Raw genomic sequence first — 124192 nt, 5'->3', positions numbered from 1 at the left:
CGATGTCATGGTTTGAGATAGCCCCAAAATCCTAATTCCCTAGTCCTAGCCCCCTTCCCCATCTCAACCTAATGTGGGATGGGCTTTCCAGACAAAACACGCCAGACTCAGAGTAGGGGAAAGGGAATATATTACAATGACTGTACAAATAAATATTATAACACATTATACACACCATCACAACTATCTCTACCATGACATATAGTATTTACAATGGATCAGATCTCTTCTCTCCTCCAAATAAAAGTCCAGGAGGGAAAGAAGGACAGATCCCTTCCAGTCTCAAAGCAGAAGCATCTTCTAAGGCAGCAGGTTTTCCTCATCTCTCTTCCATGCAGCAGTAACTGGGTTGTTGTAGCTGGATCTCTTTTCCATACGCACAAGGGGGTCTCCAAGCCCCTCGGCTCTCCTTCGGTCCAAGCGAAGGCTTTACCCGTGGACTGCCAGCAGGGACAAGACTCGCGTCACCACAGGTATATCACGAACTGCAGGGGCATCTTCGTGAAAGTCCCTTCCTCAGGGGATTCACCCCTGAGTCAGAACATCTTGGGCAGCATTCAGTTGCAAGCCTTTGCCTCAAGAGTTCTGCCAGAGCTCCTGTGCTCTGTCTCAGGCTGCCAGGTTTGTCAGCAGCAGCAGGGGGGCCAAGGTCAAACCCCCCCCCCCCGCATTCCATCTGACCGTCCCGGTCCAGCTCCGGGACATCTTTTGAGCTTCTCAGCTCCTCTCTCTCTCTCCAGTGCTGCATGTCCAAAACTCTTCTCCAAAATAGGAGTCCATCTCCCTCTTTTTCTCAGAGGGATCAAAGGAATTTTGGGGGGAGGGGGTCTGGTATCAGTTCTTACCCCCAGAACTCTGTCTCTCAGCTGCTGGCTCTCTTTTCCTCGGCTCTCCTTCCAGGAGTCTTCCCTGCAGTGCTGCATGTTGTTCCTGCTGCTCCTCCAGTTCAGGTCTTACCTGTCCTGGCTCTCTGCCAGTCTCTGGACGCTGCGTCTCTGCTTTCTGCTCTGTCTCCGCTGCCCAGGGTGGAGAGAAACATCTCCCAGCTTAACCACAAACACTTAGCCCAGTCTAACACTGTTCCAAGTCTTTGCAGTCCCTCCCCAGCCCGGGGCTGGGAGGGCCCAGAGGCCCCGAGGGGCTCAGAGCCCCTTCCTCGTGGCTCTACAACATGACCACCTCTCCTCAACAACCAAACTACAGTTTGTCTCTTCCGGTGCTTGTGATATGTTTACATTTTTGCAGGAGTGTCCATTGGGCAAAACTTCAAAACTTCCAGGGGTTTCCACCCCTTGGGGTCTACCACTTTCTTAGCCTCTGGGGGAAAACAAGATTCAAACTACTCCACACGAGTAAATTGGGATAATGAGTGATTGGTCACTCAGAAATCTGAACATGAAATAATACGTTCTTTAGAAGATCTGGTGAAGGAATTGTACTTTCAGTTAAATGAGGAGAAGGAAAAAGAGATGCAGGTAGAGGGGCTGCTGCTGGTGAGCACCGTGTTGGAAAGCTTCCCCCAGAGCTTTGGAATGCACATGAGAGAGAATCGGAGGGAAGAATTGCAGGATGTAGAACCTGTGACTCAGACCTTCTGTGTTCAGTGGAGGAGTTTGGGAGATGGTGAATGACTGTAATTCTGATAAAGAGCAAAACCTAACGTTTGCATTGACAGCTGATGACGAGGAAGTACCATTACGACCCTTAATTAAAACTGAGACCACAAACGATTGTCAGGGTCAGCAAACTGCTACTAAAATGGTGCCAGGTACAGCTATGGAGATGTGAAGGTCTGGCCATAAATGAGGTGGGATTGAAATCTGGCCAGTATTAAAGCAGTGGGATGCTGAGAGGCCAGGTGTGCTTCCCGGGTAGCAAAGAGTTAAAATCACTGCAGTAAACAGAGCAAGTGGGATCTGCCAAACTGCTGAGTTACTTTATGGCTCCCGGTTGAAAAGTGGCAATCTAGTAATCTTAACCCTAAAGGAAACACAGGGACTGTGCTCTCACAGTGCTGGGGTTTGCTGCAACACCAAACAGAATTTCTGAAGTTACAGCTAATTTGGCTCCACTGACAGCTGCAGCATTAAATGTTGCAAACCCAGGAGCCACAGTAGCAGCACATCCCTGCTTCAGCCCTGGAGGAGTGGTCTCAGCCTTCCCTTCTAATTCTCCTCCCTGGGCAGTTTATTACAGACAGTTGAATACCAATGCCTGGCCTTTACCAGCTGCTCTGCCAACCAGAGGGGACCCCCCTGAAAAATAGGGGAAGTTTGTGTTGTTTCCTTTTCCCAGGAGTGCCAGCACTCCCCCCACTGAAGGTGAGAGGAACGAGTTGCAAGCAGGGCAGCTGCCAGCGGATTTCCCCAAGAAGGCTCACAGCCAGCCAAGATGGGATAATCATTTTTCCCTTAGGCCCTTTGAACTTTGGTTACTTGCTGCTTGAGTAGCATCCTGCCAGACAAGACATTCTTTCTTCTTTTTAAGGATTGGTCCATATTAGGCCAAATTTTCCCTTTTCTTTTTCTAGGAACCTGCTGACAGGTGAGACCCAGCTGCCTGAAACCGATGGAACTTTTAATTGCCCCATAATTGCTTGTGCTGTCAGTTTATTAATGTTTGTGATTTGTTTGTGTTTCCATGGAAAGCAACTTGTTGAGAACTAAAAATATTAGGAGGATTTTATAAGACAAACTGTTCTATGTATTGCAAGTTTGATTTTTACTAAGTTTATTTTGTCTTTTTACTAAAAAGAATGGGGTGGGGAAAGCTTTTATCTTATGGACGTATAAGTTTGTCTCAGAAAACTCAATCAAATTTAGCCTGGGAGTTGGTACAAGAATTTATGCCTATTTGGAATCCTATAAATATGTATTAATCTTCCCACTCTACCTCAGAAGGATTTAGATTTATTATGATTTGGCTAAATTTTTCAGAGATGTTAATGAGTGAACTAAATAATCTTAACAAAACAAAAGAAAACATTACATGGGAAATGGTTGAGTCCCCCTTCCTAAACCAGAAGGAGGGACATGGATAAAATACAGGAAGGTCTTTTACCAACTCTCAAGACCTGTAACCACTTTTGGAAACGCTTGTATTCTCACTTGAACGTGTCTGATGTACTACTGGGTTTCCTACCCTGTGTCCTAAGCAGGTTTTTTACTTTGCATCTCTTCTTTCATTTATGCTAATCAATATGGTAACTATAGTCCATTGTGCACCCCACATGCTTCTAAACTTTGGGTGCAATTTACTGTAGCAGCAGTTGTAAAGGAATGTGATGAGGGGAATTTGCCCACTAGAATTAAAAAAAAAGGAAAAGCACCTGGGGATAATACAGTTAAATTTGAAAGGGAATTAATTTCATTTATGACCCCACCACCAGTAGAACCACAGCTTTTTGTTCTGTGTCAGGACTAAATCACAACAGAGCTCTCCCCTGTGCTCTGTCCCCTGAGAATGGAGCATAGGCTCGATGTAAAGATGTGCTTCTATGAACACTCTTTTATATTTTGTGTGAGGACTTTGTACACCAAAAGTTAATTTTTCATGGTGTGTAGAATTACCCAGTGGGGCAGGAACGTTGCCTAGAAATTCTTCCAACTCGATGTGGATGTGGCCAAGAGAGAACCCTGTTTTAAAGCCTTTGAACTGTATGAACACACCTCCTTACAAACCCAGTCACACTTGTTCTGGTGTGCAAAGGGAACCAATTTACTGTGAGACCTGGAGATGCCCTTTGAGTCTTGGCTGAAAAACACGTGTCTTATATGTGAGGTGTATTTGTTGGGGATCCCCCTCGATGGGATTGAAAAATCAATACTTGCTGTGGAATTCTGGGACTCATTTCAAGCCCCAGATGTACTTGAGAGACCCCTGGACTTGCAAGACAAGCAGCTCTGGTGCCCCACTTGGGTTAGCTTGGGGTGTTCCTGACTCATCACGCAGGTCTGAGGTGGGGGGAGTGCTGCCATCCATTTGCCCAAATCGTGTCTCTCCTTACCCATTGGCAGGAAGGACAGGGCAGGAACTGAGTTGTCCTGAACAAAGCTGAGACTGGATCACTGACACACGTGCCCCAGATTATTGTACGGTCGGGCAAAGGATAGATTTTCATCTTTGGGTATTTTTTACACCTTCTCTAGTTCTAACACACCACCAGTGGGCCTTGGAAAGTACCCCAGGGCAGGTGCATGCCCTCAGTAATTGGGCCAGGTGTGTGTTCAGAGAGCTGAACTTGGGAGTCCAGCAGGTGTCAAAACTGGCTTTACAAAATGGGTTGGCGTTAGATATGTTACTGTTAAAGGAACAAGGGGGGTGTGGAATGTTAAATCTTACTGAATGTTGTATTGCCATTCACAATGTAACGGCAGCAATTGAAAAAACCTGAGCCAAAAATGAAAGCAATGGCTGATCAAACATCAGAACTTTTGCAATCACTCCAACCCAAGGACTGGCTTCAAGGAATTGGCCCCAGCTCCTGGCTGATGTCCATGTTCTAATCCTTGGGACTCGCGGGGTGGGGGCAGTGGCTGATGAGGATTGGGTTGATGGTTGCAATTGGATTTACATTTTTCATGATTGGAACAGCTGATGTCCGTGGTATGATTACTCTTGTTGTTGTTTCTGCTGTTTGTGTCTTTTCTGCTCTGTCTTGTCTACGTGCACATCACCCTGATGGAAAACCCGTGAACTGAGGAAAAGTCCCTGGCAGAGAGTGTTTGAGCCATGGGGTGGGGGAAGGACTTCAATGCAGTTGCCTCTCTCCAAACCCTGTCAAAGCCACAGAAGGAACTTGCTGTAAGAGAAGCCACTGGACAAAAAATCCCCCCTGTGCAGACGGTGAGAACTTGAGATGAGCCCAGAAGGGAGGAATCTGCAAGAGGAAAGAGCTCATTCCAGGCAGGTGGTGAGGCAGATCTGGGGAACCTCCTCCTTCCTGCATCTCAACAATAGTTCCCACTGTGGCAGCCTGGGGGAAAGGAAACAACTGCTCACACATGTGCCATCCCAAGTAATGGGAATGGGATCTAGGCCCCTTTTAAACTCCATGAGTTCAAGTAAGGCAGTAAAACTTAGGAGGTTGATGTATCTCACCATACTCAGCCATAAGGTTCACATCTGCAGCGGACACTTTTATAGCATGGAGGCAAGAGGTACCTGCACTACCACTTCATGAGGTAAAGATGATTGACTGTAGTCAAGGGGGGGCTGTGGCAGGAGGGCCTACCCCGAGAAGGCCCAGAAGCCCATCAGAAAATGCCCACAGTGCAGGCTCTCATGCAAGCTGGCTGTGGTGAGTTCCTGGTGGTGCCACAGTGGTGGGTTTTGGTGTTGAATGAGGCTAAAACCAGCCTGGTTCACCAAACTCCAAACATCCTGCTTTTTGAAGTTGGATGTGGCAGATAAGCTGGTGGCTGGCCTGTAAATTTGTGACTAGCAGTCAATCACTTTATACTATAAAAGTCCAGTCCACTTTTCTGCAGTCAGGTTCTTCAAACCTAACCCTTCTTGGGGTGACTGTGTGGAGATTCCTCCCTTGGGCTGGGGACCCCCCAAGGATACTCCTTGAGGTTGAGCAAAAGAGTTCTCCCCACAAGTGTTGGTATGGGTGAGTTACATCCAATCTCTACTTAATGATTATTTCCCTTCTGCTACCTTGAATATAATTGCTTCAGTAATTGCTTCAATAGAGTGCACTATCCTATCCTACCCTCTACTAGTAGTAGTTGTAGCCTTTATATTGTGCAGTAAATAATTCTCATAAAGATCTTCCCTCTGTTCACCTGTTGATTTGTCTGATCATTTGTATCAATAAATGATTCATTTTATAGAAATAGTCTAACTTTGTCATCATTCAAACCTGCAGGACAAAAGTGGTTCAATCCCACCCACCTCTGTAATTCCTCAGATTTAAACCATTGACATGATCCGAGGCTAAGATTGGATCCAGCCACACCAAGACTCCTCTCTGAGAAGGACTTCAGAAAGCAAGGGGGTCCTTTGTGCCCCTTGTGACTCCCCAGCAGGGCTTCTGTAATAAACGTTGTCTGAGCCTTCCACTCCCACCCGCGACAGCGATCTGGGGGTGTCTCGGCCCTCCTGGTCTTGGAGCCAGAGGAACTGCTCCCAGGTCTGCTCTCAGTGCTGCTCCTCGTGCAGAAGGAGCTGTGTCATGGCAGTCCCAGCCCTGAGGACATGCTGCTTGTCCTGGAAAGGGAAAGGAGAGGCTCTGCTGGGAGGGCTGAAGGTCGGTCTGTCCTCCCTGCTGGGAGGGGTTTCCCTTTGCCTTCTGGCCTGCAGGAGAAGGACTCCCTGGAGAGCAGAGAAAGCAGCATTTCCCCATGCTGGCCCCCCAGGCCTCCCTGCAGAAGGGGCCCAGGACTGGGCTGTGTCCCTCCAGGGAGCCCCCAGCCTCGGGCACGGTGCTGGCAGGCTCCTGGCTTGGGGTGCTTTGTGCCCTGAGGTATCCGGATTCAAACCCCTGGCTGTTTCTCTCCTCCTCCCCATTGCACCTTTTCCTCCCAAGTGGCTGTTCCCCTCCAGCCTCTTCCACTGCACCCCTGCACTTGCCCTCTCATGTACTCACCCTTTTAACCCTAAAGTAAAGCCAGGGAACAAAGCCATGGGAAGGGGCCCAGGAGTTCCTGTGTGCAGCACTGGGGAAGGGACCCTGCAGCTCCTCCACACGCAGCACTGCCACATCCTGCCCACAGAAACCTCCCAGGCTTCCCCCGCTCCTCCTGCTCACTCACAGCAGTTGGGGATCTCCAAAGCCTGACCTTGCAGCAGGCTGACACTCCCCATGTTCCCTCTGAGATCACAGGGAGGCATCCAAGGTCACTCCAGCCCCTGTCCCCGGGATCCCGGCCAAGGAGCCGACACTCAGCACTGCAGACGGGCACAGGATCCGGCCCCTCCACACCCGACTGGGCACAGCAGGGCGAGAGCGGCATTGCCACGAAGGGGATGCACCGGGGGCTGCGGAGAAGGCAGAGACAGGCACTGAGAGGAGTAGGGAGAGACACGGGAGGCTGGGGCTGTTCCCTGGCAAGGCTGGGTGCTGGGCCATGTGAGATGAACCGGGAGGGTGTGGGGAGAGCTGTCTTCCTAAGGGGGACCCAGAGGAGCCCTTGAGGCAAATGAGGAGGACAGAGAGGGGCAGAGACCCTGCAGGTTTTTCCCAGCGGGTTCCTACCCTGCAGGAACTGGGATTGGGCTGGTAAGGCAGAGCAGCCGGCTGGCCCTGGTTCAGAGCAAGGAGGCACAGCAACTTCGTAGCCCCCAGTCCAACAGGGAGCTTTAGAGAAAGGGGAGGGACGTCCCCATGACCGCAGACCCCTGCCCAAACCAGGGGGCGAGAGTGCCGTGCCAGAGCTGTGGCCACTTTGCCCAAGGCGAGGAGCACAGCCTCACCAGGGCCCTTCCCCGTGGCCTTCAGGTGGCTCTGGAGCTTGGACAGGGCACAGTGGGAGCAGGAGCGGGCCAGAGCCACCCAGATGTCACTCACAGCTGCCGTCACATCATCTGTCACCCCCTGAACAAGCACCACGGGACAAGCTCGTGGCTTCCATTATCTGGTGGTTTGACACTGTAATGGAACTACAGTGGTATTTTTTCCTGTCATGGGTCCTTTTTCCTGTCATGTATGTTTTTTGCCCATGGAAATAGGGAAGGTCTCCTTTCCAGGACGAAGCCATCCCAAATGTCCCGTTGCTCTGGTGGCAACTCATGGAAGTTGTTCATGTCTGCAGCTTTAGTTGCAAGCTGTTTCCTTCCACCTCTGGCTTGGGCTGCTGAGGCTGCACCAGCAGCTCCACTGTGCAGGGAACAGAGGCTCTTTGGCTCTTTGGTCCCTTAAGTGTCAGCTCATTTGGATCTTCCTCTGGAAACCACCCTCACAAAACCTCCTATTGATGCATAGATAGCACATAACAGTGACAATGGGAAGCTGATGTCCAGTTACAAATTCAGACTTCCCGGAGCTGGGGACTGTCACTTCTTAACTTCGTTTGCTGCCCCTTGTTTCCCTCACCTGCTGGAACACTCTCAGCACCCTGTCTCTTATTATACCCAGAGCTATTCTGGGGTTCGGTTGCCAGCTTTTGAGCAAAGCTCTATTTTAACTGAGAAAGTTTTGGGTAGTCCCATTTCTGGAGAGAATTTATTTATTCTAGGATTCTATGACTGATGAGGGTTTCCCTTCTTCAAACCTTATAGGTTATGTCTTGACTTCCTTCTATTTCTTTTTTGGACCCAATGAATCCTGCTTTTTGCTGGCTGGGGTCCTATCTGTGCAGGTACTACTGAAGCCAGGTAAAACCTGGCAAGTGAATTTAGTAGAGCAATGTGAGGATTAGAGAGAGTTAAACACAAGATACAAGCTTTGAGCAAGGCATAGAAAACTTAGTATTAAGAAATAGCGGAGGCAATAAATTCACTGGAATACAGGACACTCTGACATGAGGGAACATGGGCATGAATGGGGAGAACTAGAAATGCTAGCACACACAAAGAAGGACATATGGAAGAAAACAAAGGCAGATAAGAAAAGAGGCAAGCCAAGAAACCAGGAACTTCTACCAGACATTGGAAATTCCTGCCAAATGCACAAGGAAACTACCCAAATGAGGGGAGGTTCAAAAGTTTATGAGGAGGATGATGAAAGGACATTGGGTTCATGATGAAGGAAGACAGGAACTACCACCGAAGTTCTCCCCAAATTAGAGACCACGCCTCTAACTCCGCCTCAACTCCGCCTGTTATGAATATTAAAAGTAGATGTTGCAATGTAATGAATATTCATAATATGTGATGCAATTGCTTGGCAAAAAGTGTATAAAAAGCTCAAATTGTAAGTTTCTCGTTGGAGCAGTTTGTCCAGGGCGACCTGGCTGCTTCCCAACCGTGAAAATAAATACCTCCTGCTTATAGACTGAAAACTCTGAGCAGTTCCTCTGCACCTTCTTTGGGGCATAAATTTGGCATCAGTTTGGCGAGCCAGGCAGGAGTGGGAAGCTCCTCGACCCATGGTCCCGGGGGCTTGTGACGCTTCTGGGCTCCTCCGACGAGATTTCTGTCAGCGACAAGTCTCACGACCCCTTGGATTTATGAGTCGACGGATACGAACCTCCTGCTTCAAATTAAGAGGTATTTATGTTTTGAACTGCAGTTTATAGAGGAAGGTATTTTGTTTGGTGGGGATAGGACGCTATCACCCAAAAGGGAGCCGGAGGGACGCCTTGGCATTAACCCTAAAAACTGGGTTCGAGTCCCAGGTATTAAAAGCAGCAGGTTAGAGTCCTGCAAAGATAGCAGGTTAGAGTCCTGCAAAGGTAGCAGGTTAGAGGCCTGCCAGAAAAGGATTAGAGTCCCGACACAGCAGAGAAAAAAAAAAAAAAATTCTATTACTTGTGGCATTCTGATTGTTATTTGTATTGGTTTGTTTGCCTTTTGTGTATCATAGACTATTTTGTAAAATGTTGTGAGTGTCATAGACTATTTTGCTAAACTATTTTGCTAAATGTTTAGAGTTCTATATGGGAAGTGATGCACCTTTTGTGCTTTTGTGTATTGTCTGGCAATATGTTTCTTAAAAGTGCTTTTGCTTTGTGTTTTCTCGTCTGCTTTCTGTTTTGTGTGGAATATTGTCCAGTAATGTATTTAAAGTTGTGTCTGACTTAAAAATTTGGGAGACTAATGGTCCTTAACATTCTCTTCTAAGTTGTCTCAAGATTTGAGAGTGTTTCCTTCTGATTTTCTTGAGACAAGGGGCTCTAGGACCCAGAGAAGCCTCTAGTCCTACTGAAGAATTCCTGGAATGCGGTAGCTAGAGATAACGTACTGTGAATTTCTTTGTAATGTTTCATTTTTATATGCTGCTTTTTACAAACTGTTCTGGTCTGTGTTAAAATTGTAGTTTGTTTGATTCTGCTCTTAAGCGGTAATGCAATAGAAAACTTTAAAGAACTTAAAAGTGTGCAAATGTGTGTGTGTGCGTGAGTGTCTGAGATGCAGCATCACCGTGAAGCGATTGCACAGCTAAAACTAGATAAAGCAGCTGGATGTTGTATGTATGAAGTGCTGAGACAAAGTAAAAGGTATTTTAAGACAGTGAAATAAATTAGGAAAAGTGTAAGCTTGCTGTGATAGTGTAAAAGAATTTATCAGACAATCAATTTAGAGAAGAGACGAACTAGAGTACAACCCCTAGTGATTTAAAATATTTGCAACTGGAAACCAGTTCAGGAACACGACTCCTGGATCAACTGGTATATTACTGATGCTCAAATAATTGAAAGGTCCAGGGAGAATCTGTCCTTGAAAGATTAACATTTGTCAGCAGTAACTAGTACTTTATAGATAGATATTCCGTGTATGACGCAGTGGGACATTGAGAAATCCCAGATAAGTGCATAATTAAGCCCCTATAATAATAATGGGAGGCCAGTAAAGTAAAGAAAGCAACCTGCTAGAATCAGGAAGGGAGGAGAAAGAGAGCACCCTGCAAAAGTCAGAAAGAGATAGGGAAAAAAGTAACCCTCAGAAACCAGGAAGGGATGAAAGAAAAGAAGACAGAAAGCATAAAGATAAAATAGATACTGAAAGCTTAGAGAACGATCAAGAGGAAGGGATTGGCTATTCATATTGTACCAGGACTGCTGAACAAAAAACCAAGGACAAGGAGAGAGAGAAAGCAAAAATAATTAACTGGGCAGCTCTTTATAATGTTAGACAAGGGCGAGATGAGACGCCTTCAGAATTCTTAGACAGACTTAGAGCTGCCATGAGAAAATATACACCCTTAGATCCTGCGTCAAAAGCAGGCAAACAACAATTACTAGCATTATTGATGGGACAGAGTAACCTAGATATTAGAAAGAAGCTGCAAAAACTCCAGCATCTTGCAGATGAAAATTTAGAGACAGTAATGAATGAAACTTGGAAAGTTACAACCACAGAGAGAGAGAAGAGAAAAAGATGAGAAAGTTGCTAAAGTTGTAGTGGTAGCAGTAGCAGCCCAAAGCTCAAGGTTCCCAGAGATAAATACTAGAGGCAGAAGTCGTGGTTACCCTGCAAGGGGAAGAAGAGGTTTCCTTTCCCGACAAACCAGAATAAAGTCAAAACAGTGTTCCTATTGCTTGCAAATAGGTCACTGAAAACGAGACCATCCTAAATTAAATAGGAAGTTTAAGAGTGCTACTGTCCCCTATCAGAGCAGTGACTGAAGAGGACCGGTGAATCGTTCCCTAGCAGACCCACTAGTTAAAATGGAGTTAGGGGAGGGTGAAAAAGAATTAGAGTTTTCAATCAACACAGGAGTTATATTTTAGTTTTGAATCAGGAACTAATGCCAAAAGTGACAAATTTGTACAAGTTGTGGGAGCGACAGGCCAACCAGAAAAAACCTATTTTTTTAAAACCTCTTAAGCATAAAATTGAGAAACAAATAGAAGATTATAGATTTTTATCTACCCAATTCTCCAAGGTCTCTACTAGGTAAGGATTTATTTGTTGAATAATTCAACAAAAATAAACTTGAATTCCAAGTAAGCGAGGAACAACTGATATAGCTTTGAGCCTGACTATCAGTTGTATAAAACCAGTAATCAGAAAATAATACCCACTGAAGCTAAAGGATAAGAAAGGGAATCGAACTGATAATAGAGAAATTTTTAGAATGAGAGTTACTCAATTAACCTGGACAGTTTTACCTCAAGGTCAGAGGCCACAGAGAGATGGTACTCTTCTACAATATGCAGATGATCTGCTAATAGCAACTGGGACAGAAGAAGAATGTGTTAAATGGACCATTTCTCTGTTGAATTTCCTGGGTTTAAGCAGATATCGAGTCTCTCAACAGAAAGCGCAGCTGGCGCAAGAAAAAGTGGTGTACCTGAGATATGAAATTTCCAGAGGACAACGATCCCTAGGAACAACAAGAAAAGAAGCCATCTGCCAAATGCCTAAACCCGAAATGGTGAGAGATCTACGAACCTTTCTAGGGATGACAGGTTGGTGCCGTTTATGGATTTATCAATACGGGATACTCGTTAAACCACTGTATGATTTGCTGAAAGAGTCTAAGAGTGTCCTAGTCTGGACTCCCGAAGCAGAGGGAGCTTTTAAGAGACTGAAACAAGAACTCGTAAAAGCCCCAGCCTTGGGCCTGCCCGATGTAACAAAACCATTTTAGCTGTTCTCTCATGAACGGCAAGGAATGGCTTTAGGAGTCTTAGCACAACAGTTGGGACCACACTAAAGAGCCATGGCTTATTTCTCCAAACAGCTGGATGAAGTAAGCAAAGGATGGCCCAGCTGTCTGAAAGCAGTGGCCGCAGTGATCATAAACATAGAAGAGGCCAGAAAACTTACAATGGACCAGAAAATGACTGTGTTAGTGTCCCACACTGTATCCGCAGTACTCAAGCAGAAAGGTGGCCATTGGTTGTCACCTTCTAGATTCCTAAAGTACCAGGTAATACTAGATGAGTCAGAGGATATAACCATTCAAGTCACTAACATTGTGAATCCAGCCTCATTTCTAGAAAGAAGGATGTCAGCAGAACCAATTGAGCATGACTGCCTGGAAACCATCGAAGCAGTCTACTCCAGCCGCCCGGATCTCAAAGAAGAGCCGCTTGAAGATACAGACAACTGGTTCTCCAACGGCAGCAGCTTCGTGAAACAAAGAGTAAGGATGGCAGGCTATGCAGTGACCACAACGGAAGAGGTAATCGAATCAAATCCTTTACCGGCAGGGACTTAAGCCCAGAAGGTAGAACTGATAGCTTTTACCCGAGCTCTGGAATTGGCAGAAGGCATACGGATTAATATTTGGACAGATTCAAAATATGCCTTCTCCTTCATGCACATTCATGGAGCAATTTGGAAAGAAAGAGGACTACTAATTGCCCAGGGGAAAACCGTCAAACATGCAGAGGAAATTCTACAATTGTTAGAAGTAGTCCAACTCCCAACAAAAGTAACCATAATGCATTGCAAGGGACACCTGAAAGGTAACACTGTTCCAGAAATAGGAAATAGAAAAGCTGATGCAGAAGCTAAGTTAGCTGCTGCAAGGACTGAAGAAGTGTAACAGCTTTAGTACCAGGAGAGCTTTAGCACCAGGAGAGCTAGATCCTAACTTTCAACCAGATTATCAGGAATCAGATCATAGTGTTGCCCGTAACAAAGACACAAACCAACAGAGTGCCAGTTTATGCGGTGCTTTATTCGGGGCCCCGGGAACCTGAGGACTACCGTTCCCAAGTCAGGATTCCGAAGACCTCCATTCTCAATTCAGCTTTTATACACAAACAAGTTTACGTGCAGTTTCCACAGCAAAACAGTTACATTCAGTTACAAACAAGCTCATACTTCATACTGATAACAATTAATAATCATCTACTCTAATCATAAATCTACTTAAGCTGTCTTACCCCTAGAAACTGATTAACAGACCCTTACCACATCCAAGGTAACAAATCATTATATACATGCTTGACTAAATCCTTTGATTGTTGTTGCCATCTCTTCAGCACATTCCATGCTCACAAACAAGGTTGCTAACTTACTACTTTGGAGTGCTGCTTTCTAGGCCTACTCTCCTACTAAGCCTTAGCCATTCTACTACTAAATTCGAATTATTCTGTAACAATAGGTGGATTCAAAAAACAAAGGCAAATTGTTAGACAATGGATGGAGTCAATTAGAAACAGGACAACTAATAATACCAGAGAAATTAATGTGGCAATTTGTAAAAACAGAGCATGAGAAGGCACATTGGAGTTTAGATCCACTTTATCAGTATTTACAAACTAGAATAGCAGGACCAAAATTATTCACTACCATAAAACAGGTTACATCCCAGTGCGAACAATGCCTGAAGAATAACCCAAACACAGGGACCAAAATACACCAAGGGGCAATAAATCGAGGTAAATTCCCAGGTGAAGTATGGCAAATTGATTTCTCTGAACTCCCAAGAAAAGGGGGGTATCGGTATTTATTGGTGCTAATTGATACATTTTCTGGGTGGCCTGAAGCGTTCCCCTGCAGGACAAACAAAGAAAGAGAGGTAACTAAAGTCTTACTAAATGAAATTATACCATGGTTTGGGATACCAAGAAGTATTTCTTCAGACAGAGGTTCACATTTTTGTGCAAAGGTTGTGAGAGCAATAAGCAAAGCATTGCAGATTAAATGGCAATTGCATACGCCTTACAGGCCACAAGCCAGTGGGCAAGTAGAAAAGATGAATCATCTTATCAAACAACAAATTGCTAAAATATGCCAAGAAACTAACTTCCAATGGTATCAAGCTTTGCCTATTGCTCTGATTAGATTGAGAGTCAAACCTCAATCAAAAGAAAAGTTGAGCTCGTTTGAAATTCTGTATGGTAGACCTTATGCTATGCAAATTGTGAATAGCGATGCTATAGACCAAATAGGCAATCGATATATATATATGATTATGTAATTGTTGTAGGGAAACATTTTGATAAAAACACCACGGTAGTAATAGAACACCAGCCCAAACAACCTAACTGTAAACTGCATCCGTTTAGCCCCAGTGATTGGGTGTATGTTAAGAATCTTTTAGGAAAACCCTCACAAGAGAAGTGAGAAGGACCTTTCCAAGTGCTGCTGACCACCTTCACCGCAGTTAGGATCAAGGAGCGACGTACATGGATTCACTATTCTCGAGTCAAGAGAGCTCTGGAAGATAAGCAGGAAGACCCAACATCATGAATCCGACTCCCTTCCAAACCCTTTCAACATTGACCATTAGACTCTTGATAAGTATTCTTTTATCCCAAAACCCTACTCCAGAAGGGCCGTGGTCTAGTGCACGCACACTACCACGCTCCGAGGAAAACCCAGACTTTGAGATTTACGTTTTACATAACAATCAACCTTATATGATAGATGAATAAGATAGCAGAACCCATTTCATAGCGCAAAAGGGAGACCAAATTCAAGTAAGGTGCCGAGAGGTCGAGGCTTTAATGGGAAAAACAGATAAACTAGTATTGACAATTGAATCTTGGCAAGAAGCCTCTAGACAGAACTTAATTACTTATAGCCAAGTAGAAGACGAAGAACCCATTGTCTGGATTCAACAGAAGGGACCAGTCTCATGTCAGTAGGATAGTATTGAAGGGGGTAGAGCACAGTGTGAAATTATATTCAAGCTAGATCAATCGATGTCGTTTTCATGTAGCAGAGAAGCCAAGATTCTTGAACCCATTGGTGAATAAGGCATCGTAACCGGTAGAGCCTTTAAGCGAGTCATTAGACTAGCAACAGACTCAATCGTGAGCCCGTCTCGTGAAACCACTCCACTTCTAGAATGTAGAAAAATACATAATTTGATCTTTATAGGGCCTCAAGTAATAAGACAATCGAATGAACTAAAGCTGCTGTTCGATCCTACATATTCTCTGAAGAAAGTACAGATAAACATTCAGACAGACATTACACATTTACAGAAAGATTGCCAACCGTTTATACAGCAAAGCCTCAAAGGCTAGAATGCCTGGTTAGCAACTAGGTCATACCGCAAACGAACACAAAGAGATATAAGTGGATGGGTTGGTACAGGGTTCGGCATATTGAACACTATAGACCAAGAAGTATTAGTGAACAAATTAAGTACTGTCACTTCTAATTTGGGAAAGCTTAAAGTACCTTTAAGCTCATCTATGCTAACCTTAGCAGAGACACAATCATTGGTAGTCAGATTGATGACCCTAATAGCCAACCATACCGCTGAAGATTTTGTTAAAATTGCTGATTATACTAGAGATATTAGCAAAGAAATTGCACTTGCTATCCAGTGTGTTCAGACACAACAATGGATACAATCAGTAGCAGCAGGAATATTAAGAGAGGGAATGTCAGGCATACTACCTCAAGAAATAAGGGAAACAATACTAAGAGATAGCTCCACTACACAATTTGAAAAGGACCACCAGGCTTGGTGGCAACTAGTTAACTTTACTTATGATCCACAACAGGAACACATTGAAACCTATGTCCTCACTATCAGTGCTGCAGAAGAAAGAGCTATATTTCCTATTTTAACATTAGGAGCTATACATCAGAATGTCATTGTCAAACCTGTAGACCATAACGTCTGGGCAAACTATGACAGTACTAGGAACAAGTGGCAATCAATTAGTACAGAAGCATGTATCCCTAAAGGGCAATTAGGTTATATTTGCGAAAATGCCATTGTAGAAGCTGAAGACCTATGCTTAGATGCTGAAGACAGTGTATGTACCTTTGAAATGCTTCCACACAATAGAGCCCGATCACAAGTATTCTATATAGGGAATGGATGCGCTTGCATTAGAACCGCTTGCAATGATGTTACTATAGATAATTGTCATGAAGTGACTAATGATACTAACTTTTGCATATGTAACTTCACAAAAGTTATAGGTTGTGACTTTAACGACACCGCTCCCATAACTACACAGCAGAAGCTAAGTATACTTTATATCATGAGATACCCAAGCTACAGATAGGTATGGATACTAAGCTTCTCAAAGAAATGCTCATACATCCTGACATGAAGAAGTTAGTTCAAAAGGTGAACCAAATGGCCCAACGTATACTGTGGCAAGTAGAACATAATTCGAAAGGTATAAAGAATATCCTAACAAAAGTTGCACAAGTTGGTCAACATCACTGGTGGGATATCTTCACAGGATAATCCCCAACAGCAGCACAAGTTTTTCACTACCTGATACACCCAATATTAATTATAACCATGACCATGCTCCTGTTAACCCTCATGAATATATGCCTGTGGTGTAAGATAAATCCATGGTCAAAAGAACCCAAATAATCTGGGCGATGGTACAAGCATATCAATGCCCTCTAGGATTAGAACTTGACGAAAGAATTCGTAAGTTTTAGAAAAGGGGGGAAATGAAGCCAGGTAAAACCTGGCAAGTGAATTTAGTAGAGCAATGTGAGGATTAGAGAGAGTTAAACACAAGATACAAGCTTTGAGCAAGGCATAGAAAACTTAGTATTAAGAAATAGCGGAGGCAATAAATTCACTGGAATACAGGACACTCTGACATGAGGGAACATGGGCATGAACGGGGAGAACTAGAAATGCTAGCACACACAAAGAAGGACATATGGAAGAAAACAAAGGCAGATAAGAAAAGAGGCAAGCCAAGAAACCAGGAACTTCTACCAGACATTGGAAATCCCTGCCAAATGCACAAGGAAACTACCCAAATGAGGGAAGGTTCAAAAGTTTATGAGGAGGATGATGAAAGGACATTGGGTTCATGATGAAGGAAGACAGGAACTACCACCGAAGTTCTCCCCAAATTAGAGACCACGCCTCTAACTCTGCCTCAACTCCGCCTGTTATGAATATTAAAAGTAGATGTTGCAATGTAATGAATATTCATAATATGTGATGCAATTGCTTGGCAAAAAGTGTATAAAAAGCTCAAATTGTAAGTTTCTCGTTGGAGCAGTTTGTCCAGGGCGACCTGGCTGCTTCCCGACCGTGAAAATAAATACCTCCTGCTTATAGACTGAAAACTCTGAGCAGTTCCCCTGCACCTTCTTTGGGGCATAAATTTGGCATCACTACTGAATATGTAACAGTTCTCTAGTTGGGTGGGGCTCTTTTTTTTGCTTTGTTTTGTTTTGTTTTTTAATTAATTTCTTAGCAGCTGTATCAGGGAGAGTTCAGAATAAACAAAACCAATATTTATTAGCAAAAGGTGGCCAACAAAACGAAAAAAACCAAGAGAGAGGAAGGAGGAGAAAAATAAGCCCTCAGTATGACTCCTCAGTCCCCCAGGTGTTGCTTCTGTAGTTATCTCACTGACCCAGAATGCCCAGAATTGCCCAGAGCAGAAGCTGCATTCTGGGAGAGTCGGCAGGCTCACAAGATCGCAGCGTCCCCGCAAAAGGCAACGTTGTCCTTTCATGTGAAGCTTGTGTCTCCTGAGCACCAGCCATCTGCTTTTTACCCAATTAATTGGTGAGGTCTGCCTGGGCAGGTGTGGCCAGCACCACCCAGCCAGAGGCCTTCAGTCCCTGCCAACGTTCTGGAAGTGGTGCCCCTTCTGTGCATGCGTGTCCTTTGCAATTCCCCCCATGCTTCCATGCTGTACTTCAGGGGGCCTTTTCTAAATGAGTCTGGGGGCATACTTCATCCCCCTCCTCTTCACTTTCTTCTTCAAATGCCCTTGGAAGGCCATCAGCCAATAATAAGACACCAATTAATTGCAGTTTGTACAAAACGCTTCCTTCAAAGACCAAGTTCCAGTTTCTCAGTGTTTGTTTTCTCCTAACTTGGCAGGAAAAGGAAACACTCTCCCAGGTGGCTGGGCCAAAGACAGACCAAAAGTATCAACATCTAACACAACCCTGATACACCCACAAAGAAAAAGGGAAATTTCATCAGCCTGCTTGTGGTGCATTGTAGTGTCCCTCCCCTGAGAAAGCTGGTGCAGAACTTGTGGGCCTTCACTTGGTGTTGTCACTGGGGCAAAGTGGGACAAGATGTGTTTGAAAGTTTCTTCCTGCCCTGCTGTGTGCTGCCCGTTGGCTGGTGGAGGAGCAGAGCAGAAATTCACTGTTGGCATCTGGCAAAGCAGCAGGAGAGAGCAGTTGTGAGGGGGAGAGGGGGTGAGGTGTCTGCTCTTCAAGAGAGACAAGACAAAGGAGTTGGGGAATTGTCCTGGAACTCTGGCCTGGCAGGCTTGGAGCGCTGGGTGGGCATTTCTTGAGAGCTGTGGTGGCCCCACTTCCTCCTGAGCCTCATTTGATGGCAGTGTGTCCAGAGGCAGCCCGGCTCCAGGCTGAAGCAAAAAGCCAGAGCGGGTGATGCGGGAGCTGCTCCAGCGCCTACCGCAGCCTCCGGCCCGATGGGAGCGTCCCGGGCCCTGCCCCGGGCGCCCTGAGGCGGGGCAGTGCCCACTCCCGCCGGCCGCCCTCACAAGGCCCAGGCCGCCTCCTTGCCACAAGGCCCAGCAGGGCCGCCCTCACACCTGCCCCGCCCTGCCCTGTCCCGCCCGGCCCCACCCTGCCCCGTGGCCTCTGTCACACCCCACGCTGACGTGCTGAGCCTTCCACCAGCCATTGTGACGCCACAGGCGCCAGTCGGGCACGGCTTTGTTGGTGCCCGCAGCCGGCGCTCAGAGCTGCTGTAGCCTCTCGGGGAGCAGCAGCACATCCCGCTCGGGGAGCATTGCGCGCCTGCATCGCCGTCTGGGCAGCTGCAGGCCACGACCACTGCGCAGGGCGACCTCGTCTGCCTTGTGCTTCATACCCTGTGCCCGTCCTTATTCTCGCCCCTTTGTCACCCTCCCCCTAAACCTCGCCCCGTCCCATTCCTCATCCCCACTTGGCTCCCGGCAGCCCGCCGGGGCCTTCTTGCCCTTCCTGCTGCTGGGAGCTCCAAGCAGGGCCATGCCGTGGCTTCTGAGCAAGAAGCGACGGCAGTCGCCCTCCAGCAGCCCCAGTGGGCAGCCCTGGGCTGCCACCAGCTCCAGCAGCGCCTCCCAGCTCCGGGAGCAGGGGCTGGGCAGGCTGCACCGCGCGGCCGCCCGCGGTGACCTGGGCTGGCTGAGGCGCTGGCGCTGGTACGTCAAGGTAGTCGGCATCGACAGGCCAGACCAGGAGATGCGGTGAGTTCTGGGCCACGCTGATGGCACACCTTGCCTGCTCCTGAGCCAAGCTGCAGTAGTCCTCGGCAGCCCTCTCTTAGGGACAAGGCTTGAAAAGTGACATTTGCCCTGTCAGCTGGGACAGGGAACTCTTGAGCTTTTCACTGCTTGCAGCTGCCGCCCGGGCTCCAGCGCTGCTGCAAACGCGTGTTGCCCACCTGCCCCTTGGCCGTGCTCTCTCTGCAGGGCTGTTCTGCAGCTGCTCAGCCCTCACCTGTTCTCTTCTGCCCTCTGGCTCATCAGGGCAGGGTTGCAGCAGCAGCAGCAGCAGCAGCAGGAGCAGAGTCCGGGCAGGGTCCCCAGAGTGTTGGGTACAGACACAGCTTGGGCTCGTCCTTTGTCTGTCTGGGTTAAGAGAGTCTGTTTAATTTTCAGGACACCTCTGCATCTGGCTTCAGCCAATGGCCATGCAGATGTCGTCAGATATCTGCTAAGGAAGAACAGCCAGCCCAACCTCGCTGACAGCTTCAAGAGAACGGCCCTGATGAAGGTGTGTGCAATGCCTTCTGAGCTTGGAGGTGGGGCTTAGTGCTGGGGTGTTAAAGGGGAGGTGTCTGGCAGGATTCCTTGCAGGGCAGGGCCATAGAAACACACCTATTGCAATGGGCACGGCACAGCCTCTGTTAGCTGATCTTTGAAGATGGTCTTCTATGGCAGCACTCAGGAGCTGAGGGAGTTGTGACAGAGGGGGATGAAAAGTTGGAAGCCTTTCCCTTTTGGTGTGTTGTTGCCAGGCAGTCCAGCAGGAGCAGGAAGAATGTGTTGCTGTTCTGCTGGAACACGGTGCCAACCCCAATCTGGCAGACGCTGACGGCAACACTGCCCTTCACCTGGCTGTCCTCTCTAAAAACACAGCTGTAACAGGGCTGTTACTGGAGCATCATGCCAACAGTGATGCTCAGAACCAGGTAACCTTGGCATGTGGCTAAAGCTGCTCTTTCCAACAGCTGCAGAGCTTGTCTGTGTCTTTCTAATGGGGATTCTTTCTCCTTTTAGTGGGGATTTACCCCCTTCGAACTTGCAGCCTTGCAACAGCATGAGGAGATTCTGGAGTGCCTTGTGAACAAAGCAGCTGACAGGCCTGCTCAAGCCCAGGGGGAAAGGTGAGGGCTTTGTCAGAACAGCACCCGGGTGTTCTGGGTAGTCTGCAAGTGTGACCCAGACGAGGGGCGTGGCAATGAGCTGGGAAAAAGAAGGAGCAGCCCCGTGGAAGCAGTTCCCCGTGGGACTGGTAAATGCAGGTCTGCTCTTGGCTGCTCTCCTACCTCAGGGGCTCTCATCCTTTGCCCGCTGAGGTCTGCAAGAAAGCCTTGTCTGTGGTGCCCTCTCCCCACCCAGAGCCAGAGCCCCGGGGAAACTTGCCAGTAGCTCAGCAGCGTGGCTGCTCTGCAGGCCAGGGGGGTTTAAGGCACGGCAGAGTCGGTGCGTTCAGTGCTCTGAAGGGAAGCGTTGGGGGAAAGAGAACCAACACTGTCCCAGGGGACACGAGGGGCTCCGAGCACACAGAAGGAGAAAACTTCCTGCCATGGAGATGGTCAGGGGGTCAAATGGCTTGCCCTGGTGCAGCCACATCTGTGGGGACTTTGAAGAGCAGTGCAAGGAACCCTGAACAGCATGGCCTGAGCTGGTAGCTGAGGCTGCTTTAGGGAGGCCCCTTGTAAGAGAAATTCTCCAATGCTTCCATGGACTTGGCTTTGCTTTCCCGGAGCTTGTAGGAAAGGGGGGAAGAGCTGTTTTGGGAGCAAGCAGGGGAAAACTGATGCAGGATCAGACATGTTTCCGATGAAATTTTGCATGCTTTAGGACTGCTCTTGTGGTTCCTGGAAGCCATGAGGCTCACCTGGAGGAAGATAATCTGCGCTTGCAGGAGGAGCTGGACAGGGCTGGCGCGGAGGTATGGAAAGCCTGTCCCCACAGGGAGAAACCTGGGGGTGCCTGTTGCTTCCTATCCATCCTGAAAACGGACAAAACAGTGTTCAGTGTGTTCATTGGGGAGTAGAAGTGAAGCTTTGAAGGGACTTGAATGGATTGCAGTTCTTTGGGCAGAGGGGATGCACACAGACATGCAGCACCTGAGTTCTTCAGCAGCAGCTGGCTCCTCTCTGGAAAAGCTCCCCTGACAACTGTGGATTCTTCCCGTGATTTTACAGCTGCAGGAGGAGGAAGAAAAGCATCTTCAGTCTGAGCATTGTGTTCCTGACTTGAAGACTGCCTTGGATGACAAGGAAAGAGAGGCAGTAACTTCTTCCCAGGAACTGCAGGACCTCCTGTTGGCATCTTGCGAGACCAATCCGACTGTGAACCAACTGGAAGAAGACGCGCAAGAGTAAGAGAGGAACCCAGTGAAGCGAGGGGTCTGTGGCTTTGGGGATTGGGTGGAAACAGGGGGAGAGTCAGTGGGATTTTGAAGGACACTTCTGCTGTGGCTTCTGTTCCTTAGCACAGTTTGTCTGGCATTGGCTTTTCTGGTAATAAAGCTGTATTTCTTCTTAAGCTTTGCAAGTGAGAACAGCAGATTGGAAGCCACTGTCCAGCAGCCAAGCGAGAGCGTTGAAGCCCTTCCGAGAGCCCTGCAAGCCTCTGCCTCAGTAAGCTGGTGCTAAATTTGCCTTTCTGTGACTCTTGAGCCTAGTTGCCTATTTCTGTGGGGCAACTGTCAGATGAAGTTTTCCTGGAGAGCCTGGGGAGCTCAGTTTCTGCCTTCTCCTCGGCAGAGGCTGCTCAGAAAGCAGCCTGGTCCTTTCCCCAGCTGCTACAAAAGCCCTGAGGGTATTTGGTGTGCTGGACACTGGAGGAATTCTTAGATTCTAAATTAGGAGTTTCATCATGAGCTCCAAGGGACCCAGAAGTATTGTTGCCAGAAGTGTCTCCCAAATTCTTAAGTAGGTGTAAAGTTTCTTCTTTCTGTCGGGGAATCATTCAAGTGTTTCCTAGGCTCGTTTCCAGTAGATGATAAATACAGTTGCCATGGCCACCCCCTTGAGAGGTTTTCCCAGAATTCACTGCCTTTAGAGTTTCCTTTTCTTTTATTTTTCTGTGTCCAGGGTGGTGAACTTTCCCAGCAGATGGACATGGAGCCTGGAACAGGCATGCAGCTCGAGGCCCCAAACCAGGCTTTGCAAGAAGAGCTGTCCACTCTGCTTGGGAAGTGTGAACAACTGGAGAAGAGCAAATGTCAGCTGCAAGAAGAGGTGACAAAACACCACCACCATTTGGAGACTTTGGTGCTGGATGGCAGCCAAAGAGAACAGTGTACAAGAGAGGTGGCAGAAGGAGCTGACCAGGAAAGAAGTGCAAAGCTACAAGAGGTCAGCCTCGTTTTGCAAGTAAGTGAATTTCTCCCCAGTGTCCACAGGCTCTTCATTAGGAGCTTTGAAGCAGAGTGCTCATTTGGGCTTCTTTCCCAATGAAAAGAATTGTTTGCCCTGGTAGCTCCTGGGTTCTGCCTTGATTGCTGCTGGGAGTGAGGAGGCAGAGCCGCCTCTCTGAGTAAGGCTGGGCCCTTGAAAGTGGGTGTGTGCAATTTTGTGCTGGGCAGAGCTCTCTTTTTCTTGTGGTGGTTGAAGGTGCACTGTCTCCTTCAGGCACAGGCAGCCCACCAGGCCCCACTAGGACAAACTGGAGACATTCATTGTGATTCCATGAGAATCCAGTTGGAAGAAAGAATTAGAAATCTTGAAAGTGAATTGGACAGGATCAAAAACACCCAAGAAGAGAGTGCTTCTCGTAAAGAAGCAACGCAGGGAGAGATGGGGATGTACAAAGAGCTGTATCTGGAGGAAGTTAAAACCAGAAGATGCCTTGACAAGAAACTGGAAAGGTAAGTCCTTGCTTGTTTGGAGTGGTAATAAGAGAGTCCTTTTTCTTCCTGCATTTTCCTTGGAAATCCATCTTCTTCATCTGGCCAGCATTATTGCCCTCCATTGGCCAACAGGGTCTGATGGAGTTGCCAAGACACTCTCCTTGATATTTGAAAAGTCGTGGCAGTCAGGGGAAGTCCCAGGTGAGGGGGAAAAGGGAAACCCACTGTGCCCATCTTTGAAAGGGGTAGAAAGAAGGGCCCTGGGAACTGCCAACCTGTCAGCCTGCCCTCTGTGCCTGGGGAGGTGATGGAAAAGATCCTTCTAGAAACTCTGTCAAGGCACGTGGATGACAGGGAGGTGATTGGAAGCACCAGCACAGCTTCCCCAAGGGCAAGTGCTGCTTGACCGACCTGGTGGCCTTCTAAGATGGAGTGACTGCCTCAGTGGACAAGGGCTACCCATGTCATCTCCCTGTCATTCTGGGAAGCCTTTGACACAGTCCCCCACAACATCCTTCTCTCCAAAGTGGAGAGAGACAGATTGGATGTGTGGACTGTTAGATGGATAAGAAATTGGGTGAACAGTGCCATGCAGAGGTGGTGACCAATGGCTCAGAGTGCTGAGGGCCATCAGTGCCGAGTGGTGTCCCTCAGGGGTCTGGACTGGGCCCAGTGTTCTTTAATCTCTTCACTAATGATCCAGAGGAAGGGTTGGAGTGCACCCTCAGCAAATTTGCAGCTGACACCAAGCTGAGGGGTGTGGTTGACACAGCTGATGCCATCCAGAGGGCCCTGGACAAGCTGGAGAAGTGGGCCCATGGCAATCTGCTGATGGTTTACCAAGAGCCAGTGCAAGATGCTGGCCGTGGCTCAGGGCAGCCCCTGTATCAGTGCAGGCTGGGGGATGAAGAGGGGCAGAGCAGCCCTGCCGAGAAGCCCTTGGGCTGGAGGAGAGGCCGGACATGAGCCGGCGATGTGCGCTCGCAGCCCAGAAAGCCAATTGTGTCCTGGGCTGTGTCCAAGGCAGCGTGGCCAGCGGGTGGAGGGAGGGAGGGCATTCTGCCTCTCTGCTCTGCCCTTGGGAGAGCCCAGCTGGAGTGCTGCATCCAGCTCTGGGCTCCTCAGCACAGCAAGGACCTCCAGCTGTTGGACTGAGCCCAGAGGAGGCCACCAAGGTGCTTGGAAAGATGGAGCACCTCTGCTAGGAGGAAAGGCTGGGACAATTGCAACACTTCAGCCTGGAAAAGAGAAGGCTTTGGGGTGACCTAATTGTGGCCTTTTGGGGTGTGAAGGGAGCCTACAAGAAGGATGGAGAGAGTGCATTTAAAAGAGCAGGTAGTAAGAGGACAAGGGGGATTGGCTTCAAATGGAAAGAGAGTAGGTTTAGATTTGATCCTAGGAAGAAATTGGTTGCTGTGGGGGTGGTGAGGAACTGCAACAGGTTGCCCAGAGAAACTGTGGATGCCCCATGACTGGAAGTGTTCAAGGCCAGGTTGGATGGGGTTGTGAACAAGCTGGTCTGGTGGAAGGTGTCCCTGCCCACAGCAGGAGGCTTGGAACTGGATGATCTTTAAGGTCCCTGCCAAGCCAAGCCATTCTAGGCTTGGATGCTGTCTGTGCTGTTTCTGTGAGACTGTGGGGGAAAGGCTGGTTCTTCCTGTGTTTCATGGTTTTCTTGACTAATTTGCTGTGCAGGCTGGAAAAGCTTCTGAGGATAGAGAGGAGGAAACTCCGGGCTAATGAAGAGAAAGGAAGTCAGTCCCAGCTGGAAGAAATGAAGAAGAGATATTCTGAAAAGGTCAAGGAAGTTGATGGATTCCAAAGAGAGGTGAGCTGTGCTCTGGGTGGGGCTCTTTGGTTGTGGTGTTCCTTCTTTTGAAAACTGGGAGATGCTTTCCCTCTATTTCTTGTCATGTGGATGTTTTTATTCCCTTGGCTGCATTTTGGATGTGATGGGCTTTTCTTAATGCTCCTCCTGCTGTTCCAGTGGGAGATGACTCGAACTAATCCAGAGGTAGTTCTTCTGGGGAAAGATGCAAATGTTGAGGGCAAAGCAGTAGGTGTAAGGGCTGATGGAGGCCAGGCTGTCCTGCAGAGGAGGGGCAAGCCAGGAGTGGCAGCCAGCCTGGCAGGGTGCGTGAGCTCCCGGGCCAGGGAGCCGTCCCACAGGCCCTGAGCAAGAAGAGCAGAACAGGCCCCCTGACAGTGAGCGGGGTCAGCCAAGAGTGCAGATCCCTCGGCTGGGCCTGAGGGATGGGCAGGTCTGCCGTCCTGGCAGGACATCACGTCCATGGGCTGAGAGCAGTGGGGCCCAGCTGAGGCCTGGCTGCAGCTGGAGGGAGGCTGTGACAGCGTCCTCTGGGTGTGACAGATGAATTGCTGCCCTGGCAGAGAGGGGAGGAACAGCACTGTCACTGGCAGGGCACCATCAGCCCCTGAGCCCTGTCTCAGGCACGAGCTGAGCAGGAGGCACTTGAGGCTTTGCTTTTCTGCACAGTGTTGTTGCTGCCCAGGGCCCAAGGAGGACAGGGGCCTCCCAGGGGAAAATCTGTCCCTTCTTGCTCACAGGGAGCTGTTTCAGCCCATCCTGTGGTGGGGAGCCAGAAGGGCTGTTCCCAGCAGTGCTTTTGAGGCTGCTCTGCCTGTGCAGCAGTGGCACAGAACCTCTCATCCCTTCTCCACTCGTCACTCGGATCCGTTGCTAAAGCGGCGTCTGTCAGAGTCACGCCTGGGTTTGAAGGCATCCCTGTAGAATGGCTTCCTGCCTTTGCAGTGATTCCTTTGGAGTCCAGAAGCGTGGAGGATTTTTGCATGAGGAACTCCAAAAGGCTGGGAAGCTGAGGAATCCTATGAGAAATGATGGGAAAGCTGTTCTTGCTGGAAAAGAAAAGCCTGGTTGCACTTTGTGTCTAGTCCTGAGCCAGCAGATGATGAATAAAGTCTCCCTGGGCACCCCCTTTTGGGGTTTGCCCAGAATTCACTGCCTTTACACCATGCTGATCTCCTTTTTTATTCTTTCTATCTGCAGGTTGCTGAACTTTCCCAGCAGTTGGACAGGGAACGTGAACAGTGCACGCAGCTGGAAGCCAAAAATCAGACTTTGCAAGAAGAGCTGTCTACCCTGCGTGGGGAGTGCGAGAACCTGGCCATGGACAAATGCCAGCTGCAAGAAGAGCTGGCAAAACTCCACCATCATTTGGAGATCAACGTGGTGGATCGCAGCCAACTCGAACAGTGTAAAAGAGAGGTGGAAGAACAAGCAGACCAGGAAATAAGACAAAAACTCCAAGAAGTCAATGAGTTTTTGCAAGTAAGTGAATTTCTCCCCAGTGTCCACAGGCATTTCCTAAACTTCTCTTGTGGCCATGGTTTTTGGTCTTTTTCTTTTGCTCCTGTATTCTGTGGGTTAGCTTCTGTCTTTGCTGAAGGCAGTGGCAGAAGGCAATCTGGTTGGGCAGGAGTGCTGTCATGGGTGTGGAATGTGCCGGCAGGTCCCTGAATGCAAAGGCTGCCCAAGGCAGATTCCCACTTTGCAGTGCTTGGGGGGATCTCTGTGCACTGCTCTGCTTCTCACTGCTCATCCTTGAATGGGTTTGGCAACTTGCAGCTGTCATGGCCAGACCTACAGGTGCTGCTTTGTCCTTGTAGGGGGTGAAAGTGCTCAGAAAAGGAGTCACTGAAATTCCAGGGATGGGAGGGAGGGGGTGGAGGTGGAGGTGGAAGCTCTTCTTGTCTTTGAAGAATCCCTTTGGACATGCCCTGTCCTACAGACCCAGTGTCTCTTCATTAGGAGCTTTGAAGCAGAGTGCTCATTTGGGCTTCTTTCCCAATGAAAAGAATTGTTTGCCCTGGTAGCTCCTGGGTTCTGCCTTGGTTGCTGCTGGGAGTGAGGAGGCAGAGCCACCTCTCTGAGTAAGGCTGGGCCCTTGAAAGTGGGTGTGTGCAATTTTGTGCTGGGCAGAGCTCTCTTTTTCTTGTGGTGGTTGAAGGTGCACTGTCTCCTTCAGGCACAGGCAGCCCACCAGGACACATTAGAAGAAATCAGAACCAGTCATGTGGAGTCACTGAAAAAACAATTAGAAGACAGAATTAGAGATCTGGAAAGTGCACTGGGAAGGACAAAAAACAACCAAGCAGAAAGACCTTTTCAAAAGGAATCCACCCAGGCAGAAGTGGACAAGTACAAAGAGCTGTATCTGGTGGAAGCCCAAAGAAGAAAAAGCTTCACCAAGAGACTGGAAAGGTAAGTCCGTGCTTTTTTGGACTGGTAAGAACAGACTCCTTTTTCCTCCTGCATTTTCCTTGGAAATCCCTTTTCTACATCTGACCAGTGTCAGGTGTGAAAGCAGACACTGGCTTTTGTGGGGAACGTTCCTTCAGACCCTTCCCTTCCTCAGACCTGTCTTCCTTTCTCTTTAGAGTTCCAGCAGTAACCCCACAGCACCACCACTATGGCATTATTGGTGTCTTTTCAAGTTGAGGTTGTTTTAGCAGGCAGTCTTTCTGCCAGTCTCTACTCTCCTCATCCTGTGGGTGACAAAAAAGATGAATCTTGTGCCCTTTCCTGTTTGAATAAGGAGAGGCCTCTGGGAGAAGAGAGTTGGATTCTTGAATCCAAAATAAGGCGGCTCTTTCTTGGCTTCTGTTTTGGCAGCGGGTCTGAGGGTTGAGCTTTCCTTGAGAAGGCCAGGGTAGGCCAGAGTTCTTCTGGAGGTGACACTGGCTGCTCCTTGCACTTGGTGTGATTTCTTAGAAACAGGCCCTGTGAACAAGCTCAGATCAAAGGATGTGCTGGTTTTGGACGCTCTTCATGCCCTTGGCTTTTAGAAGTCGAGTAGTAGCCAAGGCTGTGGAGGGTAACTTTGCAAAAACCTTCCTGCCAAAGATGACTCTGTGTGTGCTTGTGAATGTTTCAGAGCTACTGAGAGACTTGCAGTGGCCAACACCAAGCTTTTTTTGGAGCGCCACAGAAGCAGATCTGCAGTCCCAAGCAGCGCTGTCAGCGGACATCTGACTGCAAGTCCACTTCTGGATTCACCTGGCCTGGGACATCTTGGCATCAGTTTGGGACTGAGCAGAAGTCTGGCTCTCAGAACACCACCCAGACACCTGTGGTAAAGCCCAAGACTTCTGCTCATCAGGTTTGTACAGATTTTCCAGAGTGGTCAAAGGCCAAAAAAGATTGAAATGGAAGCAATGAGCTGTGGAACTCCATTCTTTCCCAAGAGAAACTGTGGGCAAGAGCTCTGTGGCACAGGAACCTCCCACCTAAGTTCTACCCTAAATTTACACGTAGTAATCTTCTGTAGTCTGTGGGGTTTGGCAGGAAGCCAACTCCAACAGGCTACAGATGGTTTTGGTGTCAGAAGTGGGATTGTTTTGGTTCCTTTGGTTTTGTTGTGGGAACGTTGTCTGGGAAAGCTGCCAAGAGCAGGTTTGTTTGTAAACATCCACCATTGTTTTGGGACACTCCTGGGAGAGCTGCCAAGAAGGATTGTGTTTATCTAAACATAGCTTTGTTTAGGAACAAGGAGAAAGAAAAATAATAACAATGACCTTTTTACTATTTTTTTTCCTGATTCTTGCTGGTTTTGTGCCTGTCCTAGGACATCCTGTAAGGGACCGTTCAGATGGATGGAACAAATTGCTTCCTTTCCTTAATTTCGACATCCACGACCTAGTAGCCAGTTTCCTTAATGGTGGCCTTCAAGGTTTGGTAGCAAAGACTCCAAGATCAGCTCTAACCCACCCCTACATTGCTCAGTGACAATGATCCTAGTGGTGAAGGCAGCGAAAATGCTACTTAAAATTGGAGAGGTGGTGCTGCATTGGTCCCCTTGTTGTACGAAAGGAATCGCTGGAGCTTTGGGGACAAGAAGTGCCAAGGGCCACGACAACTGTACACAGGCAACAGTATCGGAGGAACCGAGATGCTGTGACCCCCATCCATACATCCAGTACATCCATGACATCATTGTGTGGGGGGACACAGCAGAAGAAGTTTTCAAGAAAGGACAGAAGATCATCCAGATTCTCCTCAAGGCTGGTTTTGCCATCAAGAAGAGTAAGGTCAAGGACCCTACCCAAGAGATCCAGTTCCTAGGGCTGAAATGGCAAATGGACGACACCAGATACCAACAGACGTCATCCACAAGATTGTAACAATGGCTCCACCCACAAACAAGAAAGAAACCCAAGCTTTTCTGGGAGCCATTGGCTTCTGGAGGATGCACATCCCAGAGTACAGCCAGATGGTGAGCCCTCTTTCCTTTGTGACCCGTAAAAAGAACAATTTCCAGTGGGGTCCTGAACAACAACAAGCTTTCAGGCAGATCAAGCAAGAGATTGCACATGCCGTGGCTCTTGGAGCAGTCAGGACAGGACCAGATGTAAAGAATGTGCTCTACTCTGCAGCTGGAGATAAAGGTCCCTCCTGGAGCCTCTGGCCAAAGGTGCCTGGTGAGACGTGAGGGCGACCACTGGGTTTCTGGAGCCAAAGCTACAGAGGTTCTGAGGCCAATTCCACCCCTGTGGAGAAGGAAATCTTAGCAGCCTATGAAGGCATAGGAGCAGCTTCAGAGGTAATTGGTACCAAAGCACAGCTCTTCTTGGCACCCCAGATGGGACCCCAGCATGCAAAGTGTAACTAGATAAGGGAAAAAGGGGGTAGGGTTTATCCATTTTAGGGAAAGGGTGGCCAAAAAGGAAATACTGCAATGCAGCAAACTTTGGCCAATCAGGGAGTGGAGTCTAAGGATACAGACATCAAGGGGATTTTTCATCAAACAATTTCAGGGGACAAACAAGGGAAAAACTTCAAGAAATGTTAAGACACAACCGTAAAACTCAAAAGGCTTTGGGTCTGAACTTCTTGACAACTTCATCCAGGGCTTTCATCCTCTGGAGGGTCACACATTTCTTGTTGTCTTCTCCAGCTTTCAGATTCAGCAATGTCCTCACTCCCGACAGACCAGGATCCCCTTTCCAGAGTAATGGAGGAGCACCGTGATTTTTTAATCCAAAATTCCCAGATTTGAATGAAATGCTCTGGAAAGGCTCTGGAAATCATTTGGTGTTCACAGTGAGTCTCTGGTTTCCCATCCCCTGCTTCAGATGTGAAAACATGTTCCTTGCAGTCGGAATGTAAACTCATCAACTCCATTAAACTTGAGCACTATATCCCATCATCCAGATCATCAATGGAGATGTTCACCAGGAATTGCTGATCACTGGCCTCCAGCTGGATGTTGCACTCCTGATCACCACCCCGGCCAGCAGATTTCAACCAGCCTGCTGTCTGCTCATCCAGCCCATACTTCATGGGCTTCTCTGTGAGGGAGCCCTGTCTGTGTCCACTAGTACACACATTCATTTTGATTTTAAACAATCAAACAGAAGTGAGTGTTTTAACAGCAGAATTATTTTTCAAAGGGAAATAGAAGGGTAAGAGTTTTTAATTTTAATTATCATGTTTTACATGATACTAATTGACCTCTAGTAGAAATGAGACAGCACCTTAAGAGACAAATCTACATTCTCTATTTATGCCTCTGAATTACAGATATGGCTTTGATGGAACGAGTGCCTTCAAGCTCCACTGGCAGGCACTGTTTGAAAACTATTTGGGTGATTTTTGATAAAAAATGAAAGATGCAACGGCAGGAAGCCATTCAGCCATCCCTGACAAGGGAGGTCCACTGTCAATTGCTGGGAGGGCCCCCACCTGTTTCTTTTAATGGTGCTCCCAAACTCCATCTCTTGGGCCTCCCATCCCATCCTTTTTGGTCCCCTCAGGCATCTCCTCTCCAGCATCTGCTCTGTGTCTTAACCATGGTCCCCAAATATCCTCCCATTGATCATTCCCAAAGTTTTTCTTTCCATCCTTCCCCTCAGACCTTTGCCTTTCACCCAGGCCACTGTCCTGGTACCTCCCAAGGCCATTCCTTGCCTCACTCTCCACTCCCAACCATCTCCCAGTCCCCTCGTTTTTGTCCTCCTCCATCCTCCTCCTCCTGTCCCCACCAAGCCTCTCCCTTGCAGTCCCCATGTCCCTACACTTGAATTCCTTTCCCCTCCCCTGCATCCCACACAGGGCCCCTTCAACACCCCAATCCCAGTCCCGTGGGCTCCCCAGTTCCCCCCAGTTCAGCATCTTTGGGTCCCCTCCAACCTCCCCCCACCCTCCCTGCAGGCCCTGAATTCCCCTGGCTCTCCTTGTCTCCATCCCCACCCTGGGCCCTGCAGGAACAGGGGTTGGAGGTGAAACTGGGTGCAGTGGGAGCGGGGGGAGCAGAAGGGATTTTCCCCCTCAGATGGGGGACAGCCATGGGCTGGGGGGGCTGGGGACACCCGTGTCCCTCCCCCAGCCCCACAGGGACCAATCCTGAGCAACCCTTTGCTCTCCTTGTCCAGGCACTCTTGGCAGGAACCCAAAATGATCTGCAGGAGGTGAGTGGGCCAGGGGGACTGGAGGGCATCCAGTCTGGGAACTGGGAGACACTTTGGTCCCCCCATCCCTCACTGGCTCTGGGGACATCCCAGTGACCAGACAGGGCTCCTGGTCTCTCTCCACCTGCATTTAGTGGACGTTGGGATCCTGAAGACAGCTCAGGTGGGTACCAGGAGTTCTGCCTGAGTCGGGTCCTCCCCTCACATGGCCATGACACTCCCGGCCATCCCAGTCTGACCCAGCATACCCCAGTGCACCTTCCCCAAGCATCCTATTTCTTCCCCCAGACTCCCAATACATCCCACTGCACCCAGTGTGTCTCTGAGCCTGTCTTTGTCCCCAGCCCCCTGTAGTGGAGAAGGTGGTGGGTCCTGTTGGTGAGAAACGCGTGGCTGCATCCCTGGATGGCTGAGGTGAGCAGTGCCTGCAGGGAGAGGGGTCAGGACAAGGCCCCTCTCCTGTTGCAGTGGACTTTGGGGGTGATGTTTGTGGCTCTGTCTTTCAGGACTGGTGGTGACACCCGTGCCCTGTCCCCCTCCAGTGGCATGAGGAGATGATCATCCCTGGAAGAACCCCCTGATTTCCCTCAGAGCCCAGGGGCATTTCCCCTGAATGATCAATAAATGCCTTCAGCAAAGCCACTCTGCTTGATCTTGTGTGTGTGTTCCCATCTCCATGGGTGTGTTCCCATCTCTGTGTGTGTGTTCCCATCTCCATGTGTGTGTTCCCATCTCCATGTGTGTGTTCCCATCTCCATGGGTGTGTTCCCCTCTCCATGTGTGTTCCCATCTCCATGTGTGTGTTCCCATCTCCATGTGTGTGTTCCCATCTCCGTACCTGCATTCCCATATCCCTGTCCCCTCCTTCTCCAGCCCCTGCACACCCGGTGCCTCTCTGGCCGCTCCCCTGCCATGAACAGAGAGGCTCAGGGGGCTCCTGGGGGTCTCTGCACACGAGATCCCCTTCACCCCCTCCATGTGCATCCTGAGCAGTGCAGGTTGGGGCATTGTGGAATGTCCCTCCTGGGGGCTGGGACAGGCAAGGGGCACACAGGGCAGCCCCTGGAGCACCTGGACCTCCCCTGTGCTCTGGGAGGGATGGGAAAGGGGATCAAAGGAGCCAGCGGGTGTCAAATGCCCCCAGATCTCAAGGGCCAGGCTCGGGGCTGAAGGGATGGAGAGCAGCCCTGCATCCAAGGCCATGGGGATAGTGGGGGATGAAAAGCAGGATGGGAGCCAGCAATGGGAGCTCACAGCCCACAACCCCCCGTGTCCTGGGCTCACCCCACAGCGTGGGCAGCAGGGTAGGGGGATTCTGCCCCTCTGCTCTGCTCAGCTGAGACCCCCCTGCAGTGCTGCCTCCAGCTCTGGGCTCCTCTGGCTGTCTGCAACGCACCCACCCGCAATGGCAATGGCTTGGGGGGATTGTCCTGTATGATGGTTTGAGCCACCACAAAAATCCAAAATCGAATTTCCAGGCTTCCCCCACCCCTTCCCACAATTTTATCTCAACACCGAAGAGAAACTTTCAGACAGACACCTCTCTGGGGGGCAAGGAAAGTATATACATTTATTACTATGCAAATAAATACTATACAAGCTAAAACAACTATATATATATTAACTTCAGTTATTGTGCCTTGTTCTGCCCATACAACCCTTGACCAAAAGGGTCACTTTGTCTTTCCTGGACTCACAGCACTCCATTTTCATGGCTAAACACCTTGGAGAGGGCCCAGAGATGGCCCAGGAAGGAAGGGGGGGGGGGGGACCTCGAGCACATGAGCTGTGTACAGAGGCTCACAGGTGTGGAGACAGAGGACAGAACAGGAGTAGCCTGGGAGGGCTTGAAGGGTGGCCTCAGAGATGCTGGAGCTTTCCTTCCTATTGGAAAACAGAATGAGAAAGAAATAATGCCACAAGGGCAGCTGGGGAGGTGCAGACTGGACAGGAGGAGAAAGGAATTTCAAGTCAGGAGCAGCGCTGTGCTGCAACACAGCTCTCCTGACTCTGCCTGTGCACTGAGCCTTGGGAATGCCCAAAGCTCTTCCCTCTCTCCATAAAAGGTTTGGTTCCTCATTATCCTTCGGTGTTGGGGGGCACCTGGAATCTGGCAGGGGCAGGGGCTGCTCTGTTCGGCCTTGGGCTCCTCCAGCTTCAGCATCACTGGATGCAAACACTGCCCCTCCCAATCCCCTGAGCTGTGCACAGTGTGTCCTGATTCTCTCCAGGGGCCTCCTGGCATTAGGATCAGCCTGAGCAATGTCACAAGCAGTGTGGGCTGTATTTGCTCCTGGTATGTTTTATTCCATTAATCCAGGTCCTGGGAAATGCATCAATAGTCAGGAGACAGAGGAGCTAACTAAAAAACTAAACTTTTATTGGAATAAAGGGAAGAGTCCCTTCTAATACTCGAGAGGATCCATCAAGAAACACATTCTGTTCATGGACCATCTGTCAAGTCCCTTCTACCTCGTGTTTGGAGATCTCTTATTTGAATATGGTTGTGAAGTGTCTCTTTTTTGGGGTCTTGTTCATCCCTGTTTAAACAAGAGGCTGGATTAAAACTTTGTCCACTTTGGATCTCTATGTCATTTTGTTCCCTTAAACAAGTTCTGTACTGCAATGATCGTGCATTAGTCATCCATTTTTAGAGGCTTTTTCTTTTAACAGTGCCGTAACCTGCTGTGGGACTTTAATAAATGTCCTCCTGTCGTTAACTTTCTAGCCTCAGTTACCATTTGGGCAGTAGCAGCACAGCTTTGGACACAGTTGGGCCCTCCCCTTACTGCTGGATCTAGAAGCTTGGAGAAATAGGCCACTGGCCTACGAGAGCCACCGTGGTCTTGTGTTAGCACTCATTTTGCATGTCCCTGTTGAACATCTCCATAGAATTCAAATGCTTTGTTCAAATCTGGAAGAGCTAAAGCAGGGGCTTGGATTCATTTCTTTTTCAATTGTTGGAAACTTTCCTTCTATCAAAAACTGTCCTTCTCAGCCAGGGCCCACTGAGCAATTTATCAAGGGTTCTGTTGTGGTGGGCCTGTGACATCCCTGGCAATCCATCCCCGTTACTCTACTGCTAAACCAATTAGGACTGTAGTACAACTTTTGCAAGAACAGTCTTATTATTACTTATACCAGGCAGGAAGTTTCCAGCACAGGATGAATTGTCTTTGTTTGTCTCCTTTATCTTGTGGTTACTTCACATGTCCTTGGAGGGCTCTAAATTCTGGATTCCATGTGTCCAGATTTTAGTTCCCCCAGGATTTCTTCATTGAAGCTTCTCATGGTTAGTTTGGAAAACTTAAAGTTTCAGTGGTCTAATGATCAACTCTGACAGTAACTGTCTGTGAAAACAAGCTTGGCACCAAGCTGACTAAAGTGGGAAATTTCTTGATCGAGGTGTTTGTTCCCTCTGGAGCCTCCTTTTGCTACGAGGGGATTTCTCTGATGGTTCCCTGTTGGCTTCCATTATCCCAGGAGTCCCTGACTAATCTCTGTGAGACATCAGCTGTGCTCCAGTGTGGCTGTTCCATCTCAGAGTCACCTCAGAGGGGCCCTCACGGGTACCTTGTCCCTCTGTTTTTCATGTTATCCCACAGAATTCCCGGAACAAGCCTGATCTTGTGCCCCTCCCCCATCATGTCCAGTGTAGAGCCCTGGGACACTGTGGAACCTCATGGAACCAAGGGGCCACTGTGACACCACAGGGCTTCATGGAACCCAAGGGACCCTGGGACACTGTGGGGGCTCAGGGAACCAAAGGGACCCTGGGACACTGTGGGGGTTCATGGGACCAAAGGGACTCTGGGACACTGTGGGGGCTCATGGAACCAAAGGGACCCTGGGACACAGTCAGGAGCCTCGTGGTGCCCAGGGCTGAGGAATCCCATGGGTGCAGGTGGCTCAGGGAGCAGCTGCAGTTGGAGCTGTGGGATGAGCTCTGGGTGAGGGGCCTCAGCCCAAAGGCCGTGAGCTGCTGACCCTGGAGCAGCCAAGGGAGAGGACACCTGGAGACAGGGCAGGAGCCCAGGACTCAGCAGGAAGAGCAGTTTGTGTGCTTGGAGTGTGAGGGGATAAAACCTCATAGAGTTTTTTGTTGGGGGTCCTTCTTTGAGGCACCAGCTCAGCCTGTATCTGTGTTTCTTCACAAGAAAGATTTGTTTTACTGTTTCTAAGATATCAGAGACTCTGCCATGGGAAACCTGGGGTGGAAGCAGTGAGGAAACCTGGTCTGACTGTGAGAGTGGGGGGTGTGGGGAGTCACAGGGGACCCGTCGGGTCACTGGAGCTGCTGCTGCTGGGAAGGGGTCTGAGTGTCAGCAGTGCCAGTCTGGGCTGGTGGGAGAGTGACTGCCAGGGAGTCCTGGGAATGGTGAGCCTGGGAAGTTCCCTTAAGAGTGTGAGGGGGATCTCGTGTGCAGAGACCCCCAGGAGCCCCCTGAGCCGCTCTGCTCATGGCAAGGATGCAGAGAAGGCAGAGTTACTGAACACCTTTGCACTGACAAGAGCAGCCCTCAGGGATCTCTGGCCCAGGAGACCAGGCTATAGGAATGTTGGAAGGAAGACATTGCCTTGCTCAAGGAAGATTGGGTCAGAAAACACCTCCAAAAACTCTACACCCACAAGTCCGTGGGACACTTGATGACCTCCTGTCACCAAGGGGACCCTGTGACACTGTGGGACCTCGTGGTTATCAGTCTCTTCCAAATGTTGTGTGCAACTACAGAGAGGCAAAACAGGGGAGCCTGAACATGTTGATCCAAACTATTCCCATCTCACCTGAAGATGTCCCTGCTAACAGAGGTCCTGTGTGTTCCCTATGCTCTCTGGGCACTTGCATCCTTTGAGAGCTGCCCATCACTGTGGTAGCCAAGAGCACAGGGCAGGGGATCCCCTGGAGGGGGAGCAGAGACATCTTTCCTAGATCACCTTGCTCAGAGCCCTACCCAACCTGCCTTGACTGTTTGCAGGGATGGGGCATCCACCACCTCCCTGCAAATGTGTTCCTGTGTTTCAGCATTCTCACTGTGAAATATTTCTTCTTTATCTCTGGTCTGAGCTTGCACTTTTTTAGTTTAACTCCCTCACCCCCTGTCCTATTGTGACAGGCCCAACTGAACCCTTTGCCCACCTGTTTCTAAAAAGCTGCCTTGAAGTACTGGAAGGCCCCAAGGAGGTCTCCCCACAGGCTTTTCTTCTGCAGGCTGAAGAGCCCCCACTCTCTCAGCCTGTCTCCATGCGAGAGGTGCTGCAGCCCTGGGATCCCCTTGGTGGCCTCCTCTGGAAGTGCCCCAAGAGGTGCGTGTCTTTGCTGTGCTGAGGAGCCCATGGAGCTGCAGGAGATGCCAGGGCTGGCAGGGGAATCCCCCCAAGCCATTGCCATTGCGGGTGGGTGCGTTGCAGACAGCCAGAGGAGCCCAGAGCTGGAGGCAGCACTGCAGGGGGGTCTCAGTTGAGCGGAGCAGAGGGGCAGAACCCCCCTGCCCTGCTGCCCACGCTGTGGGATGAGCCCAGGACACGGGGGGGTTGTGGGCTGTGAGCTCCCACTGCTGGCTCCCATCCTGCTTTTCATCCCCCACTATCCCCATGGCCTTGGATGCAGGGCTGCTCTCCATCCCTTCAGCCCCGAGCCTGGCCCTTGAGATCTGGGGGCATTTGACACCCGCTGGCTCCTTTGATCCCCTTTCCCATCCCTCCCAGAGCACAGGGAAGGACTGAGGGGCCTTGGCTGATTGTCCCTGACCCTCCCCTGCCCCGACACCAACCTATGCTCCTTGGGGACAGTGTTTGGTTAGTCCCAGTCAGACCCTGTTTCCCATTGTACCCCCAGAGCCCTGGATGCCCAAGGGACAGCCCTGTGTGCCCTGCACCTCTCCCAGCCCCTGGGGGGACACCCCATAGTGCTCCAACCTACCCTGCTCGGGGTCCACATGGAGGGGGTGAAGGGGATCTCCTGTGCAGAGACCCCCAGAAGCCCCTGAGCCGCTCTGCTGGACATGGGAACAGATACACGAGGTCACAGAGAGTGGCTTTGCTGCAGGGGTTTATTGATCATTCAGGGGAAATGGCCCAGGGCTGTCAGGGAATCAAGGGGGTCCTCCAGAGATGATCATCTCCTCATGCCACTGGAGAGGGACAGGACACGGGTGTCACCACCACTTCCAGTCCTGAAAGACAGAGCCCAAAATGTCGCCCGTGATGTCCAATGGGACTCGAGAGGGGCCTTGTCCTGACCCCTCTCCCTGCAGGCACTGCTCACCTCAGCCTTCCAGGGATACAGCCGCGCGCGTTTCCCACGAACAAGCCCCACCACCTTCTCAACTACAGGAGACTGGGGAGAAAGACAGGGTTGGAGACACACTGGGCTGAACTGGGATGTACTGGGAGCCAGGGGCAAGCAATGGGGTCCTTGGGGAAGGTGCCTCTGGGCAGAAACGGGGTCCAGGAGCTTGTGTGGTCCTGCCCAGGAGCACTGGGGGGTCCTGGCAAAGAGGCACAGCTTGGGAGGGGCTGGTCCTGGGGCATCTGGGGGAGTCCTGTGGTGTCAGGGATTGGAATGCAACAGGGGCCCTCGGGAAGTGGGTTCCTGGGAAAATTCTGGGGGGCAGGGGTGTTCTCTGGGGAGGCAGTAGGGTGCACTGGGGTATGCTGGGTCAGACTGGCATGGCCGGGAGTGTCATGGCCATGTGAGGGGAGGACCCGACTCAGGCAGAACTCCTGGTACCCACCTGAGCCGTCTTCAGGATCCCAACATCCACTAAATGCAGCTGGAGAGAGACCAGGAGCCCTGGTTGGTCACTGGGATGTTCCCGGTGCCAGCGAAGGATGGGAGGAACAAAGTGTCCCCCAGTTCCCAGACTGGATGCCCTCCAGTCCCCCCCGGCCCACTCACCTCCTACAGATCATTTTGGGTTCCTGCCAAGAGTGCCTGGGCAAGGAGAGCAAAGGTTTAAGCAGGACTGGTCCCTGTGGGGCTGGGGGAGGGACACGGGTGTCCCCAGCCCCCCCAGCCCAGGGCTGCCCCCATCTGAGGGGAAAAATCCCTTCTGCTCCCCCCGCTCCCACTGCACCCAGTTTCACCTCCAACCCCTGTGCCTGCAGGGCCCAGGGTGGGGATGGAGACGAGGAGAGCCAGGGGAATTCAGGGCCTGCAGGGAGGGTGGGGGGAGGTTGGGGGGGACCCAAAGATGCTGAACTGGGGGGAACTGGGGAGCCCACGGGACTGGGATTGGGGTGTTGAAGGGGCACCGTGTGGGATGCAGGGGAGGGGAAAGGAATTCAAGTGTAGGGACATGGGGACTGCAAGGGAGAGGCTTGGTGGGGACAGGAGGAGGAGGATGGAGGAGGACAAAAACGAGGGGACTGGGAGATGGTTGGGAGTGGAGAGGGAGGCAAGGAATGGTCTTGGAAGGTACCAGGGCAGTGTTCTGGGTGAAAGGCAAAGGTCTGGAAAGAAAAGCTTTGGGAACGATCAACGGGAGGATATTTGGGGATCCTGGGTAGGACACAGAGCAGATGCTGGGGAGGAGATGCCTGAGGGGACCAAAAAGGATGGGATGGGAGGCCCAAGGGGTGGGATTTGGGAGCACCATTAAAAGAAACAGGTGGGGGCCTTCCCAGCAATTGACAGTGGACCTCCCTTGTCAGGGACCTCCCTGGTCAGGTTCCCTGAGCATCTGGGGCCCTGGGCACAGGGAGATTTGCAGTGGAAGTGAAGAGAGGCAATAGTAGGAGGGAGAAGCTCCAGTTGCACTTGAGGTCCAGGAGAGCAGAGGATCCTCTGGACTGGGAGAGGGAGAGGCCAAAGCAAGGATTTTTGGGATCACAGCCATGATTCCATCCTGCAGCAGAGCTGCTCTCCTGCAGGCAGGAGCATCCCCATCCCTGAGCCCATGGCCAGTTCATGGGGGCCTCACCTTGGCATCTGCCGGGGGGCTCAGCAGGATGGTGAAGAGCAGGGCCACGCTGAGCACAGCGACCTTCATCTTCCTCTTGGCCTGGGCAGCGCTGGCTGAGGCTGCACAAGGGCAGGAGCACATTTATCCCTGCCGGGACTCCTCCCTGCCCCCTCCCCGAGAGCCCCCGGGGCAAAGCCCGGCTGGGCACAGCCCCCAGCCCTGGCCACAAGCCCAGCCCTGGCACAGAGTCCATCCCGCCTGCGGCACCCATCCAGCCACCTTCCCCGGCATCCCTCCAGCTTCCTGCACGGGGCAGCTGCCCCTGGAAGGGCCCAGGCCCCTGGGGGTGCCAAGGGGGTGGGCAGGGAGCTGAAAGCAGCTGCATACCCTGTGGGGACAATCCCACAACAACACAATCCATCCTCCAACAGCCCCCAAAGCCTGATCCCCCCATGTCCTCCTGCCCATCCCTTCCCAGAGCTTTCCCTCTGGGACACCCCAGAGCTCAGCCCAGCCCCAAACCCAGCGTGTCTGAGCACAATTGTCCCTGTTCCTACTCCAGCCCCATGGGGAAAGAAGGGGGCTACCACTGAACATGATTTGGGAAAATCCCACCAACTTAGGTGGGAGAACAATGGGGGACCTGGGCAGTGGGAACAGCCCCGTGACTGGGATCTCCAGGCACTGGAGGCACTGGGGAACACTGGGCAATGTTTGGCACCTGGAGACAAGGGGTAGGCTTGAAGAATTGCTCGGGTGTGTCAGTTCCCAGATCCAGCCCACCCCATTTCCCAGCACTGCAGGCTCCAAATGGGTCCAGTCTCCAGCCCCAGAACAGAGGCCAGGGGGGAAGATCCCCTGCCTTGGCCCTCCCTTTGTCACACCCGGGGCCACCCACATCACCTGGGTCCTGCTCTGCAGAGCTGCCCCACACGGGGGGGGGTTCCAAGGGACCCCATCCCCAACAAGGCTCCATGTCCAGCTCTGTCCCTGGCTGGGACTTGGCCACAGCTCCCCACAGGCCCTTGTCCCCACACGGTGTCTGTCCATGGCCCTGGGCCCACGCCAGCGCTGGCCCTGGGCAGGATGTGGCCATGCAGGGGGACAGGGTGAAGGGGCTCTTGTCCCCAGGCAGCCACTTGGAGCTAATTGGGCAAACAGAGCTCCCCTGCCAGCAGGAGGGGTGTTTGTCCCTGCCAGCACCTCTGATAAGCCCTGTTTGCCCATGGCCTGAGGCAGCAGGAAGCCATTCAGCAATCCCGGGGCTTTCCAGCCCTGTCTGATCCGGGCAGTCTGGGAATGGGGGAGGGCAAGGCAGCCTGGACACCTGGGCTCCCCCCAGGCCTGGCAGAGCAGGGCAGAGCTGGGGGCACGGGCAGGAGCAGGTCCTGGGGCACCCCACAGCCCTGGGGCTCCCTTGCTGCCCTCAGGACAGGCCGGAGCCCAGAGGTGGGGGCAGCGCCCAAAGCCTTGCTGAGCTCCAGGCACACAACACCCACAGCTCTGCTCTCCTCCTGCCAGCCAGCTGGGCCATCCTAGATGGCAATCGGGTGGGTCAACCCTTGGTGAATCCGTGCTGACCACTCCTGATCCCCTTCCTGTCATCCACGTGCTCAGACGGCCTCCAGGATGAGCCATTCCAGCCCATTCCAGGGATGGAGGTGGGGCTGACTGGCCTGCAGCTCCCTGGGTCCTTCTTGCCCTTTTGGAAGAGTGGGATGACACTGGCTCTCATCCAGCCCTCAGGCCCCTCTCCTGACTGACACAGCCTTTCAAAGATCACCAGCAGTGGCCTCCCTGTGGTGTCCAGCAGCTCCCTTAGCACTCCCAAATGCATCTGACAGGGCCCATGGACTTGTGGATGCCAAGTTTGCCCAGGAGATCTCAACCCAGATCCCCCTTGACTACGGGAAAGTCTTTCTTCCACCATTTCTTTTCACTGCTCTCCTGGGTCAGAGACTCCTCAGGGCTGGTTTTCTGTTCCAGAAGGGGCGACTCCACCGCTCCCCTTCCTGGCCTGCTTTGCCAAAACCCCTGGAGCTGTTCATGACAACACTCCAACCCTGGAGCCGTCCCACCATCTCTCTGGGAGATCCAGGTCTCCAACTGCACAGGATCTCTAAATCTCTGTGTTTGTTTCCCTACCTTGTGCTTTGCTCTCCAGGCACTTCGCTGAGGTGTTGGAGAGGGTCTGTTTGCCAGGAGGGTTGCCAGAGGACACCCCCTTGTCAGGCCTTGAGGCCGCTCCCTGGGCTGCTGGACCTTCCTGAAAGTTTCCCCACTGGAGCCTTGTCTTGGTGCCTGGTTGGTCTCCAGAACTCTGCCCTTCCCATGTCTTTCCTAGTTGAAATCCCTCCTTCCCAGTTTGGCTCAGACACCCGTGTCCCATTTCTTGAGGTGGATCCTGTGTCTCCCAATCCCCTGCTGATCTCCAAACAGGGTACCATGGTTCCTCTGGAAACTCCTTCTCCGTCTGATATGTGCCACTGTCATTCAAGCTGTGCTTCCCAATCTCCATCCACTTCCAAATCCATCCAGCAGCCCATGGGACAGGAAAATAATGCTCTGGTTTAGCGCTCTGCCTACGAGGGTGTGAGAAGTACTTTTAGGAGTCTCGAGCTGGGGATCAAAGGGTCTGGTGGTGAAAACCTGTCTTGGGTTCTGAAGGCAGAGGAAGGTTTGCCTGATCCACAGGGAATCCCAGGTGTCCCTGGGTTTGTTCCCATGATGATACAGATGCCTGTCACGGCTTCAAAGAAGTAAAAATACCCTGAGAAGTGGTTCCTGAGAACTGTCAATGGCTGACTGTTGTGTGACCTTCCGGGGCATTTGTTAAGGTTTCTCTCTTTCCGGGGCACTGTGGGGCCAGAACAGATCTATTGTGGGACAGCTGGGAAAACATTCCAGGCAACTGCCTTGACTATTTGCTCTGGAACTTGCCCAAGGAGGCGGCAGTGCCCAGGAAGATTTTCCTCTGGACTGTTTCTGCTTTGTGCCCCATTTGTTAGAGACCAGAGTGTGCCAGGGGGGGATTATTGCCCAGAGGCACATGTGCCATGACATCATTGGTGTGCTGAATTCGTCTGGACAGGAATGAAGGAACTGCCCACAGGGTCATCACTGAGGAACATTGACGCAGGAGAGGCCCAGGCTGCCTTGGAGATGCCAGTCAGGGGCAGGGCACTGGACACCAACTGAACATGTGCCAACAGCCTGGGGTTAACAAGCTGGGCAGGCTGGGAGGCTCCCAGGGCAGGTGGGTTGGCCAGTCAGCTGCAGGACCTGAGTGGGAACCCCACTGCCTCCCTCGGGGCTGTGTCTCAGCACATGTCCCAGCGTTTAAGGATGTCTTCCCCTCTCCTGCTCACCACTGTCTCAGCCAGGAAGAGCTGACCTTTTCCTGCTCCAGGGAAAGGCTGTTGGTGGCACAGCCCAAGTGTCACCCCGAGGTTCTGTCTGTGGGACTGGGGCTTGGCCATGAGGGAGTGGGAGGGGAAACCTCCCTGGAGACTGGAAGCTCAGGTCCAGAAACTGGAAGGAAAACCAAAGGCCAAAAGCATTTGTGCAGGAGAACTCCTGCTCCAGTGTCTGTTGGGCAGAGGAGAAGGGCTGGTCAGACTTTTGACCCTGCTCAAGGTACTTCTGCTTTGCAGTAACAAACCCCAGAAATCAATCCCCTGAGCAGGAACAGGGTCAGCCTGGCCTCAGAAAGGGGCCCTGAGGGTTCCTGGGATGTGTGGGATCAATGGCCTGGCACATCAGCCCCACGGGAACAGAAATCTCTGCTGGGCACTGGTGCAGAGTGAGCTCTGAAACAACCCGTGACAAAGGGGCAGAATCCATCTTTTTCTCTGGAGGGATGGGAGGATCCCATGGAGTGTCTGTGTTGGAGGCTGAGGATGGTCTGATTGGGAAGGAGTGGCCAAAGCTCCCTGTTGTGACTGGCCTGGAGGCTCCATTCATCCTTGGTAGAGAACAACTCCAGAGAGAGTCTGTCAGGGACCCTCATGGAACCAGTGGGCTCTTGGCAGAGCTGCCTGGAGAAGGGAGAAGATTCAACAACTTGGGTCCCTTGCCTGGGTCCTCAGAAGAGACTTCCCCTGTGGGGATGCAGCAGGTCAAAGGGCACCCAGTGTGCCAATTACCACTCTGACAGATGGCCAAGGACAATATCACACCCACCGGGACTTCCTGATTCCCTTCCATGAGCTGATCGGTGACTGGAGAGCAAAGGATTGTTCAGGAAGGCTCACTTGCCCTTTAGCAGTCCCATCTGGCCAGTGCAAAAGTGTAATGGGGAGTGGAACCCTCCCTTGGGCTTTGAAAAGCATCTTCTGGGGGCACAACACCCCTGAAAGGACTAAACCATGGAATGGGACTCATGAGAGCAGAGTGGGAAAGAGAAATGGCCTGCAGAGGAACAGGGAGGGCCAGGACAGAGAATCTTCACCCCTGGCCTCTGCTCTGGGGCTGGAGACTGGACCCATTTGGAGCCTGCAGTACTGGGAAATGAGGTGGGCTGGATCTGGGAACTGACACACCCCAGCAATTCCCCAAGCTTTCCCCTTGTCTCCAGGTGCCCAACATTGCCCAGTGCTCCCCAGAGCCTCCAGTGCCTGGAGATCCCAGTCACGGGGCTGTTCCCACTGCCCAAGTCCCCCATTGTTCTCCCACCTAAGTTGGTGGGATTTTCCCAAATCATGTTCAGTGGCAACCCCTTTCTTTCCCCATGGGGCTGGAGTGGGAACAGGGACAATTGTGGACAGACATGCTGGTCTGGGGCCTGGGTCAGCTCTGGGGTGTCCCAGAGGGAAAGCTCTGGGAAGGGATGGGCAGGAGGACATGGGGGGATCAGGCTTTGGGGGCTGTTGGAGGATGGATTGTGTTGTGTGGGATTGTCCCCACAGGGTATGCAGCTGCTTTCAGCTCCCTGCCCACCCCCTTGGCACCCCCAGGGGCCTGGGCCCTTCCAGGGGCAGCTGCCCCGTGCAGGAAGCTGGAGGGATGCCGGGGAAGGTGGCTGGATGGGTGCCGCAGGCGGGATGGACTCTGTGCCAGGGCTGGGCTTGTGGCCAGGGCTGGGGGCTGTGCCCAGCCGGGCTTTGCCCCGGGGGCTCTCAGGGAGGGGGCAGGGAGGAGTCCCGGCAGGGATAAATGTGCTCCTGCCCTTGTGCAGCCTCAGCCAGCGCTGCCCAGGCCCAGAGGAAGATGAAGGTCGCTGTACTCAGCGTGGCCCTGCTCTTCACCATCCTGATGAGCCCCCCAGCAGATGCCAAGGTGAGGCCCCCATGAACCGGCCATGGGCTCAGGGATGGGCCCCTTCCCTATCCAGGGTTCCCCTCCAGGGGCTCCCTCAGCATTCCCCAGCAACCCAACCCAGGGCAAGGCCACTTTCTTCGGGCCACAATTCCCTCTCTCCTTCCCCTTCCCACAATTCAGCTCCTGCTGCTGCAGCTCCGCTTCCTCACGGGATGCTTGCACCCGGCTCCGTCCTGGCACAGTCCCAACACTTCCTGCTCTTTCTGACCCCAAATCCCACCTTTTTGGGACTCCCCATCCCATCCTCTTGGTCCCCTTGGGCATCTCCCCACCATCTCCTCTCTTTCCCAGTCGAGGCAAAGGCCCAACCCAAACTGGGTGGAACTGGGCCAAGCCCAGTTGAGTCCAAGGAGGACAAACAGGCCCAAGCTCCACCCTGGGCTCAAGTGGGACAAGGCCTGGCCAGGCTGAACTGGCACCAACTGGGAAATGCCCTGCCATGGCCCCTTCCCAGGGCCTTTCCTCCAGGCTTTGCCCTCAATGCCTTGCCTTTCCCCCTGCACTGGTGTCCCCAACTTGCCTGGGAGCCGCAATCCCAAAGAGCCCCGCTCAGCCCGGGGGGCAGCCGGGGCTGGAGGGGGTGGGGACACCCGTGTCCCCCCCAGCCCCACAAGGCCAACCCCAACCAAGCCTTTGCTCTCCTCCTGCAGCCCATTGAGGCCAGTGGCGAACTCTGCGAGTTGGTAAGTCTGGGAGTTGGGGGGCACCCAGTGTGGGAAGTGGGGGGCACTTTGGGCCCCCCATCCCTTCCTGGCATTGGGGACACCCCAGTGACCAGTGACATCTCCCTGTTTCTCTACAGGCAGGCATCATCGGTGGCCCAGTGGGTACCAGGGCTTGTGCTGGGCCCAGACCCTCCCCTCTGGTGGCCACCACCCTCCAGGCCATCCCAGTGCTCCCCAGTCCACCCCAGTGTGCACCGGGGAGGCCCCTTCCTAAGGGCCCCCACTCTATTCCCACACACCCCAGTCCACCCCACCACACACACACTGGGCATCATTCCCACACCATTTCTTCCCTTCTTTCTCCTCTAATCCTTTCCCTTTCCCATTGCCCATGACACTCGTGTCCAGAAATCCCATTCCTTGACCCCTCAGTCCCAAACTCCCTCCCAGTCCCTTCCAGTTTTCTCCCCTTCCCCATTTCTCCTGCCCCCACCCCTGCCCTGCTTCATTCCCTGGGTCCCCTCCACTGCAATCCCTTCCAACTCACCCGCATCCCCCACAGTCCCATCCCTTCCACACCCCAATGCCCATCCTGTGGGATCCCCAATTCCCCCCACTTCACCCTCTTTGAGTCCCCTCCTCCTCCCCCCACCCTCCTGCAGGCCCTGAATTCCCCTGGCTCTCCTTGTCTCCATCCCCACCCTGGGCCCTGCAGGAACAGGGATCCCGGGGGAAACTGGGTGCAGTGGGGCTGGGGGGAGCAGAAGGGATTTTTCCCCTCAGACCAGGGGCCAACCATGGGCTGGGGGGTCTGGGGACCCCCGTGTCCCTCCCCCAGCCCCACAGGGGCCAATCGTCCCTTTGCTCTCCTTCCCCAGCCACTTGCAGGAATAGGAGGAGCTGGATGTCTCCAGGTAAGTCCTGGAGTTGGGATGTCCCCAGTGTGGGAAATGGGGTGAAATGTAGTCCCTCCATCCCTTCTGGGCCTTGGGACACCCAAATGACCAGTGACACCTCACGCTCTCTCTCCAGGGAGACATCAATATCCATCGAGTGAAGAGGCCTGAGGTGGGTATCCCGAGTTCTGCTGGGCCCAGACCCTCCCCTCTCATGGCCACGACCCTCCCTGGCATCCCAGTGTGTCCCACTCCAACCCAGTTGTGTCTCTAACCCTGCCTTTGTCCCCAGTCCCTCAAGGTTGACCTGGGGAAGCTGCTGCGCCAGTGACGCTCGGCTGCCTCTCTGCATGTCCAGGTGAGAAATATGGGAGGGTCCTCAGCCCCCCAAAGGAGCCTGGCAGGGCTGTCCCTGCTCCGTGTCCCGGGGCAGCTGGACAGAGCTGCCCCCAAGCCTGGCCTTGCACTGGGGGCTCTGCAGACCCCCAGGCTCACCGGGAGGGCAGGGAGGGGCTCGGGGAGGTGTCAGAGCATCCCAGACTCAGGGGCTCTGGGGTCACATGGATCTCAGCATCCAATTCCCTTCTCCTGCCCCAGTTCCCTGCAGACAGACAGGGTGGGGACAAGGCCCCTTCCATGTCCCTGTGGACACCGGGGGTGACGTTTGGGGCTCTGTCTTTCAGGACTGGAAGTGGTGGTGACACCCGTGTCCTGGCCCCCTCCAGCGGCATGAGGAGATGATCATCCCTGGAGGACCCCCCTGATCCCCTGGGTGCCCTGGCAATTTCCCTGCAAGAATCAATAAACCCCTGCAGCAAAACAAATGCTCTGTGTCTGTCTGGGTGTGTGTGTTCCCACCTCCACGGGTGCCTTCCCGTGTCCATGTGTGTTCCCACGTCCCCTGGGGCACCCGGTGGTTTGGGGGCACAGCGGGAAACAGGGTCTGACTGGGGCTGTCCAAGCACCGTCCCCAAGGAGCACAGCTTGGTGTTGGGGCAGGGGAGGGTCAGGGACAATCAGCCAAGGCCCCTCAGTCCTTCCCTGGGCTCTGGGAGGGATGGGAAAGGGGATCAAAGGAGCCAGCGGGTGTCAAATGCCCCCAGATGTCAAGGGCCAGGCTCGGGGCTGAAGGGATGGAGAGCAGCCCTGCATCCAAGGCCATGGGGATAGTGGGGGATGAAAAGCAGGATGGGAGCCAGCAATGGGAGCTCACAGCCCACAACCCCCCGTGTCCTGGGCTCATCCCACAGCATGGGCAGCAGGGGAGGAGGGTTCTGCCCCTCTGCTCCGCTCAGCTGAGACCCCCCTGCAGTGCTGCCTCCAGCTCTGGGCTCCTCTGGCTGTCTGCAACGCACCCACCCGCAATGGCAATGGTTTGGGGGGATTCCCCTGCCAGCCCTGGCATCTCCTGCAGCTCCATGGGCTCCTCAGCACAGCAAAGACACGCACCTCTTGGGGCACTTCCAGAGGAGGCCACCAAGGGGATCACAGGGTTGCAGCACCTCTCGCATGGAGACAGGCTGAGAGAGTGGGGGCTCTTCAGCCTGCAGAAGAAAAGCCTGTGGGGAGACCTCCTTGGGGCCTTCCAGTACTTCAAGGCAGCTTTTTAGAAACAGGTGGGCAAAGGGTTCAGTAGGGCCTGTCACAATAGGACAGGGGGTGAGGGAGTTAAACTAAAAAAGTGCAAGTTCAGACCAGAGATAAAGAAGAACTATTTTCTAGTGAGAATGCTGAAACACAGGAAGACATTTGCAGGGAGGTGGTGGATGCCCCATCCCTGCAAACATTCAAGGCCAGGTTGGATGGGGCTCTGAGCAAGGTGATCTGGGAAAGATGTCTCTGCTCCCCCTCCAGGGGATCCCCTGCCCTGTGCTCTTGGCTACCACAGTGATGGGCAGCTCTCAAAGGATGCAAGTGCCCAGAGAGCAGAGGGAACACACAGGACCTCTGTTAGCAGGGACATCTTCAGATGAGATGGGAATAGTTTGGATCAACACGCTCAGGCTCCCCTGTTTTGCCTCTCTGTAGTTGCACACAACGTTTGGAAGAGACTGATAACCACGAGGTCCCACAGTGTCACAGGGTCCCCTTGGTGACAGGAGGTCGTGAAGTGTCCCACGGACTTGTGGGGGTAGAGTTTTTGGAGGTGTTTTCTGACCCAATCTTCCTTGAGCAAGGCAATGTCTTCCTTCCAACATTCCTATAGCCTGGTCTCCCGGGCCAGAGATCCCTGAGGGCTGCTCTTGTCAGTGCAAAGGTGTTCAGTAACTCTGCCTTCTCTGCATCCTTGCCATGAGCAGAGTGGCTCAGGGGGCTCCTGGGGGTCTCTGCACACGAGATCCCCCTCACACTCTTAAGGGAACTTCCCAGGCTCACCATTCCCAGGACTCCCTGGCAGTCACTCTCCCACCAGCCCAGACTGGCACTGCTGACACTCAGGCCCCTTCCCAGCAGCAGCAGCTCCAGTGACCCGACGGGTCCCCTGTGACTCCCCACACCCCCCACTCTCACAGTCAGACCAGGTTTCCTCACTGCTTCCACCCTAGGTTTCCCATGGCAGAGTCTCATGTCTTAGAAACAATAAAACATTTCATTCCTGGAGAAGAAACAGAGATACAGGCTGAGCTGGTGCCTTGGGGATGGATCCCCAACAAAAAACTCCTTGGGGTTTTATCCCCTCACACTCCAAGCACACAAACTGCTCTTCCTGCTGAGTCCTGGGCTCCTGCCATGTCTCCAGGTGTCCTCTCCCTTGGCTGCTCCAGGGTCAGCAGTTCACGGCCTTTGGGCTGAGGCCCCTCACCCAGAGCTCATCCCACAGCTCCAACTGCAGCTGCTCCCTGAGCCACCTGCACCCACGGGATTCCTCAGCCCTGGGCACCACGAGGCTCCTGACAGTGTCCCAGGGTCCCTTGAGTTCCATGAAGCCCTGTGGTGTCACAGTGGCCCCTTGGTTCCATGAGGTTCCACAGTGTCCCAGGGCTCTACACTGGACATGATGGGGGAGGGGCACAAGATCAGGCTTGTTCAGGGAATTCTGTGGGATAACATGAAAAACTTAGAGGGACAAGGTACCCGTGAGGGCCCCTCTGACTTATCTGAATTTTAATTTCCTGATGGTGCTAAAACCACCACACCTGCTGTCATGGTTTGAGATAGCCCCAAAATCCAATTCCCTAGCTCCATTCCCCCTCCCACATCTCAACCTAATGTGAGATGGGTTTTTCCAGACAAAACACACCAGACTCAAAGTGGGGGAAAGGGAATATATTACAATGACTATACAAATAAATACCATATCACATTATACACATGATCACAACTATCTCTACCATGACATATAGTATTTACAGTGGACCAGATCTCTTCTCCCCTCCAAATAAAAGTCCAGGAGGGAAAGAAGGACAGATCCCTTCCAGTCCTGAACAGCAGCATCTTCTGAGGCAGCAGTCTGTCTGTCTTCTCCACATGCAGCAGCTGATAGCTGGATTTCTGCCAGCATCCACGAGGGAGGTATTCAAGCCTCTCTCGGCCCCATCGCCTCCAACCGAGGGGTCTTCCGTGGGCTTCGTAACCCCAGACAAGGTCGTATCACCACGTCATATCACGAAGACACAGGGGGGTCTTCGTGACGGTCTGGTATCTCCAGGAGACTCAGCTCCTTGCAGGGCCTCTGTGCCCTGTCTCTCAGGCTGCCACCGTGGCAGCAGTGCGAGGGGGGGGAGCCAAGGTCAACTCCCCCCACATTCCTCTGGCCGTCCCGGTCCAGCTCCGGGATGTCTTTTGAGCTTCTTGGCTCCTCTCTCTCTCCAGTGCTGCATGTCTAAAACTCTTCTCCTTAATAGGAGTCCATGTCCCTCTTCTCCAAGAGGGGTCTCAAGGGAGTTTTAGGGGATCTGGTACAGTCTTACCCCCAGAACTCTGTCTCTCAGGCTGCTGGCTCTCTTTCTCCTCGGCTCTCTTTCCAGGAGTCTTCTCTGCAGTGCTGCATGTTGTTTCTGCTGCTCCTTCAGTTCAGGTGTTATCTATCCTGGCTCTCTGCCACCGTTTCTCTGGTCAGTGCCTGCTGCTGCTCTGCGCCCACGGAGAAAACATCTCCCGGCATAACTACAGGCACCTAGCCCAGCTTTATGCTGTTCCAGGTCCCTGCAGCCCCCAACCAGGGGTTGGGGGGCCCCAGAGGGGCTCAGAGCCCCTTCCTCGTGGCTCTACAACATGGCCACCTCTCCAACAACAACCCAAACTACAACTCATCTCTTCCTGTGAGCTTGTGGTATGTTTACATTTCTGCAGGAGCGCCCATTGGGCAGAACTTCAAAACTTCCAGGGGTTTCCACCCCTTGGGGTCTACCACTTTTCTAGCCTCTGGGGGAAAACAGGGTTCAAACCATGACACCTGCCACGCACCAGGAAAGATGGAATGATGCAGTGGGTGCTGGGACCTGCCAACATTGGGATGCACATTTAGCAAAGGCCCCCTGGTCACTCAGCACCGGGGGATGTGCCAATCAGGCTGGCCCTGTCCAGTCCAAGTTTTTACGTGCCATGGAAAGGGATAAATTTCCTGTAGTGCACATTAAAAACATGTTGAGAAGACAGTCTGGGTTATTCCTGCTTCAGGCAAAGGGAAGTGCACCCGTGGGATTCACGTTGCTCAAGGACACGGATGCGCTTGGTGGGGAAGGAGGGTAAGATGAGAAATCCAGTGTGTGCCTCGAAGGGACTGGATTTTGGGTGAGAACAGCCAAGGAATTCAGGTGTATTACGGTGGTAACTCTCTAACACTGCATTCTCACTGCTGTGGCGACTCTTTGCCACAGGGGATGGGTGTATGTGCTGGTTTAAAAGTTAACCAGCAGGGGGAATGAACTCAACTCAAAGGAGAGATTATAAGTCAGAAAAACAATTTATTAAAATAATACAGTAAGTACAATAATACAAACAAACAATTGGTCTCAACCCACAAAAACCCAAATGTATAACCCAGTGCCCTGGGGCCTGAACAAAGTGGTGTTCCTTGGGCCCTGTTTGAGTCCAAAGTAAAGGGAGAGGGGAAGAACCTGCTGGTGGGAGAGCTGCTGCAGTCTGGCCAGAACTGGTGATCGCAGTCCAGTGGTGGTCTAAGTCTGGTTGAGAGCGATGAGATGCAGCCGTCCTCTGGATCCCACGAGTGGGTTGAAAAATGTTCCAAAACTCCAAGATTATATATCCTCCAGTTCAGGCAGGAATGTTCAGTGCTCCCCTCAGGGCGGGGAGTTCCACAAAGGGTGTGAGGACAGAAACATCCTCCTATCTCACAGGCCTCTTAACACCTAGTTTATAGCCTGAGGAGTCAGGCTCTATGGGCAGAGGGTGCGAATATTCTATTGACAACAATAGTCTAGTTTCTGGGAAATGACATGGAAGGCTATAGAATACAGTTTTGGGTTACACCCACCATGATGAACTGATCTCAGCTGTCCTAACTAGGACACCAGGGCAAGAAGGTTCCCTGTGCCAGGGCTGGCTGTGGGGTGGGAAGGTGGGGGTGCAGCCAGGGGTGCCCAGGGCTGTGGTGCAGAGCAGGGTCCTGCCCCCAGGGCTCTGTGTGCTGGGGCAGGGACTCTGCTGCCTGCCAGGGTCAGCTCTCAGCCTGGCCAAGGAGCTGCCACGGGGCTGGGGGAGAAGGGGTGGGTGGAAGGAGTGACCCCTCAGGGCAGGGCAGGGCAGGGCAGGGCCCTTCAGCTGCAGGGTCAGGGCTCCTCACAGCTTCAGCTCCACCTCCTCCATTTCCAGGGGCCCTTCTCAGGAAGCACATCCCCCCCGAACACCTCCCCCTTCCCAGCCACCGCAGGGGTCTGGGATCTGCTCTGCAGCCCCTGCCCAGGCAGAGCTGCCCCTGGGCACTGGGCTGGGGACGGCTCTGGCAGCACTGGCAGGGAGCTGAGCTGGGCCCAGGGAGGGGCTGCTGGCAGGAACAGCTCCTCACCCAGAGACAGGCAGGCAGGGACAGGGAGCTGCTGCCACAAGTGCTGGGCAGGGGGATGTGGGCCCCTCCCTGCTGTCCCTGTGGCACAGACCCCTTCCCTGAGCAGCTCCTGCCTGGGCTCCTTTCCCAGCCTAAGCAGAGCCTGTGCCCTCAGGCCATGGCCCCTGGGCTGTGCATTGCCCTGCAGCAGCCAGAGCCCAGGCAAGGACAAGGCCCCCATTTCCATCTCTCTCTGGGTGTCCCTCCTCCCTTGGCAGCCGCATTGTGGCATTTCCCTGCCATCCCCTGTTGTCTGGGCTGTTCTTCTTCTCACCATTGGCTTTTCTCAGGCAGTGCAGGGGCTTTGGGGTGGCAGGTTCCTGTCCAGACACAAACCCTTTGGGTGCTGCTGTGGGGATGTGTCTGTGGGAGCAAAATGCCCAAGTGCCCTCCAGGCAACTTCAGGACATTCAGCTGCTTCCCCGGGTGTCCTGCAGGGTGTCCTCCAGAAAGGCACAGCTCTGCCATAGTATCTCTGTGCTGTCTGGGATCCCCATGGAGAGGACACCTCGGTGGTAGAGCCATAGAAATGCTCTGGGCAGCTACATTGATCCCTCTGTGTAGCAGTCTGGGAGAAGAAAGAGGAGATCCTAATCAGGCACCCTGAGAAAAGACAAGGAGTCTGTCAATCTGCCCTTTCAGCCTGGATTCCTCTGCTCCCAGAAAGGTCCTGTCTCTTTTTAAGGGAGCTCCTTAGTGTGATCCTCCCTCAGCTCCAAGCTGCCAGCGAGGGGTGGCTGAGAACAGGAGTGATGGCCAGCGTAGTTCTTCTCTCTGCACTGAGACCATCCCTTTGCCTCCCAGGACCCACGAGATTTCACTTGGAGAACATCAGAAACGTCAGGGATTTCACCCATCCAAATTCACTCCTAAATGTGCCAAGTGAAACTGTAACAAAACTACAGCAAATCCCCTCAGCTCTGCTCTGCAGTTGGGCAAACTGTGAACAGCAGGGCTGGAAACGCTTTGATGTGTCACAGGCACATTTAATCTCGGATCACCCCGTGTCCCGAGCTGCCTCTCACAGCAAGGAGGATTCCTCGGGAGCCTGTCACAGGGTCCCTGCTCTCAAAGCCCCCATCAGCCAGCAAAACCCAGAGCTCATGGGAGGGGGAGGCAGAGAGGTCTTCCTAAAAAGAGAGACACATTTTGCCAATAGAGTCTGACCTGACTCAGTCCTGCCTTTTCCTCCTCAACAGAAAACCACACCCTGAGGCAGCCCCAGAGCTGGAGGCAGCACTGCAGGGGGGTCTCAGCTGAGCGGAGCAGAGAGGCAGAACCCCCCTGCCCTGCTGCCCACGCTGTGGGATGAGCCAGGACACGGGGGGGGTTGTGGGCTGTGAGCTCCCATTGCTGGCTCCCATCCTGCTTTTCATCCCCCACTATCCCCATGGCCTTGGATGCAGGGCTGCTCTCCATCCCTTCAGCCCCGAGCCTGGTCCTTGAGATCTGGGGGCATTTGACACCCGCTGGCTCCTTTGATCCCCTTTCCCATCCCTCCCAGAGCCCAGGGAAGGACTGAGGGGCCTTGGCTGATTGTCCCTGACCCTCCCCTGCCCCCGACACCAAGCTGTGCTCCTTGGGGACGGTGCTTGGACAGCCCCAGTCAGACCCTGTTTCCCACTGTGCCCCCAAACTGTGCCAGCAGTGCCAGGGCCTGTCCCTGCCTGTGATCCCAGCACGGACACACAGCAGGACTGTGACCAAGCTGCCGGAGCACTCAGGCCTTGCACCCACAGAGGGCTGGGAAGGGGAATGGGGAACTGGAAAGACCACACGTGGAAAGAGCAAGAGCCCCTGGCCCTGGCCCTGCTGCTGGGCTGGGAATCTCTTCCCTCCTCCTCTGCACAAAGGCACTGCCCCTGCAGCTCCAGAGAAGGGCTGAGGAAGCATCTTGGACACACAGGTCACTGCAGGGCACTTGATTTTCTTGAAATACACAGGGATCGTGGCACCTCAGTGTGTCTGTACACAGCAATGGTAGGTACTGGTGTAGCAATAGATGACTAATGACATTCCTTTATAGAAAACAGTAACACAAGTTAAAACAAAAAAGGAATGCAAATATAAAATACAGCAATACAACAACAAAATGGACACGTGGCACAAAGCAGTCTGACATCCTGGATACTGAAAAGCATCCAGTCATTTTCCTCCAGGCACCCTTGAGGTCCTGGTTCCTCCTGGGGGGGTTCAGTGCTGGAGGCACCACCGAGTCCAGAACTGACCTCAGCAGTTCCAGCAGCGGGGAGGAGATGGAGGGGGGCTTCAGGTGGGCAAACCTGACAGTGCTGACAAACAGGGAGACCACAGCCAGGGGAGGGAGGCCCGTGGAAAAGGCTCTAAAAATCCCTCCCCGAAGTTCACGCTCTCTGCACTTTGGGGTTCTGGGGGTCCCCCCGTTCAGGCTGTTGCAGGTCCCTCGTGTTTTGGGGGCCCCCTCTCCGGGTTCTGCCTTTTCCGGGCTGCTGCAGATGCCGGGAATCCCCGGGGTCCCCCCTCTCGGAGCCCCCTCTTCCAGGGGCCGGGGGTCCCCGGCCCCCCCACCCCTCTGGGCTCCCCCTCTCCGCGCTTCCCCTCCCGCCCCCCCAGGCTGCCGGGGGTCCCCCAGCTCCGCTGTCGCCCCTCTCTGCTCTCCCCACTCCGGGGGCCCTAAAAAAGGGGCTCGTCGCGTCCCCCCCCGCCGGCACCGGGCTGACAATGGGGGCGGCGGGGCCTGACCCCGCAACACCGACCCCCACCGCGGGGGGTCCCCGCATCCCCCCGCCCACCTCCCGCCTCTGCCGGGAACCCACCCCGGGATCCCCCCCAACCAAACCACCTCCCGGGGACCCCCCGAGGACCATTTGCGGCTCAGCCCCAAACATCCCCCCAAAACCCCCCGCACACCCCCAACCCACCGCAGCCGAGCTCCCCCTCCCCGCCCGCTCAGGGGGGCGATGCTCCTCCTCTTCCTCCCCCTTTGCCTCTGCCCGCTCCTCCTCCCCTCGCTCCATCCCCGAGCCGGGAGCTCGAGGTGAGTTGGGGGGCCCCGATGGCAAAGGGGCAGAGGGGAAGGAGAAGAGGGGCTGGGAGCCCCAAAGTGAGCGAGAGAGGGGGTGGGTCAGTGCCAAAGCAGCGGGGGGCGACGGGCAAAGGGTGGGAGAGGGGAAGAAGGGGAGGTGGGAGAGCGGCAAAGGGGTTCCCGTGGGGGTCCCTTCGTGTCCCCACAGCTCGATCCCTGGAGAGGAGGGACCCCCGGGCCCCAGCGGCTGATGGGGGCCGGGATGTTTGTTGGGAATTCCCGGCAGGCCGAACAAAGGCCCCGGCCACGCGTCGGGAACTCTTTGATTGTCCCCAACAGTGGCGGGAGTTCCCCAATTCCCGCCCCCCAAAGTGGGGAGGTGGGAGAGGGGGAAGCCTGGGAGTGTTTTTTGGGGTGAGTGTTGGGGCTGTCGGGGGGCAGAGTGCTGGGGAAGGGGGTTTTGGGGGATGCCAGGGCCGAGGAAAGGGGAGTGCGGGGCTCTGGAGAGGTGGGATGGGGGGTCCGGGGAGATCCCCTGCCCAGGGGTCGGCGGTGTGGGGGAAAGGGAGGTCCTGGGGGTCGGGAGAATGGGCAGAACCCGGGGTTCAGGGGGTCCCCCCGTGTTCCAAAGAAAAGGGTCCTGTGGGTTGTGGAAAAGGCAGGCCTGGGGGTGCAGGGGGTAGCAGCGTGAAGGAAAAGCAGGGCCTGGGGGCTGGGAGAGGCGGGCTGGGCGGGAAAGGAGGTTGCAGGGGGGTCTTAGTGCAGAATAAGGGGGTGCCAGGGGGTTCCTGTGGCCAGGAATGGGGCTTTGGGGGTGTCCCAGAGGGAAGGCAAAAGGGGGGCTGTAGGGACTGGGAGAGGAGGCCCAGGGGGTCTCTCGGGTCCTTGTGTCCAGGAAAGGAGGGTGCAGGGGCCTCCAGTGTGAGGGAAAGGGGGTTCAGTGGGTGGGGAGAGCCGGGATGTGCAGGAAGGGCAGTTCAGGGGTGCCGGGTGTTGAGGAAAGGAGGGGTTGGGGAGTGGGAAAGGCAGGAGTGGGGGTGGAGGGGGTGGCAGGGCGAAGGAGAAGGGAGGGTGTGGGGACTTGGAGAGGTGGGATGGCTGGGAAAGGGGGTGCAGGGGGGTCCTGGAGCTGAGGAAGGGGGTGAGAGTCCCAGTGTTGGAGAGGAGGTGCAGGGGGGTCCTGATGGGCAGGAATGGGGGTCCAGGGAGTGGCAGGGTAAAGGAAAAGGGAGTCTGGGAGAGGCAGGATGGCTGGGAAAGGGGGTGCAGGGGGTTCTGTAGCCGGGGAAGTGGGTGCAGGGGGTGGTGGTCTGGATAAGGGGGTGAAGGGGGGACCTGGTGTCCAGGAATGAGGCATTCAGGGGGTCCCTGGGACACTCCAGGAGCACCCTGCAGGATAAGGCAGGAGTGGGGAACTGGGCAGACAGGGAGATTTTGGGGTCAGAGTCGTCCCAAGGTCAAGGCAAGGGAGAAACGGGGAGAGCTGTGAGAACTGGGAAGGGGCTCCAGGGGGTCCCAGGGTCAAGGAAAAGAGGGTCTGAGGATGAGATGAGGTGGGATAGCCAGGAATGGGGGGCCAGGGGTCCCCAGGGTGAAGGAAACAGGGGGATGGAGGGACTTGGATGAAACAAAGCAAGGCCTGAAGAGTTAACTTAGAATGCATACTCTGAGCAAAGAAACAAAGAACTAAGTTTCAAGGACTAGTGGAAGATAACACATACATAAATCTGACACACTGACACAAAAGAACAGAAAGTAAGAGCTCCAAAAATGCTAACACACTCATAAATAGACATATGGAAGGAACACAGGGAGATAAGGGGAAAGAGAAGGACCAGAGTCCAGAATCTCCTGCCAAATATCAGAAACTCCTGCCAAATACATGTTGGAGTCAGCCAAATTAAGGAAAGTTCAAAAGTTTACCCAGAAAGAGGAGTAAAGCAATGACCCCTGAAGCTGAAGTAACAGCATGTACCCCCGAAATTCTCCACAAAATGATGACTGCGCCCCTTACTCCGCCCTAACTCCGCCTGCTATGAATATTATAACTAGATTTTGCAATAATATGAATATGCATAAAACGATGATGTAATCTCTCGCAAAAATTGTATAAATAGTCTGGCTTTTCACTGAGTGCTTTGAAACTCTTTGTCCAGCGCGAGCTGGGAGTTCCCCAATGTTGCATAAAATAATTACCTTGCTGCTTAAAGACTAAACCTTGTCTCTGATCAGTTCCTCTGCACCTTTTGGGGCACAAATTCGTCATCAGGGAGAGGTGGGATGGTGAGGAAAGTGGGGGCAGGAGGGTCCTGGAGTCAAAGAAAGAGGGGTGTGGGGTCTGGAAAACTGGGACTGGCCAGGCAAGGGGGGACTGGCCCAAACGGGGGGACCCCCAGAACCACAAAGTGGAGAGACCTGAGATGGGGAACTCCTGGAAGGGTTTTTTTGGTCTGAACCTTGGAGTTCTGGGGTTTTTTTTTTGGCTGAGACTTGGTGTTTAGGAGTTTTTTATGGACACGAGGTGCTTGGGGACTTCTAGAGATGGACTTGGGCGGGAGGAACCCCCAACTCAACGTGCTCACCTCTTGTTTTTCCCCCCACAGCAGGATTTCTCCTTCCCAAAGCTTGGCCAGATGAAGGAGGCTGCAAGAAAGAGGAAGATGCCGTTGGCCCCCCAGGCAGGTGAGGAGGAAGTCAGTGCCCCTTTGCCCTGTCTTGTCCTGTATCTCCCAGCCCAGCATCGCCCCCGGCTGCAGGACAACCCCGCTGCCGCCGCCGTCCTGCCAGGGCCGGATTTGGGGGGATGTCCTTGGCCTTCCCTCTGGGCCGGAGGCAAATCCCCTCCCTGAGCTTCTTCCTTCCACTCCTCGTTCCTTTTCCTTCCTTCTTCCTGCTCCTTGTTCCTCCCTCTCCTTCCTCCTTATGTTTTTTCCTTTCTCTCCTTCTTCCTTCTCCTTCCTTTCTCTCCTTTTTCTTTCTGTTCCATCTTCTGCTTCCTTTCTGTCATTCCTTGTCTCCTTGCACCTTCCTTCTCTCAGGACCAGCATGCCCAGCAGGACCAGGGCAGTGGTTCTTCTCCTGTACTTGGCACTGGTGAGGCCACACCTCGAGTGCTGTGTCCAGTTCTGGGCCTTCTTCTTCCTTCCTTCTTCTTCCTTCTTCCTTCTTCCTCTCCTTGTTGCTTTTTCTTCTTGTTCTTTCCCTTCATATTCCTTCCTCTCCTTCTTCCTTCTCTACCCTCCTTCCTCTCTGTCTTCTTGCTCCTCCCCCTTCCCTCTGGGCCGGAGGCAAATCCCCTCCCTGTCCTTCCTTCCTGCCCCAGGCCCCGAGCTGAGGACGGAGGGCACAGAGGACAAATCCCCCTGGCAGACCCTGGTGGGAGAGGCCGTTTTGAAGGGCTCCACAGCGCAGGAAGGCAGCGGGGAGGAAAAGGGCCGGAGATCCCTCAGGAGGAGGGGCTCCAAAGCCAGCCCAGGGTGCTCTGAGGAGGAAAGAGCCAGCCTGTGCCGGGAAGGCGGCCGGAGCGTGAGCCGGAGCTCCGAGCTGGTGGTGCAGGAGCACGTCACTGCCGTGGAGAAGACCTACAAGTGCCCCAGCTGTGGGAAGAGCTTCTGCAACAGCTCCAACCTCCTTGCCCACCAGCGTGTCCACACTGGCGAACGGCCCTACGAGTGTGCGGAATGTGGGAAGACCTTCATCTATGGCTCCCACCTCTTCACCCACCGCCGGGTGCACACGGGGGAACGGCCCTACAAGTGCTTGGAATGCGGGACGGGCTTCACCGTCAGCTCCCACCTGATCCGCCACCAGCAGATCCACACTGGGGAACGGGGGCCCCAACCCTACAAATGTGGGGAATGCAAGAAAGCCTTTAGAGACAGCTCTGGCCTCATTGCCCACCAGCGCGTGCACACGGGGGATAAGCCCTACAAGTGCTCAGAATGTGGGAAGAGCTTCAGCATCAAATCCAACCTGACCCAGCACCAGAAGACCCACACGGGGGAATGGCCCTACCAATGTCTCGAGTGTGGAAAGAGGTCTCGGAGCAGCTCGGACCTCCTCAAGCACCAGCAGACACACACGGATGAGAAGCCCTTCCGCTGCACTGACTGCGGGAAGGGCTTCAAACGCAACTCCACCCTTGTGAAGCACCGACACAGCCACACCGGGGAGAGGCCCTACAAGTGTGAGGAGTGTGGGAAGAGCTTCACCCACAGCTCTGCCTTGACCAAACACCAACAGACCCACCAGTAAGGGAAGCCGTGTGAGTGCCCCAACTGCATGAAGAGCTTCATCTGCTGCTCCAACTCCATCACCTGCTGGAGGACCCACCTTGGGAACAGGCTTGGTGACCCACATTCCCAGTGACCCACCTTGGGAACAGGCTTGGTGACCCACATTCCCAGTGACCCACCTTGGGAACAGGCTTGGTGACCCACATTCCCAGTGACCCACGTTGGGAAGACCCCTGGCTGGTGGACTGGCAGGATAGTCCCAGCCTGGCCAGACCCAAGGTCCAATCAAACTCATAATCAAGCTGTCACACAAGATCAGCTGCTGGAGCCAGGGTGTTGTCTCAGTGTTAACTCTGCTAAAACCATCCTGATTGGTCCAACGTTGAACACACACCCTGCTGGTTGAAGTCTGAGTTAACAGATAAGCTGAGAGCTGGCTTGGAAAGGCGGGCCTGGCACTCAATCACTTTATCCTATAAAAAGTCCAGTCCCCTGTCATTCAGTCGAGTTCTTTCTTACAAAACCCTCTCTGGGGGGTGTGTGGAGATTCCTCCCTTGGCTGGGGATGCCCTCCAAGGTCACTTCTTGAGGCTGAGAAGAAGATCTCCCCACGAGCTTTGGTCTGGGTGAGTTACATCACATCTCTACTTAATAATTATTTCTGTTTTCCAGCTTTAATAGAACTGCTTCAATAAATACTTCGTTCCAGTGCCCTGTACTGCTTTATGCTTTATTAGACTCTACTAGTAGACTTTTAGTGTTTATATTGTTTTAGTGTTTCCGTTGTGCAGTAAATAGTTCTGATTAAGGTTTTTGTCTGATCATTTGTATAAAGTACAGTATTCATTTTATATAAATATTCTTGTTTTACCATCATTAAAACCTGCAGGACAAAGTGGTTTAAGAGCTCTTTAATTCCTTTAAATTTAAACCGTGAACACATCCAGGGCTAAGAGAGGATTCAGCTGCACCCAAACCCTTCCCTGGGAAGGAGTTCGGAAAGCCAGGGAGTCCTTCCTGCACCTCCAGACTCTCTGGCAAGGCTTTGCTTTTTAAAACTTAGTCTGAGCCTTCCACTCTCCCGTGACGGGGTCTCCACATCCTCCTGGTTCCCCTTGTGTCGTGGTTTGACCCTGGCCAGATGCCAGGGGCCTGTTGAAACCACTCCACTACCCTCCTGTCTGAGTGTAAATAGACTGGAATGTTTTGCTAAGGAGGATGAGTTATGAAGTAGACCAAAGTCCTCTCTCTCAGCAATTGTCAATCCAAAATTAAGAGGCTCCAATTGAGGAAGTATGGAAAAAAGGAAGAAATAACAGCCCTTTAGTAAAGGATACATGTGTATTGGCAAAACCAGCAAGAGAACACAAACCCAACTAAACAATAATCCTGTGCCCAAAAAGTCCCCTTCAAAAAAAGGAAAGAGTTTGATACTTCCCTGTGCTCTGGCGCAATTCCAATCCCGGTTGGCAGGAGCTGTTGGATCCCCGGAGGGGCGGGGCCTGCAGTGCTGGGTGTTGGCCAGCAGGGTGCGCTGTTGGATCCCCGGAGGGGCAGGGCCTACAGTGCTGGGTGTTGGCCAGCAGGGGGAGCTGTTGGATCCCCGGAGGGGCGGGGCCTGCAGTGCTGGGTGTTGGCCAGCAGGGGGCGCTGTTGGATCCCTGGAGGGGCGGGGCCTGCAGTGCTGGGTGTTGGCCAGCAGGGGGCGCTGTTGGATCTCTAAGGGGCGGGGCCTGCAGTGCTGGGTGTTGGCCAGCAGGGGGCGCTGTTGGATCTCTAAGGGGCGGGGCCTGCAGTGCTGGGTGTTGGCCAGCAGGGGGCGCTGTTGGATCCCTGGAGGGGCGGGGCCTGCAGTGCTGGGTGTTGGCCAGCAGGGGGCGCTGTTGGATCGCTAAGGGGCGGGGCCTGCAGTGCTGGGTGTTGGCCAGCAGGGGGCGCTGTTGGATCTCTAAGGGGCGGGGCCTGCAGTGCTGGGTGTTGGCCAGCAGGGGGCGCTGTTGGATCCCTGGAGGGGCGGGGCCTGCAGTGCTGGGTGTTGGCCAGCAGGGGGCGCTGTTGGATCGCTAAGGGGCGGGGCCTGCAGTGCTCGGTGTTGGCCAGCAGGGGGCGCTGTTGGATCTCTAAGGGGCGGTGCCTGCAGTGCTGGGTGTTGGCCAGCAGGGGGCGCTGTTGGATCCCTGGAGGGGCGGGGCCTGCAGTGCTGGGTGTTGGCCAGCAGGGGGCGCTGTTGGATCTCTAAGGGGCGGGACCTGCAGTGCTCGGTGTTGGCCAGCAGGGGGCGCTGTTGGGCCCCGGATCGCAGCAAAAGCCGAAAATGGAGATTTTCCCCCGAGGAGGGGAAGGGGAAAAGGGGAAAGAAGGGCGGTTTCTTTCCCACTAAACTCACGCTGTCTGTGCCTGGCTGTGGTCAGGACTCCCCTTTTTTCGTCGATGAGCACAAAACTCTCCGATGAAATCTGAGCAGATTGGGGCTGGAGACAGAGCAGTGTGCAGGCAAGCCGAGGCCGGAGAGCAGCCAGATGACCAGGTCGAGAGCAAAACGACCTCAGAGCTTTTTCCAACACACACCCCCCTTGCCTCCGTTAAGGCAAAAAGTGAAGTGCCACTTTCCAAGGAGAGGAGGGGAGAAAAAAACTCCTCAGGAGCCCCCCCCAGCCCCAGAGAGAGCTGTCAGGCTGGAATGTAGTTCTGCCAGCCAGCTCCTTTGGGTAGGTAATCACCCAAGGCAGAAAACTGTCCTCCCCATTCAACATCCCTCCCCCACAGGCAGCAGGGGAAAGAAAATTCTCTTTGGTTTTTTAGAACAAGTAAACCCGTGACACTGGGGAACAAATCCCCCAATGTATTTCCCCCATCTCTACACTGTCGTCTCCTTTGAACACTAGGCTGGGCAGGGATTCTTACTGTCATTGGATCTCTGTGAACACAAACGGAGCTGTCCTTGGGGGCTGAATGACTGCAAGGCTCATAAGTTAACACAGCAGTGAGGACTTGTGCTCCACATCCCAGCAGCTGTGCCACAGGGAACTGTGTTACTGGTAAATTTCATTGAATCTGGCACAATGCTACAGACAGAGCCCATTCATCCTGGGTTTGATCCTACTAATTTTCTTCTCATCGAAACCCCCTTTCCATACTTGTTGGGTTTAACAGCCTTTGCAACACCTTGCAAAGCACCATGACACAAAAGAGCTGGTTAATATTCAAGGATCACTTCTATCGAGCTCAAGAGAGTTTCATCCTAAAAAGCAGGAAGTCAGGCAAAAATTCCAGGAGGCCTGCATGGATGGCTTGACAAGGAACTTCTTGTTCAAACACAAAAAGGAAGCTTACAGAGAGTGGACGCAAAGAAAGAAAACAGAAATGTTATCTGGGCATGCAGGGGTGAAGTTGGTAAAGCCAAAGCCCAAATGGAACTGAATCAGGCCAGTGATGTCAGAGACAACAGGAAGGACTTCTTTAAGTCTGTAGGTGACAAAAGGAAAAGCAGGGAAAATGTGGGCCCATCTCTCAACAAGATGGGGGAGCTTGTTCCACAGGACAGGAAAAAAGCAGGAATACTGAATGTGTTCTTTACCTACGTCTTTCCTGGCTTTCCCAGCCTTCAGGGATCAGGACAACTGACTTTAGGAAACCCTGTTCCAAAACAGGACTTGGACTAGAGCACCTTAGTCTTTCCATGATTCTGTGCAGAGGGTGAGCAGTGGCCACCAGCAGAGCAGGGCCATACCCACAGTGCAGCCTGTGCAAAAGCACACACAGCATAGAGGGGCTCCTCCGCAAGAACCAACGGCAGTCGCCATCAAGACTCCAGGATGTGTCCTCGTTTTCTTCTGTTCCCCCTGCCGGCTTTGCTTCTCCCATTCCCCCATCCCAAGGCTGTCCCTTCTTCTTCCCTCTGCTTGCCTCTGGGACAGGTGGGGACCTGTCCAACTTTGGCAGAAAGGGCACAGCTGCCAGAACTGTCCCGACATTTGAGGAGAACTGCTGCGTTTGGTGACAGAATCGGAGCTCTTTGGGCCTAGGTGGGAGGGATGAGGAGAGTCATATTTTTGAAGGTGTCTTAAGGCTTTCTTCCCAGACCGGGAGTTAAAACTTCTCTCTCTGTCCTTGCTCTGAGTGCAAATCAGTCCAGCAGACATTTTCAAGGCTGAAAGAGAAGCCAGGCCTGAAGGCCGAGCCAGAGCTGTCCTCTGCTCCCTTCAGCTCTGCTCACAGCTTCATCTTCAGCCTGTCCCAGAGGCCAGGCAAATGTGTGCCCTTCCTCCGGGAAGGCTTGAAGCACAGTGGTGTTAAGATCATGGCCTCCAGGTGAGCTATTGCTACTACTCAGTTGCCAGACTCTTGCAGTGCTTTCGAGCCCTCCTCTTTGTGTTCTGGGCAGAAGATAGTGAGTAAACTCCTGGTAGCCTTAAAACACAGGCAAATCCCTGATCCTGTGGGAAGCAGACTGGTTTGTAGCCCGTAAAGAAAAAGGGAAATTTCTTCAGCCTGCTTGCAGTCCATTGTAGCATCCCTCCCCTGAGAAAGCTGGTGCAGAACTTCTGGTCCTTCACTTGGTGTTGTCATTGGGGCAAAGTGGGACAAGATGTGTTTGAAAGTTTCTTCCTGCTCTGCTGTGTGCTGCCTGTTGGCTGGTGGAGCAGCAGAGCAGAAATTCACTGTTGGCATCTGGTAAAACAGCAGGTGAGAGCAGTTGTGAGGGGGAGAGGGGGTGAGGTGTCTGCTCTTCAAGAGGGACAAGACAAAGGAGTTGGGGAATTGTCCTGGAACTCTGGCATGGAAGGCTTGGAGTGCTGGGTGGGCATTTCTTGAGAGCTGTGGTGGCCCCCGCCTGCTTGGGCTGGGATGCCACTTTATCCTGAGCCTCATTTCATGGAAGTGTGTCCAGAGGCAGCCTAGCTCCAGGCTTAAGCAAAAAGCCAGAGCGGGTGATGCGGGAGTGTGGTGGCAGAAAAAATGTTTTCCCCCTAGAGTTATAAAATGGTAACCCCCAGGGGGTGGTGACCCTTGGGGTTAAACCAATGAGCACTCCTGCAAAATATAAACATATCAACAACCAGACTGGAAAAGAAGGTAGTTGTAGTAGTTGTTGGAGAGGTGGCCATGTTGTGAAGCCACGAGCTGAGGGGCCCGGAGCCCCACTGGGGCTATGGCCTCCCCCCAGCCCTTGGGCCCTTGCTTGCAAGTCCCAAGCACTGCTACAGGGACTTGGAACAGTATAAGACTGGGCTAAGTACCTGTAGCTGAGAAGGTGGAAGTTTTTTTCTCCACCATGAGCAGCAGGAGCAGCGGCAAAACAGCGCTGACCAAGGAGAAGTGGCAGAGAGCCAAGAGATAAGAGAGAAGCAGCAGAGACAGCATGCAGCCAAGGAAAACACAGAGTTATCTGAAAAAGAAAGAGAACCGGCAGCAGAGAGAGAACAAAGCTCTACAGAGAGAATGAGAGTTTGGGTAAGAACTGAAATAAGTCCCCAAACCCCTCTGAGACCTCCTAGATAGGAGGAAGATGATGGACTCTTACTTAAGAAGAGTCTTAGAGTGCTACAGCACTGAAAAGAGAGGAGCTGAAAAGCTCAGGGCTTCCCAGAGCTGAACCGGGACAGCCAAAGGAATGCGGAAGAGGGCTTCGCCCCCCCTGCTGCTTTGAGACAGAGCATGGGAGCTCTGCAAAGGGGGCTTGAATCCCCTGAAGATAAGGACCGTCACGAAGGCTTCTGCACTTCGTTGATATGACGTGGTGAAGCGACCTTTGTCCCAGTGAACGCAGCCCACGGAAGAGAAGACCCTCGCTTGGAGTGGAAGGGCTGAGGGGCTTGGATACCCTCCTCGTGTGTACTGGCAGAGATCCAGCTACAGCTGCTGCATGGAAGAGAGAGAGATAGACTGCTACCCTGGAAAGACTACTGCTCTGAGAGTGGAAAGGATCTCTTCCTTCTTCCCTCCTGGACTTTTATTTGGAGAGAGAAGAGATTTGATCCATTGTAAATACTGTTTTATCATGGTAGAGGTAGTTGAGATTGTATATGATGTATTATAATATTTATTTGTATCTGTAGAGTCATTGCAATATATATTCCCTTCCCCCCATTTTGAGTCTTGTGTGGTGTCTGGAAAACCCATCTCACACTGGGCTGAGATGTGGGAGGGGGTCTTGGACTAGGGAATTAGATTTCGGGGCTCTCAAACCATGACAGGGAGCTGCTCCAGCGCCTACCGCAGCCTCCGGCCCGGTGGGAGCGTCCCGGGCCCTGCCCCGGGCGCCCTGAGGCGGGGCAGTGCCCACTCCCGCCGGCCACCCTCACAAGGCCCAGGCCGCCTCCTTGCCACAAGGCCCAGCAGGGCCGCCCTCACACCTGCCCCGCCCTGCCCTGTCCCGCCCGGCCCCACCCTGCCCCGTGGCCTCTGTCACACCCCACGCTGACGTGCTGAGCCTTCCACCAGCCATTGTGACGCCACAGGCGCCAGTCGGGCACGGCTTTGTTGGTGCCCGCAGCCGGCGCTCAGAGCTGCTGTAGCCTCTCGGGGAGCAGCAGCACATCCCGCTCGGGGAGCATTGCGCGCCTGCATCGCCGTCTTGGCAGCTGCAGGCCACGACCACTGCGCAGGGCGACCTCGTCTGCCTTGTGCTTCATACCCTGTGCCCGTCCTTATTCTCGCCCCTTTGTCACCCTCCCCCTAAACCTCGCCCCGTCCCATTCCTCATCCCCACTTGGCTCCCGGCAGCCCGCCGGGGCCTTCTTGCCCTTCCTGCTGCTGGGAGCTCCAAGCAGGGCCATGCCGTGGCTTCTGAGCAAGAAGCGACGGCAGTCGCCCTCCAGCAGCCCCAGTGGGCAGCCCTGGGCTGCCACCAGCTCCAGCAGCGCCTCCCAGCTCCGGGAGCAGGGGCTGGGCAGGCTGCACCGCGCGGCCGCCCGCGGTGACCTGGGCTGGCTGAGGCGCTGGCGCTGGTACGTCAAGGTAGTCGGCATCGACAGGCCAGACCAGGAGATGCGGTGAGTTCTGGGCCACGCTGATGGCACACCTTGCCTGCTCCTGAGCCAAGCTGCAGTAGTCCTCGCCAGCCCTCTCTTAGGGACAAGGCTTGAAAAGTGACATTTGCCCTGTCAGCTGGGACAGGGAACTCTTGAGCTTTTCACTGCTTGCAGCTGCCGCCCGGGCTCCAGCGCTGCTGCAAACGCGTGTTGCCCACCTGCCCCTTGGCCGTGCTCTCTCTGCAGGGCTGTTCTGCAGCTGCTCAGCCCTCACCTGTTCTCTTCTGCCCTCTGGCTCATCAGGGCAGGGTTGCAGCAGCAGCAGCAGCAGCAGCAGCAGCAGCAGCAGCAGCAGCAGCAGGAGCAGAGTCCGGGCAGGGTCCCCAGGGTGTTGGGTACAGACACAGCTTGGGCTCGTCCTTTGTCTGTCTGGGTTAAGAGAGTCTGTTTAATTTTTAGGACACCTCTGCATCTGGCTTCGGCCAATGGCCATGCAGATGTCGTCAGATATCTGCTAAGGAAGAACAGCCAGCCCAACCTCACTGACAACTTCAAGAGAACGGCCCTGATGAAGGTGTGTGCAATGCCTTCTGAGCTTGGAGGTGGGGCTTAGTGCTGGGGTGTTAAAGGGGAGGTGTCTGGAGGGATTCCTTGCAGGGCAGGGCCATAGAAACACACCTATTGCAATGGGCACGGCACAGCCTCTGTTAGCTAATCTTTGAAGATGGTCTTCTATGGCAGCACTCAGGAGCTGGAGGGAGTTGTGACAGAGGGGGATGAAAAGTTGGGAGTCTTTCCCTTTTGGTGTGTTGTTGCCAGGCAGTCCAGCAGGAGCAGGAAGAATGTGTTGCTGTTCTGCTGGAACACGGTGCCAACCCCAATCTGGCAGACGCTGACGGCAACACTGCCCTTCACCTGGCTGTCCTCTCTAAAAACACAGCTGTAGCAGGGCTGTTACTGGAGCATCATGCCAACAGTGATGCTCAGAACCAGGTAACCTTGGCACGGGGCTAAAGCTGCTCTTTCCAACAGCTGCAGAGCTTGTCTGTGTCTTTCTAATGGGGATTCTCTCTCCTTTTAGTGGGGATTTACCCCCTTGAAACTTGCAGCCTTGCAACAGCACGAGGAGATTCTGGAGTGCCTTGTGAACAAAGCAGCTGACAGGCCTGCTCAAGCCCAGGGGGAAAGGTGAGGGCTTTGTCAAAACAGCACCCGGGTGTTCTGGGTAGTCTGCAAGTGTGACCCAGACGAGGGGCGTGGCAATGAGCTGGGAAAAAGAAGGAGCAGCCCCGTGGAAGCAGTTCCCCGTGGGACTGGTAAATGCAGGTCTGCTCTTGGCTGCTCTCCTACCTCAGGGGCTCTCGTCCTTTGCCCGCTGAGGTCTGCAAGAAAGCCTTGTCTGTGGTGCCCTCTCCCCACCCAGAGCCAGAGCCCCGGGGAAACTTGCCAGTAGCTCAGCAGCGTGGCTGCTCTGCAGGCCAGGGGGGTTTAAGGCACGGCAGAGTCGGTGCGTTCAGTGCTCTGAAGGGAAGCGTTGGGGGAAAGAGAACCAACACTGTCCCAGGGGACACGAGGGGCTCCGAGCGCACAGAAGGAGAAAACTTCCTGCCATGGAGATGGTCAGGGGGTCGAAGGGCTTGCCCTGGGAGTTTGTGCAACCGCATGTGGGGGGGCTTTGAAGAGCAGTGCAAGGAGCCCTGAACAGCATGGCCTGAGCTGGTAGCTGAGGCTGCTTTAGGGAGGCCCCTTGTAAGAGGAATTCTCCAATGCTTCCATGGACTTGACTTTGCTTTCCCGGAGCTTGTAGGAAAGGGGGGAAGAGCTGTTTTGGGAGCAAGCAGGGGAAAACTGATGCAGGATCAGACATGTTTCCGATGAAATTTTGCATGCTTTAGGACTGCTCTTGTGGTTCCTGGAAGCCATGAGGCTCACCTGGAGGAAGATAATCTGCGCTTGCAGGAGGAGCTGGACAGGGCTGGCGCGGAGGTATGGAAAGCCTGTCCCCACAGGGAGAAACCTGGGGGTGCCTGTTGCTTCCTATCCATCCTGAAAACGGACAAAACAGTGTTCAGTGTGTTCATTGGGGAGTAGAAGTGAAGCTTTGAAGGGACTTGAATGGATTGCAGTTCTTTGGGCAGAGGGGATGCACACAGACATGCAGCACCTGAGTTCTTCAGCAGCAGCTGGCTCCTCTCTGGAAAAGCTCCCCTGACAACTGTGGATTCTTCCCGTGATTTTACAGCTGCAGGAGGAGGAAGAAAAGCATCTTCAGTCTGAGCATTGTGTTCCTGACTTGAAGACTGCCTTGGATGACAAGGAAAGAGAGGCAGTAACTTCTTCCCAGGAACTGCAGGACCTCCTGTTGGCATCTTGCAAGACCAATCCGACTGTGAACCAACTGGAAGAAGACGCGCAAGAGTAAGAGAGGAACCCAGTGAAGTGAGGGGTCTGTGGCTTTGGGGATTGGGTGGAAACAGGGGGAGAGTCAGTGGGATTTTGAAGGACACTTCTGCTGTGGCTTCTGTTCCTTAGCACAGTTTGTCTGGCATTGGCTTTTCTGGTAATAAAGCTGTATTTCTTCTTAAGCTCTGCAAGTGAGAACAGCAGATTGGAAACCACTGTGCAGCAGCCAAGTGAGAGCGTTGAAGCCCTTCCGAGAGCCCTGCAAGCCTCTACCTCAGTAAGCTGGTCCTAAATTTGCCTTTCTGTGACTCTTGAGCCTAGTTGCCTATTTCTGTGGGGCAATTATCAGATGAAGTTTTCCTGGAGAGCCTGGGGAACTCAGCTTCTGCCTTCTCCTTGGCAGAGGCTGCTCAGAAAGCAGCCTGGTCCTTTCCCCAGCTGCTACAAAAGCCCTGAGGGTATTTGGTGTGCTGGACACTGGAGGAATTCTTAGATTCTAAATGAGGAGTTTCATCATGAGCTCCAATGGACCCAGAAGTATTGCTGCCAGAAGTGTCTCCCAAATTCTTAAGTAGGTCTAAAGTTTCTTCTTTCTGTTGGGGAATCTTTCAAGTGTTTCCTAGGCTCGTTTCCAGTAGATGATAAATACAGTTGCCATGGCCACCCCCTTGAGAGGTTTTCCCAGAATTCACTGCCTTTAGATCACGCTGAGTTTTCTTTTATTTTTCTGTGCACAGGGTGGTGAACTTTCCCAGCAGCTGGACATGGAGCCTAGAACAGGCATGCAGCTCGAGGTCCCAAACCAGGCTTTGCAAGAAGAGCTGTCCACTCTGCTTGGGAAGTGTGAACAACTGGAGAAGAGCAAATGTCAGCTGCAAGAAGAGGTGACAAAACTCCATCATGATTTGGAGACTTTGGTGTTGGATGGCAGCCAAAAAGAACAATGTAAAGGAGAGGTGGAAGAAGGAGCTGACCAGGAAATAAGTCAAAAGCAACAAAATGTCAGCCTTGCAAGTAATGTCAGTTTTGCAAGTAAGTGAATTTCTCCCCAGTGTCCACAAGTGCTACGTAAACTTCTCTTGTGGCCATGGTTTTTGGTCTTTTTCTTTTGCTCTTGTATTCTATGGGTTAGCTTCTGTCTTTGCTGAAGGCAGTGGCAGAAGGCAATCTGGTTGGGCAGGAGTGCTGTCATGGGTGTGGAATGTGCCGGCAGGTCCCTGAATGCAAAGGCTGCCCAAGGCAGATTCCCACTTTGCAGTGCATGGGGGGATCTCTGTGCACTGCTCTGCTTCTCACTGCTCATCCTTGAATGGGTTTGGCAACTTGCAGCTGTCATGGCCAGACCTACAGGTACTGCTTTGTCCTTGTAGGGGGGAAGGTGCTCAGAAAAGGAATCACTTAAATTCTAGGGGTGTGGGTGAGGGGGTGGAGGTGGGAGGTGCTCTTCTTGTCTTTGAAGAATCCTTTTGGACATGCCCTGCCCTACAGATCCAGTGCCTCTTCATTAGTAGCTTTGAAGCAGAGTGCTCATTTGGGCTTCTTTCCCAATGAAAAGAATTGTTTGCCCTGGTAGCTCCTGGGTTCTGCCTTGGTTGCTGCTGGGAGTGAGGAGGCAGAGCCACCTCTCTGAGTAAGGCTGGGCCCTTGAAAGTGGGTGTGTGCAATTTTGTGCTGGGCAGAGCTCTCTTTTTCTTGTGGTGGTTGAAGGTGCACTGTCTCCTTCAGGCACAGGCAACCCACCAGGAGACATTAGAAGAAATCAGAACCAGTCATGTGGAGTCACTGAAAAAACAGTTAGAAGACAGAATTAGAGATCTTGACTGTGCACTGGGAAGGACAAAAAGCAACCAAGCAGAAAGACCTTTTCAAAAGGAATCCACCCAGGCAGAAGTGGACAAGTACAAAGAGCTGTATCTGGTGGAAGCCCAAACCAGAAAAAGCCTCACCAAGAGACTGGAAAGGTAAGTCCATGCTTTTTTGGACTGGGAATAACAGACTCCTTTTTCCTCCTGCATTTTCCTTCTAAAATCCCTTTTCTGCATCTGGCCAGCATCAGGTGTGAAAGCAGACACTGGCTTTTGTGGGGAAAGTTCCTTCAGACCCTTCCCTTCCTCAGACCTGTCTTCCTTTCTCTTTAGAGTTCCAGCAGTAACCCCACAGCACCACCACTATGGCATTATTGGTGTCTTTTCAAGTTGAGGTTGTTTTAGCAGGCAGTCTTTCTGCCAGTCTCTACTCTCCTCATCCTGTGGGTGACAAAAAAGATGAATCTTGTGCCCTTTCCTGTTTGAATAAGGAGAGGCCTCTGGGAGAAGAGAGTTGGATTCTTGAATCCAAAATAAGGCGGCTCTTTCTTGGCTTCTGTTTTGGCAGCGGGTCTGAGGGTTGAGCTTTCCTTGAGAAGGCCAGGGTAGGCCAGAGTTCTTCTGGAGGTGACACTGGCTGCTCCTTGCACTTGGTGTGATTTCTTAGAAACAGGCCCTGTGAACAAGCTCAGATCAAAGGATGTGCTGGTTTTGGACGCTCTTCATGCCCTTGGCTTTTAGAAGTCAAGTAGTAGCCAAGGCTGTGGAGGGTAACTTTGCGAAAGCCTTCCTGCCAAAGATGACTCTGTGTGTGCTTGTGAATGTTTCAGAGCTACTGAGAGACTTGGAGAGGCCAACACCAAGCTCTTTTTGGAGCGCCACAGAAGCAGATCTGCAGTCCCAAGCAGCGCTGTCAGCAGACTTCTGACTGCAAGTCCACTTCTGGATTCACCTGGCCTGGGACATCTTGGCATCAGTTTGGGACTGAGCAGAAGTCTGGCTCTCAGAACACCACCCAGACACCTGTGGTAAAGCCCAAGACTTCTGCTCATCAGGTTTGTCCAGATTTTCCAGAGTGGTCAAAGGCCAAAAAAGATTGAAATGGAAGCAATGAGCTGTGGAACTCCATTCTTTTCCAAGAGAAACTGTGGGCAAGAGCTCTGTGGCACAGGAACCTCCCACCTAAGTTCTACCCTAAATTTACACGTAGTAATCTTCTGTAGTCTGTGGGGTTTGGCAGGAAGCCAACTCCAATTGGCTACAGATGGTTTTGGTGTCAGAAGTGGGATTGTTTTGGTTCCTTTGGTTTTGTTGTGGGAACATTGTCTGGGAAAGCTGCCAAGAGCAGGTTTGTTTGTAAACATCCACCATTGTTTTGGGACACTCCTGGGAGAGCTGCCAAGAAGGATTGTGTTTATCTAAACGTAGCTTTGTTTAGGAACAAGGAGAAAGAAAAATAATAACAATGACCTTTTTACTAATTTTTTTCCTGATTCTTGGGTTTTTTGTGCCTGTCCTAGAACATCCTGTAAGGGACCGTTCAGATGGATGGAACAAATTGCTTCCTTTCCTTAATTTCAACATCCACAGCCTAGTGTTGCCCGTAAACAGAGACACAAACCAACAGAGTGCCGGTTTATGGGTGCTTTATTCGGGGCCCCGGGAACCTGCGGGCTAACGCCCCAAGTCAGGATTCCGACGACCCTCGTTCTCAGTTCAGCTTTTATACACAAACAAGTTTACATGTATTCTCACGGCTAAAACAATTACAGTTTCTATAGCAACCCAGGTGCAGTAGTTTATAACAATTAACAATCATCTACTCTAATCATAAATCTGCTTAAGTTGCCTTACCCCCCTAGAAACTGTTTCACAGACCCTTACCACATCTAAGGTACAAATCGTTACGTACATGCTTGACTAAATCTTTTGATTATTGTTTCTACTTCTTCAGTACATTCTATTCCCACGAACAAGGCTGCTGCTTAACTCACTACTGTAATGTGTTGCTTTCTAGGCCTCCCCTTTTACTTAAGCCTTAGCCATTCTACTACTAAATTTAAACTGCTTTGCAACAGTCCCCCCTTTTGAGCATTCTTCAGGCTTTGCTTGCAAGGATGCTCAAATACAGCAATCTTCAGGTTGCAGTTTCTTGATGGATAGGAGGTGATCCATTTTGCGGTGAGATTACTTCTTTTCTTGTTATAGCTTTCATGATGCGTCTCGTATGTTGACCTTCTTTTACAATCATTCCTAAAAGACACTTGTAAACAGTTATGGCTATGACAACAATTATTACAATCAATATTCCGTACTGGATAACAGAAGATATCCATCCTGACACATGGAGACCTAGGGAGCTGAATAATTGTCCTATCCAATTGTGTTCCGCTTCTTTCTGCAGTTTATGAACATTCTCGTCAATTTGTTCTAATTGATTAATTTCTTTCTCTACTTCTTGAGTGACATTTGGGATGTGTACACAACAATGCTCATCCTTTGCATGCAGGTAACCGCAAACTCCATGTTCTTTGAGTAATATCAGGTCTAATGCCATGCGGTTTTGTATGGTCATTCTAGAGGTGGCTTGTAATTGTAAATTTAGATCTTTAAATCCTTTCTTAGTGACTGCTGCTAACCTTTCGGTCTGGCTCATCAGTTTGAACAATATTTCTCTATTTCGATATGTTGAAATTGGGGCAAACAAAGATTCTAGTGCCCATCCGAATTTAACTCCTGCTGATGGCTCATGCCAATCTGTTAGTTCCAGGTCATTAATGTCATTACTAACTTCTCTTTTCTCCCGTGGTCGCATCTCTGCTGGTGTTAACTTCTCTTTTCTCCAGAGTGGACAAAGAGTAGGTATCCCTAGTGTGACAGGTACAACCGGACCGTCTAGTGGCATGTGGGTGGTCCATTGACCATGTCCCATGACCCATACTAGGTTTCCGGGACTTCTAACTGTAGTAGTGTGACAATCAATGTTTCTCACATGTCCTTTAATAGTATGGTTATATCCTCGACACTCACATCCTAACTGCAGGAGGGCTTTGACTGGCATTAAGCCTATTTCATCGTCTGGAGTGTCACATGTATATATTCGGGTACAATTCCAATCCTCTTTTGTATGTGTTTCTGTCCTCCAATTATGATTCCCTCTATTTCCTGTAGAATAAGTTTGATTCTTTTTCCCCTTCCAGTGAATGCACCACTGTACCTTTCCAATATAACTATATGTCTCTAGCAGGCTGGGTCCCCAAATTGTTTGCCATTCTTCCATGGTTGTAGAACTGGTAATATTTTGACAGACCTCTTCTTGTTTTTCTCGTTTTACTGAAGCCGGAACTTTAGAGCATGGGTGTGTTGAATTTGTAACTAAACAGTATCCTTTTAATTCATTAATTGTTTCACTTGTTACCCATGTCCCAATTACTACCCATCGGAAATATCCCGGCATCTGTTCACATTGCTTCTTCATCATTTTGTCACTTAATAAACATACATCTACCGTTTCGCTCCATGTGATGGTTACAAATTTGCAATTCCTTGTAATATTCTTAAACATTTTGGGTATTTCTGGCACTGGAATTATTCCCCATGGAATTGGGTCTCCTGCTGCATGAGGCATAGGGAGACATGCAGTAATTTTAGTAACGTTTTGTACTTTCCCAAAATCTCGAATTAGGCCCACAATTAAATTTTCCTGTTCTATTTCTCTATTCGGAATCTGCAGATCTCTCACATGTCGAGTTTTCCTGGGGGGTATAACTTGTACCTTAGTCATTATTTCCCGAGTTGTGTTTATCATGTGTATTTCTACATACCCATAATCAAAACTCCTTTGAATCCAAACTACACACATGTATGTCCCTTCTACGGTTTTAGACACCTCAGGTACCTGCAGGACGGTATAACCCTTTTGTTGTGTCGCATCCCAAACTGTTGTCACTCCTTCTGTTATGATTCGATCTTGATCCCTCCGTTTCCACTTGACGTGGACATCTCTTAATTCAGCTCCCTGGTCATCTGAAAACAGACAAGTTAAGTTTACATCAGTGTGTTCTGGTACAAACAAATAAGGATCTGGGGTTTCAATTCTCACGGTGGTCTCTGCTAGACTTATCAACCCCAGGAATACCACAATCTTCAATTGTTGGCTCGAAATACCGTCTTTGTAGGTGAGAGAGGTTCTACCGACCATGAGACTGGAACCTTCTTGACTCGGGTGTAATGGATCCAATTGTCGATTCCCTCGACTTTCACCGCCGTATAAGTGGTCATTATCACCTGGCGAGGACCGTCCCATGTTCCCTTTAATGGTTCCACTGACCAGTTTTTCACATAGACTTGGTCTCCTGGAGAAATGTCATGAACCGGATTCTCCAGGGGCAGAGGCCGATTCCACTGCAGCGCTCCTCTGAGGGCTGTGAGGGTCTTATTCAAAGATAACACATAGTTAAATACTGCCTGATCACCCACTACATGAGGATCCCCTTGGTAAGTAGCCGCATGATAGGGCTTGCCATACAATATTTCGTATGGACTTACTCCTATTCTTTCCCTTGGTTTAATCCTAACTCTCAGCAGAGCGAGGGGTACTGCTTGGGGCCACTGGATTTTGGCTTCCTGACAGATCTTCTTCAATTGACCTTTTAATGTCTGATTCATTCTTTCTACTTGTCCACTAGACTGCGGTCTCCATGGTGTATGGAGATTCCATGTTATCCCTAATACAGCTGACACATCTTGGACTATCCCTGCTGTAAAGTGCGGTCCTCGATCAGAGGACAGCCCTAGGGGAACTCCAAATCTTGGGATGATTTCCTTCAGAAGGGTTTTCACTACTTCTTTTGCCTGATTGGTCCTGCATGGAAAAGCTTCTGGCCACCCTGAGAAGGTACAAACATACACTAGCAGATATTTAAAAGTTTGGGTCTTAGGCAACTCAGAAAAATCTACTTGCCAATAGTCTCCTGGTAACTGTCCTACTTGTAGTTTTCCCATTTGTACTTGCTTCCTGACTACTGGATTATTCTTTATACACATAGGACACATTGCATTCACCCTTTTAGCTAGTGTTAACATCTGGTTTGAGAAAATTTCGTTTTTCAAGAATTTCACTAGTGCTTCTGCACCCCAGTGGCACTTGTTGTGTTCTATTTCAAGCACTGCTTTCATTATTCTGACTGGTAAAATTACCTGTCTCGTAGGAGTGATATACCACCCCCTGATATTTTTCTTCGCTTCCATCATCACAGCTAATTTCTCATCTTCAGGTGAATAATGCGGTTTCTCTTCCATGAATGCTATTGCTGGATTATTCCGGGTTGGTAAAAGAACCATTTGAGTCCATACCTTTCTCGCAGCCCTCCTGGCTGCTTGGTCAGCGTATCGATTTCCCTGAAACTCTCGTCCTGGATCAGCCTGGTGTCCTCTGACATGCATTATTGCCACTGCTGAGGGCTTATGTATTGCCTCTAGCAATTGTAAAATTTCTTCCCGATGTTTAATCGTTGTCCCCTGAGAAGTAAGAAGTCCTCTCTCCTTCCAGAGTGCTCCGTGAACATGAACTACCCCAAAAGCATATTTGGAGTCAGTCCATATGTTAACTCTCCTTCCTTGGCTTAATATTAAAGCTCTCACCAATGCCCATATTTCGGCTTTTTGTGCAGACGTACCTGGGGGTAGTGCAGTCGCTTCTATCACTTGTTGTAAAGTGACTACTGCATACCCAGCGTACCTGGTGCCGTTTTCCACAAAACTAGATCCGTCGGTGTACAGCTCCCAGTCAGGATCTGTCAGTGGTTCATCCTTCAAGTCTCTTCTGCTCGCGTAGACTTGTTCAATGGTCTCTACACAGTCATGCTCCAGGGTGCCTTCTTCCTGTGTAGACCTAAGGAATTCTGCTGGGTTGAGATGGTTAGTAATTTTCAGTTCAACATCATCTTGTTCTCTCAACAAAGCCTGGTATTGCAACATGCGGCTGGAGGAGAGCCAATGCCCCCCTTTTTGCTCTAGAACTGCTATGACCATGTGGGGCACATACACTATCATGTGTTTTCCCAGAGTCAATTTGCGTGCTTCCTGTATTAAAATGACCGTCGCTGCCACAGCTCTGAGACACCCCGGCCATCCCCCACTTACTGCGTCTAGCCGTTTGGAGAAGTACCCAACCGGTCTCTTCCAGGATCCTAATCGCTGAGTGAGTACTCCTAAGGCCATTCGCTGTCTCTCACAAACATAGAGCTGAAATTCCTTGGTTGGGTCCGGTAGTCCCAGGGCAGGTGCTTCCTGGAGGGCTTTCTTCAGTTCCTGGAATGCTTTTTCTTGCTCTGTCCCCCAGGTTAGCTTGGACTCCTTTGCTGCTTCATACAGTGGTCGAGCAGTCAGTCCGAAGTTAGGAATCCACAGCCTGCACCATCCGACCATTCCTAGAAAAGATCTCAGTTCTTGATTATTTCTAGGCACAGGTATAGCACATATTGCTTGAATTCTATTTGTTCCCAGGCGCCGGACTCCTTGGGAAATTTCACATCCCAGATAGATAACCTTCCGTTTTACTAATTGTGCTTTTTCTTTTGAGACTCGGTAGCCTGCTTGGCCCAGCATGTTTAACAGTTCAATAGTTAACTGACGACAAAGTCCCTGTTCTGTAGCTCCTAAGAAAATGTCATCTACATATTGCAGTATTATATATGAAAAAGGAGATTCTTTTACCTGAGTAGTCTTCCATTCCTCTAGTTCCTTTGCTAACTGATTACCAAATATTGTAGGAGAACACTTGAATCCTTGTGGTAATCTGGTCCAAGTAAGCTGTCGCTCTCGTCCTGTCTCCGGACTTTCCCATTCAAAGGCAAAGATTTTCCAACTTTCTCGTGCCAGTGGTATGCAGAAGAAAGCATCTTTCAAATCAACCACAGTAAACCACTGAAACTTCTCAGACACAGATGTTAGCAAGGTATAAGGATTTGCTACAACCGGGTGAATATCTTTTGTAATAAGATTTACTGCTCTCAAATCTTGTACTAATCTATATTTTCCATTTGGTTTTTTTTATCGAAAATATGGGGGTGTTAAATTCTGATTCACATTCTTGTAATATTCCTAGAGTTAGGAACTGTGAAATCATAGGGGCTATTCCCTTTCTTGCTTCTAAACTAATTGGGTATTGCCTAACTCTGACAGGTTGTGCTCCTTCTTTTAATTCTATTCTAACTGGGGTGGCTGCTTTAGATTTCCCAGGAACCCCGGTCTCCCACACCCAGGGTACAACAGCCTGTTCAATCTCTTGGGGTATTTCTTCCTTTTCCACTTCTTTCACAACAAAAATTTTCGCTAAATTTTCTTCTGGAATTTCTATCTTGACTCTCCCTTTTTCAAATATAATTTTAGCTTGCAAGGCTGAAAGCAAATCCCTTCCTAATAAACATTCAGGACTGTTAGGCATGTACAGAAATTGATGATCTAATTCTCTTCCCTTAAATTTGATATCTAGAGGTCGCAGAAATGTTCTTTCCTCTATCTGTCCTGAAACTCCCACTACTTGTACGGTTGAATCACTTAATGGCCCCATCAATTTATTCATTGCCGAAAAACTAGCTCCAGTATCTATTCTAAATTCCGTCGGCTCCCCCTCTACTTCCAAAACAACCTTTTAGTCTAAATCTAGCCGACTCTGTCTTCCACAACTCCCTAACATAAATGCTTGGGCGACACCCTGTGGCGTGCCCATACCAACAGGGTTTTGTGGATTCACAAAGCTTTGAGGATTCCAAGGATTCATTCCATTTCCAGCATTTAATGGGCATTCGTTTTTCCAATGTCCTTGTCCTTTACAAAGAGCACACTGATTTGGTCCTATTCTACCACGTCCTCCCCCGTATTGATTTCCAAATCCCGACTGATTGTTAAATCCTCTACCCATTCCTCCCCTTCCCCTATTACCACGACTTCTTCCTCTATGGCCACCGGCCCCATTGTTCTCTCCTGAAGCTTGTAAAAGCGCCAACAAGCTCGCTTGTTGTTTCTTAGTACTTTCCTTTTCCCGATTGTTATATGCTTTCCAAGCCACTTCTAACAATTTCTCTAAATCTCTTGTTTCTCTCCCTTCCAGTTTTTGAAATTTCTTTCTAATATATTCTTGTGATTGTCCCATAAAGATCAATGCTAATTGTAATTTTCCAGACTCGTCTTCCACGTCTAAATCTGTATACCTCCTAGCTGTTTCCTTTAGCCTTTCTAAAAAGGCAGAAGGGGACTCAGTCTTATCTTGCATTACTGAATATAACTTAGACCAATTCAACGTTTTTGGAATGCCACATCGTATTCCCTCTACCAATAATTCCTGGTAAATTTTTAACTTTTTATAATCTGCGGGGTTATTAGCGTCCCAGTCGGGGTCCTCCCGCGGTACAAAATCATTTACCGTCCCCCGCGCTGCCCGAGGCAGGGTACGAATCCTTTCCTTTGCTCTCTCCACCATCACCTTTAATACCATTTCTTTTTCTGTTGAATCTAAAATTGTATCTATTAATACCTGTAAATCATTCCAGTCCGGGTCTTGTGTTTTTATAACCATTTTTATAACACGAGCCACCCGCTCAGGATTTTCTCTATATGTCCCAGCTGACTGTTTCCAAATTAGTAAATCATTAGGCGAAAAAGGAACTTTTATCATGATTTTTCCCCTGCCTGCTCCAACCGCTTCTCGCAAGGGAGCCATCAATCTAGGGGGTGAGAGCGAAACGTCTGTCTCCCTCCCCCCTCCCCGTCTTCTTTCCCTCTCCCTTCGCCCTCTCCGAGTCCGTTCTGCTAGAGGAGTTCTGTCACATTCCCACCCCCCTGTTTCTTCCTCATCCGAGGATGATTCTAACGGGGGCATGGTGTGTGATTGTGCCCTTGCACGTGAAGGGAGACTATTTCTCGGGGGCGCACTTGGAGTTACTCCGGGGGAGACTAACAAAGACACATCCTCCTCTGGTTCTGAAAACCGTATTTTCTGCTCATGTTTATCATCCAATCCTTTCAATATCTTTATACTCCGCTCTTGACATTTCTTACATTTATCATCCTCCAGTTCCAGTTCTTTCAACACTAAGATACCACATTCCTTTTGCCATTCAGTGTTTTGTTCTAAATAATAAAACAAATCCAGATATGGTATTTCATCCCACTTCTCATTCTCTCGTAAATATCGCATCAAAGGGGTTATAATTTCCAGAGTCAGTGATCCATTTCTGGGCCACAGCATTCCTCCTGTTTCATATTGAGGCCATACATTATTACAATAATCAATCAACTGTTTCTTGCTTAACTCTTGTCCAAAATTTCCTTCCTTCCAATGTTTTAACAAGCAACCAAGCGGAGAATCGCTAGGGATATCTTTTTCTGTGCAGGATAGTGCTCTAAAGGTTTTAAATGACATCATGCTTGCTACTTGCTCACACACACACCACAATCTAAATTCATCAAATTCACAATAACACAACAACACAAAACAATACTTTTAACGACCAGCACGATAACACAACAATATAAACCAGAACAAAACCAAAACCAAAACCAACTCGCCGATTCTCCCTCTGAGAGGCGAGTGCTGGTACTGCGCAGCTTTCGCCGCGTCTTACGACCAGCGCCTAGGCTTCCCAACCAAGGTACCTTTAGCCCAACCCAGCGGGACACTCACTATCCCGTCTTATAGGCAGGCTCCCAACCAACAAACCTAAAAGAATAAAGCACCTTCGGGCTTACCTAGAGGGTTGTCCGGCGGGCGCGGGTCGGGCACGGGTCGATGTCTCCCCAGAAATCACCTGGTTGCCGGCATGGAGTAGATCAGCTCGTGAGCCGCCCAGCTACCCCCGGAGTCCCATCTGGGTCGCCAAAACTGTTGCCCGTAAACAGAGACACAAACCAACAGAGTGCCGGTTTATGGGTGCTTTATTCGGGGCCCCGGGAACCTGCGGGCTAACGCCCCAAGTCAGGATTCCGACGACCCTCGTTCTCAGTTCAGCTTTTATACACAAACAAGTTTACATGTATTCTCACGGCTAAAACAATTACAGTTTCTATAGCAACCCAGGTGCAGTAGTTTATAACAATTAACAATCATCTACTCTAATCATAAATCTGCTTAAGTTGCCTTACCCCCCTAGAAACTGTTTCACAGACCCTTACCACATCTAAGGTACAAATCGTTACGTACATGCTTGACTAAATCTTTTGATTATTGTTTCTACTTCTTCAGTACATTCTATTCCCACGAACAAGGCTGCTGCTTAACTCACTACTGTAATGTGTTGCTTTCTAGGCCTCCCCTTTTACTTAAGCCTTAGCCATTCTACTACTAAATTTAAACTGCTTTGCAACACTAGTAGCCAGTTTCCTTAATGGTGGCCTTCAAGGTTTGGTAGCAAAGACTCCAAGATCAGCTCTAACCCATCCCTACATTGTTCAGTGACAATGATCCTAGTGGTGAAGGCAGCGAAAATGCTACTTAAAATTGGAGAGGTGGTGCTGCATTGGTCCCCTTGTTGTAAGAAAGGCCGAACCTCGAAAGGAATCGCTGGAGCTTCGGGAAAGGGCTTGGAAAGGCCAGTCTCTGGATGGCAAGGACCCCAGCAGAACTCCGAGACCTACGAAGAGATTGCAGTCACAAACCTGGTGAACCAATTCTCACCTGGCTGTTACGATGCTGGGATAATGGGGCTCGAAGCCACAGGTTAGAAGGTTTTGAAGTGCAGCAGTTGGGATCTATGGCTTGAGATTGAGTCATTGAACAAGAAATGGGAAGAGAGAGACATTTGCACAGTCTTTGACTCCGGATCCTCAATGCTGTGAGGGAGAGGTACCCATTTAGAGAAGAGCTGGTGATATCTCCAAGAAGGTGGACTATGGCAGAAGAAGGCATCCAGTACTTACAGGAATTGGCTATGCTGGAAATCATTTCTTGTGACCTAGAATACCACCAGTGGCTAGAGCCAGAGAGCATTCCGTGCAGGCAACCAATGTGGAAGAAAGTAATTAAAGGTGCCCCTGCATCATATGTTAATTGCTTAATAACAATATACGATCCAAGGACAACTGAACTGACCATGGAAATGATGTGTGGTTGGATATGAAGCAGAGCAGAAAATCTGGAAGACTCTTCTGACTTCTGACACACCCACCCTAGGGAGAGAATGGAGAGAATGGAGAGGCCTTAAGAATATGAGGATGACTACAGAGAGAGAGATTACAGAGATGACAGAGACAGACCAGTAGAACAGTCTCAACCATGATTTTGACCTCAACCTCAATCTTGGTGCCAGTCTCATTCAAGATCTCCTTCCCTTATACACAGAAGGAGAGAAAATCCCAGACGTAGATCACGTGGTCAACTGTGGTCTTACCTACACAGCAAGGGAGAAAACATGAAAAAGTGGGATGGTGAACCCACTTCCAAACTCAAAGCTAGAGTAAGGGAGCTGAAACAAAAGGACACTGACAAGAAAGTTGTCTACATGGTAGACACAAACTTCTTAGAAAAGAAACTGCAATTGCCGAAACAAAAGAAGATGGAGGTCACTTTGACAATGACAAAAAAGCCTCTAAAAAGCCCAAGTCAATGTCCAACGACGAATGCTCTGATCAAGACCAATAAAGGGGCCCTGCCTTCTGCCAGGAGAAGGAGAAGGACACAGAAGATAATCGGGTTTACTGGGCTGTGTGGGTTCAATGGCCTGGCACATTGGATCCTCAGAGATACCAGGCTTTGATAGATACTGGTGCCCAGTGCACTTTAATGCCATGGGAGCATAAGAGTACAGAGACTGTTTCTATTTCTGGAGTGACAGGAGGGTCTCAAGAGTTGTCAGTGTGTAAGGGGGGTACTTTTGAATTAGATGATCAGTGGAACATAGAGATGTGAGAAAGAAATCATATTAGGATGTGAAACCAGCTAGAGTATGGTACAATGTAACTTCATGGCACAAGTGAAATATTGTGCTTTTTAGCAAGTCAGCCTGATATCCGGTATTATCAGAGCTGAGTTCTTCCTTGGTTTTGCTACATACTGCAAGATAGATACATCTACCCTTAAAACACAATGGTAGAGGTCATACATAGGGGTGAGAAAGATGATGGTGAGAGGAAGATTATGTGGACAGGGGTCGCTGGCCCCTTGCCCTACAGCAGGCCATGCACAGACTGTTGCTATCAGGGAATGAACAGGCAGGGTTTGGCTGCCACTCAGGCATCACCTTATACTGCGTACTGGCCCTACGTGGTGTAATGTGGAACTGATAAAAATGGGGTGTCAGAGCTGCTGAGTTGAGCGATACTCATCCTACCACCGAGACTGTGTTGCTCTGCAGGGATCCCCGCTAAGTTTGGGCACTGACCAGCTGCTGCAGATCCTGACAGCCCTGGCCTGTCTGTGTGGGTAAGCACAGTTTATTGATAGGAAGCAACTGAAAAAGCAAATTTTTTAATATCCTTTTAGTGTCCTTTAATTCCCCTTTTATTAATTAATACTGTTACATAAATAAATTGTCCTTAGTATTTCCCTTTAATTTCCCTTTTTACTAACCAATATCGCGTTAATAGTTATCCGTAATATTGTGTTAAGATCCTTTTTTGGTATCCCTTTAACTGCCTTTTTACTAGTTAACACTGTATTAAATGCTGTTCATAGTATTTGTTTTAATGCCAACTGATAAGGTAGTTATTTTGTATTCTTTTTAAGTTTTTTGATTCTCTTTGCTAAGTTTATTATTATTATTATTCTCACTGTAATAAAAGATATTTTATGTGTTTGAATGTCTGCTGCACTTATCTTTATTCCGGGCATGTATCCTAATGAACTGTTACACATCTATGTTCCCTGTTAAGACTCTTGTTGCAATCTCTCCTTCCACATTTCATCTGGCTGTTCTTATTACAAGCTCTTTTTCCGTTTCTTTCAACTCCGATAACATCAAGTCTATGTCTGACCAATCAATGTCCTGATTTTTTACAATGAATTCAAATCTCTTAGCTACCTTCTCAGGATTTTCCCTAAAAAATTTAGCTTCCTCTCTCCAGCTATTCAAGTCACTCGCTGAAAAGGGTGCTTTCCCTCTTGTCTGATTACCTGTGGGTGTTATTACCCGCTGCAGGGGAGCCACCGTGGGACTTGTCTTGGTTTTAGCTTTTGTTCTACCCCCAGTCTTGCTCTTGGCTTTCTGTCCCGCAGTCCAACCACCGTATTTGCTACTCACTCCCTCTTCTGGGTCCTCGACGCTCTCTGCTACACTCTCAGAATCTTCTGCATCCAATCCCCACTCCTGTGGGTTGCTTGGTCCTTGCCGAGCCAGCTCTGCTCCTCTAAAATGTGTCGGCTGCAGTTCCTGAGGGTCTGGGATACTTTCCTCATCACTGTCTCTCTTTCCCAGCTTAAAGCACCTCTGACCTATCCTACAGGCATCACAGCAATGCTTTCTCAGCTTACTATTTTTCTGACTCTTTTCCAGTGCCAACACAAGGGGATCTTGGGGGGCTACATTGATTCCACAACCTTTCAGCCATTCTGGCTTATGTCTTAAAGTGAAAAACATATCTGCATACATCACTTCATCCCACTTCTGCTCCCTGCAGAGGAACAACAGAAGCTGTAAAATTGGATTATAATTAATACTCCCTTGAGGAGGCCACTTCTTGCCATCATCTAATAAATAGAGCAGCCACCAATTCTGGCAATATTTTAAAAAGGTCTTTTTACTTAAGTTCCCTCCAGGAATACCTCCAAAATCTTTCCAATGTTTTAATATGCACCCCACAGGAGTCTTGGCATTTATTTCTTTACTCATTTTGACCCCTCTTATGAAGAAAAACAATTAAATCTATAATATCCTAACAATCACAACTATTATACTGCCAGATGATATCTACCCTTCAAATCCAAGTACTACTTCTCGATAAGAAACCTCCTAAACCCACTAATTTTACAACCAACCTGCACTAATACAAAACTCCACGAGATGTCTGCCTTAGACCACAAGTATACCTGGCTCTCACAAGAAGCCTGTATAGCCACACAAATCCACAAGATGCTGCTGTTGACCACCAAATGCACACTCTATAACAAACCTAAGGGCTTTAAAAGATACTGAAATCTAAAAATGCACCTTCTATGATGAATCTAAAGATCTAAAGAATCAAAAGAAACACATGGCTATGAGTTCGTCAACAGTAATATCTGGCACACCGAGTTTCCTCCAAAGTCTGATTAGCTCCACATCTAATACAATATAAATTCAAAGTCCAATCTATTCCTATTTCTTGGGTAGACTGGGGTCCAAGAATATATTTCAAACAATTATTACATAAAGCACGCACATAAAATGAACAATTACAAAATGGACAGATTCTAATTCTAGGTTTCAGGCTATGTGGTGTATTCACAGTCAACCTCTCAGACCCCCTCCCCATAAAAACCTTAACAAGATGTCTCTATGGCTGGTTCAGAATGAACAGACACTTCAGAAGCTCGATTTTGCTTCCACACAAGAAGAGAAAACCAAATACTATGACAACTGCCACTTTCCAAGAATACACAATACTATAGGCACCTCAAACCATAAACAAAAGAACAACCAAAAGGAAACTTAGACACCTCGTTTCCCTCAAAAGAAACAATATTTGGCCAAATACAAACAAAACTGGAACATACCAGCCCGAAGGGGATATTCCCCAGGAAGAGCATCCTCTCCCCTCTCGGCAAGACGGCGTCTCATCTTGTCTTATGGGAATCCAAAACCAAAATAGACAAACCCAAATAAAAATGCCTTTTACCAATAGGCAGCGTTCTTGTCCAGCCCCCTCAGGAAGCCACCGAAGAAGGGAACCCCTTCAGGTGAAAACACTCATCCGAGGGCACCCAAAGGGGTCCCGACATCTGAGGATTCCACATCCAGGAGAAGTCATTGTCGTGCTGCAGGTCACCAAATGAATCTGAAAAATCCAGTTTAAAGAGCTACTCGGAGACTTTCATCTCTTTTGAGCAGCAAAGGTATTTATTTGCTGACATTGGGAGCAAGTGTGGTTCGCACCACAGAGAACTTACTCAAAGGTCGCGCACAAAATCAGAGATTTTTATACATTTGTCATATATGATTAAATGCATATTCATATGATTACAACATCTATCTACACACATGAATAACAGGCGGAGTGTAGGCAGAGCTCAGGCGGAGCTTGGGGCGGTGCTTCTCTTGGTACTCAGTTCTGCTAGGGTTTAGGTCTTCCTCCCATGAGTCTGGGGTCTTTCCTCCTCTTCATCAGCCTTGAACTCTTTACCTTTCCATTGTTCTCAACCAGCTCAGTGAAACTTGGAGAAAGCCCTGGCTCCAGGCCTATATCTGCTATTCAAATTTCTACCTTATCTTCCTGTATCCTAATTTATTACATCTAATACTGCGTATTGCTTCTAGCATTCTTCTAAGTTTTGGTCCAGTAAGCAGAAGAGAACTAACTGTGGTGACATAGACCCATTAGATGTTAGAGGGTTTTTTAGCAGGCCCAGATCTCAGTTAACACCTTTGGGCTGAGCTTCTTGTTTCACCTGGGGCCCCTCGGACACTTCACAACCTGATGTCAACAAGGGGGAGCCGGTGACACTGAGGAGCCTCAGGGACCCAAAGACACCCTGTGACACTGGGGCACCTCGTGGTTATCGGTCTTGTCCGACAGTTCTGTGCAACCACAGAGAGGCAAAACAGCAGAGCCTGAGCGTGTTGATCCAAATTATTCCCATCTCACCTGAAGATGTCCCTGCTAACAGAGGTCCTGTGTGTTCCCTCTGCTCTCTGGGCACTTGCATCCTTTGAGAGCTGCCCATCACTGTGGTAGCCAAGAGCACAGGGCAGGGGGACCCCTGGAGGGGGAGTAGAGACATCTTTCACTAGATCAGGTTGCTCAGAGCCCCATCCAACCAGGCCTTGAATGTTTGCAGGGTTGGGGTGATGCCCAAAAAGGTGCTGCAGCCCTGTGATCCCCTTGGTGGCCTCCTCTGGAAGTGCCCCAAGAGGTGCGTGTCTTTGCTGTGCTGAGGAGCCCATGGAGCTGCAGGAGATGCCAGGGCTGGCAGGGGAATCCCCCCAAGCCATTGCCATTGCGGGTGGGTGCGTTGCAGACACCCAGAGGAGCCCAGAGCTGGAGGCAGCACTGCAGGGGGGTCTCAGCTGAGCGGAGCAGAGGGGCAGAACCCCCTGCCCTGCTGCCCACGCTGTGGGATGAACCCAGGACACGGGGGGGTTGTGGGCTGTGAGCTCCCATTGCTGGCTCCCATCCTGCTTTTCATCCCCCACTCTCCCCATGGCCTTGGATGCAGGGCTGCTCTCCATCCCTTCAGCCCCGAGCCTGGCCCTTGAGATCTGGGGGCATTTGACACCCGCTGGCTCCTTTGATCCCCTTTCCCATCCCTCCCAGAGCACAGGGAAGGACTGAGGGGCCTTGGCTGATTGTCCCTGACCCTCCCCTGCCCCAACACCAAGCTGTGCTCCTTGGGGACGGTGCTTGGACAGCCCCAGTCAGACCCTGTTTCCCGCTGTGCCCCCAAACCACCGGGTGCCCCAGGGGACGTGGGAACACACATGGACACGGGAAGGCACCCGTGGAGGTGGGAACACGCACACCCAGACAGACACAGAGCATTTGTTTTGCTGCAGGGGTTTATTGATTCTTGCAGGGAAATTGCCAGGGCACCCAGGGGATCAGGGGGGTCCTCCAGGGATGATCATCTCCTCATGCCGCTGGAGGGGCCAGGACAGGGGTGTCACCACCACTTCCAGTCCTGAAAGACAGAGGCCCAAACGTCACCCCCGGTGTTCACAGGGACATGGGAGGGGCCTTGTCCCCACCCTGTCTGTCTGCAGGGAGCTGGGGCAGGAGAAGGGAATTGGATGCTGAGATCCATGTGGCCCCCAGAGCCCCTGAACCCGGGATGCTCTGACACCTCCCCGAGCCCCTCCCTGCCCTCCCGGTGAGCCTGGGGGTCTGCAGAGCCCCCAGTGCAAGGCAAGGCTTGGGGGCAGCTCTGTCCAGCTGCCCCAGGACACGGAGCAGGGACAGCCCCCTGCGTGTCCCTCTGCTGTCCCCAAGCTCTGCCCACTGCAGAGGGCTCAGGGACCCCCCAGGGCCCTGCCAGGCTCCTTTGGGGGGCTGAGGAGCCTCCCATATTTCTCACCTGGACATGCAGAGAGGCAGCCGAGCGTCACTGGCGCATCAGCTCCACCTGGTCAGCCACGGGGGGCTGGGGACAAAGGCAGGGTTAGAGACACACTGGGCTGGTTCTGGGACACACTGGACTGGACTGGGGCAGACAGGGCTGTACTGGGACACACTGGGATATAGTGGGGAACATTGGGGTGGAATGGGACACACTGAGCTGGACTGGGGCACACTGGGCTGGACTGGGACACACTGTGATACCGGGGAGGGTCGTGGCCATGAGAGGGGAGGGTCTGGGCCCAGCAGAACTTGGGGTACCCACCTCAGACCTCTTCACTCAATGGACATCCATGCCTCCCTGGAGAGAGAGTGTGAGGTGTCACTGGGGTGTCCCCAGGCCCCGGAGGGATGGGGGGACTCCATTTCCCCCCATTTCCCACACGGGGGACATCCCAACTCCAGGACTTACCCCGACACATCCACCTCCTCCTTGTCCCGAGATTGGCTGGGGAAGGAGAGCAAAGGTTTAAGCAGGATTGGCCCCTGTGGGGCTGGGGGAGGGACACGGGTGTCCCCAGACCCCCCAGCCCATGGTTGGCCCCTGGTCTGAGGGGGAAAATCCCTTCTGCTCCCCCCAGCCCCACTGCACCCAGTTTCCCCTGGGATCCCTGTTCCTGCAGGGCCCAGGGTGGGGATGGAGACAAGGAGAGCCAGGGGAATTCAGGGCCTGCAGGAGGGCGGGGGGAGGAGGAGGGGACCCAAAGAGGGTGAAGTGGGGGGAATTGGGGATCCCACAGGATGGGCATTGGGGTGTGGAAGGGATGGGACTGTGGGGGATGCAGGTGAGGAGGAAGGGATTGCAGTGGAGGGGACCCAGGGAATGAAGCAGGGCAGGGGTGGGGGCAGGAGAAATGGGGAAGGGGAGAAAACTGGAAGGGACTGGGAGGGATTTTGGGACTGAGGGGTCAAGGAAGGGGATTTCTGGACACGAGTGTTGTGGGCAATGGGAAAGGGAAAGGATTAGAGGAGAAAGAAGGGAAGAAATGGTGTGGGAATGATGCCCTGTGTGTGTGTGGTGGGGTGGACTGGGGTGTGTGGGAATAGAGTGGGGACCCTGAGGAAGGGCCTCCCCGGTGCACACTGGGGTGGACTGGGGAGCACTGGGATGGCCTGGAGGATGGTGGCCACCAGAGGGGAGGGTCTGGGCCCAGCACAAGCCCTGGTACCCACCGGGCCGCCGATCCCGCCTGCCTGTAGAGAGACAAGGAGACATCACTGGTCACTGGGGTGTCCCCAGTGCCAGGAAGGGATGGGGGGCCCAAAGTGCCCCCCACTTCCCACACTGGGTGCTCCCCAACTCCCAGACTTACCTCCCCACATTGGACGCCGCTGGCCTGAACGGGCTGCAGGAGGAGAGCAAAGGCTTGGTTGGGGTTGGCCTTGTGGGGCTGGGGGGGACACGGGTGTCCCCACCCCCTCCAGCCCCGGCTGCCCCCCGGGCTGAGCGGGGCTCTTTGGGATTGCGGCTCCCAGGCAAGTTGGGGACACCAGTGCAGGGGGAAAGGCAAGGCATTGAGGGCAAAGCCTGGAGGAAAGGCCCTGGGAAGGGGCCATGGCAGGGCATTTCCCAGTTGGTGCCAGTTCAGCCTGGCCAGGCCTTGTCCCACTTGAGCCCAGGGTGGAGCTTGGGCCTGTTTGTCCTCCTTGGACTCAACTGGGCTTGGCCCAGTTCCACTCAGTTTGGGTTGGGCCTTTGCCTTGGCTGGGAAAGAGAGGAGATGGTGGGGAGATGCCCCAGGGGACCAAGAGGATGGGATGGGGAGGCCCAAAAAGGTGGGATTTGGGGTCAGAAAGAGCAGGAAGCGTTGGGACTGTGCCAGGACGGAGCCGGGTGCAAGCATCCCGTGAGGAAGCGGAGCTGCAGCAGCAGAAGTTGAATTGTGGGAAGGGGAAGGAGAGAGGAAATTGTGGCCAGAAGAAAGTGGCCTGGCCTGGGGCTGGGGGTGCTGGGGAGTGCTGGGGAGCCCCTGGATTGGGAAGGGGCCCATCCCTGAACCCATGGCCCATTCATGGGGGCCTCACCTTGGCATCTGCCGGGGGGCTCATCAGGATGGTGAAGAGCAGGGCCACGCTGAGCACAGCGACCTTCATCTTCCTCTGGGCCTGGGCAGCGCTGGCTGAGGCTGCACAAGGGCAGGAGCACATTTATCCCTGCCGGGACTCCTCCCTGCCCCCTCCCCGAGAACCCCCGGGGCAAAGCCCGGCTGGGCACAGCCCCCAGCCCTGGCCACAAGCCCAGCCCTGGCACAGAGTCCATCCCGCCTGCGGCACCCATCCAGCCACCTTCCCCGGCATCCCTCCAGCTTCCTGCACGGGGCAGCTGCCCCTGGAAGGGCCCAGGCCCCTGGGGGTGCCAAGGGGGTGGGCAGGGAGCTGAAAGCAGCTGCATACCCTGTGGGGAATATCCCACACAACACAATCCATCCTCCAACAGCCCCCAAAGCCTGATCCCCCCATGTCCTCCTGCCCATCCCTTCCCAGAGCTTTCCCTCTGGGACACCCCAGAGCTCAGCCCAGCCCCAAACCCGGCATGTCTGAGCACAATTGTCCCTGTTCCCACTCCAGCCCCTTGGCTGAACGCAGGGCTGGCACTGCCCCCCTTCTTGGGGCACCAGGAGCCCGGGATCAGGGAAACAGGGAGCTGGGAGATAAAGGGGCTGACGGGCAATGGGCACAGCCGGGTGACTGGGATCTCCAGTCTGGGCAGGCACTGGGGAGCACTGGGCAATGCTGGCCCTGGCACACAAGGGCTGGGCCCAGGGAAGTGCTGGGGTGGTGGCAGTGCCCGGCTCCAGCCCATTTGCGGGCACTGCAGCCCCCAAGTGGTGCAGGCCCAGCCACGGCCTCCCCGAGCAGAGCCCAGAGGGGCAGATGCCCTTTGCTGGCCCTGCCGCTGTCCCAGCTGGGCACACCGTGTCCTCCCGCATCAGCCGGGCCCCGCTCTGCTGAGCTGGCCCAGGCAGGGGGGGCCAGGCACTGGCAGCCCAGCAGGGCTCTGGCTCCACACTGGGCTGGCCCTGGCACACAGCTGCCCCAGTGCCCCTGTCCCCAGGGATGGCCCTGCCCTGCCCTGGGCCCAGCGCTGGCCCTCAGCAGGATGGCACCTTCCCGCCCCACTCTCCCTCCCTCCCCACCCGCCTCACAGGCCCCTCTGGGCTGGGACCCCCGTGGGCACAGATCAAGGACAGCCACTGAGCGGGGGCTCCCGGCACCTGCCACAGCCTCAATTCTCCACTCACCTTTGGCCACATTTCTGCAACACCTTCCATCCTTTCGGGCCCCTGACCAGACACAAGAGACCATTGTGGGGCAGCTGGGAAAACATCTCAGCTGAATGACTTGACTATTTGCCTTGCATTTTCCCCAGGAGCCGGCAGTGACCTGGAAGATTTTCCTTTTGCCCCTTTCTGCTTTGTGCCTTGTTTGTTGGATAATTGAGGAACGTTGACTGAGGAGGGTCCAAGGGGAGGTGAAACCGCTCAAGAAGGAGGCCTTTACAGCCCCTGTACCCCAAGGGGATGTCATTGCCTCCACCACAGGGAATTCCATCTCATCCTGGGCACCTCTTCCTTCGGGAGTTTGCAAGATCTTTCTCAAAGCCATTCCTGTCCTTCCCACTCTGCAGGAGACACCTCCAGAGGCTGAGGACTGCTGCCCCCTTCCCAATCCCACTGTCCTTATCCCCAGCAAGGAATCCCCAACTGGACTCCACACCCTCCAATTCCTCACTCCTGGCCCCAGTATCCGGCATCTTCCTTAATGATGGAGGCCAAGAGATGGAGGGCACCCTGAGCCCGTGACACTGAGCTGAGCGGGGCAGGTGACACACCTGAGGGATGGGATGGCATCTAGGGGGACCTGGACAAGCCAGAGAAATGGTTCCAGAGTGTGGAGAGAGAGATAAGGCTAAAAGTTAACACAAATAGGAATTAGATAGGAAAACCAGCTGCTGCTTCCTGGACAGCAAAGAGACTCCAGCTGCTGCTTCCCAGCTGGGATAAGGTCACGATGCCCCACAAAGCTCCCCAGGCACCCAGAAACAATTGTAACACTTCTCATTACAAACCCTCACACTTGTCCTAAACCTAAAGAAATAGCATAAAAGACAGCTGGAAATGGGAAAAGAACTGGAGGGAGATTTCCATTGAAAGAGCTGGGATCAACGGAGGGGTTGAACCTGTCTTCTTCTCCCTCAGGGACGCCTGTGCTGGGTGGGAAGTGTCAGCTCTGCGTGTTAGTCACTGCTTGGAAGGACTAGAACTGGCTTTTGCTTCCTAATGTAGTTGTAGATTGGTTTGGTTTAGAGGTTGTGCTTTGCTTTGCTTTAACAACAATTTGACATTGTTTGAAGTGTGTTTTTGCAGCCAGACCCCATCCCTGACCACCACGAACCTTTAACCTGTGCCAATTTGTATTAATAAAGAGTGTTATTCCTCAGACTGTTGGAGGGAGTCCTTTATAAAGGTGCTGCCAGTTTTGTTGATGCTGGAGTAACTAGTGGAAATATCCACTGAGGGGTTTTCCTTTGGCTTGTGACGTGTCAGTGTCCGAAAAAGGGACCTGGAATTCCCCCCACCTGGTGGATCTGTTTGATGGAGGGTTCCTGGGTGGAATATGGGACAGACTAGATGGGACTGCCAGGGTTTTGTTTTTCCCTGGGGCACCAGCAGACAAACAAATCCCCAAGAGTCGGGTGAATTCCCCTTCCCCCGTTTCCCGGCACACACGGGAATCTGCTGAGGTTGGACAAGACCAAGGTGGTGCAGCCGGGTCAGGGCAACCCCCGGGATCGGTGCAGGCTGGGGGAGGAAGGGATGGAAGTCCCTGCTGGGAGAGGGCTCTGGGGGTGCTGGTGGGTGACAAATGGGACACGAGCCAACCCGGAAACCCCCCGTGTGCGGGACTCATCCTGGGGCAGGGGAGGAGGGGAATGTGCCCCTCTGCTGCCCTCAGGTGAGACCCCACCTGCAGTGCTGCCTCCAGCTCGGGGGGCCCAGATCAGGAGGAATGGACCTGTTGGAGTGGATCCAGAGGAGGTCACAAAGATGCTCGGAGGGCTGGAGCCCCTCTGCTCTGGGGACAGGCTGGGACAATTGGGATTGTTCATCCTGGAGAAGAGAAGGCACCAGAGCGGCCTTAGAGCCCCTTCCAGTGCCTTGAGGGTCTCCCCGAGAACTGCAGAGGGATTTTGGACAAGGACCTGTAGTGATGGGATGGGAGAAGGGGGAATGGCTTCCCACTGACAGAGGGCAGGCTTAGAGGGATATCGGGGAGAAAGTTTTCCCTGTGAGGGGGGAGGCCCTGGCACAGGTTGCCCTGAGAAGCTGTGGCTGCCCCATCCCTGGAAGTGTCCAAGGTCAGGATGGACGGGGCTTGGAGTAACCTGGGCTAGTGGAAGGTGTCCCTGCCCATGGCAGGGGGTGGCAAGGGATGAGCTTTAAGGTCCCTTCCCACCTAAATCAGTCCATGATTCCAGGATTCTGTGCTGAGACAAGGCAAGTCCCTGTGGTGGGCAGTGACTGTAAACCAGTCCATTATCCCAGTCAAAACCAGGACAAGAGGACAGAGACCTCCTGCTGAGTCTGGTCCTGCCACCTCATGCATCTACTGAGGGTCTCTGGGAAGCTGAGGGCACCAGGAAATTGGGAAGGGAGACGTAAATGTGGGGAGAACAGGACCCCCTTTTCTCCTCCTCTTTCCCTCTGGGAGTCACCACAACACCTCCCTGCAGGTCACGGCCTGCAGAGAACATCCAAGTCCAAAATCCATTTGGAACCAGAGGGTGGGAAAAATCCCACAGCAGGGACTGCAGCAACAAGAGGAATTTCTCCAGGTGCGCCCAGCTCTGCTCAGGGGGAAGGAAGGAGACAGTCCAGGGGGGATCAGCTGCACCTCAGGCACCCTGCTCACGTCTCTCATCCATCTCTCTCTCAAACACCAACCTGGGGACATTTCCCTCTTCCAATGAGCTGCTAATGCCACAATTTGGATGGTCCAGAGTGGGACCTTTGGTGTTGAGGGGCTGTAAATGCCTCCTTCTTGAGAAGCTTCACCTCCCCTGGGCCCCTCCTCAGTCAACGTTCCTCAATTATCCAACAAACGAGGCACGAAGCAGAAAAGGGCAAAAGGAAAATCTTCCAGGTCACTGCCGGCTCCTGGGGAAAATGCAAGGCAAATAGTCAAGTCATTCAGCTGAGATGTTTTCCCAGCTGCCCCACAATGGTCTCTTGTGTCTGGTCAGGGGCCCGAAAGGATGGAAGGTGTTGCGGAAACGTGGCCAAAGGTGAGTGGAGAATTGAGGCTGTGGCAGGTGCCGGGAGCCCCTGCTCAGTGGCTGTCCTTGATCTGTGCCCACGGAGGTCCCAGCCCAGAGGGGCCTGTGAGGCGGGTGGGGAGGGAGGGAGAGTGGGGCGGGAAGGTGCCATCCTGCTGAGGGCCAGCGCTGGGCCCAGGGCAGGGCAAGGCCATCCCTGGGGACAGGGGCACTGGGGCAGCTGTGTGCCAGGGCCAGCCCAGTGTGGAGCCAGAGCCCTGCTGGGCTGCCAGTGCCTGGCCCCCCCTGCCTGGGCCAGCTCAGCAGAGCGGGGCCCGGCTGATGCGGGAGGACACGGTGTGCCCAGCTGGGACAGCGGCAGGGCCAGCAAAGGGCATCTGCCCCTCTGGGCTCTGCTCGGGGAGGCCGTGGCTGGGCCTGCACCACTTGGGGGCTGCAGTGCCCGCAAATGGGCTGGAGCCGGGCACTGCCACCACCCCAGCACTTCCCTGGGCCCAGCCCTTGTGTGCCAGGGCCAGCATTGCCCAGTGCTCCCCAGTGCCTGCCCAGACTGGAGATCCCAGTCACCCGGCTGTGCCCATTGCCCGTCAGCCCCTTTATCTCCCAGCTCCCTGTTTCCCTGACCCCGGGGTCCTGGTGCCCCAAAAGGGGGTCAGTGCCTGCCCTGCGTTCAGCCAAGGGGCTGGAGTGGGAACAGGGACAATTGTGCTCAGACATGCCGGGTTTGGGGCTGGGCTGAGCACTGGGGTGTCCCAGAGGGAAAGCTCTGGGAAGGGATGGGCAGGAGGACATGGGGGGATCAGGCTTTGGGGGCTGTTGGAGGATGGATTGTGTTGTGTGGGATATTCCCCACAGGGTATGCAGCTGCTTTCAGCTCCCTGCCCACCCCCTTGGCACCCCCAGGGGCCTGGGCCCTTCCAGGGGCAGCTGCCCCGTGCAGGAAGCTGGAGGGATACCAGGGAAGGTGGCTGGATGGGTGCCGCAGGCGGGATGGACTCTGTGCCAGGGCTGGGCTTGTGGCCAGGGCTGGGGGCTGTGCCCAGCCGGGCTTTGCCCCGGGGGCTCTCGGGGAGGGGGCAGGGAGGAGTCCCGGCAGGGATAAATGTGCTCCTGCCCTTGTGCAGCCTCAGCCAGCGCTGCCCAGGCCCAGAGGAAGATGAAGGTCGCTGTGCTCAGCGTGGCCCTGCTCTTCACCATCCTGCTGAGCCCCCCGGCAGATGCCAAGGTGAGACCCCCATGCCACGGCCATGGGCTCAGGGATGGGCCCCTTCCCAATCCAGGGGCTCCCCCAGCACTCCCCAGCACCCCCAGCCCCGGACCAGGCCACTTTCTTCTGGCCACAATTCCCTCTATCCTTCCCCTTCCCACAATTCAACTCCTGCTGCTGCAGCTCCACTTCCTCACGGGATGCTTGCACCCGGCTCCGTCCTGGCACAGTCCCAACGCTTCCTGCTCTTTCTGACCCCAAATCCCACCTTTTTGGGCCTCCCCATCCCATCCTCTTGGTCCCCTGGGGCATCTCCCCACCATCTCCTCTCTTTCCCAGCCAAGGCAAAGGCCCAACCCAAACTGGGTGGAACTGGGCCAAGCCCAGTTGAGTCCAAGGAGGACAAACAGGCCCAAGCTCCACCCTGGGCTCAAGTGAGACAAGGCCTGGCCAGGTTGAACTGGCACCAACTGGGAAATGCCCTGCCATGGCCCCTTCCCAGGGCCTTTCCTCCAGGCTTTGCCCTCAATGCCTTGCCTTTCCCCCTGCACTGGTGTCCCCAACTTGCCTGGGAGCCGCAATCCCAAAGAGCCCCGCTCAGCCCGGGGGGCAGCCGGGGCTGGAGGGGGTGGGGACACCCGTGTCCCCCCCAGCCCCACAAGGCCAACCCCAACCAAGCCTTTGCTCTCCTCCTGCAGCCCGTTCAGGCCAGCGGCGTCCAATGTGGGGAGGTAAGTCTGGGAGTTGGGGGGCACCCAGTGTGGGAAGTGGGGGGCACTTTGGGCCCCCCATCCCTTCCTGGCACTGGGGACACCCCAGTGACCAGTGACGTCTCCTTGTCTCTCTACAGGCAGGCGGGATCGGCGGCCCGGTGGGTACCAGGGCTTGTGCTGGGCCCAGACCCTCCCCTCTGGTGGCCACCACCCTCCAGGCCATCCCAGTGCTCCCCAGTCCACCCCAGTGTGCACCGGGGAGGCCCTTCCTCAGGGTCCCCACTCTATTCCCACACACCCCAGTCCACCCCACCACACACACACAGGGCATCATTCCCACACTATTTCTTCCCTTCTTTCTCCTCTAATCCTTTCCCTTTCCCATTGCCCATGACACTTGTGTCCAGAAATCCCCTTCCTTGACCCCTCAGTCCCAAAGACCCTCCCAGTCCCTTCCAGTTTTCTCCCCTTCCCCATTTCTCCTGCCCCCACCCCTGCCCTGCTTCATTCCCTGGGTCCCCTCCACTGCAATCCCTTCCTCCTCACCCGCATCCCCCACAGTCCCATCCCTTCCACACCCCAATGCCCACCCTGTGGGATCCCCAATTCCCCCCACTTCACCCTCTTTGGGTCCCCTCGTCCTCCCCCCCACCCTCCTGCAGGCCCTGAATTCCCCTGGCTCTCCTTGTCTCCATCCCCACCCTGGGCCCTGCAGGAACAGGGATCCCAGGGGAAACTGGGTGCAGAGGGGCTGGGGGTAGCAGAAGGGATTTTCCCCCTCAGACCGGGGGCCAACCATGGGCTGGGGGGTCTGGGGACACCCGTGTCTCTCCCCCAGCCCCACAGGGGCCAATCCTGCTCAAACCTTTGCTCTCCTTCCCCAGCCAATCTCGGGACAAGGAGGAGGTGGATGTGTCGGGGTAAGTCCTGGAGCTGGGATGTCCCCAGTGTGGGAAATGGGGGGAAATGGAGTCCCCCCATCCCTCCGGGGCCTGGGGACACCCCAGTGACCAGTGACACCTCACACTTTCTCTCCAGGGAGGCATGGATGTCCATCGAGTGAAGAGGTCTGAGGTGGGTACCCCGAGTTCTGCTGGGCCCAGACCCTCCCCTCTCATGGCCACGACCCTCCCTGGCATCCCAGTGTGTCCCAGTGCATCCAGTGTGTCTCTAACCCTGCCTTTCTCCTCAGCAGCCTGTGGATGACCCAGTGCCACTGCTGCGTGAGTGACGCTCGACTGCCTCTCTGCATGTCCAGGTGAGAAATATCGGAGGCTCCTCAACCCCCCAAAGGAGCCTGGCCGGGCCCTGGGGGGTCCCTGAGCCCTCTGCAGTGGGCAGAGCTTGGGGACAGCAGAGGGACACGCAGGGGGCTGTCCCTGCTCCGTGTCCCGGGGCAGCTGGACAGAGCTGCCCCCAAACCTGACCTTGCACTGGGGGCTCTGCAGACCCCCAGGCTCACCGGGAGGGCAGGGAGGGGCTCGGGGAGGTGTCAGAGCATCCCGGGTTCAGGGGCTCTGGGGCCACATGGATCTCAGCATCCAATTCCCTTCTCCTGCCCCAGCTCCCTGCAGACAGACAGGGTGGGGACAAGGCCCCTCCCATGTCCCTGTGAACACCGGGGGTGACGTTTGGGCCTCTGTCTTTCAGGACTGGAAGTGGTGGTGACACCCCTGTCCTGGCCCCTCCAGCGGCATGAGGAGATGATCATCCCTGGAGGACCCCCCTGATCCCCTGGGTGCCCTGGCAATTTCCCTGCAAGAATCAATAAACCCCTGCAGCAAAACAAATGCTCTGTGTCTGTCTGGGTGTGCGTGTTCCCACCTCCACGGGTGCCTTCCCGTGTCCATGTGTGTTCCCACGTCCCCTGGGGCACCCGGTGGTTTGGGGGCACAGCGGGAAACAGGGTCTGACTGGGGCTGTCCAAGCACCGTCCCCAAGGAGCACAGCTTGGTGTTGGGGCAGGGGAGGGTCAGGGACAATCAGCCAAGGCCCCTCAGTCCTTCCCTGTGCTCTGGGAGGGATGGGAAAGGGGATCAAAGGAGCCAGCGGGTGTCAAATGCCCCCAGATCTCAAGGGCCAGGCTCGGGGCTGAAGGGATGGAGAGCAGCCCTGCATCCAAGGCCATGGGGAGAGTGGGGGATGAAAAGCAGGATGGGAGCCAGCAATGGGAGCTCACAGCCCACAACCCCCCCGTGTCCTGGGTTCATCCCACAGCGTGGGCAGCAGGGCAGGGGGTTCTGCCCCTCTGCTCCGCTCAGCTGAGACCCCCCTGCAGTGCTGCCTCCAGCTCTGGGCTCCTCTGGGTGTCTGCAACGCACCCACCCGCAATGGCAATGGCTTGGGGGGATTCCCCTGCCAGCCCTGGCATCTCCTGCAGCTCCATGGGCTCCTCAGCACAGCAAAGACACGCACCTCTTGGGGCACTTCCAGAGGAGGCCACCAAGGGGATCACAGGGCTGCAGCACCTTTTTGGGCATCACCCCAACCCTGCAAACATTCAAGGCCTGGTTGGATGGGGCTCTGAGCAACCTGATCTAGTGAAAGATGTCTCTACTCCCCCTCCAGGGGTCCCCCTGCCCTGTGCTCTTGGCTACCACAGTGATGGGCAGCTCTCAAAGGATGCAAGTGCCCAGAGAGCAGAGGGAACACACAGGACCTCTGTTAGCAGGGACATCTTCAGGTGAGATGGGAATAATTTGGATCAACACGCTCAGGCTCTGCTGTTTTGCCTCTCTGTGGTTGCACAGAACTGTCGGACAAGACCGATAACCACGAGGTGCCCCAGTGTCACAGGGTGTCTTTGGGTCCCTGAGGCTCCTCAGTGTCACCGGCTCCCCCTTGTTGACATCAGGTTGTGAAGTGTCCGAGGGGCCCCAGGTGAAACAAGAAGCTCAGCCCAAAGGTGTTAACTGAGATCTGGGCCTGCTAAAAAACCCTCTAACATCTAATGGGTCTATGTCACCACAGTTAGTTCTCTTCTGCTTACTGGACCAAAACTTAGAAGAATGCTAGAAGCAATACGCAGTATTAGATGTAATAAATTAGGATACAGGAAGATAAGGTAGAAATTTGAATAGCAGATATAGGCCTGGAGCCAGGGCTTTCTCCAAGTTTCACTGAGCTGGTTGAGAACAATGGAAAGGTAAAGAGTTCAAGGCTGATGAAGAGGAGGAAAGACCCCAGACTCATGGGAGGAAGACCTAAACCCTAGCAGAACTGAGTACCAAGAGAAGCACCGCCCCAAGCTCCGCCTGAGCTCTGCCTACACTCCGCCTGTTATTCATGTGTGTAGATAGATGTTGTAATCATATGAATATGCATTTAATCATATATGACAAATGTATAAAAATCTCTGATTTTGTGCGCGACCTTTGAGTAAGTTCTCTGTGGTGCGAACCACACTTGCTCCCAATGTCAGCAAATAAATACCTTTGCTGCTCAAAAGAGATGAAAGTCTCCGAGTAGCTCTTTAAACTGGATTTTTCAGATTCATTTGGTGACCTGCAGCACGACAATGACTTCTCCTGGATGTGGAATCCTCAGATGTCGGGACCCCTTTGGGTGCCCTCGGATGAGTGTTTTCACCTGAAGGGGTTCCCTTCTTCGATGGCTTCCTGAGGGGGCTGGACAAGAACGCTGCCTATTGGTAAAAGGCATTTTTATTTGGGTTTGTCTATTTTGGTTTTGGATTCCCATAAGACAAGATGAGACGCCGTCTTGCCGAGAGGGGAGAGGATGCTCTTCCTGGGGAATATCCCCTTCGGGCTGGTATGTTCCAGTTTTGTTTGTATTTGGCCAAATATTGTTTCTTTTGAGGGAAACGAGGTGTCTAAGTTTCCTTTTGGTTGTTCTTTTGTTTATGGTTTGAGGTGCCTATAGTATTGTGTATTCTTGGAAAGTGGCAGTTGTCATAGTATTTGGTTTTCTCTTCTTGTGTGGAAGCAAAATCGAGCTTCTGAAGTGTCTGTTCATTCTGAACCAGCCATAGAGACATCTTGTTAAGGTTTTTATGGGGAGGGGGTCTGAGAGGTTGACTGTGAATACACCACATAGCCTGAAACCTAGAATTAGAATCTGTCCATTTTGTAATTGTTCATTTTATGTGCGTGCTTTATGTAATAATTGTTTGAAATATATTCTTGGACCCCAGTCTACCCAAGAAATAGGAATAGATTGGACTTTGAATTTATATTGTATTAGATGTGGAGCTAATCAGACTTTGGAGGAAACTCGGTGTGCCAGATATTACTGTTGACGAACTCATAGCCATGTGTTTCTTTTGATTCTTTAGATCTTTAGATTCATCATAGAAGGTGCATTTTTAGATTTCAGTATCTTTTAAAGCCCTTAGGTTTGTTATAGAGTGTGCATTTGGTGGTCAACAGCAGCATCTTGTGGATTTGTGTGGCTATACAGGCTTCTTGTGAGAGCCAGGTATACTTGTGGTCTAAGGCAGACATCTCGTGGAGTTTTGTATTAGTGCAGGTTGGTTGTAAAATTAGTGGGTTTAGGAGGTTTCTTATCGAGAAGTAGTACTTGGATTTGAAGGGTAGATATCATCTGGCAGTATAATAGTTGTGATTGTTAGGATATTATAGATTTAATTGTTTTTCTTCATAAGAGGGGTCAAAATGAGTAAAGAAATAAATGCCAAGACTCCTGTGGGGTGCATATTAAAACATTGGAAAGATTTTGGAGGTATTCCTGGAGGGAACTTAAGTAAAAAGACCTTTTTAAAATATTGCCAGAATTGGTGGCTGCTCTATTTATTAGATGATGGCAAGAAGTGGCCTCCTCAAGGGAGTATTAATTATAATCCAATTTTACAGCTTCTGTTGTTCCTCTGCAGGGAGCAGAAGTGGGATGAAGTGATGTATGCAGATATGTTTTTCACTTTAAGACATAAGCCAGAATGGCTGAAAGGTTGTGGAATCAATGTAGCCCCCCAAGATCCCCTTGTGTTGGCACTGGAAAAGAGTCAGAAAAATAGTAAGCTGAGAAAGCATTGCTGTGATGCCTGTAGGATAGGTCAGAGGTGCTTTAAGCTGGGAAAGAGAGACAGTGATGAGGAAAGTATCCCAGACCCTCAGGAACTGCAGCCGACACATTTTAGAGGAGCAGAGCTGGCTCGGCAAGGACCAAGCAACCCACAGGAGTGGGGATTGGATGCAGAAGATTCTGAGAGTGTAGCAGAGAGCGTCGAGGACCCAGAAGAGGGAGTGAGTAGCAAATACGGTGGTTGGACTGCGGGACAGAAAGCCAAGAGCAAGACTGGGGGTAGAACAAAAGCTAAAACCAAGACAAGTCCCACGGTGGCTCCCCTGCAGCGGGTAATAACACCCACAGGTAATCAGACAAGAGGGAAAGCACCCTTTTCAGCGAGTGACTTGAATAGCTGGAGAGAGGAAGCTAAATTTTTTAGGGAAAATCCTGAGAAGGTAGCTAAGAGATTTGAATTCATTGTAAAAAATCAGGACATTGATTGGTCAGACATAGACTTGATGTTATCGGAGTTGAAAGAAACGGAAAAAGAGCTTGTAATAAGAACAGCCAGATGAAATGTGGAAGGAGAGATTGCAACAAGAGTCTTAACAGGGAACATAGATGTGTAACAGTTCATTAGGATACATGCCCGGAATAAAGATAAGTGCAGCAGACATTCAAACACATAAAATATCTTTTATTACAGTGAGAATAATAATAATAATAAACTTAGCAAAGAGAATCAAAAAACTTAAAAAGAATACAAAATAACTACCTTATCAGTTGGCATTAAAACAAATACTATGAACAGCATTTAATACAGTGTTAACTAGTAAAAAGGCAGTTAAAGGGATACCAAAAAAGGATCTTAACACAATATTACGGATAACTATTAACGCGATATTGGTTAGTAAAAAGGGAAATTAAAGGGAAATACTAAGGACAATTTATTTATGTAACAGTATTAATTAATAAAAGGGGAATTAAAGGACACTAAAAGGATATTAAAAAATTTGCTTTTTCAGTTGCTTCCTATCAATAAACTGTGCTTACCCACACAGACAGGCCAGGGCTGTCAGGATCTGCAGCAGCTGGTCAGTGCCCAAACTTAGCGGGGATCCCTGCAGAGCAACACAGTCTCGGTGGTAGGATGAGTATCGCTCAACTCAGCAGCTCTGACACCCCATTTTTATCAGTTCCACATTACACCACGTAGGGCCAGTACGCAGTATAAGGTGATGCCTGAGTGGCAGCCAAACCCTGCCTGTTCATTCCCTGATAGCAACAGTCTGTGCATGGCCTGCTGTAGGGCAAGGGGCCAGCGACCCCTGTCCACATAATCTTCCTCTCACCATCATCTTTCTCACCCCTATGTATGACCTCTACCATTGTGTTTTAAGGGTAGATGTATCTATCTTGCAGTATGTAGCAAAACCAAGGAAGAACTCAGCTCTGATAATACCGGATATCAGGCTGACTTGCTAAAAAGCACAATATTTCACTTGTGCCATGAAGTTACATTGTACCATACTCTAGCTGGTTTCACATCCTAATATGATTTCTTTCTCACATCTCTATGTTCCACTGATCATCTAATTCAAAAGTACCCCCCTTACACACTGACAACTCTTGAGACCCTCCTGTCACTCCAGAAATAGAAACAGTCTCTGTACTCTTATGCTCCCATGGCATTAAAGTGCACTGGGCACCAGTATCTATCAAAGCCTGGTATCTCTGAGGATCCAATGTGCCAGGCCATTGAACCCACACAGCCCAGTAAACCCGATTATCTTCTGTGTCCTTCTCCTTCTCCTGGCAGAAGGCAGGGCCCCTTTATTGGTCTTGATCAGAGCATTCGTCGTTGGACATTGACTTGGGCTTTTTAGAGGCTTTTTTGTCATTGTCAAAGTGACCTCCATCTTCTTTTGTTTCGGCAATTGCAGTTTCTTTTCTAAGAAGTTTGTGTCTACCATGTAGACAACTTTCTTGTCAGTGTCCTTTTGTTTCAGCTCCCTTACTCTAGCTTTGAGTTTGGAAGTGGGTTCACCATCCCACTTTTTCATGTTTTCTCCCTTGCTGTGTAGGTAAGACCACAGTTGACCACGTGATCTACGTCTGGGATTTTCTCTCCTTCTGTGTATAAGGGAAGGAGATCTTGAATGAGACTGGCACCAAGATTGAGGTTGAGGTCAAAATCATGGTTGAGACTGTTCTACTGGTCTGTCTCTGTCATCTCTGTAATCTCTCTCTCTGTAGTCATCCTCATATTCTTAAGGCCTCTCCATTCTCTCCATTCTCTCCCTAGGGTGGGTGTGTCAGAAGTCAGAAGAGTCTTCCAGATTTTCTGCTCTGCTTCATATCCAACCACACATCATTTCCATGGTCAGTTCAGTTGTCCTTGGATCGTATATTGTTATTAAGCAATTAACATATGATGCAGGGGCACCTTTAATTACTTTCTTCCACATTGGTTGCCTGCACGGAATGCTCTCTGGCTCTAGCCACTGGTGGTATTCTAGGTCACAAGAAATGATTTCCAGCATAGCCAATTCCTGTAAGTACTGGATGCCTTCTTCTGCCATAGTCCACCTTCTTGGAGATATCACCAGCTCTTCTCTAAATGGGTACCTCTCCCTCACAGCATTGAGGATCCGGAGTCAAAGACTGTGCAAATGTCTCTCTCTTCCCATTTCTTGTTCAATGACTCAATCTCAAGCCATAGATCCCAACTGCTGCACTTCAAAACCTTCTAACCTGTGGCTTCGAGCCCCATTATCCCAGCATCGTAACAGCCAGGTGAGAATTGGTTCACCAGGTTTGTGACTGCAATCTCTTCGTAGGTCTCGGAGTTCTGCTGGGGTCCTTGCCATCCAGAGACTGGCCTTTCCAAGCCCTTTCCCGAAGCTCCAGCGATTCCTTTCGAGGTTCGGCCTTTCTTACAACAAGGGGACCAATGCAGCACCACCTCTCCAATTTTAAGTAGCATTTTCGCTGCCTTCACCACTAGGATCATTGTCACTGAACAATGTAGGGATGGGTTAGAGCTGATCTTGGAGTCTTTGCTACCAAACCTTGAAGGCCACCATTAAGGAAACTGGCTACTAGGCTGTGGATGTTGAAATTAAGGAAAGGAAGCAATTTGTTCCATCCATCTGAACGGTCCCTTACAGGATGTTCTAGGACAGGCACAAAAAACCCAAGAATCAGGAAAAAAATTAGTAAAAAGGTCATTGTTATTATTTTTCTTTCTCCTTGTTCCTAAACAAAGCTACGTTTAGATAAACACAATCCTTCTTGGCAGCTCTCCCAGGAGTGTCCCAAAACAATGGTGGATGTTTACAAACAAACCTGCTCTTGGCAGCTTTCCCAGACAATGTTCCCACAACAAAACCAAAGGAACCAAAACAATCCCACTTCTGACACCAAAACCATCTGTAGCCAATTGGAGTTGGCTTCCTGCCAAACCCCACAGACTACAGAAGATTACTACGTGTAAATTTAGGGTAGAACTTAGGTGGGAGGTTCCTGTGCCACAGAGCTCTTGCCCACAGTTTCTCTTGGAAAAGAATGGAGTTCCACAGCTCATTGCTTCCATTTCAATCTTTTTTGGCCTTTGACCACTCTGGAAAATCTGTACAAACCTGATGAGCAGAAGTCTTGGGCTTTACCACAGGTGTCTGGGTGGTGTTCTGAGAGCCAGACTTCTGCTCAGTCCCAAACTGATGCCAAGATGTCCCAGGCCAGGTGAATCCAGAAGTGGACTTGCAGCCAGAAGTCCGCTGACAGCGCTGCTTGGGACTGCAGATCTGCTTCTGTGGCGCTCCAAAAAGAGCTTGGTGTTGGCCTCTCCAAGTCTCTCAGTAGCTCTGAAACATTCACAAGCACACACAGAGTCATCTTTGGCAGGAAGGCTTTCGCAAAGTTACCCTCCACAGCCTTGGCTACTACTTGACTTCTAAAAGCCAAGGGCATGAAGAGCGTCCAAAACCAGCACATCCTTTGATCTGAGCTTGTTCACAGGGCCTGTTTCTAAGAAATCACACCAAGTGCAAGGAGCAGCCAGTGTCACCTCCAGAAGAACTCTGGCCTACCCTGGCCTTCTCAAGGAAAGTTCAACCCTCAGACCCGCTGCCAAAACAGAAGCCAAGAAAGAGCCGCCTTATTTTGGATTCAAGAATCCAACTCTCTTCTCCCAGAGGCCTCTCCTTATTCAAACAGGAAAGGGCACAAGATTCATCTTTTTTGTCACCCACAGGATGAGGAGAGTAGAGACTGGCAGAAAGACTGCCTGCTAAAACAACCTCAACTTGAAAAGACACCAATAATGCCATAGTGGTGGTGCTGTGGGGTTACTGCTGGAACTCTAAAGAGAAAGGAAGACAGGTCTGAGGAAGGGAAGGGTCTGAAGGAACTTTCCCCACAAAAGCCAGTGTCTGCTTTCACACCTGATGCTGGCCAGATGCAGAAAAGGGATTTTAGAAGGAAAATGCAGGAGGAAAAAGGAGTCTGTTATTCCCAGTCCAAAAAAGCATGGACTTACCTTTCCAGTCTCTTGGTGAGGCTTTTTCTGGTTTGGGCTTCCACCAGATACAGCTCTTTGTACTTGTCCACTTCTGCCTGGGTGGATTCCTTTTGAAAAGGTCTTTCTGCTTGGTTGCTTTTTGTCCTTCCCAGTGCACAGTCAAGATCTCTAATTCTGTCTTCTAACTGTTTTTTCAGTGACTCCACATGACTGGTTCTGATTTCTTCTAATGTCTCCTGGTGGGCTGCCTGTGCCTGAAGGAGACAGTGCACCTTCAACCACCACAAGAAAAAGAGAGCTCTGCCCAGCACAAAATTGCACACACCCACTTTCAAGGGCCCAGCCTTACTCAGAGAGGTGGCTCTGCCTCCTCACTCCCAGCAGCAACCAAGGCAGAACCCAGGAGCTACCAGGGCAAACAATTCTTTTCATTGGGAAAGAAGCCCAAATGAGCACTCTGCTTCAAAGCTACTAATGAAGAGGCACTGGATCTGTAGGGCAGGGCATGTCCAAAAGGATTCTTCAAAGACAAGAAGAGCACCTCCCACCTCCACCCCCTCACCCACACCCCTAGAATTTAAGTGATTCCTTTTCTGAGCACCTTCCCCCCTACAAGGACAAAGCAGTACCTGTAGGTCTGGCCATGACAGCTGCAAGTTGCCAAACCCATTCAAGGATGAGCAGTGAGAAGCAGAGCAGTGCACAGAGATCCCCCCATGCACTGCAAAGTGGGAATCTGCCTTGGGCAGCCTTTGCATTCAGGGACCTGCCGGCACATTCCACACCCATGACAGCACTCCTGCCCAACCAGATTGCCTTCTGCCACTGCCTTCAGCAAAGACAGAAGCTAACCCATAGAATACAAGAGCAAAAGAAAAAGACCAAAAACCATGGCCACAAGAGAAGTTTACGTAGCACTTGTGGACACTGGGGAGAAATTCACTTACTTGCAAAACTGACATTACTTGCAAGGCTGACATTTTGTTGCTTTTGACTTATTTCCTGGTCAGCTCCTTCTTCCACCTCTCCTTTACATTGTTCTTTTTGGCTGCCATCCAACACCAAAGTCTCCAAATCATGATGGAGTTTTGTCACCTCTTCTTGCAGCTGACATTTGCTCTTCTCCAGTTGTTCACACTTCCCAAGCAGAGTGGACAGCTCTTCTTGCAAAGCCTGGTTTGGGACCTCGAGCTGCATGCCTGTTCTAGGCTCCATGTCCAGCTGCTGGGAAAGTTCACCACCCTGTGCACAGAAAAATAAAAGAAAACTCAGCGTGATCTAAAGGCAGTGAATTCTGGGAAAACCTCTCAAGGGGGTGGCCATGGCAACTGTATTTATCATCTACTGGAAACGAGCCTAGGAAACACTTGAAAGATTCCCCAACAGAAAGAAGAAACTTTAGACCTACTTAAGAATTTGGGAGACACTTCTGGCAACAATACTTCTGGGTCCATTGGAGCTCATGATGAAACTCCTCATTTAGAATCTAAGAATTCCTCCAGTGTCCAGCACACCAAATACCCTCAGGGCTTTTGTAGCAGCTGGGGAAAGGACCAGGCTGCTTTCTGAGCAGCCTCTGCCAAGGAGAAGGCAGAAGCTGAGTTCCCCAGGCTCTCCAGGAAAACTTCATCTGATAATTGCCCCACAGAAATAGGCAACTAGGCTCAAGAGTCACAGAAAGGCAAATTTAGGACCAGCTTACTGAGGTAGAGGCTTGCAGGGCTCTCGGAAGGGCTTCAACGCTCTCGCTTGGCTGCTGCACAGTGGTTTCCAATCTGCTGTTCTCACTTGCAGAGCTTAAGAAGAAATACAGCTTTATTACCAGAAAAGCCAATGCCAGACAAACTGTGCTAAGGAACAGAAGCCACAGCAGAAGTGTCCTTCAAAATCCCACTGACTCTCCCCCTGTTTCCACCCAATCCCCAAAGCCACAGACCCCTCACTTCACTGGGTTCCTCTCTTACTCTTGCGCGTCTTCTTCCAGTTGGTTCACAGTCGGATTGGTCTTGCAAGATGCCAACAGGAGGTCCTGCAGTTCCTGGGAAGAAGTTACTGCCTCTCTTTCCTTGTCATCCAAGGCAGTCTTCAAGTCAGGAACACAATGCTCAGACTGAAGATGCTTTTCTTCCTCCTCCTGCAGCTGTAAAATCACGGGAAGAATCCACAGTTGTCAGGGGAGCTTTTCCAGAGAGGAGCCAGCTGCTGCTGAAGAACTCAGGTGCTGCATGTCTGTGTGCATCCCCTCTGCCCAAAGAACTGCAATCCATTCAAGTCCCTTCAAAGCTTCACTTCTACTCCCCAATGAACACACTGAACACTGTTTTGTCCGTTTTCAGGATGGATAGGAAGCAACAGGCACCCCCAGGTTTCTCCCTGTGGGGACAGGCTTTCCATACCTCCGCGCCAGCCCTGTCCAGCTCCTCCTGCAAGCGCAGATTATCTTCCTCCAGGTGAGCCTCATGGCTTCCAGGAACCACAAGAGCAGTCCTAAAGCATGCAAAATTTCATCGGAAACATGTCTGATCCTGCATCAGTTTTCCCCTGCTTGCTCCCAAAACAGCTCTTCCCCCCTTTCCTACAAGCTCCGGGAAAGCAAAGTCAAGTCCATGGAAGCATTGGAGAATTCCTCTTACAAGGGGCCTCCCTAAAGCAGCCTCAGCTACCAGCTCAGGCCATGCTGTTCAGGGCTCCTTGCACTGCTCTTCAAAGCCCCCCCACATGCGGTTGCACAAACTCCCAGGGCAAGCCCTTCGACCCCCTGACCATCTCCATGGCAGGAAGTTTTCTCCTTCTGTGCGCTCGGAGCCCCTCGTGTCCCCTGGGACAGTGTTGGTTCTCTTTCCCCCAACGCTTCCCTTCAGAGCACTGAACGCACCGACTCTGCCGTGCCTTAAACCCCCCTGGCCTGCAGAGCAGCCACGCTGCTGAGCTACTGGCAAGTTTCCCCGGGGCTCTGGCTCTGGGTGGGGAGAGGGCACCACAGACAAGGCTTTCTTGCAGACCTCAGCGGGCAAAGGATGAGAGCCCCTGAGGTAGGAGAGCAGCCAAGAGCAGACCTGCATTTACCAGTCCCACGGGGAACTGCTTCCACGGGGCTGCTCCTTCTTTTTCCCAGCTCATTGCCACGCCCCTCGTCTGGGTCACACTTGCAGACTACCCAGAACACCCGGGTGCTGTTTTGACAAAGCCCTCACCTTTCCCCCTGGGCTTGAGCAGGCCTGTCAGCTGCTTTGTTCACAAGGCACTCCAGAATCTCCTCGTGCTGTTGCAAGGCTGCAAGTTTCAAGGGGGTAAATCCCCACTAAAAGGAGAGAGAATCCCCATTAGAAAGACACAGACAAGCTCTGCAGCTGTTGGAAAGAGCAGCTTTAGCCCCGTGCCAAGGTTACCTGGTTCTGAGCATCACTGTTGGCATGATGCTCCAGTAACAGCCCTGCTACAGCTGTGTTTTTAGAGAGGACAGCCAGGTGAAGGGCAGTGTTGCCGTCAGCGTCTGCCAGATTGGGGTTGGCACCGTGTTCCAGCAGAACAGCAACACATTCTTCCTGCTCCTGCTGGACTGCCTGGCAACAACACACCAAAAGGGAAAGACTCCCAACTTTTCATCCCCCTCTGTCACAACTCCCTCCAGCTCCTGAGTGCTGCCATAGAAGACCATCTTCAAAGATTAGCTAACAGAGGCTGTGCCGTGCCCATTGCAATAGGTGTGTTTCTATGGCCCTGCCCTGCAAGGAATCCCTCCAGACACCTCCCCTTTAACACCCCAGCACTAAGCCCCACCTCCAAGCTCAGAAGGCATTGCACACACCTTCATCAGGGCCGTTCTCTTGAAGTTGTCAGTGAGGTTGGGCTGGCTGTTCTTCCTTAGCAGATATCTGACGACATCTGCATGGCCATTGGCCGAAGCCAGATGCAGAGGTGTCCTAAAAATTAAACAGACTCTCTTAACCCAGACAGACAAAGGACGAGCCCAAGCTGTGTCTGTACCCAACACCCTGGGGACCCTGCCCGGACTCTGCTCCTCCTGCTGCTGCTGCTGCTGCTGCTGCTGCTGCTGCTGCTGCTGCTGCAACCCTGCCCTGATGAGCCAGAGGGCAGAAGAGAACAGGTGAGGGCTGAGCAGCTGCAGAACAGCCCTGCAGAGAGAGCACGGCCAAGGGGCAGGTGGGCAACACGCGTTTGCAGCAGCGCTGGAGCCCGGGCGGCAGCTGCAAGCAGTGAAAAGCTCAAGAGTTCCCTGTCCCAGCTGACAGGGCAAATGTCACTTTTCAAGCCTTGTCCCTAAGAGAGGGCTGGCGAGGACTACTGCAGCTTGGCTCAGGAGCAGGCAAGGTGTGCCATCAGCGTGGCCCAGAACTCACCGCATCTCCTGGTCTGGCCTGTCGATGCCGACTACCTTGACGTACCAGCGCCAGCGCCTCAGCCAGCCCAGGTCACCGCGGGCGGCCGCGCGGTGCAGCCTGCCCAGCCCCTGCTCCCGGAGCTGGGAGGCGCTGCTGGAGCTGGTGGCAGCCCAGGGCTGCCCACTGGGGCTGCTGGAGGGCGACTGCCGTCGCTTCTTGCTCAGAAGCCACGGCATGGCCCTGCTTGGAGCTCCCAGCAGCAGGAAGGGCAAGAAGGCCCCGGCGGGCTGCCGGGAGCCAAGTGGGGATGAGGAATGGGACGGGGCGAGGTTTAGGGGGAGGGTGACAAAGGGGCGAGAATAAGGACGGGCACAGGGTATGAAGCACAAGGCAGACGAGGTCGCCCTGCGCAGTGGTCGTGGCCTGCAGCTGCCAAGACGGCGATGCAGGCGCGCAATGCTCCCCGAGCGGGATGTGCTGCTGCTCCCCGAGAGGCTACAGCAGCTCTGAGCGCCGGCTGCGGGCACCAACAAAGCCGTGCCCGACTGGCGCCTGTGGCGTCACAATGGCTGGTGGAAGGCTCAGCACGTCAGCGTGGGGTGTGACAGAGGCCACGGGGCAGGGTGGGGCCGGGCGGGACAGGGCAGGGCGGGGCAGGTGTGAGGGCGGCCCTGCTGGGCCTTGTGGCAAGGAGGCGGCCTGGGCCTTGTGAGGGTGGCCGGCGGGAGTGGGCACTGCCCCGCCTCAGGGCGCCCGGGGCAGGGCCCGGGACGCTCCCACCGGGCCGGAGGCTGCGGTAGGCGCTGGAGCAGCTCCCTGTCATGGTTTGAGAGCCCCGAAATCTAATTCCCTAGTCCAAGACCCCCTCCCACATCTCAGCCCAGTGTGAGATGGGTTTTCCAGACACCACACAAGACTCAAAATGGGGGGAAGGGAATATATATTGCAATGACTCTACAGATACAAATAAATATTATAATACATCATATACAATCTCAACTACCTCTACCATGATAAAACAGTATTTACAATGGATCAAATCTCTTCTCTCTCCAAATAAAAGTCCAGGAGGGAAGAAGGAAGAGATCCTTTCCACTCTCAGAGCAGTAGTCTTTCCAGGGTAGCAGTCTATCTCTCTCTCTTCCATGCAGCAGCTGTAGCTGGATCTCTGCCAGTACACACGAGGAGGGTATCCAAGCCCCTCAGCCCTTCCACTCCAAGCGAGGGTCTTCTCTTCCGTGGGCTGCGTTCACTGGGACAAAGGTCGCTTCACCACGTCATATCAACGAAGTGCAGAAGCCTTCGTGACGGTCCTTATCTTCAGGGGATTCAAGCCCCCTTTGCAGAGCTCCCATGCTCTGTCTCAAAGCAGCAGGGGGGGCGAAGCCCTCTTCCGCATTCCTTTGGCTGTCCCGGTTCAGCTCTGGGAAGCCCTGAGCTTTTCAGCTCCTCTCTTTTCAGTGCTGTAGCACTCTAAGACTCTTCTTAAGTAAGAGTCCATCATCTTCCTCCTATCTAGGAGGTCTCAGAGGGGTTTGGGGACTTATTTCAGTTCTTACCCAAACTCTCATTCTCTCTGTAGAGCTTTGTTCTCTCTCTGCTGCCGGTTCTCTTTCTTTTTCAGATAACTCTGTGTTTTCCTTGGCTGCATGCTGTCTCTGCTGCTTCTCTCTTATCTCTTGGCTCTCTGCCACTTCTCCTTGGTCAGCGCTGTTTTGCCGCTGCTCCTGCTGCTCATGGTGGAGAAAAAAACTTCCACCTTCTCAGCTACAGGTACTTAGCCCAGTCTTATACTGTTCCAAGTCCCTGTAGCAGTGCTTGGGACTTGCAAGCAAGGGCCCAAGGGCTGGGGGGAGGCCATAGCCCCAGTGGGGCTCCGGGCCCCTCAGCTCGTGGCTTCACAACATGGCCACCTCTCCAACAACTACTACAACTACCTTCTTTTCCAGTCTGGTTGTTGATATGTTTATATTTTGCAGGAGTGCTCATTGGTTTAACCCCAAGGGTCACCACCCCCTGGGGGTTACCATTTTATAACTCTAGGGGGAAAACATTTTTTCTGCCACCACACTCCCGCATCACCCGCTCTGGCTTTTTGCTTAAGCCTGGAGCTAGGCTGCCTCTGGACACACTTCCATGAAATGAGGCTCAGGATAAAGTGGCATCCCAGCCCAAGCAGGCGGGGGCCACCACAGCTCTCAAGAAATGCCCACCCAGCACTCCAAGCCTTCCATGCCAGAGTTCCAGGACAATTCCCCAACTCCTTTGTCTTGTCCCTCTTGAAGAGCAGACACCTCACCCCCTCTCCCCCTCACAACTGCTCTCACCTGCTGTTTTACCAGATGCCAACAGTGAATTTCTGCTCTGCTGCTCCACCAGCCAACAGGCAGCACACAGCAGAGCAGGAAGAAACTTTCAAACACATCTTGTCCCACTTTGCCCCAATGACAACACCAAGTGAAGGACCAGAAGTTCTGCACCAGTTTTCTCAGGGGAGGGATGCTACAATGGACTGCAAGCAGGCTGAAGAAATTTCCCTTTTTCTTTACGGGCTACAAACCAGTCTGCTTCCCACAGGATCAGGGATTTGCCTGTGTTTTAAGGCTACCAGGAGTTTACTCACTATCTTCTGCCCAGAACACAAAGAGGAGGGCTCGAAAGCACTGCAAGAGTCTGGCAACTGAGTAGTAGCAATAGCTCACCTGGAGGCCATGATCTTAACACCACTGTGCTTCAAGCCTTCCCGGAGGAAGGGCACACATTTGCCTGGCCTCTGGGACAGGCTGAAGATGAAGCTGTGAGCAGAGCTGAAGGGAGCAGAGGACAGCTCTGGCTCGGCCTTCAGGCCTGGCTTCTCTTTCAGCCTTGAAAATGTCTGCTGGACTGATTTGCACTCAGAGCAAGGACAGAGAGAGAAGTTTTAACTCCCGGTCTGGGAAGAAAGTCTTAAGACACCTTCAAAAATATGACTCTCCTCATCCCTCCCACCTAGGCCCAAAGAGCTCCGATTCTGTCACCAAACGCAGCAGTTCTCCTCAAATGTCGGGACAGTTCTGGCAGCTAAGCCCTTTCTGCCAAAGTTGGACAGGTCCCCACCTGTCCCAGAGGCAAGCAGAGGGAAGAAGAAGGGACAGCCTTGGGATGGGGGAATGGGAGAAGCAAAGCCGGCAGGGGGAACAGAAGAAAACGAGGACACATCCTGGAGTCTTGATGGCGACTGCCGTTGGTTCTTGCGGAGGAGCCCCTCTATGCTGTGTGTGCTTTTGCACAGGCTGCACTGTGGGTATGGCCCTGCTCTGCTGGTGGCCACTGCTCACCCTCTGCACAGAATCATGGAAAGACTAAGGTGCTCTAGTCCAAGTCCTGTTTTGGAACAGGGTTTCCTAAAGTCAGTTGTCCTGATCCCTGAAGGCTGGGAAAGCCAGGAAAGACGTAGGTAAAGAACACATTCAGTATTCCTGCTTTTTTCCTGTCCTGTGGAACAAGCTCCCCCATCTTGTTGAGAGATGGGCCCACATTTTCCCTGCTTTTCCTTTTGTCACCTACAGACTTAAAGAAGTCCTTCCTGTTGTCTCTGACATCACTGGCCTGATTCAGTTCCATTTGGGCTTTGGTTTTACCAACTTCACCCCTGCATGCCCAGATAACATTTCTGTTTTCTTTCTTTGCGTCCACTCTCTGTAAGCTTCCTTTTTGTGTTTGAACAAGAAGTTCCTTGTCAAGCCATCCATGCAGGCCTCCTGGAATTTTTGCCTGACTTCCTGCTTTTTAGGATGAAACTCTCTTGAGCTCGATAGAAGTGATCCTTGAATATTAACCAGCTCTTTTGTGTCATGGTGCTTTGCAAGGTGTTGCAAAGGCTGTTAAACCCAACAAGTATGGAAAGGGGGTTTCGATGAGAAGAAAATTAGTAGGATCAAACCCAGGATGAATGGGCTCTGTCTGTAGCATTGTGCCAGATTCAATGAAATTTACCAGTAACACAGTTCCCTGTGGCACAGCTGCTGGGATGTGGAGCACAAGTCCTCACTGCTGTGTTAACTTATGAGCCTTGCAGTCATTCAGCCCCCAAGGACAGCTCCGTTTGTGTTCACAGAGATCCAATGACAGTAAGAATCCCTGCCCAGCCTAGTGTTCAAAGGAGACGACAGTGTAGAGATGGGGGAAATACATTGGGGGATTTGTTCCCCAGTGTCACGGGTTTACTTGTTCTAAAAAACCAAAGAGAATTTTCTTTCCCCTGCTGCCTGTGGGGGAGGGATGTTGAATGGGGAGGACAGTTTTCTGCCTTGGGTGATTACCTACCCAAAGGAGCTGGCTGGCAGAACTACATTCCAGCCTGACAGCTCTCTCTGGGGCTGGGGGGGGCTCCTGAGGAGTTTTTTTCTCCCCTCCTCTCCTTGGAAAGTGGCACTTCACTTTTTGCCTTAACGGAGGCAAGGGGGGTGTGTGTTGGAAAAAGCTCTGAGGTCGTTTTGCTCTCGACCTGGTCATCTGGCTGCTCTCCGGCCTCGGCTTGCCTGCACACTGCTCTGTCTCCAGCCCCAATCTGCTCAGATTTCATCGGAGAGTTTTGTGCTCATCGACGAAAAAAGGGGAGTCCTGACCACAGCCAGGCACAGACAGCGTGAGTTTAGTGGGAAAGAAACCGCCCTTCTTTCCCCTTTTCCCCTTCCCCTCCTCGGGGGAAAATCTCCATTTTCGGCTTTTGCTGCGATCCGGGGCCCAACAGCGCCCCCTGCTGGCCAACACCGAGCACTGCAGGTCCCGCCCCTTAGAGATCCAACAGCGCCCCCTGCTGGCCAACACCGAGCACTGCAGGCCCCGCCCCTTAGCGATCCAACAGCGCCCCCTGCTGGCCAACACCCAGCACTGCAGGCCCCGCCCCTTAGAGATCCAACAGCGCCCCCTGCTGGCCAACACCCAGCACTGCAGGCCCCGCCCCTCCAGGGATCCAACAGCGCCCCCTGCTGGCCAACACCCAGCACTGCAGGCCCCGCCCCTTAGAGATCCAACAGCGCCCCCTGCTGGCCAACACCCAGCACTGCAGGCCCCGCCCCTTAGAGATCCAACAGCGCCCCCTGCTGGCCAACACCCAGCACTGCAGGCCCCGCCCCTCCAGGGATCCAACAGCGCCCCCTGCTGGCCAACACCCAGCACTGCAGGCCCCGCCCCTTAGAGATCCAACAGCGCCCCCTGCTGGCCAACACCGAGCACTGCAGGCCCCGCCCCTCCGGGGATCCAACAGCTCCCCCTGCTGGCCAACACCCAGCACTGTAGGCCCCGCCCCTCCGGGGATCCAACAGCGCACCCTGCTGGCCAACACCCAGCACTGCAGGCCCCGCCCCTCCGGGGATCCAACAGCTCCTGCCAACCGGGATTGGAATTGCGCCAGAGCACAGGGAAGTATCAAACTCTTTCCTTTTTTTGAAGGGGACTTTTTGGGCACAGGATTATTGTTTAGTTGGGTTTGTGTTCTCTTGCTGGTTTTGCCAATACACATGTATCCTTTACTAAAGGGCTGTTATTTCTTCCTTTTTTCCATACTTCCTCGATTGGAGCCTCTTAATTTTGGATTGACAATTGCTGAGAGAGAGGACTTTGGTCTACTTCATAACTCATCCTCCTTAGCAAAACATTCCAGTCTATTTACACTCAGACAGGAGGGTAGTGGAGTGGTTTCAACAGGCCCCTGGCATCTGGCCAGGGTCAAACCACGACACAAGGGGAACCAGGAGGATGTGGAGACCCCGTCACGGGAGAGTGGAAGGCTCAGACTAAGTTTTAAAAAGCAAAGCCTTGCCAGAGAGTCTGGAGGTGCAGGAAGGACTCCCTGGCTTTCCGAACTCCTTCCCAGGGAAGGGTTTGGGTGCAGCTGAATCCTCTCTTAGCCCTGGATGTGTTCACGGTTTAAATTTAAAGGAATTAAAGAGCTCTTAAACCACTTTGTCCTGCAGGTTTTAATGATGGTAAAACAAGAATATTTATATAAAATGAATACTGTACTTTATACAAATGATCAGACAAAAACCTTAATCAGAACTATTTACTGCACAACGGAAACACTAAAACAATATAAACACTAAAAGTCTACTAGTAGAGTCTAATAAAGCATAAAGCAGTACAGGGCACTGGAACGAAGTATTTATTGAAGCAGTTCTATTAAAGCTGGAAAACAGAAATAATTATTAAGTAGAGATGTGATGTAACTCACCCAGACCAAAGCTCGTGGGGAGATCTTCTTCTCAGCCTCAAGAAGTGACCTTGGAGGGCATCCCCAGCCAAGGGAGGAATCTCCACACACCCCCCAGAGAGGGTTTTGTAAGAAAGAACTCGACTGAATGACAGGGGACTGGACTTTTTATAGGATAAAGTGATTGAGTGCCAGGCCCGCCTTTCCAAGCCAGCTCTCAGCTTATCTGTTAACTCAGACTTCAACCAGCAGGGTGTGTGTTCAACGTTGGACCAATCAGGATGGTTTTAGCAGAGTTAACACTGAGACAACACCCTGGCTCCAGCAGCTGATCTTGTGTGACAGCTTGATTATGAGTTTGATTGGACCTTGGGTCTGGCCAGGCTGGGACTATCCTGCCAGTCCACCAGCCAGGGGTCTTCCCAACGTGGGTCACTGGGAATGTGGGTCACCAAGCCTGTTCCCAAGGTGGGTCACTGGGAATGTGGGTCACCAAGCCTGTTCCCAAGGTGGGTCACTGGGAATGTGGGTCACCAAGCCTGTTCCCAAGGTGGGTCCTCCAGCAGGTGATGGAGTTGGAGCAGCAGATGAAGCTCTTCATGCAGTTGGGGCACTCACACGGCTTCCCTTACTGGTGGGTCTGTTGGTGTTTGGTCAAGGCAGAGCTGTGGGTGAAGCTCTTCCCACACTCCTCACACTTGTAGGGCCTCTCCCCGGTGTGGCTGTGTCGGTGCTTCACAAGGGTGGAGTTGCGTTTGAAGCCCTTCCCGCAGTCAGTGCAGCGGAAGGGCTTCTCATCCGTGTGTGTCTGCTGGTGCTTGAGGAGGTCCGAGCTGCTCCGAGACCTCTTTCCACACTCGAGACATTGGTAGGGCCATTCCCCCGTGTGGGTCTTCTGGTGCTGGGTCAGGTTGGATTTGATGCTGAAGCTCTTCCCACATTCTGAGCACTTGTAGGGCTTATCCCCCGTGTGCACGCGCTGGTGGGCAATGAGGCCAGAGCTGTCTCTAAAGGCTTTCTTGCATTCCCCACATTTGTAGGGTTGGGGCCCCCGTTCCCCAGTGTGGATCTGCTGGTGGCGGATCAGGTGGGAGCTGACGGTGAAGCCCGTCCCGCATTCCAAGCACTTGTAGGGCCGTTCCCCCGTGTGCACCCGGCGGTGGGTGAAGAGGTGGGAGCCATAGATGAAGGTCTTCCCACATTCCGCACACTCGTAGGGCCGTTCGCCAGTGTGGACACGCTGGTGGGCAAGGAGGTTGGAGCTGTTGCAGAAGCTCTTCCCACAGCTGGGGCACTTGTAGGTCTTCTCCACGGCAGTGACGTGCTCCTGCACCACCAGCTCGGAGCTCCGGCTCACGCTCCGGCCGCCTTCCCGGCACAGGCTGGCTCTTTCCTCCTCAGAGCACCCTGGGCTGGCTTTGGAGCCCCTCCTCCTGAGGGATCTCCGGCCCTTTTCCTCCCCGCTGCCTTCCTGCGCTGTGGAGCCCTTCAAAACGGCCTCTCCCACCAGGGTCTGCCAGGGGGATTTGTCCTCTGTGCCCTCCGTCCTCAGCTCGGGGCCTGGGGCAGGAAGGAAGGACAGGGAGGGGATTTGCCTCCGGCCCAGAGGGAAGGGGGAGGAGCAAGAAGACAGAGAGGAAGGAGGGTAGAGAAGGAAGAAGGAGAGGAAGGAATATGAAGGGAAAGAACAAGAAGAAAAAGCAACAAGGAGAGGAAGAAGGAAGAAGGAAGAAGAAGGAAGGAAGAAGAAGGCCCAGAACTGGACACAGCACTCGAGGTGTGGCCTCACCAGTGCCAAGTACAGGAGAAGAACCACTGCCCTGGTCCTGCTGGGCATGCTGGTCCTGAGAGAAGGAAGGTGCAAGGAGACAAGGAATGACAGAAAGGAAGCAGAAGATGGAACAGAAAGAAAAAGGAGAGAAAGGAAGGAGAAGGAAGAAGGAGAGAAAGGAAAAAACATAAGGAGGAAGGAGAGGGAGGAACAAGGAGCAGGAAGAAGGAAGGAAAAGGAACGAGGAGTGGAAGGAAGAAGCTCAGGGAGGGGATTTGCCTCCGGCCCAGAGGGAAGGCCAAGGACATCCCCCCAAATCCGGCCCTGGCAGGACGGCGGCGGCAGCGGGGTTGTCCTGCAGCCGGGGGCGATGCTGGGCTGGGAGATACAGGACAAGACAGGGCAAAGGGGCACTGACTTCCTCCTCACCTGCCTGGGGGGCCAACGGCATCTTCCTCTTTCTTGCAGCCTCCTTCATCTGGCCAAGCTTTGGGAAGGAGAAATCCTGCTGTGGGGGGAAAAACAAGAGGTGAGCACGTTGAGTTGGGGGTTCCTCCCGCCCAAGTCCATCTCTAGAAGTCCCCAAGCACCTCGTGTCCATAAAAAACTCCTAAACACCAAGTCTCAGCCAAAAAAAAAACCCCAGAACTCCAAGGTTCAGACCAAAAAAACCCTTCCAGGAGTTCCCCATCTCAGGTCTCTCCACTTTGTGGTTCTGGGGGTCCCCCCGTTTGGGCCAGTCCCCCCTTGCCTGGCCAGTCCCAGTTTTCCAGACCCCACACCCCTCTTTCTTTGACTCCAGGACCCTCCTGCCCCCACTTTCCTCACCATCCCACCTCTCCCTGATGACGAATTTGTGCCCCAAAAGGTGCAGAGGAACTGATCAGAGACAAGGTTTAGTCTTTAAGCAGCAAGGTAATTATTTTATGCAACATTGGGGAACTCCCAGCTCGCGCTGGACAAAGAGTTTCAAAGCACTCAGTGAAAAGCCAGACTATTTATACAATTTTTGCGAGAGATTACATCATCGTTTTATGCATATTCATATTATTGCAAAATCTAGTTATAATATTCATAGCAGGCGGAGTTAGGGCGGAGTAAGGGGCGCAGTCATCATTTTGTGGAGAATTTCGGGGGTACATGCTGTTACTTCAGCTTCAGGGGTCATTGCTTTACTCCTCTTTCTGGGTAAACTTTTGAACTTTCCTTAATTTGGCTGACTCCAACATGTATTTGGCAGGAGTTTCTGATATTTGGCAGGAGATTCTGGACTCTGGTCCTTCTCTTTCCCCTTATCTCCCTGTGTTCCTTCCATATGTCTATTTATGAGTGTGTTAGCATTTTTGGAGCTCTTACTTTCTGTTCTTTTGTGTCAGTGTGTCAGATTTATGTATGTGTTATCTTCCACTAGTCCTTGAAACTTAGTTCTTTGTTTCTTTGCTCAGAGTATGCATTCTAAGTTAACTCTTCAGGCCTTGCTTTGTTTCATCCAAGTCCCTCCATCCCCCTGTTTCCTTCACCCTGGGGACCCCTGGCCCCCCATTCCTGGCTATCCCACCTCATCTCATCCTCAGACCCTCTTTTCCTTGACCCTGGGACCCCCTGGAGCCCCTTCCCAGTTCTCACAGCTCTCCCCGTTTCTCCCTTGCCTTGACCTTGGGACGACTCTGACCCCAAAATCTCCCTGTCTGCCCAGTTCCCCACTCCTGCCTTATCCTGCAGGGTGCTCCTGGAGTGTCCCAGGGACCCCCTGAATGCCTCATTCCTGGACACCAGGTCCCCCCTTCACCCCCTTATCCAGACCACCACCCCCTGCACCCACTTCCCCGGCTACAGAACCCCCTGCACCCCCTTTCCCAGCCATCCTGCCTCTCCCAGACTCCCTTTTCCTTTACCCTGCCACTCCCTGGACCCCCATTCCTGCCCATCAGGACCCCCCTGCACCTCCTCTCCAACACTGGGACTCTCACCCCCTTCCTCAGCTCCAGGACCCCCCTGCACCCCCTTTCCCAGCCATCCCACCTCTCCAAGTCCCCACACCCTCCCTTCTCCTTCGCCCTGCCACCCCCTCCACCCCCACTCCTGCCTTTCCCACTCCCCAACCCCTCCTTTCCTCAACACCCGGCACCCCTGAACTGCCCTTCCTGCACATCCCGGCTCTCCCCACCCACTGAACCCCCTTTCCCTCACACTGGAGGCCCCTGCACCCTCCTTTCCTGGACACAAGGACCCGAGAGACCCCCTGGGCCTCCTCTCCCAGTCCCTACAGCCCCCCTTTTGCCTTCCCTCTGGGACACCCCCAAAGCCCCATTCCTGGCCACAGGAACCCCCTGGCACCCCCTTATTCTGCACTAAGACCCCCCTGCAACCTCCTTTCCCGCCCAGCCCGCCTCTCCCAGCCCCCAGGCCCTGCTTTTCCTTCACGCTGCTACCCCCTGCACCCCCAGGCCTGCCTTTTCCACAACCCACAGGACCCTTTTCTTTGGAACACGGGGGGACCCCCTGAACCCCGGGTTCTGCCCATTCTCCCGACCCCCAGGACCTCCCTTTCCCCCACACCGCCGACCCCTGGGCAGGGGATCTCCCCGGACCCCCCATCCCACCTCTCCAGAGCCCCGCACTCCCCTTTCCTCGGCCCTGGCATCCCCCAAAACCCCCTTCCCCAGCACTCTGCCCCCCGACAGCCCCAACACTCACCCCAAAAATCACTCCCAGGCTTCCCCCTCTCCCACCTCCCCACTTTGGGGGGCGGGAATTGGGGAACTCCCGCCACTGTTGGGGACAATCAAAGAGTTCCCGACGCGTGGCCGGGGCCTTTGTTCGGCCTGCCGGGAATTCCCAACAAACATCCCGGCCCCCATCAGCCGCTGGGGCCCGGGGGTCCCTCCTCTCCAGGGATCGAGCTGTGGGGACACGAAGGGACCCCCACGGGAACCCCTTTGCCGCTCTCCCACCTCCCCTTCTTCCCCTCTCCCACCCTTTGCCCGTCGCCCCCCGCTGCTTTGGCACTGACCCACCCCCTCTCTCGCTCACTTTGGGGCTCCCAGCCCCTCTTCTCCTTCCCCTCTGCCCCTTTGCCATCGGGGCCCCCCAACTCACCTCGAGCTCCCGGCTCGGGGATGGAGCGGGGGGAGGAGGAGCGGGCAGAGGCAAAGGAGGAGGAAGAGGAGGAGCATCGCCCCCCTGAGCGGGCGGGGAGGGGGAGCTCGGCTGCGGTGGGTTGGGGGTGTGCGGGGGGTTTTGGGGGGATGTTTGGGGCTGAGCCGCAAATGGCCCTCGGGGGGACCTCGGGAGGTGTTTTGGTTTTGTTGGGGGGGATCCCGGGGTGGGTTCCCGGCAGAGGCGGGAGGTGGGCGGGGGGATGCGGGGACCCCCGCGGTGGGGGTCGGTGTTGCGGGGTCAGGCCCCGCCGCCCCCATTGTCAGCCCGGTGCCGGCGGGGGGGGACGCGACGAGCCCCTTTTTTAGGGCCCCCGGAGTGGGGAGAGCAGAGAGGGGCGACAGCGGAGCTGGGGGACCCCCGGCAGCCTGGGGGGGCGGGAGGGGAAGCGCGGAGAGGGGGAGCCCAGAGGGGTGGGGGGGCCGGGGACCCCCGGCCCCTGGAAGAGGGGGCTCCGAGAGGGGGGACCCCTGGGATTCCCGGCATCTGCAGCAGCCTGGAAAAGGCAGAACCCGGAGAGGGGGCCCCCAAAACACGAGGGACCTCCAAGAGCCTGAACAGGGGGACCCCCAGAACCCCAAAGTGCAGAGAGCGTGAACTTCGGGGAGAGTGTTTTAGAGCCTTTTCCACGGGCCTCCCTCACCTGGCTGTGGTCTCCCTGTTTGTCAGCACTGTCAGGTTTGCCCACCTGAAGCCCCCCTCCATCTCCTCCCCGCTGCTGGAACTGATGAGGTCAGTTCTGGACTCGGTGGTGCCTCCAGCACTGAACCCCCCCAGGAGGAACCAGGACCTCAAGGGTGCCTGGAGGAAAATGACTGGATGCTTTCCAGAAGCAATGAAGTGCCTTTTTTCTTCTTCACAGCATCCAGGATGTCAGACTGCTTTGTGCCACGTGTCCATTTTGTTGTTGTATTGCTGTATCTTATATTTGCATTCCTTTTTTGTTTTAACTTGTGTTACTGTTGCCCGTAACAAAGACACAAACCAACAGAGTGCCAGTTTATGCGGTGCTTTATTCGGGGCCCCGGGAACCTGAGGACTACCGTCCCAAGTCAGGATTCCAAAGACCTCCATTCTCAGTTCAGCTTTTATACACAAACAAGTTTACGTGCAGTTTCCACAGCAAAACAGTTACATTCAGTTACAAACAAGCTCATAGCAGTTTCTACAACAAAACAGTTACAAACAAGCTCATACTTCATACTGATAACAATTAATAATCATCTACTCTAATCATAAATCTTCTTGAGTTGTCTTACTCCTAGAAACTGATTAACAGACCCTTACTACATCCAAGGTAACAAATCATTATATACATGCTTGACTAAATCCTTTGATTATTGTTGCCACTTCTTCAGCACATTCCATGCTCACAAACAAGGTTGCTAACTTACTACTTTGGAGTGTTGCTTACTAGGCCTACTCTCCTACTAAGCCTTAACCATTCTACTACTAAATTTGAATTATTCTGCAACATTACTGTTTTCTATAAAGAAATGTCATTAGTCATCTATTGCTACACCAGTACCTACCATTGCTGTGTACAGACACACTGAGGTGCCACGATCACTGTGTATTTCAAGAAAATCAAGTGCCCTGCACTGACTTGTGTGTCCAAGATGCTTCCTCAGCCCTTCTCTGGAGCTGCAGGGGCAGTGCCTTTGTGCAGAGGAGGAGGGAAGAGATTCCCAGCCCAGCAGCAGGGCCAGGGCCAAGGGCTCCTGCTCTTTCCACAGCTGCTCTTTGCAGCTCCACACCCCCCTTGCCAGCCCTGCTGTGGGTGCAAGGCCTGAGTGCTCCGGCAGCTTGGTCACAGTCCTGCTGTGTGTCCGTGCTGGGATCACAGGCAGGGACAGGCCCTGGCACTGCTGGCACAGTTTGGGGGCACAGCGGGAAACAGGGTCTGACTGGGGCTGTCCAAGCACCGTCCCCAAGGAGCACAGCTTGGTGTCAGGGCAGGGGAGGATCAGGGACAATCAGCCAAGGCCCCTCAGTCCTCCCCTGTGCTCTGGGAGGGATGGGAAAGGGGATCAAAGGAGCCAGTGGGTGTCAAATGCCCCCAGATCTCAAGGCACAGGCTCGGGGCTGAAGGGATGGAGAGCAGCCCTGCATCCAAGGCCATGGGGATAGTGGGGGATGAAAAGCAGGATGGGAGCCAGCAATGGCAGCTCACAGCCCACAACCCCCCGTGTCCTGGGCTCATCCCACAGCGTGGGCAGCAGGGCAGGGGGGTTCTGCCTCTCTGCTCCGCTCAGCTGAGACCCCCCTGCAGTGCTGCCTCCAGCTCTGGGGCTGCCTCAGGGTGTGGTTTTCTGTTGAGGAGGAAAAGGCAGGACTGAGTCAGGTCAGACTCTATTGGCAAAATGTGTCTCTCTTTTTAGGAAGACCTCTCTGCATCCCCCTCCCCTGAGCTCTGGGTTTTGCTGGCTGATGAGGGCTTTGAGAGCAGGGACCCTGTGACAGGCTCCCGAGGAATCCTCCTTGCTGTGAGAGGCAGCTCGGGACACAGGGTGATCCGAGATTAAATGTGCCTGTGACACATCAAAGCGTTTCCAGCCCTGCTGTTCACAGTTTGCCCAACTGCAGAGCAGAGCTGAGGG

The 124192-nt window shown here is 52.4% G+C and overlaps 4 protein-coding genes, 1 long non-coding RNA gene and 2 pseudogenes across 11 annotated transcripts; 4 read left to right on the top strand and 3 right to left on the bottom strand.

The window, feature by feature from the left end:
• Positions 1-19274: 19274 nt before the first annotated feature.
• On the top strand, positions 19275-83820 carry LOC127461967 (ankyrin repeat domain-containing protein 26-like). 6 transcript variants are annotated; one of them, XM_051770221.1, is made up of 20 exons: positions 19275-19679; positions 20094-20208; positions 20453-20626; positions 20715-20821; positions 21522-21612; positions 21869-22044; positions 22213-22306; positions 22763-23044; positions 23303-23538; positions 25216-25348; positions 26549-26830; positions 27528-27763; positions 28437-28661; positions 29127-29774; positions 29935-30101; positions 30456-30601; positions 30713-30963; positions 31082-32131; positions 32257-32382; positions 32475-32604. In XM_051770221.1, exons 1-13 carry the CDS (start codon positions 19462-19464, stop codon positions 28636-28638), a joined length of 2346 nt encoding a protein of 781 aa, XP_051626181.1. In that variant the 5' UTR covers positions 19275-19461; the 3' UTR covers positions 28639-28661; positions 29127-29774; positions 29935-30101; positions 30456-30601; positions 30713-30963; positions 31082-32131; positions 32257-32382; positions 32475-32604. The 6 variants fall into 6 exon arrangements, with proteins under 6 accessions (XP_051626181.1, XP_051626184.1, XP_051626180.1 ...); XM_051770224.1 differs by having other exon boundaries at positions 21875-22044; positions 29127-30101; XM_051770220.1 differs by having other exon boundaries at positions 29127-30101.
• On the top strand, positions 55760-61275 carry LOC127461974 (zinc finger protein 239-like; annotated as a pseudogene).
• Positions 64701-70415, top strand: LOC127461971 (ankyrin repeat domain-containing protein 7-like). Its single transcript, XM_051770229.1, has 8 exons — positions 64701-66993; positions 67432-67546; positions 67792-67965; positions 68054-68160; positions 68868-68958; positions 69215-69390; positions 69559-69652; positions 70113-70415. The coding sequence occupies exons 1-8, from the start codon at positions 66776-66778 to the stop codon at positions 70413-70415; spliced, it is 1278 nt and encodes a 425-aa protein (XP_051626189.1). The 5' UTR covers positions 64701-66775.
• LOC127461969 (uncharacterized) lies at positions 74945-77729 on the bottom strand. The gene is made up of 2 exons (XM_051770227.1): positions 76380-77729; positions 74945-75614 (listed from the first exon to the last, which is right to left on the bottom strand). The coding sequence occupies exons 1-2, from the start codon at positions 77607-77609 to the stop codon at positions 75327-75329; spliced, it is 1518 nt and encodes a 505-aa protein (XP_051626187.1). The 5' UTR covers positions 77610-77729; the 3' UTR covers positions 74945-75326.
• LOC127461970 (ankyrin repeat domain-containing protein 7-like) lies at positions 83011-112705 on the bottom strand. Its single transcript, XM_051770228.1, has 12 exons — positions 110488-112705; positions 109935-110049; positions 109516-109689; positions 109321-109427; positions 108523-108613; positions 108091-108266; positions 107829-107922; positions 107074-107368; positions 106145-106380; positions 105246-105470; positions 103212-104780; positions 83011-83136 (listed from the first exon to the last, which is right to left on the bottom strand). The coding sequence occupies exons 1-9, from the start codon at positions 110703-110705 to the stop codon at positions 106295-106297; spliced, it is 1356 nt and encodes a 451-aa protein (XP_051626188.1). The 5' UTR covers positions 110706-112705; the 3' UTR covers positions 83011-83136; positions 103212-104780; positions 105246-105470; positions 106145-106294.
• A 779-nt stretch (positions 112706-113484) lies between these two features.
• LOC127461985 (uncharacterized) lies at positions 113485-115655 on the top strand. Of its 2 annotated transcripts, none has more exons than XR_007900259.1 (3): positions 113485-114149; positions 114621-115233; positions 115577-115655. It is a non-coding gene; the product is annotated as an uncharacterized LOC127461985 (long non-coding RNA). The 2 variants fall into 2 exon arrangements; XR_007900258.1 differs by lacking the exon at positions 115577-115655 and adding an exon at positions 115405-115524.
• A 114-nt stretch (positions 115656-115769) lies between these two features.
• LOC127461973 (zinc finger protein 239-like) lies at positions 115770-121637 on the bottom strand (annotated as a pseudogene).
• Between the last annotated feature and the right edge of the window lie 2555 nt (positions 121638-124192).

Source organism: Manacus candei, unplaced genomic scaffold (assembly GCF_025592945.1).
Source record: "Manacus candei isolate 608988 ecotype Guabito, Panama unplaced genomic scaffold, ASM2559294v1 h1tg000117l, whole genome shotgun sequence".
Lineage (NCBI taxonomy): Eukaryota > Metazoa > Chordata > Aves > Passeriformes > Pipridae > Manacus > Manacus candei.
Note: the sequence above shows the minus strand (reverse complement) of the source record. Positions and strands in the feature narration are given on the sequence as shown.

Bases quoted from the DNA above. Each gene is read 5' to 3' on its own strand.
- LOC127461967 (XM_051770223.1), top strand. From the start codon at position 19,462: ATGCCGTGGCTTCTGAGCAAGAAGCGACGGCAGTCGCCCTCCAGCAGC. The intron at 20,209-20,452 runs GTGTGTGCAATG...TGTTGTTGCCAG, and splicing joins AGAGAACGGCCCTGATGAAG to GCAGTCCAGCAGGAGCAGGA. The intron at 27,764-28,436 runs GTAAGTCCGTGC...TGAATGTTTCAG, and splicing joins TTCACCAAGAGACTGGAAAG to AGCTACTGAGAGACTTGCAG.
- LOC127461971 (XM_051770229.1), top strand. From the start codon at position 66,776: ATGCCGTGGCTTCTGAGCAAGAAGCGACGGCAGTCGCCCTCCAGCAGC. The intron at 66,994-67,431 runs GTGAGTTCTGGG...TTTAATTTTTAG, and splicing joins AGGCCAGACCAGGAGATGCG to GACACCTCTGCATCTGGCTT. The intron at 69,391-69,558 runs GTAAGAGAGGAA...TTTCTTCTTAAG, and splicing joins CTGGAAGAAGACGCGCAAGA to CTCTGCAAGTGAGAACAGCA.
- LOC127461969 (XM_051770227.1), bottom strand. From the start codon at position 77,609: ATGGTCGGATGGTGCAGGCTGTGGATTCCTAACTTCGGACTGACTGCT. The intron at 75,615-76,379 runs GTAATTTTACCA...TCTTTGAATAAG, and splicing joins ATATCACTCCTACGAGACAG to ACCCTCACAGCCCTCAGAGG.
- LOC127461970 (XM_051770228.1), bottom strand. From the start codon at position 110,705: ATGCCGTGGCTTCTGAGCAAGAAGCGACGGCAGTCGCCCTCCAGCAGC. The intron at 109,690-109,934 runs GTGTGTGCAATG...TGTTGTTGCCAG, and splicing joins AGAGAACGGCCCTGATGAAG to GCAGTCCAGCAGGAGCAGGA. The intron at 106,381-107,073 runs GTAAGTGAATTT...TGTCTCCTTCAG, and splicing joins AAGTAATGTCAGTTTTGCAA to GCACAGGCAGCCCACCAGGA.